The following is a 144,179-nucleotide window of genomic DNA, read 5'->3' as shown; positions in this document are numbered from 1 at the left end:
AATAGGCTCATTTATGAGCATTCAAGTACTATTAGTACTTGTGTCAACCCGATAGTCAGCGCTTGTATAAAAGTGCTCACTGAGCACATCCTATGTACAAATTGAGTATTATTTTTTGAAAGAGTTGTGTGCCTTCTCTCTCTCTCTCTCTCTCTCTCTCTCTCTCTCTCTGTCTCTGCCGCGTACTGTGTATATTCAAGCTCTCCATTAAACTTGCGTATTTTCTGTGTTCAGTTTTCAACTTGCTTCCGCACGCTATTCTTTTCATGGTATCAAAGCGTGAGGGTTGAGAACCTCTGCAGCAGACCTTAGCTCAAAGAAGAAAACACAACCAAAGAACAGGAAAAACAAAATGGATAGAGGCATGGCTAGCTCGCTTCCAATAGAGAAGCTCGATAGAAACAACTACACATCTTGGTCTTACAAGATGCACCAGTACCTGCTCGGGTACGGTTACTGGAGCTATGTTGATGGAGCAAATGACACAGCACCCGAATAGGCACACAAAGATTTCCCAGTGTGGGAACAGTCGGCGAGCAAAGTACTGTACTGCTTCGCGTCTTGTGTGGGCGAACAGCTCCTAAGCTACATTTGGGATGCGAAAACACCAAAGGATGCGTGGGAAAACTTGAAGAAGATCTTCGCCGTGAGCACCATAGCCAGGAAGCTTCAACTCCAATAGGAGCTGAGCAACTTACGACAACGCGACTTGTCGGTGGCTGATTACACCTCGAAGATCAAAGAGATATGCGACTCCTTAGCCTCTATCAATGTGAACGTCAAGGAAGCCGAGATGGTGTAGATCTGTCTCGGGGGACTGGCGTTGAAGTTCGGAGCATTCTGAATTGTTGTGTGTACACGGGAGAACACGCCGTCGTTTTTCGACCTACAGTCGATGCTCCTTATAGAGGAGAACCACGCGGGTGCGTCGATGAGCACGCACACCGATAGCAAGATGTTGTACACGGAGGGAGATAGGCCCTGTGGTCGTGGCGGACGAGGTGAGTCAGTCCGCAATGGAGGTGGCCGACGGGATAAAGGAGGAAGGCACCGAAGTGATGCAAACAGCAATTCCAGACCCTCTGGAAATAGGGGGTGCCGAGGTGATGAGAAACGACAAGGGAAATCCGCCGCGGAATGCTGGTACTGTGGCAAGAAAGGCCACAAGGAGAGCGAGTGCTGGAATAAGCGCGTCGATTCGGAGAGACCCGGGTCCGGATCAAGTTCCAAACAGACCGACAAAGGAAATCGGAAGCGATCGCACTACGCCGAAGGATCCGGAAAAAGGTCATTCTTCGTGACGAGACACGAAGCAAACTCAATGAAGAACATAACCCCGAAGTCGGCTGAGGTTTGGTACGTCGACTGCGGCGCGTCAAACCACATGACGTGCCACAAGGAGTGGTTCTCGTACCTAGAAAAACCTATGAAACTGGGAGTAGTCGCAATAGGAGACGACTCTCCCCATCCGATTGCGAATGTCTGTGAGGTTCCCTTGAGCCATGTCGGGCAGAAAGGGAAACTCATGAATGTGTTACATGTTTCCACTATCACAAAGAACCTGGTGTCAGTCGGTCAGATCGTTGACTAGGGGATGCAGGTGCGGTTTACGCACCTTGGGTGCTTCATCGAGGAAGAGGGCCAAGTTATTGCGCAAGGACACAGAGACGCGAGGATGTTTATCCTTGACTCTAGTGACGGTGGCACCTCAATGTTCGCGAAAGGACAAAAAGTCGAGTCGGATATCGACTTATGGCATAAGTGGATATGCCACGTCAACTATCAACGGCTTTAGGACCTGCAATCGAAACAGGTGGTGTTCGGATTGCCCAAATTTAGTGGCCAGAAGGCACAAATTTGTGAAGCCAGCTAGCTAGGGAAGCAACATCGATTTCCTTTCCCAAACGAGTGTAACCGGAGCCGGAACTAGCTCCACTTGATACATTCCGATGTATGGGGGCCGACACAAAACGTTAGTCTTGGCGGGAGTCAATATTTCGTCTCCTTCATCGACGACTATACGCAGCACACGTGGATCTACCTCGTTGAGAAGAAGAGTGAAGTCTTCGACTGTTTCCGGGACCTCAAGAGTTTCGTCGAAAGGGAAATAGGAAGAAAGATGAAGTGCCTACGGTCGGATGGCCGAAAAGAGTACTTTTCCGGTCAATTCAACGGGTATCTGCAACAGTTGGGAATTCGACGTGAATTCAGTTGTAGATATACGCCAGAGCAAAACGACGTGGCTGAAAGGAAAAATCGGTCGATTGTAGAAGCGGCGTGGGCAATGCTTGAAGAAAAGAGCTTGCCCAAGTTCTATTGGGCAGAGGCGGTACGAACCGTGGTGTACATCCAGAATCGGATCGGAGACAAAGTGTCGGCGCATGAGCTGTATTTCGGAAGGAAGCCGAATTTACGACACTTGAGAGTTTTCGGTAGCATTGCGTATGTGCATGTGCCGAAGGAGAAACAGAGGAAGTTGGACGTGAAAGCCGAGAAGTGTATCTTGGTCGGGTATTTGGATGAGCAGAAGGGTTATAAGTGCTATAACCCCCAAACCAAACAAGCTCGCGTGAGCCGCGATGTTGTGTTTGACGAGTCCGCGTCCTGGTACTTGCCTCCGACTCCGGACCTCAACTCCAACTCTGGATCTCCGGACCCGTGTTCTAATGAAGTGTTTGTGGCAGTAGTAATGATGTTCGGATTAAAAACAGCTCCGGCCACATTTCAAAGGGTTATACAGGAAATCTTTGCGGAATACATTCCCGCATTTATGCAAGTTTTCCTGGATGATTTTGCCGTTTATAGTTGGAAATTGGAACATTTCGAACATTTACGACTATGTTTAGAGCAATGTCGGAAAGGTTGGCTCAACTTGAATCCGGCAAAATGGGCATTCGGAGTTACCAGTGGAGCACTGTTAGGCCATATTTGTTGTCCAAGAAGGAATTGCAGTTGACCCAGACAAGGTTAGGGCCATATTAGAAGCACCATCACCTACAAATGCTAAGGGGCTTAGTCAATTCTTGGGGCAGATTAGATGGCATAGCAGAATGATTAGATATCTTGTGGATGTTGCCATTCCTCTGCACACAGCGGTGCATAAAGTTCCTTTTCAATGGACAAGTGTGGAGCAGGACGTGTACGAGTGCCTCAAGAAAATGTTGTCTAAAATTCTGATGGTTCAACCACCTGACTGGAATAAACCCTTCCATGTATTCGTTGATGCATCTGATATAGCAATCGGTAGTGCACTTATGCAGTTATCCGAACCGAACTGGTATAGACCAGTGTATTACGCTAGTCGGAAACTCTCGATAGTGGAAAGAAATTATTCAACCGAGAGGGAAGCGTTAGGAATGATTTATAGTATCAATAAATTTTGCCACTACCTTTTGGGCAAGTCGATCATTCTGCTCTTCTCTATTTGATCTCTAAACAAGAATTAACTAGTAAGCTAGCACGATGGACATTACTACTGCAAGAATTCAAGTTTGACATTTTACATCGGCCAGGAGTACAGCATGCGATTGCTGATTATCTTAGCCGACTAGAGTTCGAAGAAGAAGGCATAGGTGTGAGAGACGATTTTCCGGATGGACAACTCTTTCAAGTGGAAGCAGTATGGGTACAAGAAATAAATGAAGAAAGTGAGGATGCTTGGATCTCCGAGATGACAATCTTTCTTACAACAGGGCTACCACCCGAGCATCTATCGGTGGATGAAAGAAAAAGGTTAGTCATTCATAGTTGAAATTTTTGTTTTTTGAACGATACTCTCTATCATAAAGGTGTAGACGGAATTTGAGAAATCGGTAATTCTCTGAGAATCCCATTGTGGTATTACATGTGGTCATTATGCCGGAGAAACTATAGCCTGAAAAATATGGAACAGTGGCTTATGGTGGCCGATAGTAATGAAGGATGTAGTGGACTATTGTCGAAAATGTGATTTATGTCAAAGACTGGGGCAACCCACAGAAAAGGACAGAATGCCTTTCCAACCTGTTTTGCCTTTGGAGCCATTTCAAAAATGGGGATTGGATCTTGTCAGTCCATCTAAACCAGCAGCCATACGTACAGGTAATCGTTACATCATTGTTGCCACAGGTTACTGTACAAAGTGGGTAGAAGCTAAACCTCTTAGGGACAATACGGCAGAATCAATAGCCAAATTTTTGTACGAAAATATATGGTGTTGATTCGCGTGTCCGATAGAATTAGTAAGCAATCAAGGTACACATTTCATTAATAAAATTGTACATGAGCTATCCACATATTACGCACTGGTTCATAAGAAGAGCACTCCTTACTATCCACAAGCAAATGGATTAGCAGAGTCGACAAATAAAACACTGCAAACAATACTCGAAAAGATAGTCAATGAAAATCGTACAGATTGGGATCAAAAGCTTCATAGTGCTTTATGGGCATATCAGACATCTTATAAAACATCTATTAAATCAACTCCTTTCCGAATGTCTTTCGGGGGTTAGAAGCCATAATGCCACTAGAATTTCAGATTCCGACACTTCCAATACAAACAACTGAAAAGTTAAATGAACTACGGTCGGAACAAATTTAGAAAGAAGCTTTATTGTTGTTAGAAGAAGAACGAATACAGGCCATGTCAGCTTTGGAACACAAGCACAAGCAAACAAAGGCATTTGTAAATCGTCACAGACGTCAGACCGAAATACAGTTCGTAATCGGAAAACCGGTACTAATATTCCAAACTAAGATGGGAGCAATGCTGGGAATTTGGATTGTGAACAGCAAAAATGGGACGTATCAAGTTGGTACATTATCAGGCAAGATTTTACAAAAATGGGTAAATGGCTTCTGGCTTAAACCGTATCACGGGCCAATGCCGAAAAACCCATTTAAACTCGAAGCTGATGCAAAGTGACGTGGCATACGTCACACACACAAATGCAACTAACTATAGATTATCTTGACAAATGCAACTAACTGTCAAAAAGGAAAATCTTGGAAACATCTTAGACAAACTATAAGTAAAGGAGTAGTGGAGGCATGCAACTAACACTCATTATTGCTATTCCTAGATTTTTACATTAATAGTATCTTTTCTATTCCCTAGGCATCATGCAATGCGTTATTTGCTTAAAACCTATTTCTACAACGACTGTTTCACCACAGAGACAGAAGCGTATACGTGCTGAAAGGTTTTCTGCTTATCCTCGCCATAACCTGAAGCTCTCTTCGCCTCCACCACAAAACTTTGATTCATTAGTTGACGACGATAATATGGCGATTTATGTTTCTGACAACTTGCGACAATGGCTCGCCAACAAGAACCTGCAGGGTTTCATCAAAGTTGCAAAAGCAGAACCTCACCCTTGTGCTGCAGAAATCTTGCAGCAAATCGACGTATCGAAAATCACCAATAAGAAGGTACATTCTGCTTTGGAATTAAAAAGGGAAGGTTTTGATGTTGTCCAGAAAATGGACAAGGATGTGCTAAGGTCATATTTCGGGGAATATTCTCCCTCTGCGAAGGCTTTCCAAATGCAAGGAGGAGCCAATGAATTTTTCCATGAAGTCACCAAATTTTTGTTGGAAGTGGGCTTCGTAAGTCCCCAGTTTTATTGTATGCCCAAGAAGCAGGCCAGTTTCATAATCGCCACATACGAGGGCAAACTTTTTTATTGGGGGTTGCTATCAACAGAAGCTCTATGAGAACAACTGAATGGGGTGCAGCAAGGGAAACCTATGAAACCAATATTTGCTCGTTGGTTGTCAGTATTGTTTCCGACTCAGAGATCGAAAAACCAATAGCAAGAACAAAGGCCACCACGGCCAGAAGCATTCCGTCCCCCAAGACAAGTGCAACGAGAAGAGTGGTAGGAAGACGAGTTGACGCATGTCGATACCACTCAATCAGAACCTCAACAACAACCGAAACCCGAATAGCAACCGGCCTCACCATAACCAGAACCTGGAAAACAACCGGCCACTTAGCCAGAATCTGAACAACAACCGGACCCCAGGACCACCACACCACTATAAACACAACAAAAATCAACACCTGTCGTAACTGAACAACCGACACAACGGCCGTGTAGGATGAAACAAAGGTCCCAACAATTTCCTCAGACTCAGCAAGAGGAGCCTATGCAGAAGAAACAAAGAACCAACGACCAAGCCACAGAGCACACAAATACCCCGGGTCAATCCTAATGACACAACCAAAGTTCAAAAAGGGCAGTCATCAATAACAACGGTGCGAGAAGCAGTAGGCTTTGCCGACATTCCTCTAGCGGCACATGAACTAGCAGCTATTCTTCAATTTGGAACATCGTATGAGCTAGTGGAATGGTTAGCACGAAGATTACAGGAGATGTCGGAAAGAATGGTACATGAGCTACAATCAGATAATGATCCAAAGGTCATTGAGTGGAGTTGTCGTGCCAGAAGAGCAACATGAATTGGATCGAATCGGCCGACAGCGTAGTGCACGAAACAAGGGCGAGGCTATTCAGATGCCACCGTTACATGAGGCTCTGGTAGAAGTACATCGAGAATATGAAAAGGCCAACCGAGCAGCCAAAGATATGGCTTATTTATACAAAAAATCATCAACGGCGTTGGAAGTACTAAACACACAATGTACAAACATGAAAGCCGAAAACCAGCACTTAACGGAACAACTCCGGCAAGCAGAAGAGCAACTGTAGAAAACAAGGGAGGAAATGTTGCAGAGAGACTCAAGCAGACCTTTGGAGGCTGATCAAGAATGGCAACAAAACTTACAACATCTAGAAGCAGCACTCAAGGAGGCGGAATCTAGAGCCTAAAAAGCCGAAATTAGATCCAAGAAATTGGAGGATCGGATACAACTAGCAAAGACAGAAATCGGAAAATGGCTCGATGCAAACGATGAATTGATTCAACAGTTGCGCCGAAAGTTAGCACAGCAACAAGAAACCACGTGCCAAAACGTTGAGCAACTGGAGGACCTTGAAGAATATGTAAAAATACAAGAAGAATATTTTGCAGAAGAGATGGTTGGAAAAGAAACCATGCTGAATGAACTCAACGAAAAATATAACCAACAGCAGGAAGAATGGGAATTAGCTAGGGCAGCTCTGGAAAGACGTAGTTCAAAAATGGAAGGTATGTCTAAAAGAAGGCGACTTAACTTGTTACTCGCGCAAAACAAGTTGTTGCAGACAGAAGGAGAAAATAATGCTCAAATTAATGATCTACGAAAAACAATGACAGCAACACAATTTCAGGCAAGTATAACCGAGGAAAGAATTCGAGCTATCCTGAAACACCATAAGCTTAACACCTTGAAAATGGTGAACAAGTCCATTGATAAGGGTTGGAAAACCTGGTCGGAACAAGCAGCCGAACTTCAATTGTTACGTGCCAACAAAGACAATAGGAAGGCTCATGGCCAAGGTTTCTTCAAAATGACAGAAGAGGCAATATCAACTGTTCAGGAAGATATTGCTTAAGACTTGTATGAGATAGCGGCTTGCCACAGAGAAGAAGTGAGTCGAATTATGCAAGAATTCGACAAACACGATGTTGACACAGTTGTCCAGCTAGACAACCTTGAATCTGAAAGGCGAAACCAGACAACAGGACTCAGAGCCCCAGAAACAGAGAAACCAAGACCATCGCTCGAAGATACACACACGTTTATAGAAACCGAAGACAAAGACACGGAAGACATGCAGCAACTTGAACCTTCATTGTTCGATATTCTACAGGATGACACGGAGGACGAATTAGATGAGGACCTTCCTTCGGAACAGCAGGAGTAGAAGGAGTACCGTGGGTTCGCTGAGCAAGGCCCTGGCCCACGGGCGTGCCAAGTGTTACCCGAACAAGTGGGGAAGCGTCGGAGTCGGAAATGTAGAAGGTTCAGAGTCAGAGTCGGAGTCGGATCGGTATAGAGGATTGATGAGTCAACATTTGGCCGAATTAAATTAAAACCGAAATTATAGTTAGTCAAAGATTTTGTAGTTCTTGCCATTTTTGGCAGTATGTTTTCTTGATGAGAAAGTCCTTACGGTTGCCTATAAAAGGAACCGAAGGTAGTGTAAAGAGCTATCGTTTTATTCAGTAATATAAAGTTAGTTTAAGAAATCTCTATGTACGAAATGGTCTGTCAATCTATTTCCTTTCTATCATAACTTTATTACGTAAATAGCGATCTCGATGTCTGTTTAACATTTATAAATTTACAGCCATCTTAGTATATATTCGTCTAACCACAATTCATTGGTAGAACGTTCGGTGAGCAACGTTCAACTTATACTGTGTTGACAATAGTTGTTGTCGACCGAACAACACTCCTAGTGATATCTCACACATAAGCCCACATATATATGTGTGCACGAGCTATAGGGGTTGTCGTACCGTCTCGTAATGGAGAGAGTGTGGACTTCGGGTCTATTTCCCATATCAACAATGGTCGCAAAAGTTCATCTTTTCTTGGAGTTTAGGGATGTAGCCAACCACTATCAGCCGATCTAGGACAACTTGAGACATATGGCCAACTCAGACATGCCATAGGTTCGGGTCGGTCTTTTCGGCTACGTTCACAGCCTCTTCTGGATTGATCGCCATCATTGGGTACAAGTTGTTGTACTTGTGCCCGCTTCCAATTTTCAGGTTTCGATGGTTGATCATCCATGTCAACTCGCTCAGAGTTTAGTTGTTCTGTACCCATCTTCGGTTAACATGCCAATGGAGTCCACACTCCTTTTCGGTGCGGGTACGTGCCGAACTTGGTGCAAGGCAATTGTGTTACCATTTGACAATTGAATTGATACTTCACCTACTCCGGCGATTTTGCATTCTTGCCTGTTGCCTAGTCAAACTATGCCACTAGCATCGGGCGAATAGTTTGAAAACCATTCGATGTTTGGGGTTACGTAAAATGTGGCACCAAAGTCCAACAACCACGTATTTATATCTTGTGCATTGTACAGGACTTCTCCGATCATCAAGTCCTCTAAGGAGACGATTTCTCCCGATCAGGTGTCAACAACATTAACTTGGTTGCCGACTGGAGAGTGGTCCAAGTCGGATTGTCCTTGATTCCCCTCGAAGCGCCAACCACTCTCTTTTCTCTTGATCGACCAACAGTCGGAAACATTGTGATCGGCTTTCTGCAATGGGCGCAGAATTCACCTGATCGACTGGTTCTCAACTTCGACCGATGTCACTCTCCCCTCATTCTTGACCGATTGGTATTCCGACCGGTTCTGTCGGCTTGTTCTTTTGATCAACTTAATCGGTCAACCGACTAGGTCGAGTGGTGGGCTTCTGCCGATTCTTCGATGGTGAGTCCCATCGATTTTTGCCGAATGTCCTCGGTGAGGACTTGGTCAATCATCTCATCTAGATTTAGGATCGGACGACTATTGGCAAATGTCGTGTAGAATACCTCCCAACTCGCCGGCAAGCTTGACAATGTTGGGTTCTTGCTTTGAATCCCGAAAAAACTTACCCACTTTAGGGTTATGAGAGTATATATAGACAGGGGGAAAAAACCTCCTAAAGAGGGAAAAAAATGCCCCTATTGTCCTAAGTGTGTTCACACATCACTGTCCTAAGTGTGTTCACACACATCACTACCGAATATGTCAACAAATCCCCCTTGGAAGCATTTGACAAGATGAAAGGACACCATCAGCAGTAGTCAAAATGATCTTACCAACACCCATAACTTGATAAGATGAGTTGTTGGCACATGTGATAGTATTCCTTGTAGGGGCAAGCTCCAATGAAGTGAAGAAATTGCGCTGCAAGGTAATATGTTTGGTTGCCCCATTGTCGAAGTACCAAACATCTGATTGTACAACAGACATACATTGTTCAAGTGAAGATGGGTCAAAATTGCAAACAGTAGTAAATGCCCATTCTTCATTCTCCACAAGATTTGCAGACTCTATTTTTGGTGTAGATACTTCTGCAACAACGAGTCTTGCCTCCTTTTTCTTTGCCTCTTTTGCAGCCAATTTTGGACAATTCTTCATAATATGATCAATTCCTTTACAATATTTGCAAGACAGTTTTTGCTTGTGCTCTTGTTTTTTTTCATTCACTTGTGAATTATTAGCAAATCTCTGCTTGCTAGAAGAAGAGTTCCATTTACCTTTGCCCTTCTGACTAGCTAGGAAAGCTTGATGTGCAACACACATAATAGACCTGTTTTGCCTAGACTGATCTTCTTGTAACAAAACAAAGACTAGCTCCTAGAATGATAAGGCATTGGGATTACCTTTCATCATTAAACAAAGAGTAGAAGCAAAACTCTGATATGAATAAGGAAGACCATTTAGAACGGTCTGCACAAGTGAACTATCTAGTATCATTTCATCAACATAAATTAATTGTTCCTTGAAATCTTTGATTTTTGTAAGAAAATTGTCCATAGAATCACCTTCATTCATGTGCTCGCTCTCCAATTGTTTTTGGACATAAGCAACACGAGCCTCATTTCTTGCTTGGTACAAAGTGGTAAGAGTATCCCAAGCATCCTTTGTTGTCTTGCAAGAGCGAATATGGGGAATAATGGCATGTTTCATAGACAAAGCTATCAAAGCATGTGCCTGAGCAGCTCTACCATCCCAACGAAGTTGCTATGCAGTTGGTATAACAGAAACTGTAGCATGGGCATGAGCAGGATGATCAACATCCTTGACGGAATCAGTACCATCAGCATTTGTGTTCTCAACAACAGGACGTTTTTCAGCCCCTTGAACCACATTCCACAACCCCTTTGCTACTAATACATGGTGCATCATATAAGCCCAAAGAGGGTAATTTGTTCCATCCAGTTTATCCTCAATAGCAAGCATCAGAAATACATCATTGCTCTCAGCCATGGTCGTGGATTGAACACATTTTGATGTAAAAAATGGACTACTGAAGGGAATAACATACCTCTTTAACTTGAAAGATGAATAAGTGAAGAGAAAAGGGAAGCAAATCTTATTTCTGAGGGTTATAGGAATGTCTTGGAAGACTCAAGGCGGTTTTTTCTAGGATTGAATCGAGTTGGAAGCAGAAAAAAAAACACAACTGAAACTGCGCAGAGGAAGAAAACACATAGAAATTGGTTTTTTCAACAACAACAAAAATGCCACCACAGATGGCACATACGGACTACGTATGAGAGCCATTGCTTTACTACTCAAATGTTGCTTTTTGGCTCTGATACCACTATTGGGTTCTGGCTTTGAATCCCAAAAAACTTACCCACTTTAGGGTTATGAGAGTATATATAGATAGGGGGAAAAGCCTCCTAAAGAGGGAAAAAATGCCCCTGTTGTCCTAAGTGTGTTCACACACATCATTGTCCTAAGTGTGTTCACACATCACTGTCCTAAGTGTGTTCACATACATCACTACCGAAATATGTCAACAGACAAGAGGACAAGGGCTTTCACTTCTTCTTTGAATTTAATCCCTTGGGAGGAGAGTTCAAACAGCACCTGGCTGAAGGTATTGATGTGGGAGGTGGCTGGATCGGTCTCTCTCATCTCCATGTTGAATAGTTGTCTGATCAATATCAGTTTCGATGATGAGGATTTCTTCTCCTATACAGCTTGTAGTTTCTCCCACAATGAGAATAGGATGAAAACGTTGTCGTCTCTTTTGCCATGCTGAAGTATATGTTTTCGGTTAGATGCATCCAAATGGTGGAGTGAGCGATTTCATCTATTGATCTCCACTCTTCAACTGACATTGTAGCAAGCTTTTCACTATGCCGGATGGTTTTAACCTATCTTCGAATGATCAGTAAGTCATGCATCATCTCCTTCCATAGGGCAAAGTTTTTGCCGTCGAACTTTCGGATCACAACTCCTGTTCTGAATGTTGAGGTCATGTTCTTTGTGGAAGTAACCTGATCTTTTCCTTTAGTTATTTTTGTTTCGTTGCTGTCGAGCAACAGGTTCGCTCTGATACCAGTTGTGAACAGATATGCGTGGAAAAACGTTTGAGGATTTGTCTAGAAGTACTCAACAAACAACACAGAAAGGATGAAGACAATAAGATAGACACACTCTTAAGCTTTAATGGAAACTTTGGTATTTCTGCTCTCTCTCTCTCTCTCTCTCTCAAAGAGACTCTAGATACAAGAATGATCAAGTAGCACGTATTACAATGTTAGGTTATTGCTTATATACTAAGCCCTAACTATTTGGACATGTTCACACTAAGATACAAATTGGAAGGGGTCGGCCTTTTATGCCAACATTTATATACAAGCCTTGATGAGTGGGCTAACTCAAGTACTTGAATGCTCATAAATGAGCTTGACACTAACAACCTATAACATTCCTACTTACTATAATAGGAATATAGGTTCCTAACGGCCTATCAGATTCCCCCCGACTCGGCATACCCAAATCAAACTCTATTCGATTCAGCTCTCGACTTCTTCAACTGATTCGGGCTTAGTCGATCAATCTTTAACCGATTCGGCACATGTTTAGGTTGTCTCTCAACATTTTCTATAAACATCCACCTTTATTGAAGCCTACTTGCATTCCTTATTCCACAACTTGGCTGACAGAAACTAGATTCTTTGTTATAGTCGACACATGCAATACATTCTTAATGCATGTGTTTTGGCTTTCTTTGCCGAATAGGACATTGCCGACATGTTGGATTGGATGTGTAGTATCATCCCCTATCTCCACATAACCGGGTCAATCGAGCGTAAGCAAGTCACTAAACCACTCCTCGTGGGATGTCATGTGATTTGAGGCACTGGAGTCGACAAACCATACTTCTTGTCATTTAGAGGTGCTAGTTGAATTGGATGCTGACATGGTGTTTGCTTTGTGTCTCATGACGAACATTCCTCCATAGTCTTCGAATTCAAAGTTGGTTGCATAGTTTGTGAGTTGTCGGCTTGTGGAACCCGACTCACCTCTTTTCTTTTGGCACTCCTCCAAACAAATGCCCGATCTTCCCATAGTAATCATACTTGACAAGCCTATTTTGTGGACCTCGTTTGGCGTGAAAGGTCACCCTTCTTCTGAATTTTCCACAAGTACTCTCACTGTCTTGCCGGCAATTCATGTGATATTCATTTGATGGGTCAAATTTGTTTCCTCTTCCTTGGCCGAATTGGTCTCTTCTTGTTCGACCCCGTCCTCGAGCATTATCCAAACATGAGAAGAACGTTTTTCTTTCAAATGTCTCGTTTTTAGATTTAACATGACTTTCTTTAACCAATAACATAGATTGGAGGTCGAGAAATGAAGGAGGATTTTCCCTTGCCAATATTGTCGTCTTGATCAGATCGGTCCTCTTCGACGTTTATGTTGATGGAGGTAAGTGAGTCACAAATGGTCTTGATCTTACATGTGACATGTCCTTTTGGCGGATATTGTTCAATTCCTGCCGAAGTCTCAATACTCTCTCTCTCTCTCTCTCTCTCTCTCTCTCCCCCCCCCCCCCCCCCCCTTCATCCAACCAAACAAACACACAAAATCTTTCTTTCACACACTCTCTTTTTTCTTTCATAAATAATGGCTTTCATTATGAAAGAAAAAAACACCGCCATGACTAACTTACTACAAAGTATAGAACCCTTCTAGTTTCCATTGAAAGACAAAGGATGCTCTTCTAAATCCTTCTTGAAAAGGTTGCATCTAATACGCGAAAAGGAATCCATTAAATTGATCAAAACTAGTGATGGTTTGTGGACTACAATCCGACTTGATCTAGCGAAAGAATGTGTAACTCACTTCTCTCACATCTTTGAGAACAATGTAGTTGTTATAGATGAAGTTAAACAAGCCAGAGATACATTCTTGTCACTAGTTCAACCCACTATTTGTGTTGATAAAGCTATTGCTTTGGATGAAACATTCACAATGGATGAGCTTTTGGAGGCTCGGAAGGGCCTTGGGAAAAGCAAAGTGTCTGGTTGGGATGGTATTACGTTAGAGTTCATTGCAGAATTTGGGATTTCCTTAAGGATTTAATCCTATCTATGGCAAATAATGTTTGACAACAACGGGATATGCCGATCTCATGGAAAGAAGGTTTGGTCAAATTAATACCCCAAAAAGAAATTGTGTGAATCTTTTTTGGATTGGCGACCAATCACTCTCATGCCAGTGATCTATAAACTTATTGCAAAGATAATTGCTAATTGTATTAAGGGCACTTTGTTGGGAGGCATCCACATAAACCGGTACAGGTTCATTCCCCAAAGGCAAATTACAGATAATATTGCCAATGCCAATATTGGAATTGAGTATGCAAAATACACCAAACAAGATGTATTGCTCATGCAAATTGACATTGAAAAGGCCTTTGACACCATCCAATGAGATTTTGTGGCAGCCACAATGGTCAAACTAGGATTTGGTCCGAAAATGTCTCAAGTAATCTATTGGCTTTATGGGTCTAGCACATCTTCATGCATTATTGAGGGTGGATTGACAGATTCATGGAGCTTGGCCAAATCAGTATGACAAGGTTGTCCTGTAAGTGCATTGTTGTATGCAATTGCAACTCATCCACTACTATTGTACATGGATAATCTAGTATTAATTGGTCAACTACACGATTTGCAAATGAAAGACGGACATGATTTCGTGGCTCAAGCATATGCAGATGATACATCATTCCTATCACAAAACAATCCAAATGATATGAGGATGATTATGGATGCCCTTAAATTGTATGGATTAGTTGCCGGATTGCATGTAAACTTCAACAAGTCCAAACTTCTACCCTTGACACCATATAGTTTGCATCAACTTTTGTGGCCAGGTCAAGTTGTTAGCCCAAATAAAATGGTTAGACATCTTGGTTATCCATTGGGATGGAATGCAAATGGGTTCTGCAAAAAGTGAGACAAAAGCTAAGCTATTGGAAGATTGCAACATGGCCACTCCATGTCAAATTGCGGATAGTGCAATCTATATTCATGGCTTACATGAAGTATATTACTTAATTATGATTGATTGGCCGAAACACATGATAAAAAAGATTAACTTAGAAATTATAAGCAACTTTTGGTGCTCTAGCCAGTCGTATAGAGGTATACGACTCCTATCACTTGAGAAGATATGCACTCCACGATTGAGTGGAGGGATAAATATTCTTAATTTGCATTTGCATATGTTGGCTAGAAAAGCTACTTTATTGCCAAATTTTGCTAAACAAACATTGCCTTGGGCAAGAATGTGTTGAACACAGTGCTCGGCCACAACCGAGGAATAGGATCAACTCACAGAAAACAGGAAATACAAAATGCACGAAGACAATAGAGAGAAGAGTACACAGGGTGTTTTACGTGGAAAACCCTAAATGGGAAAAACCACGGGAGTCCTCAAACTCCAACTATCACTATACACAGAGATGTACAATGGTGAAGCTACAAGGCAACAACCTTGAGCTCACTGTCTTCGCCACAAGCGGCGGTAATACACAGAGGCATCGACCTCTTCCTTTCTCTCTCTCTCTCTCTCGGCTGCTCTCACTTCGCTCTCTCGGCTGAAAACATAAAATGAGCAACAACATTAAAACTGTTTGCCCTAAGTCATATTTATACACATATGACTTTCGGGCTATTTACAAATATAGCCTCAAGGGCCCTTGGCAAACATATTCATAAATATGTCCCCGCATCCGGATCTCTCTCTCTCCGGGTACATTCGTCATCCGGCTCCGTAGCCGGGGTCTTCGTCATCCGGCTCCGTAGCCGGGGTCTTCATCATCCGGCTCCGTAGCCGTAACCGGGCTTGCCGTCATTCATCTCCGGACATCCCATCCGGAGGGACCGATATCCTAACAAACTCCCCCTTCACTTCGGCATGGGATGTCTCTCCAATCCGATCCTCTTCCGGCATGCTTCCAGCTTGTCGGGTGTGAGCACTTTGGTCAGCATATCTGACCCGTTCTCGTCCGTGTGGATCTTCGTCAGCACGAACTCCTTGTCTTCTATCCTTTCCCGGATCCAGTGGTATCTACGTTGGATGTGCTTCGTCCGGGAGTGATAGGCCGCATTCTTCGCAAGGTGGATGGCACTCTGACTGTCGCAGTAGAGTCGGTACTCCTCCTGCCGGATACCGAGCTCTCTAATGAAGTCCTTCATCCATATTATTTCCTTGCCGGCTTCAACAGTCGCCATGTACTCCGCCTCCGTGGTTGACAACGCAACCGTTTTCTGCAGCCTCGACTGCCATGAAACAGCTCCCCCTGCATACGTCATCACATACCCTGACGTGGACCGGCTGGTATCTGCATCAGCCGACATATCCGAATCAGTGAAGCCGTCGAGTTCGGGCTTACCGGAGCCAAATCGGAGGCACACGTTTGCCGTGCCCTTCAGGTATCGGAGTATCCACTTGACCGCGTTCCAGTGCTCTTTGCCGGGATTGCTCATGTACCGGCTCACCACTCCGACTGCATATCCTATGTCCGGTCGGGTACACACCATCGCGTACATCAAGCTCCCGACGGCAGAGGCATATGGTACTTTCATCATGTCCTCCTTCTCAGCCTTTGTCTTGGGGCTTTGCTTGCTGGACAGCTTGCAGTTTGCCGGGAGTGTTGACCCGACCGGTCTTGCTTCCGACATGTTGAACCGGTGAAGCACCTTTGTTACGTACTTCTCCTGTGACAGCCACAACTGCTTCTTCTTCCGGTCCCGGATGATATGCATCCCTAGTATTTGCCTCGCCGGACCCAGGTCCTTCATTGAGAAGGTTCGGTGAAGAGCCTTCTTCAGCATCCGAATCTTGACCTGGTCCCGTCCGACGATCAACATGTCGTCCACGTACAGGAGGAGTATTAGAAAGTCTCCTCCTTCGAACTTCTTCACAAACACACAGTGGTCGGACTGCGTTTTGAGGTACCCTTCGTCGGTCATGAAGGAGTCGAACTTCCGGTACCATTGCCGGGGAGCCTGCTTCAGTTCGTAAAGGCTCTTCTTCAACCGGCATACCAGGTGCTCCTTCCCTTTCTTCTCGAATCCTTCCGGTTGCTGCATGTAGATCTCTTCTTCGAGGTCACCGTGAAGGAATGATGTCTTCACGTCCATCTGTTCTACCTCGAGGTCCATGCTTGCCGCTATGCTCAGCACCGTCCGAATGGAGGTCATCTTCACTACCGGGGCAAATATCTCGTCGAAATCGACGCCCTTCTTCTGCTGAAACCCCTTCACCACGATCCTGGCTTTGTATCTCGGGGGGTTTCCGGCATCTCCCGGTTTCAGCTTGAACACCCACTTGTTTCGAAGTGCCCGCTTTCCTTTCGGCAACTCCACAAGTTCATATGTGTGGTTCTCATGCAGGGAATCCATCTCGTCCTGCATGGCACTCAACCACCTGCGGCTCTGGGTGTCATGCTTTGCTTCTTCAAAGCTCTCCGGCTCCCCCTCGTCGGTTAGCAGCACGTGCTCTGGTTCCGGAAATCTCCGGGGGGCCCTTCTCTCTCTTAGAGGATATCTCCGTTCCGGAGCTTCGGTAACCGGTTCTTCCGATTCTTCTTCATCCGAATCCATTTCGGGATCGGGGCCGGTTCCGGTATCATTTTCATCTTCTTCGGCCGGTTCTGTTTCTTCACCGTCTTCGGCCTGATCCTCGAGTGCTAACCGGTCCCTTGCCGGTCGGGACTGCTCTTCGTAGAGTTGATCCTCACCGGTCGACTTGGAGCTCTTCATCTTCTTCTCCGACTCCCAGTCGGCGAGTGTCTTGTCCTCCATGAAGATGATGTCTCGACTCCTGAATATCTTCTTGTCGACCGGGTCCCATACTCGGTAGCCGAACTCGTCGTCGCCGTAACCGAGGAATATGCATGGCCGGGTCTTTGGATCTAGCTTTCCTCTCCGGTCCTTTGCCACATGCACGTATGCGAGACACCCGAACACCTTCAGATGCCGGTAGGATACTTCCCTACCGGTCCACACTCTCTGCGGCGTGTCCCCGTCCAAAGGTACTGAGGGTGATCTGTTTATCACGTATGTCGCCGTCGACATCGCCTCAGCCCAAAACCCCTTGGGTAATTCCGCATGCGCCAGCATACTCCGGACCCTCTCCATTATGGTCCGGTTCATCGTCTCGGCCAGCCCGTTTAGTTCCGGCGTCTTCGGCACAGTAAACTCGAGTCGGATTCCCTTCGAGCGACAGTACTCCTGGAACTGCCCCCGGTATTCCCCTCCGTTATCCGCTCGTATCGCTTTCAGCTTCTTGCCGGATTCCCTTCCCACTCTCGCGTGGAGTTCTTTGAAGAAGCACAACACTTGGTCCTTTGTCTTCAACGGTGCTGTCCACAGCTTCCGGCTGTGATCATCAATGAATGTTACGAAGTACTGGGCTCCGCCATGTGACTTCGTTTCTACCTGACACACATCAGTGTGCACCAACTCCAATGGTGCGCTACGTCTCGTCGGTGGCCTTGAATGGAAGGAGGTTCGGTTCTGCTTACCGGCCAGGCAATCGGTGCACTTCTCCAGGTGCACATGCTTCACTGGAATAAGGTTGTCTTCTGCAAGCCTCTTCATCCCCTTCTCACTCATGTGGCACAGTCTCTTGTGCCACAGCTCACCGGCAGTGTCGGCTGCCACATTCAGCTCTTCCGGACATAACCGGGCATTCATCAGGTACAGTGTGTTGTCTTTCCGGGCCCGTCCCCTTGCTGAACTTCATTATGCCGTTCCGGATGCTACCTGTGTAGCCTTCATCGTCTAGCCTCCCGGCCGAAATCAGGTTCAATCGGACCTCCGGAACGTGTCGGACATTCTTCAGCAGCATTTTGCATCCGGTTGATGTCATCAGCCACACGTCTCCTATGCCGGCAATCCGGCATGTACCTTCATTTCCCATCCGGACACAGCCGTGCTCACCGGCTGTGTAGGATGAGAAGTATTTCTTCTCCGGGGTCAGGTGGAACAACGCTCCGGAATCGACCACCCAGGTCATCTCTTCACCGGCAAGGTTCAGCTCCGTCTCTTCGGTAATGAGCATTATCTCTTCTTCACTTGCCGCGAGTGCCGTCGTTCCTTTCCGGTCCTGCCCTCGCCGATCCGGACCTCTCCGGTCCGTGGCTCCCCGGTATGCACCGTTTCTCTCCGGTGACTTCTTCGAATCGGTGTCGTCGGCTCCGTTGTCTTTTCGGTAATGCCGACAATTCTTCCGGAAGTGCCCCGGCTTCCCACAGTGGAAGCATGTGGGCCTTCCTCTTGACTGTGACCGGGTCCCAGACTTCTCCCGTCTTTGCGGACTCCGGTTCCGTTGTCTTCCCCGTTCCGATTCGGTAAGCAGCGCCTTCGAGTCGGAGGCCGGTTCTTTATCTCTCCGACGCGCTTCTTCGTTCAAAATACTTGTCTTTACCGTTTGTAGGGACAAGTTATCTTCGGTGCAGGAGGTGCTGAGAGTCACCACCAAGTTCTCCCAGCTTTCCGGCAATGTACACATCAGGATGATGGCTTGCATTGCATCCTCCAACGGGAACTTGATCGCCGCAAGCTGGTTCACGAATCCCATGAACGTGCTTACGTGTTCCACCATACTCTCGCCGTCCCGGTACTTGAGGTTCACTATCTTCCTCATCAGGGAGGTCCGGTTCAACGCATTCTTCCTCTCGTAGAGGCCCGACAGCTTCCGCCACATCTCATATGCGTTGGTGTCGTTCGCCACATGTTGTAGAACGCTCACGTCGACGTATTGCCGAATGGTTGCAACGGCTTTCCGGTTCAAAAGCCTCCATTCCGTCTCAAGTACCCCCTTGGGTATTTCCGACCTGTCGATCGGTTCATATAGGTCCCGAACAATGAGCAGATCCTCCATCTTTATCTTCCAGTCGGCGTAGTTCTGCGCATTCAGCACCATCATCCCCGGCTGCCCGCTGTTGCCGCCTTCCATTTTCTGTGTTACCGTCGCTCTGATACCACTTTGTTGAACACAGTGCTCGGCCACAACCGAGGAATAGGATCAACTCACAGAAAACAGGAAATACAAAATGCACGAAGACAATAGAGAGAAGAGTACACAGGGTGTTTTACGTGGAAAACCCTAAATGGGAAAAACCACGGGAGTCCTCAAACTCCAACTATCACTATACACAGAGATGTACAATGGTGAAGCTACAAGGCAACAACCTTGAGCTCACTGTCTTCGCCACAGGCGGCGGTAATACACAGAGGCGTCGACCTCTTCCTTTCTCTCTCTCTCTCTCTCGGCTGCTCTCACTTCGCTCTCTCGGCTGAAAACATAAAATGAGCAACAACATTAAAACTGTTTGCCCTAAGTCATATTTATACACATATGACTTTCGGGCTATTTACAAATATAGCCTCAAGGGCCCTTGGCAAACATATTCATAAATATGTCCCCGCATCCGGATCTCTCTCTCTCCGGGTACATTCGTCATCCGGCTCCGTAGCCGGGGTCTTCGTCATCCGGCTCCGTAGCCGGGGTCTTCGTCATCCGGCTCCGTAGCCGGGGTCTTCGTCATCCGGCTCCGTAGCCGGGGTCTTCGTCATCCGGCTCCGTAGCCGGGGTCTTCATCATCCGGCTCCGTAGCCGTAACCGGGCTTGCCGTCATTCATCTCCGGACATCCCATCCGGAGGGACCGATATCCTAACAGAATGCTATATGATATGTTTGATCATTTGAAAACCAAGTCATTTGGCTCATGGGATACTAACCATTGGGATGTGGTGTTTGGAAAGGTTGATGGGCACATCAAAGGTTGTCGTTTAGCTCAAAGCTTCTAAAGCACTGGAAGGAAGTATTGCAACACATAAAATGGAGAGGTAGGAATTTAGAATCAAGGAACTCTTTACGCCTCGAAAGCTTACACACGATTTTGGGTTCTCTGGACCATTTGGACAACCCGCAATAATAAGGTGTTTGATAGAAACCAACTGCATGAAGTTAGCTTCTTTAAGCAATCCCTCAGGCAATCTCTATTTGATTGTCTGCAACTTAGAGACACCACACTACAAATTTACAATCTTTACTTTGAGTGCTTTTAAGCTCTTACACTTGTATATTTTTCTTTATTCTTTGTGGTTTTCACCTCACTTTGAGGTTTCTCACTAGTAATAAAAGTGTTACTTAAAAAAAAAACTATCTAGGGATCTAAAGCCTACTATGACTCCAAACTCAATGCCACCCTACACACCAATTCAAATGGCGAATATGATGATATGTGGCCTTGCAGAGTTCTCTCTCTTCATGATTGAGATTTTGTGACTTCTCTAGCACTGTCAATTGCCACAAAAGAAGTCTTTTTAACTTTAGACATATTTTTTCACCCAACTTGCGAATCAAAAGTGAAGGCATTCCACATATTCCAATTGAACCATAGCCCCCAATACCCCAAAAACTCAAAAGTAACTTGGAAATGAGGCATCCGTTTGTTGTCTCCATATGTGCCAAAACCCAACTAACGGATGATAGGCTTGCCCCAGTTAGAGGCATCCACACTAAACTGATACACCTCCAAACCATCCTAGCCATCAGGCATGAAAGAAATTGATGCCTACTATGTTCCAATTGCACCGAACAAAAGAAACATGATCCTTTAGTAATGTTTCTTTTTTTTAATGCATCCCCCAATGTTAAAGCTCCAACTATAACTCTCCAAATATATACCTTAGCTCGTAGCATTAATCGAGAAGACGAACCTGGCTTGATCACAATAAGCCACCAAGGAATGGGCTTACGAAAACCCATGATCTTTATAACCTTTTCTTCCAACCACTTATGCTTGTCAATCAACTTGTGATGAGCAACCTTTGTTGAGATCATAGTCAATCTCTTATTTCCAACAAACCTCTAATCAAGCTCTTGAGATCCCCCATCTAAATTAGGAATTGACTCATATGAAGATAACATTTCTTGCAATTTATCCCAAATAAAAGTACAACAATTTGGAATACGAAATATTGATCTTCTTGTTCGAAAGGCTATTAATCTTCTTTGTGACACCAACATAACATGCTTGACCGTTACCAAACCCAATCTAGCCATCTGATTAAATTGAAGGTTAAGAATTTGTTTACCTTCCCACGTTAACAACCTTGATGTCACCAAAACCTCCATTTGTAATGAATTGGCACATCCCCTTACATACTTGTGGAGGATGTCGTTCCACGCATTCCAACATACTTTGCCAAGATGTCTAACTAATGATTAACTATAAGAGGCCTAGCACATTTGACATCTTTCTCTCACACACAAACACTACAAGCACTACGTCTTGGGTTCGAAACCCAATTTTCTCACCTCTCTATAGCAATGGGCGCGGTTCGATTTCCTAGCCTTGAAACCAAACCAAACTGTTTAAATTTTATGAAGCCATTTAAACCAAACCGTTTATGACAAATTTAGAACCAAACCAAATCGGTTTATCATAAATCAAAACCAAACCAAATTTATAAACCGATAAACCTATAAACCTTTAAACCTTCAAAACTGAAACCGCTAAAACGCTAAACTGCAAAACCATGAAATTCAAAACCGAACCGAACCGAAACCAAATCGAATCATAATATTTGAAACGAAACCAAACGGTTTATTTATCTTTGAGCCAATAAACCGTTAATCTATGGCTTAACGGTTCAGTTTGGTTTGAGCCGAAACCGTGCCCATTGCTACCTCTCTATCTAATTCACTAGATGTCACTATAAAATGTAGGGGTTGTTCTCCATTGGGCAACCTTTCCAACGGAGCTACATCCATCTCTCTCTCTCTCTCTTAAACCTCTTAATCATCCAACAAAACACACACAAGTCTCTCTCTCTCTCTCTCTCTCTTAAACCTCTTAATCATCCAACAAAACACACACAAGTCTATCTCTCTCTCTCTCTCTCTTAAACCTCTTAATCATCCAACAAAACACACACAAGTCTCTCTCTCTCTCTCTCTCTCTTAAATCTCTTAATCATCCAACAAAACACACACAAGTCTCTCTCTCTCTCTCTCTCTTAAACCTCTTAATCATCCAACAAAACACACACAAGTCTCTCTCTCTCTCTCTTAAACCTCTTAATCATCCAGTCTCTCTCTCTCTCTCTCTCTCTCTCTTAAACCTCTTAATCATCCAGTCTCTCTCTCTCTCTCTCTCTCTCTCTCTCTCTCTCTCTCTCTTAAACCTCTTAATCATCCCAACCAACCAAACACACACAAGCCTCTCTCTCTCTCTCTCTCTCTCTCTCTCTCCATCGCCATGATTTCTTCTTCTTCTTCTTGCTCCTCATGTTTTAGAGGCGGAGGAGGTGCCCTTCTTCCACCCACAACGAACTTCTGCATCGACAGAAATACCCCTCCTATTCCGCTCAGAAATGAATGGAGAGTTAGAAGAAACAGCGGTTTTGTTGTTCTCCCTGTATCGGCTCAAAACCCTCATGAATCGAAAAACAATGCAATCAGCTCCGGTTCAGGTACACCTCTCTTTCTTTGTTTTCGCTTTTCCGATTATTTTCCAGTGTTAGCATGGCGAAATCTCATGTATATTATACCCTTTGGTGTTGTCAGAAATTCCAATGAAAAAAACTCAATAAACTCAATAATGTGAATCCATTGCTCCCCCCCCCCCCCCCCCCCTTTCAAATATTAGTATAGAATGTCAAGGGTTGTTTTTTTGTTGGGAATGTTTTTCTGTACAAGTTGTTCTGAAATTCATCGGTTTAGGGCTTTTCTGTACTCATCATATATGTTATGACAACCAAAAAATGTCATATTGTAAAATCCATAATGTGGTTTTTTGTTGGTTTTTAGATTGCTGTTTATTGAAGTATTAGTTGAAAGGTTTTCAGCTAGTTTACATCAAGTTCTGTTTGCCTTTATGTACCATTTAGAAGTATTAGTGCAGAGAGGCCGAGAGGCATGATTTTGTGAGTATTCAGTACCTTGGTTTATAACTTTTCCTACAATTGTATCCATACTTGTCCATGTTTCTGAGGCATGCATGGTCCACATGTACATGTCACTCTCGCATCTTCTAAATTCTAACAATCTCGATGATGCATTACTATAGATTCCTCGGCGATTGAATATCGTCAAGCAAGTGATATATTGTCTCACGAATAGTTTTCATTCGCTTCTCATTCCTGTAATATTTTCTCATAATGTAACATAGGTTTCATTTATGACAATCAATCCTTCTATTCCACCTTGAAATTTGGTTTAAAAAAAAGCATAGCAAGCTATTCAATAAATGTACTCTGTATTCTTCATAACCTCATGAATAACTATTCTTATGTTCCCTAGCAAACATCCCTCAAGAGTATATCCAGATGTTCAAAGGGAATGATTTTATAGTCTATGGCTGTATGACTCTTTAACAATGTGACTGATTCATGAACGTGAAATGCTTCAGAAGATGCTTACAGGTTCCTTTATGTAGATGTTGAAATCCTCCAATATTTTCTTACACAAATTATTTTTCACGTCCAGCAACAAAAGCACCCCAATTTACGCCTCTGTTCTGGAGAACGTTGTAGCATCCTAATAATGCTACGACTTGTTTCTAATCCTTTAGGGTTTTCTGTCCAAGATATTAAGTGAAAATAGCATTTTGTTTCTCACATAGTTTAAAAATGATCATTCTAAAGCTTTGCCACGTTTGAATAATTTCTCCACCATTAATTCAGTGCGTATGCAACTACTTCCATATCAAGGTTCAGGATGTGACATTTCACTTGTTGCTTCTTGATTGAGTTGTTGGGGGAAGAAAAATCTGAGTTTTTGAGATACGTATGGCACTTTGAGATCTAGACTGATTCAGATCAAAATACCATCAAATGGATGAAGAAACTTTGGTACAAAGATCAGACTCGTAAGGATTGAGGTGAATAAATCTTATATGATTTCAGGGAACACACAAAATAAGTTTGAGATTTCTAGTGGAAGTACAAGGAGTCAAACAACAAGTGCTGTAGCATCACCGAATGCATTTCCACCACCACAACCTCAAATGTATACTTCGTGGAATTTTGCATTAGCACTTCAATAAGATAATGTTTATTAATCCTGAAGTCTTTTGTTATTTTCAGGGGATCTCCCATTATGTGGATAGGAGTGGGTGTGGGCATATCTATTGTCTTCTCTTGGGTGAGTTATGCCATTCTAATAATCGTGAATTATCAAAATGGAGGCCACCAATCTAAGTTTTTTAGATTCTCTCGCATGCACTTCCTAGTATGTTTGATTTATTAAGGAAGTTTTAGTTTTCTTGTACTGCGTAAGACTTTTATATGGATTTGCTAGCTGGTAGAGAAAATCATTGGATTATAGAAAACATTATAAAGCTGACATTCTCTTGATTCTTTCCATTTTCCTTCCCGCAGGCAGCGAAGAAAGCTCAGGTATCAAATCTATATAACAAAGTTATGTTCCGAAAACCCAATGAAAACCCTGGCTATTGAGAAACAGGGGTGTAAGCATAAGCTTCTGAATTGTTTTAAATTCTGCGTTGAACTAGGGCTATGCAATGCAACAAGCCCTAAAGTCAATGATGGGACAGAGTGGACAAGGCGGAAATCCAGTTTTCCCTGGGCAAGGAAACAACCCATTTGGTGGACAGGGTGCAAACATGTTTTCTGGTGGAAAAGCAAATCCATTTAACACAACACCAGGGTCTTTTCCATTTATCCCTCCACCAGAATCAGCATCACCGCCTACATCTGCATCAGCATCAGCATCTACAACAAGTATTATCGATGTCTCAGTCTCTTCGCCACAATCTGAACCTCAAGTAGTGGGTGTAAAGCCCAAACCCTCTGCAAAAGTCTGTAAGTACGAATATTCTCTTTTATAATTCTGAATCCTTCTTCTTATGTAAAAATATTTCAATGCAAATTGTTTGTGGTTCTTGATGTGATGGTCTACTGGTAAAGCTTCTTCAAACCTTTGGGTTATGTGCCCAAGCCCTATTGGGTGCATCATGGGTATGTATGGACAGGCACAAGTTGCTCAAGTGGTGAAGGGGAGGTTTTCCCAATGGATTGCTTTTCAAAATAAGCATTCAAAAACAATTAGAGTGTCTCTATCAGAGGCTTTACTAATAATAAGGATTACCAAAACAATTAATTTGTGATTAATTTCCCCGGAGAAAAAGTATAAAATGTTAGTTTCTTTCTAGAAAGGTTTAAAATGTTTTTTATATGCAAACAGCATTTGCAGATGTTGACATGGACATATCAGTGGAGGAGAAGACAACAACGCAGGATCAACGACCCTCACTTCAAAAACTTCCAAGAAAACCTTCCTTCACTGATGCTGAGGTGTAGCTGCTATAATGCCAGAATCTATCTTTTCATTATGTATTTGTTTGTGTATATACATATATATGTAGATATATGTACATGTTTATGTAGGTTATTTCTTGTACGTACTTATTCATTATGATGTCCTTGTGTATTAAAGGTGATAGATAATAATGCTAGCTCTTCAGGCTCTAGTAGCTATGGGAGTCAGGGTGCTACATCTCAGAATGGTGGGTTCCTGTATATCCAATCTTAATCATTTAAACTTGATCTGTTAAATGTTCACTTGAATGACACCTTCGTAGTTATGATTTGTTATACAGTAACACAATCATTAATTATGCTTTTTAATTATAAAGACTTGAATGGAAATGAAACTAGGCCTAGCACATAGCCATTTGACCTTTATAGAATATGTTATACCATAACATCTTTTGTCTATGTTTATTTAATTTTTACTCTCGATGATTGGGTACACATCCCATTTTGCTGTAACCAATTGTTTCATGGGCCAAATTTGGTCTTAGAAGATGTTAATATATCTTTCTTTCTTTCTTTCTCCCAGGGAAAAGCAAGTCATTTATTAGCATAGAGATGCTGGAGACAATGTTGGATGATCCTAAGATTCAGAAAATGGTGTTTCCGTATGTATTGTCGAAACCTATTTTCACTTGCCAGCTTTGTGCATTCTTTGCTAATTATTATTATGGGAGAAACTCAAAAAGACCCCGAATTATTTTTTAATTTACCAAATAGATATCCTTGGAAAGGGAGAAGGTTGCAGTGAATTGACCATATAATAGTGTAAATAACACATGTAATTTAGGAGGGGATAACGGGACAATATAATTTTGCTCAAGTAGCATACACAATTTGCTCCTTTAAGGTATTTGTGGAAATAACACAAAATTAGGGGCATTTTACAGAAAAACCCAGGAGTATTTTCAGAGTTTTTCCTGTAATATTAATATATCGAGAAATGGATATCACAAATCCTTGTACCCAATAAAAAAGCAAATAAGCTTTTTATTTTTTGCTAATTGAGGTTTGTTTTCAATCAATATTTTTCATTGTATACTTTTGCTATTTTGATGCTTTCTAGAAAAAACATACTTTTTTCCTTTTCATTGTTTTATGATTTTGCAATTTTGAAAAATATAGATATTTACCAGAGGAAATGAGAGATCCTGTGACCTTCAAAGGTGAGAGACTTTCGATATTATTTTGGTTTTCTGATGTCTTAGAAACTTGAACTTCGAGTATGCATGTTAATCAAAATCAGTGCTTTGACAGCCATGATAAAACTTCCTCAAGTTCGGCAGCAACTTCAAGAAGCTTTGTAAGTTAGTATTCCAAATTTCTCTTTGTCAAGTTTAAAAGTAAATTTCAAACAAGAATGATCATAGATTTCCCTTTACTTTGTTGTGCATGTAGAAATAACATGGGTGGCGACGATGGAATGGATATGATGAAATACATGAACAGCGATGCTGTGAAGGAGCAGTTTGGTAACATATCCAGTTTTTTTTCGTCTTCTCTCAAGATCACTCCATTTAACTTCACTGTTTCAACATTATAATTTCGAGCTGTGTAGATGATGAATCTTTTGCGTTTCCTCTCTTAGTGTTTTTAGCATTGTGGGTTTATTTTGCACTATGAAAGTGTATTCTGGTAATTGTTTGAAAAACTATGAGTATTCTGGTAAATATCCAAAATTTTGAGGGATATTTTTGTGTTTCTGGGATCCCACTAGACCAACAACACCTGGAACTCTCTCCTGTTGTGGTATTTAGTATGGGAAAAGATCCCTAACTAGTTGGTATCTACCTCTGTCTTTTAACAAATTACCAGAATGACCCTGAAGTAATAAATATCGTAGTACTACAAATTATGCTGACAAGGCTTGAAAAATGAGAACAATTTTAGGGCTATTTATTCTGGTAAAAATTTGATAACCTAGAAGTATTCTGATAAACTCCCAAATATGGGGGGGATAGTCTAGTGATAAATTTCCCTATAAAGAAGCCCTAGGCAACCACTCATAGGGTTTTATATGACTTTTGATATTTGTTGATGGGATGACACAGATCAAATTGGTTTAACACCCGATGAAGTTGTTGGCAAGATTCTTGCGAGTCCAGATATTGCAGCATCTTTACAAAATCCAAAAGTTGTTGAAGCCATAATGGATGTAAGACCTCTCCTGAATGATAACTATAGCTTTTGAAGGAAGAACTTATGTTTTTTTTTTGTATTTTCCATACATACCCTTGGTTGGCAAAGCCTGGTTTGACTTACATATGTATGGAATCTTGTGTTGTTTTTCAGTGTTCCCAAAATCCGCTAAATATAACTAAGTATCAAAATGACCAGGAGGTATACTATGTTTGCAAAACTCTCCGATCATACAACATTGGTCATTATTTGTTTGTATTTGGTCCTTATTCACCATATTTAACCTAATGGAACACATACTTTTATGGTATATAGGTCATGAATGCACTTCTCAAGATTGCAGAGCTTTTTCCAGGTGCGACGGGCCCACCTTTTTAGGTTATACACAGTAAAAAGAAAGAGATGATACCTTACTGTAGCCTTGTAACGTTCTTTTATCACATAAGATATGGCAACGACGTTCTTCTTCAACAATAGGTTTTTAAGGAGAGCCGTAATGGCACACAAATCATTGATTTGAAAGCCTTATTTTTCTGTGGGTTATCTTCTGTATCAAAGAGGTGGATCGAAGACAAGAGATGATCTTGGTTGATGCTTTTATTTTATACATTGTTATTTGAAATCCCTCTGGTTATTATCACATGTGTTGTATTCTTTATTTTAGATGCAAATCAAAAGATGAGTAAGATTTGATGTATCTTATTTCAATTCGAGTGAAATGATATATTCGTGGTAAAGCCACCAATAACTTCCTATACAAAAATGTTTTTCCTTTTGTCAAATCCATGCATTTTTTTGTGCAATATACTGGTTTGCAAAAATGTTTTTCCTTCTGTCAAATACATGATTTTTTTGTACAATATACTGGTTTGCAAAAATGTTTTTCCTATTGTCAAAATCCTAAAGTGCATGCTACTACTAAAGGCCAACTAATAGTGCATTGGTAGCTAAATTAGACATGGTTGTATGGGAGTGGTAGTGCAGGAAGAAACGTGCACTAATTTCTCTTTATCTTATTGTTCATACAAAATCTTCACCTCAAGAGAACCATCAGGAACATCACATTTTTAACTAGCATGTTGCTTGTCAGTCATGTATCTGGTTGGGATAATAATTCTTGACGAACAATGTGCACAAAAGACTTTAGATGAGGCACGCCCAATAAAAATTAACTTATATTGTTAATAAAGAGAGAAATCAAGAAATACATTATTATAATACTCTTATATTCATTTTGATCACATTCTTTCTCAAGATATGACTTGATACTAACCGGGCTTTCTTTAATTCCCCTCACCAACTCCAATATGAGTAGTCTTGCTCGTAGAGCCCTTACATTACTTCACAATCGATCTCACAAGTTACGTATTGAAGTTGCATCATGGTATCAAAATGTAATGAATTTGAAGGCATGTAAAGTATGCAATGAAGGCATGGTAGAGGATGAATGTCACTTGCTCTTCACATGCTCGACATTTAGTGCAATTCGTTCAAGATATGCTAACGTACTAAAAGGGAGTGATATCTTAAGTGCCATACTTACGATACCACCTAGAACGTTGAGCTCATATGTGTATGCTTTATTCACACATAGAGACTTTGTGCTTCAATGTATGAATACCCGGTGTTAGGAAGGAGACACATATCAAGAACACATGTATACTCTGGTCCCATAGGTCAAAATTGGCCTCTTTATGGACGATAAAAATTCTAATTCTAAAATTGCGTTTAGCATTCTTGGCTCTCCAAGTATTAAATAATGCATTAAAATTTATCTTTTGTCTTAGTCCTTATTAGCTTGTGCAATTGTAAGAAGTGTATTGGGTGTTGAAAGTAGAGAGCCATTAGATGCATGGGAAGAGTGGGGTAGCCAATCATGAGGATCCTATATAAAAGGCTCTAGGTCATTCACACTGTGTGGTACATTTCATGGAATGGTTGTTGCTGAATTGCTTATGGAAATCTGCATGGCCAACTACATCTAAAAACCTTCTTTCATTATGCGAGCCTAAATGGAGAAAGAATTTCACTTCTAATCAAGAGATTGTGGTTTAGAGCCCTATTGGTCATGCACCATAGTTAGGTACATGTATTGGGAGGACATTACCATAAATGTGTTGACAGTCTCCAAATCTTTATTCAATGCAAGTTTATTTTTCTAGTAAATATTTTACTTTAGTAGAGCATGTCATACATAAAAAGATGTTTTTTGATTTAGGACAACCATAAGTACAAAAATACAACAAATATTTCTTTCTAGGTGAGTAATGTGCTGCATTAAATGGTAAAATGAAATTTGAGGACTAACTTTCTTGTGATTTTTGAAACCTTTTTGGTGCCTATATTCCTATGTGAGAGCACATCAAGTTAGCTTATTGATGCAATTCTAATGTCAATGGTGGTAAACCTAAAACACATGTGTTTTTTTTTTTATTCCAAAAAAGAATATACTCCATTAGTTAAAATATACATGAACACGATCCCTTTCTCAGGTAGGCCGTGCCAAGATTATCCTAGCCTACATATGAGAGATCTCACTTATTTATCTTACACTTTTACATATGACTCAAGCCATCCTTACAAATACATCACCTACCTTCACTATCCCACTTGCCATGTCTTTCACGCCCCTCGTTCAACTAATGGGAGGGGGAAACAACCATCTGGGTACATCATACTTCCATAGTATATCCATTCCATTTGCTGCGGCCATCGGTGTCGTACACCATCTTTTTCGAAAATTCAGCCTCATTAAGTCTGCAGCATCATTAGTACCATTAATCCGCTCATATTGAGCTCTTAGTGTAGTTATGAGTGTGTGCCAAATTAGCTTAATCGATTCAGCTGGAGGGCGTTTGTGTGCAGAAAATACCCTGGTACACCTTGCTGTCCATATATGCCATATAGTGATGGGGGCAAGCAACATCCAAAGATCTTCAAGTTTTTGATTCTGTACACAAGTTGTAGGTACCCCGTTGTTAGGGATCAGCCGAACAATGTCATTCTCCCCTCTGTACTTAGCATTGCATGTGCTATCGTATGTCGCCACATCAACGTCAAGAGACATCCAACAAGCATGTCCCCAGTTGAGGGTGAACGAACTAGAGGCATGGCAAAGCAAACGAAGTGCCCTTCCCCATACAACCATTGCATCACGACATTCCCATAGACAATGGGAGATGCTTTCTATCTGTCCACATGCAGTACATCGAGGGTCTACATTGGGGCCTTTACCCCACGTCCCTACCGGCAAGGCTCTATGTGCAATAAGCCATAAACACATCATTATCTTGCGGTCATATTTGTCATGCCATATCATTTTCCAGAATTTATCTAGTCTCCTTTCACTTATGCCCTCCTGCATCCAAAATTTCCTTGCCGCAACCTTGTCATGTTTTTGTTCTAGAAGAATTTGCCTCCCAATCTTCGTGTTATACCTGAAAAATTGAACTAGCTTTTCCCCATCAGTTTGTCCTTGAGTTCTCCAAAAATACCTGGCTGGGTCCCATGATAACTGATCCAAATGCCCTTCTATAGGCCAACACACTGTCGCCGGTGTGATCTCCCTTGGCTTAGGGTCAATAATCATATTCTTACCAGTTTTTACGATAAGCCTAATCGGCTTTTCTCTTTGAAAGACTAGTTGCTCACCTCTTGCCCTTCCGTGCTCTAGTTTGTAGTAGCATACCTCGTTCGATTCTACTTTCATTCCCTTAATGCCAATTAAACAGTTTTCAGCATCTATAAGACCTGTCCACGCAATTTCAGAGGTTGTTACTTCTTCCTCTTCCAATGTATTCTTGTAGCATGCAATGGCATTTGTAATTCTCTTGAGCATGCCTTTACCCCTGCTTATTCTCCATATTCTAGCCTTTTGAGTGCCCACCTCATTGGACAAAAACCTCTCCCACTCCACTAATGCATTCCCTTGGGCATTGATTAACTCAGCCCATTTGAAACCTGTTTTTTGGCCTATCATCAGCCCATCCACATCTCTAATCAATGGATTCCATACAATTGGCATGTATATCCGCGCATATGCATCATTTCTCCACCTACATATGATCCCCTTTCTGATTTCTTGCCATGCTTTCATAATTCCGATAGCACAAAGACTCTGCATACTTCCCCAGTATTTGGGCCTCATTTCTGGCACAAAGCCCCAAAATGGGCTGCTAGGCCAACATCCACCTTGTCTTGGCAGCCACATCTTCCATCTACGCCGCCATAGAACTTTCCAAGGTGCCTCAGGAGGTTGTAGGCTCTGGACCACTAGTTTGCCTAGTAAGGCCTTCGTTTGCATCACGGGATCTATCAATCCCACCCCCCCTTCACTTTTCCTTTTTATAAGTGTGGTCCAAGCAATCTTTGCAACGGCTTGTTTTTCCTCTGTGCCCCCCCATAAGAAATTTCTAATGATCTTTTTTATCAATTTCATCGACTTGGGCACGATTATCCAGCATGCAGCAGTGTGCCATATAGTGGCCATTAGAATCTGATTTGCAATCACAATCTTTCCCGCAAATGATAGTTTTCTTGCATTCCACCATATTAGCTTCATTTTTATTTTATCCACTAGTAGATTGTAGTGTTCTGCCCGATCAATGTCCATACCAATTTTGAAGCCCAAGTATCTAGTAGCTTCTCCTTTCCTCAACCATCTAAAATTGGGGTTGGGGACCCAATTTAACATGGGTTTATTACTGATCCAAATGCCCACAGATTTATTCCAATTTATTTTAGCATCGGATCCCCTACAAAACTCATCAATTGCATTTTGCAATCTGCCCAAGTTGTGTGCATCACCTTTGACATAGGTCATTGTGTCATCAGCATATGCCGTATCAAGCACCATAACTTCAGCATCGGGTAAGGTAAGGCCTTGTATTTGCCAAGATCTATCAGCAATTTGATAATGCAAAGCTTCTGCTGCAATTATGTATAAATACGGGGCTAATGGGCATCCTTGGCGTACCGAACGTAGCATCTTAAAGCTCTTCCCCATACTTCCAGCCATTAACACTTGGCTGGATGCACCTCTGTAGAAGGCACCCATTCCACGGATCCATTGTTGTTCAAAACCTAGGGCTGCCATCACTGCTTCTAGGAAATCCCATGAAATCCTGTCATATGCTTTTTCGAAGTCAAGTAGCATTATTGCTAGGTCCACTTCTTGCTCCTCAGCCCATGCTGAGTATTCCCAGAATGTTATCACATTGTCCACAATACTCCGGTTTTCCAAGAAACCAGTTTGCGTTGTATGTATAATGTCCCCAAGTACCATTTTCAATCTCTTACTTACGACTTTGGCCATTATCTTATATGCATTGGTGAGGATCGTCAGTGGTCGCCAATTATCAAGCGTTGCTAGGTGAGGATCGTCAGTGGTCGCCAATTATTCCAATAACAAAATATAGTACCCAAAATTGCTAATAATCAATCATACTTCTTACATACATATAAACATAATTTTGGTTACTTCTCATCACCAAAATCCATAGTTTTTCCATTGAAGGGTACACACACAATGTTTTCCCCTAGCTTGTAGAAGGGGAAGTTATTCGATGAATAAAGAAAACAATACAATAAGATATGATCATTTGTCATTATGACTTTAATTAGTTCATCGAGCTCGCACATTCGTTGAAGAAAGAAATTCTCCTGTTGTAGCAGGTGAAACTCCAATGTAACCAGATTCTAATCTGATGGCATCCATCAATTCACTACAAACAATATTCATTGTAGGTCGCGTGATCCCCTCATAATGGACACATGCCATTGCTATTTCCGCCACTTTCCATATAGATGATACGTTATACTCATTGCCAAGTCTTTTGTCAACAATTTTTTCTATTTCACCTTCCTCATAGTACCGTTTCACCTACAACGCTCCAAATCAAATTTGTGTTGGTAATCTAAAAAATATTCCCTAAGCTGAAATATAATAGCATAAATGATGGTTACCCATTGGGATATGTGAATGTCAGTATCTCCTGTTTGTGTGCCTCTTACGAAAGGAAGTTGACCACACATAGCTTCGAACAAAACTACCCCAAAACTATATACATCAACTTTTTCTGTCAATTTGAATGTCGTTGCATACCTAATTTAAAAGGCCATTGAAAGAAGTCATGATTTTGGGGAAATAATTTGTGGTTTCACAAACTACATTCTGGATAAAAACTTCAAGTTTTACTCCTAGCATCAAAAGCTACTACAAATAGTTGTGCTAATTAAGATTAAATAATTTAAAATGCTAATTTCAAAAACATTGTATGCATAAAGGGAATATATGAAAACATACTCAGGATCCAAATATCCCATGCTACCGATCAACCTTGTTGAGATGACCTCGGCATTGGCTTGTAGCCTTGATATTCCAAAATCAGACATTTTTCCTTCAAACCCTTTTGTCAACAAAATGTTACTACTCTTGACATCCCTATGGATGATCAAAGAGTTGCATCCAGTGTGTAGATAAGCAAGACCTACAACCAAAACCTTTTAACATGAGATTAGACTTTTGAAAGGTTTCAAACACCATAAATGTACCCATGCACTCATTGACTAAACCTTTATTTAACTAAACTTTCACCTTGAGCAGCATCTAACAAAATTTGCAATCTCTCTCTCCACTTCAAGGCTATTGTCCGTGTATTGCCTTCATTGTTTTTCATGAAACACATTTCAAAGTGTTATTATTTTATACAAAACTACAATCAAGTAACACATCATGCATAATATAAAAAATAATGTCATGATCTTTTATTGTTTTACCTTAGGTACATATTATGATGATATATTTTAGAGGAGCGGTTATGATACTTACCAAAAAGAGCATCGAAAAATGATCCCTCTGACATATATTCATAAATAAGTACCAGCTTATTGTCAATACAATATCCTACCAACTCCACGAGGTTCTTATGATGCACTCGAGAGAGAAGAGTTACCTATAGTCCAAACGTTAACAAAAATAAATAAATAGCAAGTGTCCACTAGGAATTCCCCCATCATTCCTTGTAACAAGTCACGAATCAAGAATGACGTGTATATGTGCGAGAATTCATTTTTGCAAATACCTCATTGAGAAATTCTTCTACTCCTTGGTGTGATGCAGTGGATAAAACTTTAACTGCTACAACCACTCCATTCTTCAAAATGCCCTTATATACAATGCCAAAACCACCTTTACCAAGGATTGTTTCGAAATTGTTGGTCGCAATTCGAATGTCTTCAAAACTAAAGCGTTGTGCAACATTTGTAGCTTCAAGTACTCTTGTATGGCTAACAGCTATACAAGATATGCAGGAAATATGAGCTCACTTATAAGCATTAGATTAAAGTTAAATTAAATTCCAAATTATTATGGACTTGTGATACTGTAAATTGACCCTATGACCCTATAAATTATGAAACCTTTCATGATGAAATGACAAGAACTCTGAATTTGTATTCATATTTAACACAAGAATACTTCTCCAATCACCATGTTTGTAAGAAACTATTGTTTTGGCTACTTACTCGTTTTCATTTAAGTATTAAAAGAGCATATCTAATCAGGTTTGATTTGGGGAACATGCACATATGCAGTCTAGCTTCCTAAAAACTCCACATAAATATTGGTAGTGAAGGTCACAAATGCTCATGTTAATATACCACGACATGGTAGTGAAGGTCGGCTAATTTGGTGATTGAGATGGAGTACTTTCATAGATGGCAAACCATGATCCATGGGATAAACACAAATATGTTTGCATACTTTGAAGGACACAATCAAAGTATGTGTGGCATTAAATTTAGGTTCTATGAGAATGTCGAAATTGAGAATTGTTAAAGATCTTGGTTCATGTTATCAATTTCTATCATAAACATATAATTTAGATTTAAACTTATCTGGATTTAGGCATTAAGTGAGTACATCTTAAGGATTTACAACAAAACATAGATATAAATCACTTTGGACTAGATTAACTATTGATGTATATGGACATAGAAGTAAAGACATAGTCATTACCATGATCTAGGTAATCCGTTTTAGTTGTATTTAGTTGACTTGTCTTTTCATGACTTGTGGATTGTTGGGGAGTGCGTCGCCTCTTCCACACACAAATGCATAAAACTATTATCACAATAAGTACAACTAAAACACCACACACTATTCCAATAATCAATGGTGTGCTATTTTTTGGTGTTGATGAAATTGGTGGAATGCTCGAGCAACTAGCATTTGTTGCAAGGCACAAAAAGTTGTTTCCTTCATACCTACACATGATAATATTAACACTCAAATACTTGTTAATCACAAATGATGTTTTCAATAGCACAATATATTTTTGACAACACAAATGATACAATATTGTACTCAATTACACAACTAGGAAAGTGAGTAACATACATGAAAACAAGCCCTTCCTTTTGTTGTAGTGCAATTGGAATCACTCCACTAAAGTTGTTGTGTGACAAATCACTAGAAATGAAAGAGAATGAGAATGAAATAACATAAGTAATAACGATACAAAGTGTTTGTGATTTTAGAGAAAAGAGAATCCTTACAGATATTTCAACTTTGTCAAATTCCCAAGTGAAGTTGGGATTGGTCCACTCAATTTGTTATTGCTCAAATTTCTGCACAATTGATATGTTTCGACCAAATGTATTTATGGATCAAATACAATAATTTTCAATATGTATGCATATCGTTGTTAAACATAGGAATACAACAATTGCCGATAGGTTTTCATATTAAGAAATCATGCTTAATGAGGTACAATTAAACATTTATACACATCCATATATATTTGTGGGATGTAGTAAGTTAGTATTAGTAAAGAACACTTACAACACTTCAAGCGATAGCAAATTGCTCAAATCAGGGATTGGTCCTTCCAAAGCGTTCCCATCTAGAAGTCTACATGATGTGGCGGTTGATCACATTTTTTGCATGATTTGAAAATTGTCTCAAAACAATTATATGTCTAGATAAAAAGTGCACTTAAGCTTTATCTTACATTTGAACTAGTTGATTAAGATTGTTGATACTTGAGGGAAATTCTCCAACTAGCTTATAATTAGATAAGGATCTATTATCAACAAATTATGTTAGTGAATACATGTGGATTTTCTAGTAGAAATCATGTGAATACTATACTTTTGAATGTAGTGTACCCACATAGATGTCACCCTGGGAGGAGAAGTATTCTCATTACAACCTATCCATGAGTATCTGTAATCCAATGGCAAACATGGATCTCCCTTGAAGATACTCATATTTGATAGGGTAGTTGTTATACCTTGAATGCCCAATTCTGTTAAAATAGAACCAACAGATGTTACTCAAGGTGGTGGCCAATTATATGGACGACATTTGAAAGTATGAATAGAAGACTAACACATATATCGCTCACACTACACGGTTAGTGAATTGTAAGTGTGGGAAAATCCAAGTGTAGACATATATGTATAATATATATCAAGGGCTAGCTGCCCTATATGTACACATACAAATCATAACCTACATGATATATATTCATGAATAGTCTCGCCAATAGTTCGGTTTTATCTTTATCAATTTGTCCTTGTCCATACCAAACTGATTAAGCCTTAACCGGTTTGATAGTTTTCAAACTTGAACCGAACCGGTTCTTAAATTGGTTTAAGCTAAACTGGTTTAATGGCTTGGTTCAAGCTTGAGCCGAGACGTTGCCGACTCTTATTTCAAATCAATCATGAGATGCTTATTCTTAAGAGTACACTTATAATGGAAAAAATATATAAAGAAGAAGCTTTCTTTATAAAACGAAATTATCCATGAACGTTATGGCAAGCATTCTTCGCTTAGCTATTTATACATACTAGATAAGGAAGCACATACCATCGTCAGATGAGGTGGAGACAACCATGGGGTTGTCAAAGACTTGCATGACTTCAAGTGCGGCGAGAAAAGGGAGATATGTGGCGGACGGGGAAGGTGTGAGGGTGATAAGGACATAGTCGACGTAAGGGCCAAATGCACTAGGTGTGAAAATCGAGTACCAATTGTAGCGTCCCAAATTCAAGTCGAACACATCAACGTTCTTGACGTTAGGTACTCCATTCAAACTAACATCAAAGACACGACCGGTTGTGACTTGAGGATCTAGTTCCACAAAGAACAAGTTGATGTAGTAATGGTGGGTTCCGGGAATACTGAAGTTGTACATGAGCCCATCTGTCGTGGTGGCCATCACATTTGATTGCATCACCACCATGGGCACATCGTCCGGCATGTTTGACACGTCTACCGTGTTGCTCGTCACGTTCGTGGGGCCGATTGTTGATGTGAACCAGAACCTATCCAAACTATCGGTTGGGAATCTACAATGTTGAACCATGTTATTTTGATTAGTCTGAATGTACAAACTAATTGGTGACACACATATCACATTGAAAGGCCCACTTCCACTTTCACATTTGTTTGTAGTATCCTTGCTTGAAAATATTTGTTTTGTTGGTTTTCGCTTGAATTTCTTGTCGGCCACAAGCAATAATATGGGGTAATATATGAATAAATAAATAATATGCATAACGAGTGCATTTGTATCACCATATTTTTTCTTGTTGCACCAAAAAACGTGATCAAGTTGTTTGTGAAAATTATCGCCTAAACATATTCACAATATGACTTCTTAATATACTTTTCTTCCTACGCAAAGGAGACAAAAGTTTACAACAAAATGTTTTGTGATGCAGTTGGACTTGAATTTGTTGGTCAATCGTTTACAATAAAATCAATAACGTCCTAAGTTGACTTTTTAACAATCTCAATGAACTCTAAAGAATTGTATAATAATATGCATGTATCCAATAATATCATTATATAAAATATATAGTGCTGTCACACTATTAATGTGTATGGAGAGAAATGATCAAGTCTTATCTCTTTTGTTATTTTATAACTCAAAATATGTTATTTGACCAATTCATGCATATTTGATAATTATCTAAGTTCTAGATCTAATCTTTGGGTCTATGATGCACTACTTAATGATGTGACTTTGTTGGGCTATTGGTATGTCTTATCATGGAAAGGGGCCTTGCATTGACACACAATGCCAAAACAATCTTGTTGTAACTTGTTTCAAGAGACAAATGGAACATTGAGCAAAGAATTCTTCATCAAACTTGCATATTCCATATGATCATCATATGTTGATCCATATTTTTTCATTACACTAGTCGTTTCAAAATATAGGCTTTAACATTTTGTCAAATGTTGCCTATCCAAAAATATATCAAAAGACTTGTTAATTTCTTATCCATTTGGAGGCTAATTGAGAAAAATCTTCATATAAAGTGAATTGACTCTCCACACTGGAACTTGGAAGCCCATGTTTTGTTGTGTGTGAACATTAATGCACACAAACTTTACCAAACAAATGTTTTAATACTTTGACATAATCGAGTGAATCTAGTGAGGGTAGTGTTTTGCGCTATATTTGTCTTAAAAAAGGCAAATTTTTGGACTGGTGTAGAGGATCTTTTACTATGAAGTGAGAGGTAATTCAACATGTCCAGCTAGAGAAAGGCCTACTTAAGTACACAAAACAATCATATTCTAATACATTTATTGACAATGCCTTTGTGCATGGTACAAAACCTTTTTAAATTGTGATGTCCACAACAAAAACAATGTCAAAATATTATGCGTACCAAAAAATGTAATTTTCATAAAACATTGCTTTCTTTTGACTCTAACAATACATCCAAAACAAGTATATATCCCGAGTGTCTTGTGAAGCATCTTTCTCATTTGTCAAGAGAGACAAAAATGGTAAAAAAGGCATAAGCAAATTGGTGGCTATAGTTGGTGCAATGAGGGTGTAATATCCTTAAAATTTTAAACCCATCTTTGCACGAAACAATTGTGTGAACTATTTTCTAGGGCTTCTTTTTATCGCCTCTCCCACTCTAGATGATTTGTCGATGTTGAAATCACTAGATTATTCACTTTTATAATGTTAAAGCTCTATATAACATTGATAACTCTTCAAATGGAGGTTTGTAGTTCTATGATATTATCCATGGTACCTAGAAAACTCTTATTTTTGAAATTTCTAACAATGAATTTGAAATATCTTAAAAGCCGCCGAGAGAGATTAAACAATTATCTTACCTTATCGAGAGAAAAAATCACCCTATCTACTTTTACATGAGGGATTTTCTAAATTTGTTTATGTTGACAAATTACTAAACTCTTACTACATGTTTTTCAGATTTCTGCCCCCTAATTTTGATTAGTTATTTTATATTGCAACTTCCTAGCAAAGAGTAAAGGAGAATACTAAAGTTTCCACTTCTTGTACAACTATGCAAAGTTTTTAGAATATGAGCGGTTGCAATTATGCCATGGTATCGACACTAATCCTCAAGACGGAACTAGCTAATAAATAGTTTCAAGTGTGGCGATGCAATAGCATTCACAAGACATATTTGTGTCTAGGGAACACTAACTACACAGAAACAACCATGCACAAGTTTGGGTTCGCATGACCATAAGCTCCTTTGAGATGTGTGTAATGTGTATTGCCCAACCAACAATATGTATGACATGTATCATGCGGATAGAGTAGGTGACATAACTTCTTTCACAACTACAGCTTGTGCTTTGTTCTTTAGCTTTTGTATGCAATGCCTTGTTTATTTACCTGATAATCGGCGGGCTGTTATCCGCGGCACCCAAGTCGTATCGGGACATGGCCCGTAGGGCGCTGTTAGAGCTGTTCAAGACCTTGATGGCGTTCAATTTGTCGACTAGAGGCCGCAATTCGATGCTATTCACAAATGGGGCATCGCTCACATCGGACTCCGCCGAGAAGCACAGATTCACCGAGGTGCTCCCATTGAGAGCTTGCACGTAGAACTCCTCCACGGACGCAGTCCTTTGCGGGAGCGAGACATCGATCTGCGGCCCGACGTAGCTGTCAATGATGATATGGAAACTGAGGACCCCAGGGACACGCGTCGAGGCCGATGCGAGGTTCGTGCCGCACCACAAGAAAACACGGATCAAGTAGTACTTGTTGGCTTGGGCAGGGAGGGAGTAGCAGAGCTTGGAAGGGCTAGGGGATCCGGCTAATGCCGGAGGGGGTTTGAAGTATCGGAATGACTGGTATTGTTTCTGATCGGCGAAATCGGCCGACGGGGGACCGAGGGTGGAGGTGGTCGACCAATCCGCAAGTTGTGGCCATAGGATGGTGTCCGGGGTCCATACGATCCCGGTTGTTGGGTCAGTGTAATTAGCAGTCTCCGCGGATCCGACATCGATGCTGAGGAATCCGGGAGGGGATTGTGCGGATGCGAGCCAAGCGGTGAAGCTAGAGACAATGAGAAGGACGAGGATTAGGGGAGAGTATGGAGCCATGAGGACAAAAATCAGAGTCTTAAGACTCAAGAGTATTAGTATATATGACAACCATAAAAGAGTGTTTGATTTTCTTTTGTTTAGTTCCGCATTGACTTTGTGCAATCATTTTGTGAACAAGTTTCGTAAAGAAATGTTGCTCGCACATCTCTTGGAAAAATATTTGTTATTGTCATCACAGTGTAGCGACAAAAAAGAAGAACTTGCTCTTGAGTGTAGCAATTCCCTTAGTGTAGCTCAAGAACCATCCATGTTTTCTTGCCCGAATTTCTCCTTTGAATGTTCATAACCGTAAATGCCACTTTTTCGGTGGTATCGCGCATATTGAATACTTGTCATACCTCTAACAGTAGCATTTGACTCTTTGTAAATATGTGTTAAATAATATACGTACACTTAGGACCTCAAGAAATGTGGCATCGTTACCACAATGCTCTCAAAACATCAAGTTTTATGTGTACAAAAAATTTCATTCACTGTTGACTGCGAATGTAAGCATCATGTGATAATAACTACATTTTGCTAGGAATTACTAACTCAAAGCCATATTGTCTTCCTACATCTAACCCTCATTTTGCATGATGATTTCTATTATGCAAATTTATGATGAGTTATAGATTGGGTGGGTGCATATATTATGTGTGTCTAATTTATGTAAAGCAATGTGAAATGTTATGTAAAACTATAAAATCGATCACATTACACATGACCTCCAAGTTCAAAGGCAAACTATGTCATAGAGAATAGAGCTTTACAATTGTGGTTTATATGTGCCTTGATATTGTCAAACTTACCAAATGGTATATGAAGGTCAAAAGTGCCTTTATGCAACACATGAAATACTCTTTGATTTAGCCCCCCACAAATAATGCCTACATTTGGAGTACATCTTGCAAAATGCATGGTACAAATCCTAGGTTGACCCCTTTTGTTTATAACAAGAAATATTGTTCTAGGTCAAAGTCTAAAATATATTAGTACCCAATTAATTTTAAATTTAATAGTCTTGGTAATGTAATTTAGCAGCACACCTATTTCGAAGCCCTTATGTATAAGCACATGTGTAGATTTTAGATGGTACATAAACACTACAAGCTTGTTTCTAATTCTACCAGAACTCAATTGATTTGCTGCTATAGTTTTTTTTTTTTAAAGATTTTCTTCAATAGTATTAAGAACAAAACGCTCGAAGGCTACAACTTGAACCTAGCAACCAAGAAGGTTACAACTTTCTTTATACATTGATATAAAATACGAGGATGTTTACATTTGTTTACACTGATTTGCTGCTATACATAGTTGATAGACAAGGAGTATGAAACTCATAAAATGATATTGTTTATAATAATCGTAGCATCTCAAGTTGTTGTATATAATTGACATTGCTTATTTTACCCATCATTGTCTCCCATAGTATAACTGTAAAGAAACACAAAAACAATTAATTGCACTAGTAACTTTAATGTTTTATTTAGGGAAAAGTACCAGGATATCCCTGGAAGTTCCAAATTTACCAAACTACCCCTATGTCCAAAAATTTACACTTTATAAAGTAATTATACACTCAAATCTACAAGCCCTATTTAGCAAAGATTTGAGTGTATAATTACTTTATAAAGTGTAAATTTTTGGACATAGGGGTAGTTTGGTAAATTTGGAACTTCCAGGGGCATTCTGGTAAATATACGAACTTCCAGGGGTATCCTGGTACTTTTCCCTTTTATTTATATCAAATATACATCCCTTGTTAGCAAACTTTTATATAATATACATACTTCTTGCTTTGTCTCTCCTATATTTCCATACCAAGTTCCAGTAGAAATAAATGTGACGCTTAATAGTTAAATTGAGATTTGCAATGATGGTTTACAAAAGAAGAAGTGATTTAATTTTTTGGCAATGACATTGTGTTATGTTATTAATGCAATGACAGTGAATGTACTCCTTTACGCCAAGAGTAATGCTTAAAAGTTTTGGCACTTCCATAGGACTGCTCAAATTTTCAGAATATCATTAAATTGCAAAGCCATGAACTTCGATATTCATACATGGGCGCCAAAAATACTAGCAAACATTCTAGCAATTATATAGATCGTAAGATATAGATGCAACTTGCAAGTGAAGGAAAAAGAGTTCAAAACATACAATTTATTAATATGACACTTGCTTCATGATGCCTCTATAAATTCCTTGGAGAATGGGAATATTTGAGAATGCCCATGTAACGCAACTTTGGATAAACGATAAGGAGGCTCAGTCTCCATACAACCATAAAGACATTATCTCAAAGAGAATTCGAAGAAATGAAAGTCAATAATAGGTTGTTGACTAAATATCCAAATGGATCATAATGCCAAAAATCCATCCAATTGAAGGTGGGTTGCCACAAAGTGATCAAGTTGACATTTTTTAGGTAGCCTAAATAATAACAATGTAAATGATATGTACATATATTGCTTATACATGACATGGTATGCCCTTGTATTCACACCTAGGATTATTGCATAATCGTTATCAATTTGTAGAACTCAAGAGATTATCCTTGGGACTATTAAATTCTCATATCAAACAAATGTTATTTCATATCATAGTAACCAGAGATGTTTTCTTTGAGCTAGTATTTACTAAGATGATTTTATATTAGATAATAGCGCTCTTTCTACTTGTTAGTTGCACATGATACTCTTTACCATGCCCTAAGACAGTTGTGCAAAGTGGTTCTAAAACCATATTCTAAGGACCAAGATTAAATGATCCAATTGAAAGTATGACGTATTTTTATTACATGTTGTAATATGTTAGATGAAGAATATGATAAGGACCTGCAAGGTAAGATGTGTACAATAAACAACACAGATATGCAACAAAGAGAAGGAAGGTAGAAGATAGGCACAGGTTAAGCTTCAATGGAAGTTCTCTCTTATGCTCTTATCTGTAACTCTTTTCACTCCAAGACCTTTACAATGTTAGCTTTGAGCTTATGTACTCAAGCCCTAACTAGAGAATGTGTTCACACGAACGATAAAAAATGGAAGGAGTTGGCCATTTATGCTAACAAACTCCCCTGTAAAAGGTCTACTGTTTCCTATGTATATAAATAATTGGGGTTATCTCCCCCGTGAACCTAGATTACAAATCTAATCTATAGTTACAAGTATACACACAAGACTATCGGCACTCGGTCGAACCAACAAAGGTAAGGTCGGTGTCTAGCCTAATTTGACTGATCTTTTGGATTGTATGTTGTCTGGGTCGGCATGTCTGAGTCAGTTTGATTGACTTGTTCAGATCAATTTACCTCCGCGTTGACTCGTTTGCTCAAATGGACTCATGTGATTCCGACTCTTGGTCTTTACTCGATCTGCTTCCCGCTTGTGCTAGCTCCCGAGCTCCTCACTGGATCTTCGGTGTGTCTTTGGATTTGCTTGTATGTCGATCGTTTTCTCTCTAGTCAACATCCTTGCTCAATGTTGCATCTTCATCCGTATTCTGAGTCTTTGGATTTTGCCTTCTTGGTTTGCCCAACCGGGTCGGTCTTCATCTTCCCTTTTGTTGTCGTTCATTTAGCTTCTTTCTACTCAATCGCTTGTTGTAGTTGCACCATTGTCCTCAGTGTTCTGAAGCGTTGATCTAGGAGTAGCTTCTCAGGCAATCAGTGATATTCGCCTCGGTGTCGATCTTCTGGACTTCAAGCTTCTTCTCCATTACGAGCTCTCATATATGATGAAACCGCACCTCAATTCATTTTTGCAAATACCTCATTAAGAAATTCTTCTACTCCTTGGTGTGATGCAGTGGATAAAACTTTAACTGATACAACCACTCCATTTTCCAAAATGCCCTTATATACAATGCCAAAACCACCTTTACCAAGGATTTTTTTGAAATTGTTGGTCGCAATTCAAACGTCTTCAAAACTAAAGCTTTGTGCAACATTTGTAGCTTCAAGTACTCTTCTATGGCTAACAGATATACAAAATATGCAGGAAATATGATCTCACTTATAAGCATTAGATTAAAGTTAAATTAAATTCCAAATCATTATGGATTTGTGATATTGTAAATTGACCCTATGATCCTATAAATTATGAAACCTTTCATGATGGAATGACAAGAACTCTGAATTGATATTCATATTTGTTGAGCGATCAAGCTCAACATGATCCATATTGGCTGAATAAGACAAGAGCCGGATCGGTGTCCAAATTTGAGTGTAACCGGTAGGCCGTTAGAGGTCTACAATCCTAGCCTAGTATGTAGGCATATTCTTAGGAGTTAGTGTCGAGCATTGAAGTACTTGTCAGTCCTTGAAGGACTTGTATAAAAATGCTCACAGAGCACATTATATGTATAGAGTTTTTAGAGTATTTTGATATAGAGATATTTTGCCTTGCTCGTTGTCTCTCTCTCTCTCTCTCTCTCTCTCTCTCTCACTCACCTACTCTGTGTATTCCATTCTTTGTGCTTTCTGTTGCTATCTTGCCGAGCTGGTTGAGGTTTGTTTAACTTTCGCATATTCATCTTTACATGGTATTGGAGTGTGAGGGTTGAACATCCTTTGCTGCTGACAAGAGCTCAAGAACACAAAGTTACCAAGACCTAACACCCAGTAATGTAAAAGAATAGTGTATGCGGAAGTGTAACAGACACAACCGTGTAACAGAAAGAGAAGGTTTAATGGAGAGCTTGAACACAACACAACATATGCAGGAGAGAGAGAGAATGAGAGAGAGAGAGAGTGTGTGTGAGCAGAACACAAGAACTTAGATTCAAAAATAACTCTCTGTCACTCTATACAAGATGCACTCAATCACCGCTTTTTATACAAGTCCTTACGGACAGACAAAAGTACTATCAAAGTACTGACACGTACTTCAATGCTCATTAATGAGCTTCCTACACTAACTCCCAAAATTATTCCTTACGAGGAATAACGCTCTAACGGCCTCTCGTTTTACTCACCGTTACGGCCTTTGTGCGTATGGTTTTACACACCCAGTCTACGCACTAGGTTACGCGCCCGTTTACGCACCCAACGTTGAGCTTGTATCTCAACAGGTAAGAACAAACAAGTAGAGAAATGAACTGAGATATGGGAAGCTCGCTTCCAACGGAGAAGCTCGATAGGAGAAACTAAGCATCTTGTTCATACAAGATGCACCAGTATCTGCTAGGGCATGGGTATTGGAGTTATGTCGAAGGAGTAAATGATGTAGCACCGGATTCGACACACAAGGATTTTCCGGCTTGGGAACAGTCGGCAAGTAGAGTTCTCTACTGCTTCACATCCAATGTTAGTGATTAGTTACTGAGCTACATCCGGGACACTAAGACGTCAAAGGAGTCTTGGGGAAATCTGAAGAAAATATTCGCCGCAAGCACCACGGCCTGAAAGCTACAACTATGACAGGAGCTGAGCAACGTCCGACAAAGAGACATGTCGGTGGATGATTACACCTCCCGGACCAAAGACATCTGCGACTCTCTCACCTCCATCAACGTGTATGTTGAGGAGGAAAAAATGGTGCAGGTCTATCTCGGTGGGTTGGCATCTAAGTTTGGACCATTCCAGATGGTGTTCTGCACGAGGGAGAGTATGTTGTCATTCTTCGAGTTGCAATCAATGCTTCTCGTTGAAGAGAACCATATAGGTGCGTTGACGAGCACATACACCAATAATAAGATGTTGTACACGAAGGAGGATAGACCCCATGGTCGTGTGGACGAGGCAGGTCAGCACGCAATGGAGGAACCCGATAGGAACAAAACTGAAGGCATAATCGAAATGCCTACAACAATTCCGGACCCTCCGGAAACAGGGGGAGTCAAATCGGCGTCGGAAACTACAAGCAAAGGCCGAAATGGAATGTTGGTACTGTGGCAAGAAAGACCACCGGGAGAGCAAGTGTTGGAAGAAATGTACGGGTTCGGAAAAGTCCGGATATGGCAAAGTCGAACACGAAAATCTGCAGCGGTCGTACTACGATGAAGGATCAGAAGGAGCCAGAACTGGAAAGACCGAAAAAGGGCCAACCTTCGCCCGTCATAAGAATATCAGCAACTTGCTGATTTGTACTTACATACAATAGATCCACTTTGTAAAAGAATACGTGTGCGGAAGCGTATGTGTAAGACACTGAGTACACGGTTTGGAAGTACGACAGTTTGGTAAAAAATACACAGGAGATGAATTGGGCATCGCGGTTACTACCGCTCCTTTCACGCTCTTGTTCTTGTTCCTGTCTCCCACTCAAGTTCGGCGTGCGTGGAGAAACGAGGCGGGACCACCAGGGTCTTGAACCGAAGGGCAGGTGATAGAAGGGGAAAGAGAAGGAGAGAGACGCCCGGTCACGTATGAGCAAAGAAACACAGGGGCGTGGCCCGTCAACACAAAGACGTGAATGGACACAGAGACAGGGAGAGACAAGTGTTTGTATATTAACGAATAACAAGTACACAACAGAACACGTGAGCGGCTACGACCGAACAGGCCGGCGAACAGATGCCGATGCCTGTTCGTCTGCGCACGAAACGAGGATAGGATGGAGGTGTTGCCGGAAGCACACGGGCGTTCCTCGAAGCAGCACGAGCCTCCCGAAACCTGTAGAGAAGAGCAACAGAGAACAGACAGAGGAGAAGCGTTCGATTCCAGTCCGACAACACTTCGTCCTCCTCAAAAAAATAATGCCCCTTTCCCCCCTGCGTCTCCCTCTCCTTTATAGCGTCAAGAGGGGAGCTGTCTCCCTCATTTACTTCCTACCTACCGAATCTAACTACCCCGGATCTCTCTCTGTACCTAATTCTCTATTATATACACTAAGAGCGCGCACCCGTGAAGGGCCGGTTCATGTGCGCTATCCACCGATTGCGCCAAGGGACGGTTTTCTTCACGACATCCGCCCCCACCTAACCGCGCATCCACCGGTATGCGCCAAAATCGGGTTCTGGTTGGAGAAAAACGGCCCGGGTTCCGGTTCCTTGTCCATCTGTTCGTCCTCCGCCTCGGACTGATCATAGTTGTTGTCCAGGCCTCTTAGATCCGGTTCGCCGTCGTGGCGCTTCTTGAACGCTTTGATCCGCTTTCCCGCCACTGGTATCGCCATCCTCGTACCGTCGAGTTCCGCCAGGTGATACGTCCCGTTGTCGTTGGCGCCCGTTACCACGTAAGGCCCGAACCACCGCTTTGCAAACTTCCGTGTTGCTCGGTGCTGGTTGTCGAGGCTGCTGTCGTAGACTAGCACCCAGTCGCCTTCCTCGATTCTCTTCGGTCTGAGCCGGTGCGTTCGGTCGAACCGGGCTTTGTTCTTCATCCTCGCCGTCCGAAGTCTCTCCGCCGCTTGTTCCACGTCCTCTGGCCTCCGCTCGAGCTGCCGTATATGCGCCGCTAGAAGTTCTTCCCGACTCATTTCGTCACTCCAGTCTACTGTCTCCCAGGAGGAGATCGTCCGTTCCATTGGCATGATCGGCTTCTGTCCGAACATGAGCTCTGACGGCATGAACCCGGTCACCGAACTGTGCGTTGTCCGGTCCGCTCACAAGGCATAAGGTAACAGCCGTGGCCAGTTCCCGACCTGGCCTCCGCATGCCCGGACTAGCGCTTTGACGATTGGCCCGTGCCCGCGCTCTACCTTCCCGTTTGCCTCTGGATTGTACGCTGTGGTGAGCGAGAGCTTGACCCCTAACCGGTTGAACAGCTCCTCGGCTTCTTCGGCGTCCAACTCCCCGCGGTCAGCCACGATCTTTCCGACGCACCCGTACCGGCATATCACGTCCTCGATCAGGAACCGACACACGGCCGCGGTCGTTTTGTTCTGCAGGGCTCGGCCTTCCACCTGATTCGTCAGGTCCTCCCGGGCCAGCACCAGATATCGCATCTGCCCTATGCCCATCGGCATCGTCACCAAATCTACCATCCATTTGAAGTGGATGGCCGGAGGGTAAGTGGGGTGAAGCTCGTCCCGATGTCTGACTATGGAGTGCATCTGACAGCTCTCACAAGTTGTCACGAACCGATGCACGTCCCGGTACAGTCCCGGCCACCAGTACTTCCCCTTTAGTTTCTCAAATGTGGCCCACGTCCCACGGTGCCCAGCCCAGGGGCTGTCGTGGTAGGCTTTCAGCAATTCCTCCTGTTCCTCCTTCATCGCCACTACTCGGAGCGGGATGCCGTCCCTCTTCTTTGGGTGCTTCCACAAGTATCCGTCCCAGAGAAAGAACCGGTACGCTTTCTTCCGGATCCGGTTGGCCTCGTCCCTTGTCCACGATGCGTCTGGCATCATTGTCCTTAAGAATCCCCCAATCTGCAGCCACTCCCCGTCGTACTTGCTCTCGTTGAAATCGTTGAGCACCGGAGTGCTTCCCCCCTCGGTTGTTACGTAAGCCGCCTCGAAGAAGTCTACGCTGACTTCCTCGTCCTCCGAAACCATGCCGCCCTCGTCGTTGAATCTCGCCCTCGAAAGCATGTCAGCCATGGCATTGTCTTTCCCGGAAATGTGTCGTATTTCCGGATCCAGGGACTTGATGTACGCTATCTACCTGAGCATTGCCAGGTCCGGGGTTGCGCATCCGGGAACCATGCTGAGGATCGGCAGGCAGTCCGTCTCGATAATTACCTCTGTCCCGATCAGATAGTCTTTATCGGCCTTTACCGCCGAAACGATACCCCAGAGTTCGCGTTTAACCTGGGCGTAACCTCGCTGTCGCTCGCTGAGGACCTTCGCGCCGAACCGGATCGGGAACCGAATACCGTCCGCATCTTCTTGGTTGACGACCCATCCGATCCCGGTCGGACTTGTATCTACCGTTATGTAGATGGGGGTGCCTTTCTCGTAGACAACCTTCCGGAGTGCCGGAGCCGCAGCAAGAGCCTCCTTCACCTTTCTACCGACTCCGTATGCTCGTCTCGCCACTCGAATTTTCGCCCCTTTTTTAGCAACCCATATAGCGGCTCGGCAACGTGGGCATAATGCGGGATCCATATGTGGTAGAACGCGCATGCTCCCAAGAACCTCCGTACCTTTGTGACCGAGTTACATTCGGGCTTCATTGCGGAGATGGCTTCTACCTTTGCTGGAGACGGTTTCTGGCCATACGGTCTGCATAGATGTCCGACGACCATGATCTCTGATTGCCCGAAGGCCGATTTTTCCCCCGAGAAGGTGAGCCTCGCGTCCTCTAGCCTCTACAACACCCTCTCGCAGTCGTCAATGTGTGTCGTCACGAATTTCTGGCATCCGTCCGGTCCGATCGTTTCGTCCCTTTCCTCCACCGGACATCCCTTGATCGGGATGTCGTCCAAGAATGGCATGGTGACGTCCGGGATACAATCCCTCAGCACCTTGTTCATCGCATTCACCATGTGGGCCACTGAGTTCGTCCCTCCTTGCGGCAGGGTGCACATCCGCACTAGGCCGAGAGGAGTCCGCATCGTCGTAATGTCTCTGCTCTCTACGGCTAGTTGGAACTGATTGTACCCCGAGTATAGATCACCGACCGAGTAGATCGACCTTCCAGCGAAGGCTTCCGCGAACTCGTCTATCGTTGGTCCGATTCCTGCGTTCCGAATGGTCACTCGGTTGACCGGCTGCAGGTCTTGAATGAAGCGCAACGTCCCGTTCTTCTTCGGTACAGTAAACCACCGGTTCGAGTACGGGGCACTCGACGGTTCGAGGATGCCCATATCGACTTTCTGCCTCAATAGCTCCATCAGCTCCGGGATGTGAGCTCTTGGTACCGAAATTGGCTTCAAATTCCATGGTACATGCGGTACCGTGAATATAACCATCGGCTTCACGACCATCGGGTCTACGCACCCGATTTCTTCCGGCGAGAATGCGAAGGCTTTCCCGTGCCTTCCGTGCATTCTCCGAAACCGGTCTTCTTCCACCGGCAGTAGGAACCCGCCCCCACCGATTTTGAGCTCCCGTAGCGTTTTGTCGGTGAAGGTGTGTCCTATGCAGGCCGGATCACGTAAACTGGGGTCCGACGCGACCCCTTCGATTCGCAACTCGCTGCCCTCCGGTAAGGGTGCTGCGACTGGCCTTACCTTCCGGTCCACAGTCTTGTACTTTGTGTTAACCCGGGCCGTCCGATCCGACTCGAGCCCCCGACTGAAGTCCGCGATGACTCCATACATCTCTTCTGAGCAAACCGGTATCGTCCGGTCTTCTTTAAGGCCCTCTCCGACCACCTCTCGCAGTATTCCCAAGGTATCGTCGAAGGAGACCGCCTCCATGGCTCCGTTGATTTCCTCGCTGGGCCCGAGAACTCCACACGCCCGAAGTCGCTCTTCTGCCCTTGTCTTTTCTCGACCTACGACGCCGACTATCATACACCCTCCATTGTTGGAGAAACAAAACTTCCTTCTTATGGTACAAGGCTTCTTTGGTTTCGATTTTATCGTACATTTGTGGGGTTTTCCCGGAGTGTCTGGACTGTCGCGGCCCCACGCCTTGGCAGCCCTCTCTAAAAATCCTCTCGGTTCTCACCACCGAGGGACTCGTGGTTGGGTCGTACCGTCAGGAACAGGACCGAATGACGCCCGTCCTGGCTCTTGACCCTCGCGTAAGCCGACCCGTTGTCTAGCACCTTGGTCTCCATTCGCGCCGCCGTAATGTATGGTTCCCCTAGAATGACCGGGTGCGAGGACGTTTCCTGCACAAAGAAGTGCTAGTCTATTTCGACGTCCCTGATCTTGACTCGCACGTTTGGGCAGGCCCCGTGTAGTTCCTCGGTGGCGCGCGTCGCCGCCCGTATCTTCCACCCGTGCTTAGTGTTGATCGGCCACTTCCCCTTTTTGTAGAAGTCCATGGACATCAGGTTTATTTCCGAACCATGGTCCACCAGTGCCACCACCGGTTCCTGAACATCTCTGATTTTCACCGGGGTTTCCGTGGTCACTCGGGCCTAGTGTGGCCTTGAATAGTGGCTCTCCGCCCACTCGTCTTCCACCGCCATGTCCTCTATGTGCGCCGTCCGCACTTCCACCGGCTTGTCCGGTTCTACCTCCGTCGACAGCCTCTTCCTCTTCACCAAGTCCACGATGGAGTTGTGGAACTCCTTCTTGGCTATCCCGAGCACCTCTCGCAACGGCAGTTCCACCTTGCTGTCGAGGATTCGTTCTTCCAGGACCTTTCGTAGGTCCGTGGTCCTTTCGATCTCCGTGCCCAACCGGTATCCGCCCTTCTTGTGGTTATCCCGGGGACTGGACTCGCCGGCCTCGTTCCGTTTCGGCCCGAATCGGGTTTCGTATCTCTGTGAGGGTCCGGCCCCTCCGTTTTTACCTACCCGTTTGTCTTCAACCAGAGCCTCGTAGTTCTGGCAAGCTGCTTCGACGAAACCCGTCTTTTCTTCGACCGGGTCACTCCACCCGGTTACCTCCTGGACCCGCTTCTCCGCGCGGTCCGCCTCGTCTCTCTTCAGTCGGGCACCGGTGAGGCCTTCCAGCACCGTCGGCCAGAATTCGGCTTTGCTCTCCTTCCGGGCCCCGCTGCCCCCGACCCGAATACTGGCTGACGCTGAGTAGTGGACGGTCTCCACGTGCCGGGCTGCCGCCTCTTCCATCAGCCTTTTCATTCCTCCTCTCCCGTCGTTTCGGTTCAGGGCCCTCCGGGTATCGCTGACGTGCACCCGACCTTCCCACAGGTACACTACCCGGCTTCTCAAAGCCTCCATAAAGTCCCCGTAGTCTTTCCGGATGTGGCCGACCTCGTCGCACCACATGCACCTACTCCCTGCCGGAGGTCGTCAGTCACGAGCCTGATCGCCGCCTTCCCTCCGAACCTGGGCGATTTGGAGATCCTTTACCGCTCGTGTCAACTCCTCCAGAGCCATTCCCACGGACGAACCTTTGATCACGCCGGTCGAAGACGAACCGGTTTCGAGCCACTCCCGGGTCTCTTCCCTTCGTGCCTGCGGTATTGGTTCGAGCTTCCTTGTTGCGATTGGTCCCGCCCCGGTCGCCTCTATATCAGCCCACTCCCACCGTTTGTCAAAACGGCCGCAGACTCTCTTTACCGCAGCCCAGTCGGTCGTCAGCCCATCTTCGGTTTCCAGTAAGCAGCCAACTTGCCCCCGATCCCGTGTGTCAACCGATTTGACAAACAGTAGGACACGACTTGTGTCCATAACAGTCCGATCGAGCGCCGAAAGGCGCGCAAAGCGTTCCTCAAACTCCCGGAGGAGTACCGACGCATTTCTTCCTTTGTTGGGGGACTCCACCCACTCCATGAAGCTCCGTTTCGAAAGTCGAAGCGCGTCATCCAGCCCGTATTTCTCCAGGAGCCGTCCTTCGAACTCTTCCCAGGTCCGGCTCTTTGCCCGAACCTCGAGCACCTCTGCATGGATGCCCGACATCGCCACTCGAGGGAATCCGGCAAGACACCTCTCTTCCGGAATATCCCTCATCAACATCTCCGCCCGGTAGGACGCCAAATAACTCGTGGCATCCTTTCCACTGAATCGGCCGATCGTACCGACGATCGCCTTAATAGCCCTGTCAAGGGCGCCGGTGCCCTCGCGCGCGCTCACTATTCGGTCCACGGCCGAAGCCATGGCTGGCCTCTGCAAGATCCGACCCCCTCATCTTTTGCTCCTCTGCCGCCTGTTTCACGTCGGGTTCACCAAAGATGTCGTGTTGTTACGCGCATGCGTGGAGAAACGAGGTGGGACCACCGGGGTCTTGAACCGAAGGGCAGGTGATAGGAGGGGAAAGAGAAGGAGAGAGACGCCCGGTCACGTATGAGCAAAGAAACACACGGGCGTGGCCCGTCAACACAAAGACGCGAATGGACACAGAGACAGGGAGAGACAAGTGTTTGTATATTAACGAATAAAAAGTACACAACAGAACACGTGAGCGGCTACGACCGAACAGGCCGGCGAACAGATGCCGATGCCTGTTCTTCTGCGCACGAAACGGGGATAGGATGAAGGTGTTGCCGGAAGCACACGGGCGTTCCTCGAAGCAGCACGAGCCTCCCGAAACCTGCAGAGACGAGCAACAGAGAACAGACAGAGGAGAAGTGTTCGATTCCGGTCCGACAACACTTCGTCCTCCTCAAAAAAATAATGCCCCTTTCCCCCCTGCGTCTCCCTCTCCTTTATAGCGTCAAGAGGGGAGCCGTCTCCCTCATTTACTTCCTACCTACCGAATCTAACTACCCCGGATCTCTCTCTGTACCTAATTCTCTATTATATACACTAAGAGCGCGCACACGTGAAGGGCCGATTCATGTGCGCTATCCACTGATTGCGCCAAGGGACGGTTTTCTTCACGACAGCGTGTCGAGGTGACGCAAACGCAACTCAACCGAGAAATGCCGTTGTCGTAGTGTATTCCACACACTACGTGAAAACCATAAAATAATATATCCGATTTTAGATACATATAAATAAATAAATAATATATCAAAAGAATTTATCACATGCATAGGGTAGGATTTGAACCATGCACCTCCACATAGATAAACCCCAACTTTACCATTGTAATAACTTATCTTTAGTGTTATAAATATAGATTTAATACGTATAAGACCTTTATTTACACATACCTTTATTAAAAGGTAAAAATCATGTATTCTTTAGAGTGTGAATATTTTATTTACACGTGCCATTAAAAGTGACTCATGCACATCTAGCGTGCATGAGCCCTATATTTAGGAAATGACAAAGCATCACATGCACATTTAGTGTGCATGGACACTTTAGGTGAAAAAGCATGAAGCCATGCTTAGCCTCTTCCATCTTTATATAAGGAGGAGAGAAATATGTATAAGGTTGTTGATTAATATACAAGGTTGGATCAATCTAATATATTCGTGGGATTCACGAATTTTGCCATCTAATTGCTCTTATAATCTAAATATTGTTTTAATTACACTAAACTCGTGGGATTCACGAGATTGCTATCTTACTTCTCTTTCCACTATTCTTAACTAGCCTTAAGTTGTATTCCTCTTCCTCCTAGTCAAAAACCTCGGCGGTTCCCACCCGACTCACGCAACGATCCGGAGCCGAAGGGCACGACACAGTAACTTGTCGAGACCAAGGGGCTGACGAGAATAGCGCGGAATATTGCTCGGCCACAACCGAGTCTTGAATACTTCACTTGGAATGAAACACAAAAATGGGAAATGGAAAGTACACAAAGGAAATACACAGGATGTTTACGTGGAAAACCCTAAATGGGAAAAACCACAGGACCCCACGGACTCCAACTATCACTATAGGAGAAAAGTACAATCAGAGTCTCGGAGGCAACGACCTCGAGCTCTGTATCTTCGCCAACCAACGGTTACAACAGAGTATCGCTCTGTATCTCACTCTCTCCCGCTCTCTGTCCCTCTCTCTGTACAACAATATGACAACAATAACTCACACACACCTGAAGTGGTTGCCCTAAGTCATATTTATACTTATATGGACTTAGGGCTATTTACAAATATAGCCTCAATAGGCTTACTCAAAACATATTTACAGATATGTCTTATCTTCCGGTTCTCACGGGCTCTCCTCCGGTTTCTGTATCTCTTCTGGATCTCACCGGGTCCTCTTCATTCATTACCGGTGTCGCGAAAATACGACGAGGATACGTGAACTTTGAGGCAAGACCCCGGGGCCTCCGACCAGAGGATAATCACATGTGTACGTTTATATTTTTAACAATTAACAAAAAGAAGAAATTTAATAATTTTCATTAACAAAGGAAAAAGAAATTACAATATGTCCCAAGATTGGGATTTAGAAGTTTTAGGTTTACTATGATTAATAGAAAAGAAAAATTAGGGGTTTTGAGAGATATGGCTTCCGTAGGGAAGATTAGGATTAGGTTATATGAGTATTATGGCTTCCGTAGGGAAGATTAGGGTTTTTGAGTGTTATCGCTTCCCTAAGATAAGAGAGTTGAGAAGGACAAGAAAAATTAAGATAATATGGAGAGTCTATCCTAGTGTAGGAAAAAAAAATGGAATAAAAATGGAGTTCTCTCTTGATCATAGCCTTTTCACTTTTTGTTGCATGGCCTCTACTTTTAGTTGCCTAGCTTTTTCTTTTGGTTGCATGTGACTGTCCACATGACCTTTACTTTTTCCATGCACTCCCTTCTTTAGTTGCTTGCGTCCACATGGCCTTTACTTTAGTTCTCTTCACTTTACTTTAGTTTGTTGCATGATCCAATCTTTCGTCCGTCCGCGTCCAACATCGTCCGGTAGCCGGTTCCATTTTGCTTGCCGGTCGGCTCCGGTTCCGATTTTGCTTGCCGACTGGTTCCGGTTTGCTTGCCGGTTCCGGTTCCGGTTTTGCTTGCCGGCCGGTTTCCGGTTTTGCTTGCCGACCGGTTCCGGTTTGCTTGCCGGTTCCGGTTCCGGTTTTGCTTGCCGGCCGGTTCCGGTTTGCTTGCCGATTCCGGTTCCGGTTTGCTTGCCGGTTTCGGTTCCGGTTTTGCTTGCCGGCCGGTTCCGGTTCTTCTTCAGCCGGCACACCAGGTGCTCCTTCCCTTTCTTCTCAAATCCTTCCGGTTGATGTATGTAGATTTCTTCTTCGAGGTCGCCATGTAGAAATGCCGTCTTGACGTCCAGTTGGTCTACCTCGAGCTCCATGCTTGCCGCTATGCCCAATATTGTCCGGATGGAAGTCATCTTTACTACCGGGGCAAAGATCTCATCGAAGTTCAATCCTTTCTTATGCTAGAAGCCCTTCACCAAGATTCGGGCCTTATACCTATTAATGGGTAGGGGGTGAAGCCTAGAATGGCTCCACCCCCCTCCCAAGGGGGTTACGTGTGAGGGAAAACAAGAGAGAAAGACAAATAGAAAATGACACAAATGTGAGAGGGAAAAAAGGTTATCTCATTACATACCCCATAGGGGGTTTATATAATACATCCAATGTAACGGTTACATGACCGTTATAAATAAGACCATTACACATTCTTGTACACATGCACATAATTGTGCATGTGTCCATACACATACTCATCCTCACACACTCATTTACTTTACACATATACATCAACCACATCATTACACCTACCCTTATGCCTCCCCGTATATTCTTACAGGGGTAACAATACTTGGGTGGATTTCTAGCATCTCCCGGTTTCAACTTGTACACCCACTTGTTCCGGAGTGCCCTCTTTCCTTTCGGCAACTCCACCAATTCATATGTGTGGTTCTCGTGCAGGGAATCCATCTCATCTTGCATGGCACTCAACCACTTGCGGCTATGGGTGTCTCCCTTTGCTTCTTCAAAGCTTTCCGGCTCCCCCTCATCGGTTAGCAACACATGCTCTGCATCCGAAAATCTCCGAGGGGCTCTTCTCTCCCGGAGAGGATATCCCCGTCCTTGGTTTCTGACTACCGCTTCCTCTGTTTGTTCCGATCCGAATCCGATTTGGGATCTTGTTTGGTTCCGGTGTCTTCTTCTTCTTCTTCTTCTTCTTCGGTCGGTTCGGTTTCCTGTCCGTATCCGGCCGGTTCGTCGAGTGTCATTCGGTTGCCGGCTAACATCCGGTTTTCAACCGGGTAGGTGCTTGTGTCCTCAGGCCGGTTTTCATTGGATGATCCGAAGTTGATCATCTTCTTCTCCGACTCCCAGTCGGCAATGGTCCTGTCTTCCATGAAGACTATGTCCCGACTTCAGAGCACCTTCTTGTTGACCAGATCCCACATGTAATAACCGAACTCATCATCATTGTAGCCAAGGAATATGCATGGCCGGAACTTCGGATCCAACTTTGCTCTCTTGTCCTTCGCCACATGCACGTATGCGAGAAACCCGAACACCTTTAGATGCCGGTAAGATATATCTTTGCCAGTCCATACTTTCTGAGGTGAGTCTCCTTCCAGGGATGCTGAGGGTGATCTATTTATCACATAGGTCGTCGTCGTCAGTGCCTTAGCCCAAAACGTCTTGGGTAACTTTCCATGTGCTAGCATGCACTGGTTCATCCTTTCAGCTAGCCCGTTTAGTTCCGGCGTCTTCGGCACAATAAACTCGAGCCGGATTCCCTTCGACCACCAGTACTCCTCGAACTGCCCCCGGTATTCTCCTCCGTTATCTGCTCGAACCGCCTTTAGCTTCTGATCGGTTTCTCTGTCCACTCTCGCGTGGAGCTCCTTGAAAGAATAACACCTAATCCTTTGTCTTCAATGGTGAGACCCACAGCTTCCGGCTGTGGTCATCTATGAACGCCATGAAGTACTGCGATCTGGCATGTGACTTCGTGTCCACTTGACACACATTGGTATGCACCAGCTCCAATGGTGCATTCCGTCTCATTAGTGGTCTTAACCGGAAGGAGGTTCGGTTTTGTTCTGGAACATGATGCTGATCTTCTCCCAGAGTTCATGAACCTTGCTCTCTTCATTGAAGTTGTTGTACAAGCTCATGTCGATGAAGCACCGAATGTATGTCGTTGTCTTCATGGGCATCACCTCCCACATTGTGACTTGGATCTTAACTGGTCTCTTGTCCCCGAACTGAACCAGCAACCAAAGATCTTTAACCACCAGCATATCTCTCATCTTCGACTTCCACATTGAGTAGTTGGAGCCAGTGAGCTTGAACATGCCGCCGAACGATTCTTCCATTTCCTGTGTTGTTTGCTCTAATACCAGATTGACGAGAATAGCGTGGAATATTGCTCGACCACAACTGAGTCTTGAACACTTCACTTGGAATGAAGCACAAAAATGGGAAATGGAAAGTACACAAAGGAAATACACAGGATGTTTACGTGGAAAACCCTAAATGGGAAAAACCACGGGACCTCACGGACTCCAACTATCACTATAGGAGAAAAGTACAATTAGAGTCTCAGAGGCAATGACCTTGAGCTCTGTATCTTCGCCAATCGGCGGTTACAACAAAGTATCACTCTGTATCTCACTCTCTCCCGCTCTCTCCCGCTCTCTCTGTACAACTGTATGACAACAATAACTCACACACACACCTAAAGTGGTTTCCCTGTCATATTTATACTTATATGGACTTAGGGCTATTTACAAATATAGCCTCAATAGGCTTATTCAAAACATATTTACAAATATGTCTTCTCTTCCGGTTCTCACCGGCTCTCCTCCGGTTTCCGGATGTCTTCCGGATCTCACCAGGTCTCCTCCCGTTTCCGGATGTCTTCCGGTTCTCACCAGGTCCTCTTCATTCATTACTGGGTCCAATTCGGAGGAACCGATTTCCCAACAGGGGCTTGGTGAAGATGTCAGCAATTTGCCGACCCGTCGGAACATACGCCAGTTCGACTTCATGAGAAAGGACACACTCGAGGAAAAAATGGTAGTGCACCTCAATGTGCTTAGTTTGAGCGTGGAATACAGGGTTTTTCACAAGGTGGATGCTGCTGAGGTTGTCACAATAGATCGTCATTCGATTAGACACCTCTACGTGCAGAACCCGTAATAGCTGTTTCAGCCAAATGACTTCGCAATATACTGGTTTGCAAAAAGGTTTTTCCTTCTGTCAAATACATGATTTTTTTGTACAATATACTGGTTTGCAAAAATGTTTTTGCTTTTGTCAAATCCTAAAGTGCATGCTACTACTGAAGGCCAACTAATAGTGCATTGGTAGCTAAATTAGACATGTTTGTGTGGGAGTGGTAGTGCACGATGAAACGTGCACTGATTTCCTCTTTATCTTATTGTTCATACAAAATCTTCACCTCAAGAGAACCATCAGGAACATCACATTTTTAACAAGGATGTTGCTTGTCAATCATGTATCTGGTTGCAATAATAATTCTTGACGAACAACTTCCACAAAAGACTTTAGATGAGGCATGCCCAATAAAAATTAACTTATATTGTTAATAAAGAGAGAAATTAAGAAATATATTATTATCATACTCTCGTATTCATTGTGATCATATTCTTTCCCAAGATATGACTTAATACTAATCGGCCTTTCTTTAATTCCCCTCACTAGCTCCAATATGAGTAGTCTTGCTCGTAGTGGTTACCCATTGGGATATGTGAATGTTTGTATCTCCTGTTTCTGTGCCTCTTACTAAAGGAAGTTGACCACATATAGCTTCGAACAAAACTACCCCAAAACTATATACATCAACTTTTTCTGTCAATTTGAATGTCATTGCATGCCTAATTTAAAAGGCCATTGAAAGAAGTCATGATTTTGGGGAAATAATTTGTGGTTTCACAAACTACATTCTTGATAAAAACTTCAAGTTTCACTCCTAGCATCAAAAGCTACTACAAATAGTTGTGCTAATTAAGATTAAATAATTTAAAATGCTAATTTCAAAAACATTGTATGCATAAAGGCAATATATGAAAACATACTCAGGATCCAAATTTCCCATGCTACCGATCAACCTTGTTGAGATGACCTCGGCATGGCTTGTAGCCTTGATATACCAAAATCAGACATTTTTCCTTCCAACTTTTTGGTCAACAAAATGTTACTACTCTTGACATCCCTATGGATGATCAAAGAGTTGCACCTGGTGTGTAGATAAGCAAGCCCTACAAGGAACACCTTTTAAGATGAGTTTAGATACTTGAAAAGCTTCAAATACCATAAATCCACACATACACTCATACATATACTATTGACTAAACGTTAATTTAACTAAAATTTATCACCTTGAGCAACATCTAACAAAATTTGCAATCTTTCTCTCCACTTCAAGGCTATTGTCCGTGTATTGCCTTCATTGTTTTGCATGGAACACATTTTAAAGTGTTATTATTTTGCACAAAACTACAATCAAGTAACACATAATGTATAATATAAAAAATAATGTCATGATCTCTTATTGTATTACCTTAGGTACATATGATGATGATAAATTTTAGTGGAACTATTATCATACTTACCAAAAAGAGCATAAAAAATTGATCCCTCTGACATATATTCATAAACAAGTACCAACTTATTGTCAATAAAATATCCTACCAAGTCCACGAGGTTCTTATGATGCACTCGAGAGAGCAGGGTTACCTATAGTCGAAATGTTAAGAAAAACAACAAATTAGCAAGTGTTCACTAGGAATTCTCCCATCATTGCTAGTAATACGTCAAGAATCAAGAATGACGTGTATATGTGCGAAAATTCATTTTTGCAAATACCTCATTGAGAAATTCGTTTACTCCGTGGTGTGATGCATTGGATAAAACTTTAACTGCTACAACCACTCCATTTGTCAAAATGCCCTTATATACAATGCCAAAACCACCTTTACCAAGGATTGTTTTGGAAATTGTTGGTCGCAATTCGAATGTCTTCAAAAATAAAGCTTTGTGCAACATTTGTAGCTTCAAGTACTCTTCTATGGCTAACACCTATAGAAGATATGCAAGAAATATGAGCTCATTTATAAGCAATAGATTAAAGTTAAATTAAATTCCAAAAAATGTAAATTGATCCTATTAATTATGAAACCTTTCATGATGAAATGACAAGAATTCTGAATTGGTATTCATATTCAACACTAGAATACTTTACCAATGACTATGTTTGTAAGAAAATATTATTTGGCTACTTACTCTTTTTCATTTAAGCATTAAAAGAGCATATGTAATTAGGTTTGATTTGGGGAACATGAACATATGCACTCTGGCTTCCTAAAAACTCCACATAAATATTGGTAGTGAAGGTCACAAATGCTCATGTTAATCTACCACGACATGGTAGTGAAGGTCAGCTAATTTGGTGATTGAGATGGAGTACTTTCATTAATGGCAAATCATGATCCATGGGATAAACACAAATATGTTTGCATACCTTGAAGGACACAATCAAAGTATATGTGGCATTAAATTTAGGTTCTATGAGAATGTTGAAATTGAGGATTGTTAAAGATCCTGGTACATGTTATCAATTTCTATCATAAGCATTTAATTTAGATTTAAACTTTTCTTGATTTAGGCCTTAAATGGGTACATCTTAAGGATTTACAACAAAACATAGATATAAATTACCTTGGACTAGATTAACTATTGATGTATATGGACATAGAAGTAAAGACATAATCATTACCATGATCTAGGTAATCCGTTTTAGTTGTATTTAGTTGAGGTCTGTTTTTATGACTTGTGGATTGTTGAGGAGTGAGTCGCCTCTTCAACACGCAAATGCATAAAACTATTATCACAATAAGTACAACTAAAACACCACACACTATTCGAATAATCAATGGTGTGTTATTTTTTGGTGTTGATGAAACCGGTGGAATGCTCGAGCAACTAGCATTCGTTGCAAGGCACAAAAAGTTGTTTCCTTCATACCTACACATGATAATATTAACACTCAAATACTTGTTAATAACAAATGATGTTTTGAATGGCACAATATATTTTTGACAACAAAAATGATACTATATTGTACTCATTACACAATTTGATTGCATATTTTCGAGCTTCTAGAGGTTGATGTGGCCAATTCGCTTGTGCCACAGTTTCAAGTAAGTTTCGACTTTTATGCCATTAGCAAACATAGTGGACTTCACCTTGCTCAACTCGAGGATAAACATTCGGCCTTCTCGACGGTCGTGAGCTACGATTCGATGATCTTTTCCAATGAAGCATCCGTCAATGTTGAATCGTACTTGCATGCCTTGTTCGACAATCAGTATGACTAAGACCAGGTTTTTCGTGATGGTTGGGACATGTAGGAATTTTTTGAGGTAGGTTTGTTTGCTGTCGTTTCCGAATGGGACGTTCCCGATATGCTGTATTGAATGAGTCGTGTCATCGCTTGTTTCGACATATCTGGGCTGTTTGGGCTTTCATAATTCTCAGAACCAATCTTCATGAGAGGTCGTATGATTGGATGCTCCCGAGTCAATGAACCATACATTATCTGAGGGTGTGGTGCTTGTTTCACCTTCTGTCGCCATTGAGTGCACTTTGTGCCCATCATGAACATTCCGCTATGATCTTTGTAATCGGAATTCGATGCGTAATTCGTAAGTTGTTGACTAGTCGAAGTGGAGTCTCGCTTCTTGTTTCAGCTCCAAGGAATATGCCTACATACTAGGCTTGAACCATAGGCTCCAACGGCCTACCGGTTTTCACTAATCTAGAGTACAATCCGGTTCTTCGTTCCCACTCTAGGTTCCGGATACTGATATATCCAGACACCTATCCAGTTCTCCGTTCTGGATACCGATCCGGCTCTGGCTTATTAAGCCGACCCGAATCCGATTGAACTTATCCACTCAACACTCCCCCTCAAGTTCAATCTTGAGGTCAGATCGTTGTGTGTGTCTATCGGTGCTTTCCTCTCACTCCTCCTGGGGGGTTCCCGCCTTGCTCGCGCTCCTTGACCCATCCGGTTCCGCTTCCCACGACCCATCCGGTTTCACGCACCTTGAGCTTCTCGGTCGGTTTTGCCAGCTCATAAGGCCCTCCTCAGCTCTTTCGTTGTTGCAACTTTGGCGCTTCTCAACCCGTCGGCCCCTCCATGTCAGTGTCAACTTCCGCTGTCTCCTCGTTAGTTTGGCCTTCAGTTGATCCAGTTCCTTCGAATCAAACACGTCTTCCGAATCAGGTGCATCCGATTCGTTCCAGCTCTTGTTCGAAATAGCTGTCTCCAATTCATCCTCTATCTTCAGGTCGTTCACCACGTCAGACCACATCCGGGTCTTGGACATCTTCCTCTAGTCGACTCTGTCCTTCTTGACTCTACCCCCGTCGCCGCTTGTTCTGATTTGTTAGGATGTGCGGACTTCTTCAGTCGACTCGGCTTCCTTTTTCTTCTTGTCTCCCCCTGCTTCGGTTGTTTCCTTCTCTCCAACTGCTTGTCCGGTGCCTTTGCCTATTTTCCTGGTTTCCATTCCAGTTCTAGTTCTCCCCGTATCAGTACCGATTCTCCCCCTAAGTGTGGCATGTCGAGATGCTGAAGACCAAGAATCCCCGGAAAATGTTGCAACTTGTTGGTTCCAAGGGCCTTGGTGAAGATGTCTCCAACCTGCCGATCTGTTTGAACATATCGTAGTTCGACTTCACCGCTCAAGACCCACTCGCGCACAAAGTATTCGTGCACTTCTATGTGCTTTGTCCAAGCATGGAACATGGGGTTCTTGGCCAGCTGCAGCAACACGCTTCCAACATGCTGGCCTAGGAACACAAGGATCAAGAGATGATCCAGAAGGCTATGTTAGTAATAATTGAACGGGACAAACAACAAGAGCTGCAATGAATCGGCTGACAACAAGATGCAAGAAATAAGGGTCAGGCGATTCAAATGCCGCCTCTTCATACGACATTGGTCGAAGGACATGGCAGAGGCATGTAGAAGAGCGACAACAGCAGCCGACCGGCTCCATACACAATGTTCTACATTGTAAAAGGACAAGGAAGAACTGTTGGATCGACTGTGACAGACGAAAAAAAAATGAAGGAAGCCGCTGACCACATACAGGAATATGGTCAACTGCGGGCTTCAAAGAAAGAGGTCAAACAAGCTAATAAACGTGCAGAAGAAGCTGACGCAAAAGTTAAAAAGATGGAAGATCTTCTAGAGAGGCATTTCTTGATGCCAAAGACAACACCATACAACAATTGAAGCAACAGGTAGAATAGCAAACGAAGGAGACACAAGAGGAGCAAGAGAAGGTCGAAGAGCTCGAGCAATATGTTCATGCCGACTAGATGTCAAAGTTCATGTTCAAAAAGACAAAGACGGATACGGCATATGAGCCGCAAAAGGAACAACTCAACATGGAAAAGAATGACCTAGTTAAAAAATACAGCGAGTTGGAGGCCCAGTATGAGGAGAAAAGATTGGCAGTACTGGTGGTAGAGGCAAAGCTAATGTTTGACCAAGGGTCGACAGAAGCTCGTCTGGCATAAATGCGACAAGAATTAGCCACAATGCAACACCATGTTAGCATGGGCGAGGAGAAGGTGTGCCTCATCCTGAGGGCATACAAACGCCGAACACAAAAGATGATCGTCGATGCACTAGACAAAGGTTGGCAGACATGGTCGGAACAAACAAACGAATTATAACTGCTCTGAGCTGACAGAGAAAACCAGAAGAAGAAGGGCACAAGTTTCTCCAAAATGGACAACGCGGCCATTACTACCATCCAAGAGGACCTAGCATGCGATATGTACGAGATTGCTCCAAGCCATAAAGAGGAGATCGTTTGATTGATGGAGGAATAGGACGCCCATGAAATCGACACGACAATGCAATTGGATGCCTACGAGCGAGAGCACCGACAACAGCCCCACAACAACAAGTCACCTTCCGAACATTCCAAGTACATGACCGAGGAGGAATACGACTCAAAGCCAGAGGAAGAAGATGTAGAGAATAGCGCGGAATATAGCTCAGCGACAACCGAGTCTTGAACACTTCAATGAGAATCAAACACATAAATGGGAAGTAGGTAGTGAAGGCACGTACACACACGAGTCGATAGAGAGGACACAAGATGTTTACATGGAAAATCCTAATAGGGAAAAACCACGGGAGCCCACTGGCTCCGAACTATCACTATATGAGAAATGTACAATCAGAGACTTGGAGGCAACGACCTCGAGCTCTGTTTCTTCGCCAAACAACGGTTACAACAGAAACCGTTCTGTATCTTGCTTTCTCCCTCTCTCTCTCTCTCCCTCTCTCTCTCTGCCACTGTTATACATATACTACAATATGAATACAATAACGTCTAAAGTGATTGCCCTAAGTCATATTTATACTTATATAAACTTAGGGCTATTTACAAATATAGCCTCAATAGGCTTACTTAAACATATTTACAAATATGTCTTCTCATCCGGTTCTCACCGGGTCCTCTTCATTCATAATCGGATCCCATCCAGCGGGACCGGGTTTGCCAATAATCTCCCCCTTCACTCCGGCATGGGATGTCTCGCCAGCCCGATCCGCTTTCGGCACACGTTTAGCTTGTCGGTTGTCAACACCTTGGTCAATGTATCCGACCCGTTCTCCTTCGTGTGGATCTTCGTCAGCACGAATCCCAGAGGTGTCCACAAATCCTTTCGCAGAAGATCATTTGGAGAGGTTACGCAAGATACAAGCGGATGTATCTACTCACCTCCAACAAGCTCAACAAACACACAAGGTTTATGCGGATTGTCATCGACTCCCATCTAGTTTTAACATTGGAGATCGGGTATGGCTACTCCGACGACACATCAAGACCACTCACCGATGCGAGAAGTTGGATTATTGGCGATTAGGTCCTTTCCGTATTATAGGAAAGATTAATGATGTCACTTTTCGTCTTGATCTACCTCCACAACTTCGGATACATCTGGTGTTTCATAGTTCTCTCCTCGAACCTTATCAAGAGAGCACCATCCCAGGACGTATTACACACCCTCCACCCCCGATCGAGCTTGAAGATGGACCTGAGTACGAGGTTACTGCCATCCTTGATTCCAAGCTTGTTCGCAACAAGCTCTACTATCTAGTCGATTGGCTAGGATATAGTCCCAGGGGAGCGTACTTGGGAACCGATAGAGAATGTCACCAATGCTCGTGCTCTTCTTGAAGACTTCCATCGTCAATATCCAGACAAACCGAGTCCTCAATCCAAAAAGAATCGTTACACTCGTCGTTTTAAAGGGAGGATAGTGTCATGATATTGCAAGACTCGAACCCATGACATTCTGCTACATGGGTCGAGCTCTTGACCATTAGACTATACATTGTAATACGTAGAATATTATTTTCATTTGTGTTTTATTATAGAAAATTGATGTATATTCCAGATTTCTCTGGAACATTCTACAAACTTGAGGAGTATTCCTTAGAACACTATAAAAGGAGGCACAAGGCATTATTTCGAACCAAATTGGTTCAATGCAAGTCTTAAGCCTCCTAGGTACTGTACATTTTCTTCACATAATATATATCTTTTCTTATCATCACTCTCTCTCTCTCTCCCTCCCTCTCACTCACTCTTTCCTTCTCTCGAGAGTTCTTCACCTCTCTTAGTATTAATACTTCTTTTAGTACTAATTCCTGCTTTGTCTTAGTACTGTTCCTGACAGTTTGAACCGATTTTCTTACCTTCTGTCTCTCTCATTTCCTACTAATCTCTTATTCCTCTTTTCTTTTATCCCATGGCCACTATTAGCGCTGAAGAATATCAATCTGTTTTCTCGGAATTTCAATGCTTGAAAGAGAAGTTCCATGCTTTGGAACAAGAAAACCAACAGTTGCTGGGGGATCTTCAACAAATCTCCTTAGAAAAGCAGCAAATGCAACAACAACATGGGGAACTTGCGTTACGTGTGCAACAACTCGAAGCCACCATCGTTGCGATGCAACAACAAGGGCCTGGAACACAAGGGATTCTTAAAGAACTCAAGATTGGCCTTCCCACGAAGTTCGATGGAACGCGATCGCAGTTTAGAGGGTTCCTTAACCAGGTACGATTAGTTATTCAAATGCATCCTTCCCGATATCCCACCGATGCATCACGAGTGGGTTTAATAGGCACTTTGTTAAGTGGCTCAGCGTTGGCATAGTTCGCTCCACTATTAGAAAAGGAATCTCCGTTACTCAACAATTTTGAAGAGTTTCTAGGTGAGTTTAAAGCATGTTTCGGAGATACTGACAACATCAGGACTGCAATCAACAAAATTCGCCGATTACGCCAAGGTGACCGTCCAGCCTCTGCATACGCTGCAGATTTTCGCCTACTCGCCGCCGATATCCCTTGGGATGATCAAGCGTTGATGGAGCAATTCCGTTATGGTTTACGCAACAACGTCAAGGATTTACTCTTGACCTTCCCCGAAGAGCCAAAGTCCTTAACAGAAGCAATCAGTCGCGCGGTGAGATGTGACAACCACCTCTTTGAGTGACGTTCGGAACGACAGCTACAAATGCCGAGGGCAAGATCAGAGCCCACCTACGCCTCAGTGGTATCAAGAACTTTTTCGAGGGAGTCATATAATGTGCCTCCAGTGAATACTCCGACTCCGATGGAGATTGACACTACACGTCGTCGAGGGCCATTATCCGAAGAAGAAAAGCAGCGGCGCCGTACAAATCGACTATGTCTTTACTGCGGTGGACCAGGACATATTGCAATAAATTGCCCCTATAGGCCAAGAAGACATGTAAACCAAATAGTTGCTAGTTCTAATTGTACTAAACCCGAGCCTATTTCAGTAGGGATATCTAAATGTTCCTCTTTGCAATATCAGTAAACCCTTCCAGCACCACTAAAGAAGAATCCACTGTTCAACTTCCCGAGAAGTATCGTCATTACATCGATGTGTTCGATAAAGTACAAGCCAACACACTTCCTCATCATCGACCGTACGATTGCCCCATCGATTTACAACCAGGAAAAGAGCCGCCATGGGGACCGATCTACAATTTGTCACCAACCGAGCTGGAAGTCCTTCGGGCCTATATAGAGGAGAATTTGGAAAATGGTTTCATTCGGCATTTGAAATCTCTAGCTGGCGCGCCCATTTTCTTCGTCAAGAAAAACGATGGATCACTTCGTCTCGTTGTAGATTACCGTGGCCTGAATAAGGTTACAATCAGGAATAGGTATGGTCTTCCCCTTATCTCAAGTCTTTTAGAATGGATCAATGGTGCCAGGTTCTTCACGAAGATCGACTTACGGGGAGCATATAACCTCGTACGGATCCGACCAGGAGACGAATGGAAGACCGTGTTTCGCACCAGATATGGGCACTTCGAGTATACGGTCATGCCGTTCGGCCTCACTAATGCGCCGACAGTCTTTCAACACATGTCTAATGATATATTCCAAGATCTATTGGATGATTGTTTGATCATCTCTTTGGATGATCTACTGGTTTATTCAAAGACCCAAGAAGAACATGATTCTCATGTACTATTAGTACTAAAACGACTTCGAGAACATGGTCTGTATGCAAAGCTGGAAAAATGTAGTTTCGGGTGCAACCAAGTGGAATTTCTCGGGTACATCATTTCTTCAGAAGGCATCTCCATGGACCCAGCTAAGGTCAAAACGGTGGTAGAATGGCAGACTCCGCGTTCGGTGTGAGATGTGCAATGCTTCCTAGGCTTTGCCAATTTTTACCGGAAGTTCATACAAGATTACTCAAAGATCATTCTACCTCTCACACAACTTACCAGAAAGGGAGAACCGTTCATCTGGTCTGAAGAAACGGACATGGCTTTCGAGAGTCTTAAAAAGGCAGTTACATCGGCTCGAATTCTAGCTCATGTCGATCCGGAAAAACCATTCATTATCGAAGCTGACGCATCGGACTTTGCATTGGGGAACATTCTGTCACAACAGGGGAATGATGAGAAGCTACATCCTGTGGCTTTTCACTCACGCAAGTTTGACGCCGCCGAAATCAACTACGAAATTCATGATAAGGAGCTATTGGCAATAGTGGATTCTTTTATGCAATGGAGGCATTTTCTAGAGGGATCCTCTCATCCGGTCACTGTATTTAGTGACCACAAGAACCTTGCCTACTTTCAGGATGCTGGTGTGTTGAATCGATGTCAAGCTTGGTGGGCCCACTTCCTCACGCGTTTCGACTTCAAAATTACATATCGTCCGGGGAAGCACCAAGGGAAGGCAGATGCATTATCACGACGTTCATATCTAGCACCCCGTCCCGGCGAGCCAGCTTTCGATAACCAAAAACAAGTCATCTTGGGACCGACACGACTACAAGCTGTTGAGAAGCAAGCTCAACATGGTATGTGATGCTTATTAGGAAATAAGCTATAGTAGCTATTTAGCTACTTGTGAACATAAAGGAGAAACAACTAATTAGCTAGTGACAGCTAATTAGCTACTGACAACTATTTAGCGACTGACAGCTAATTAGCTACAGGCAGCTATTTAGTTGCATACGTAAGTAACTTATTACTTAGGTAAAAAGTAAGAGAATAGGTAAGTAAGAAAAATATACAGGAAGTAGAACTCTGAGAGAGAGAGAGTGAGGAAAGAGAGAATGAACTCAAAGAGTGAGAGCAAAAGAGAGAAACAGACGAGAGCAAGTACAGCTCTGCAGGTAATGAAATAGAAGAAGTTTTGGCTGCTACAGAGGTAAGTCTCCTTCCCCCTTCCCTTCTGTGTTTGAGCACTAAACGATCCAGCACACCACGATCCGCCGCGCACATAAGAAGAGCCCGAGTGCCTTCTTCACGTTTTCTTACTTGGTATCAAAGTGAGTTGCTCATAAAGAAGGTACAGAAGTGCATAGATCTGAGAAAGGTATTTCTTTGTTTGCTGATCTGAATCAGAAAGTTACTTGTTGAAGTAATCGTAGCAGAAACCCTAGTTTGCAAGAGATAATGGCTGCAAAGAATGCGGGCCAAATAGTTACAGAGAAACTAGACAAAAAAAAATTCCCAGCGTGGAAATTTAGAATGACAAATTTCCTAATGGGGAAAGGATACTGGGATTACATTGAAGGAGACCTAGAAGAGGCTCCCGAGATCCCATAAGAAAATGCCACAACAACACAGATTAAAGCATTCAAAGATTGGAATCAAGGGGCAAGGAAGGTAATGCATTGGCTCTCACTTAGCATCTCAGATTCAATGCTTGGGCACATACAAGAGGCTATGCTCCCAAAAGAAGCTTGGGACAGTTTGGTAAAACTGTTTGCAGTAAACACAAAAGCTAGAAAGCTATAGTTGAAGACTGAGCTAAATACCTTAGAAAAAGGTAAGATGTCAATAAATGAGTATGCCTTGAAAATAAAGAGCATATGTGAATCACTTGCTTCTATCAATGTAAAGATAGAAGATGATGATAAGGTAGAAATATGCTTGAGAGGCTTGGGACCTAAATACAAAAGCTTTAAAACCTCTATGCTTACAAGGGATAGTATCCCAAGTTTTCCAGATTTGGTTTAAATGCTTGTAGTAGAAGAAAGGAACCAGATGGATGATGTAAATAAAGGAAATCTTGAGAATGAGGGGCAAGCCCTATATAATAGTGCCGGAAGAGGCCGAGGAAGAGGCCATGGAAGATTTGGCTCAGCAAGAACCAACAATAATGGTTATCAAGGAAGAGGACAACAAACCATTAGAGGAAGAAACAACAACAGAGGCAGGGGGAGCAACCAAGGTAGAGGTAAGCAAACATATGTAAATGATGATGGTTGTTGGTATTGTGGAAAACTAGGCCACACACAAGCTAAATGTTACAAGAAGCAAAATGATGAGAAAAGAGGAAAGAGACAGCAGAATAACTATGCCCAAACTAGTGAAGATTGTGAAAAAGATGGTGCATTTGTGGTACAATATGAGATAGCAGCAGTGGCTGAAAGCTCACAGAAATGTAATGAAGAGTTTACATGGTATGTAGACTCGGGGGCATCTAACCATATGACTGGACATGCAAACTGGTTTGAAAGGTTAAGAGAACCAGAGATTCCTGGCTATGTATAAACGGGTGATAATAGTACTCACCAAATAGAACAAGTTGGAGATATTCCATTGTGGGAAGAAAAAGGAAAGACTAAGTATATGTTGAATGTAATGCATGTTCCAAATCTTGCTAAGAATCTGATTTCTGTTGGACAAATAGTAGAGCAAGGTATGCAAATAAAGTTTAAGCAAAGTGGATGCTATATAGAAAAGAATGGGAAGCTCATTGCAAAAGGAAAACGACAAGGAAGAATGTTTATTTTGGATGTTGACATGCCTAGACAGATTTCAGCTATGTTTGCAAATGGAATGAGTGTAGTCTCAGATGTGGAAATGTGGCATAAAAGGATTGGCCACATAAGTATGAAAACCCTAAAGAATATGTTGAGAAAAGATGCAGTGGCTGGACTGCCAAAACTGAAAAATTGTGAAATGGGAAAGATATGTGAAGCATGTCAATATGGAAAGCAAAATAGGTTGCCATTCCCTCATGAAAGACATGTAAGTAAAAATCTGTTGGATTTGGTACATACGGATGTATGGGGACCAACTAAGAATGCATCTATCGGTGGCTGTAGATTCTATGTAACTTTTATTGATGATTGCTCAAGGAAAACATGGGTGTACTTCATGAAAGAGAAAAGTGAAGTGTTTGAATATTTTCGTAAGTTTAAATGCATGGTAGAGAAGCAGGCAGGTACAAGAATAAAACGTTTAAGATCTGATGGAGGAGGAGAGTATTTCTCCAATGAATTTTCTGATTTTCTATGCAATTAGGGAATAAGAAGATAGTTCACATGTAGATATACTCCACAACAAAATGGAGTTGCTGAGAGGAAAAACAGAACATTGGTGAACATTGCAAGGGCTTTGATGACAGAGAAGAATATGCCATTGTACTATTGGGCAGAAGCTGTAAATACAACAAATTATATTCTAAATAGATGTATAACATCAGGAGTACATCAAGCAACGCCTGAAGAGTGTTTCTATGGAAGGAAACCTAGTTTAGAACACTTAAAAGTGTTTGGATGCCTTGCATATGTACATGTGCCTGCCAAAGTAAGAAGTAAGTTGGATCCAAAAGCAGAAAAATGTATTTTTGTTGGCTATTCAGAAGAACAAAAAGGGTATAGATGCTATAACCATGTAACAAAGAAGATTGTGGCAAGTAGGGATGTAATCTTTGATGAGTTAGCCAGCTGGTACAGTTCAAAACAGAATCCAGAGACTGATGAAGACAATGAGATTGAAGACAGAGACAAATCTAAGAATGTAGAAGACTGCCATAGAGATGGAAGCAAGGTTGGACAGCAAAGTCCAACATCAACAGAATGTTCTGGACCATCAAAAAGCTCAGATGGTAAATCTGATTCGAATTCTTGGAGTGGAAAAAGTGTACTATTGGGCAGAAGCTGTAAATACAACAAATTATATTCTAAATAGATGTATAACATCAGGAGTACATCAAGCAACGCCTGAAGAGTGTTTCTATGGAAGGAAACCTAGTTTAGAACACTTAAAAGTGTTTGGATGCCTTGCATATGTACATGTGCCTGCCAAAGTAAGAAGTAAGTTGGATCCAAAAGCAGAAAAATGTATTTTTGTTGGCTATTCAGAAGAACAAAAAGGGTATAGATGCTATAACCTTGTAACAAAGAAGATTGTGACAAGTAGGGATGTAATCTTTGATGAGTTAGCCAGCTGGTACAGTTCAAAACAGAATCCAGAGACTGATGAAGACAATGAGATTGAAGACAGAGACAAATCTAAGAATGTAGAAGACTGCCATAGAGATGGAATCAAGGTTGGACAGCAAAGTCCAACATCAACAGAATGTTCTGGACCATCAAAAAGCTCAGATGGTAAATCTGATTCGAATTCTTGGAGTGGAAAAAGTGGAGGACACAAAAAATGTTATGATAAAAAAGGAAAACAGAAAATGCCAGAGTATGAAATGTTGGATGACTTGTCTAAAAACATGGAAGATGAGGATTTAGATATGTCATTGGATGATCTTCTTGGTATAAGAGGATTGAAAATCCCTGGTATGGAAAAAGCATTGAAGGATGCAAATCAGAAACTGAGAAGATCAGATAGAGGAAAAAAACTGTTGAAAGATTTGGTTATGATACATATATGGCTATGCATTATGCATATATGTCTAAGGTGGTACAAATCCCTGATCCAAGTAGTTTTGATGAGGCTAAAACTGAGAAGAAATGGGAGGATGCAATGCAAGAAGAGATTGATGCATTGGCTGAAAACAGAACATGGGATTTGGTGAAGTTACCAAAAGAAAAAAATGTGGTAGGTTGCAAATGGGTCTACAAGACAAAGCATGATTCCAGTGGGAATGTAAGTAGACATAAAGCAAGATTGGTTGCAAAGGGATATGCCCAAATGCAAGGAATTGATTATGATGAGACATTTGCACCGGTTGCAAAGATGGCAACATTGAGGACATTACTGGCTGTAGGTGCAGCCAGAAGATGGGTTCTTCATCATATGGATGTAAAAAATGCCTTTTTACATGGTAACTTGGAAGAAGAAGTGTATATGTGTCAACCACCAGGTTTTGAAGATAGGAAGCATCCAGATTATGTATGTAAGCTGAAAAAGGCTCTCTATGGACTGAAACAGGCACCAAGAACATGGCACATAGAACTTTTAGATTATCTGAAAAAACTTGACTTCAAAATGTCAAAGGCTGATTCATCATTGTATGTTAAAAGGAAAGATGATTGTATTGTTGTGATTCTGATTTATGTTGATGATCTCATCATTGGAGGTGATTTCATGGATGAAATAAGTAAGCTGAAAAGAAATTTGGAAATGAAATTTCATATGAAAGATTTGGGAGATCTGAGATATTTTTTGGGTATTGAAATCATCAGATCTGAAAGTGGTATATATGTGTTGCAAAGAGAATATGCAACAACTATGTTGAAAAAGTATGGTATGCTTGGATGCAAACCTATTGGAGTACCACTAGATAAAAACTGCAAATTAAGGGCTGATTTGGGAGCCAAAATAGAAGATGTAAACATGTACAGGTCTATGGTGGGCAGCCTTATTTATTTGACCATAACAAGACCTGATTTGAGTTATGTAGTTGGATTAGTCAGCCAATTTATGCAACAACCAACAAAGCCGCATTTGGACTGCATTAGAAGAATTTTGAGGTATGTAAAAGCTACTCAGAACTATGGATTGTTTTACAGGGCTGATTTGGACATAAATCTGGAAGGATATACAGATGTTGATTGGGTTGGAAGCCAAACAGATAGAAGATCCACAAGTGGATACATGTTTACATTGGGAAATGCAGGTATTTCATGGAGTAGCAAGAAACAGGCTACTGTTGCATTGTCTAGTACTGAAGCTGAGTACAGAGGAGCTGCCATAGCCACTTGTGAAGAGGTATGGATCAGAAGATTGCTTGTTGATTTGGGAGAGTATATAGATGGTACTGTCACAATCTGGTGTGACAACATGAGCAGCATTCAGCTTGCAAAAAACCCAGTGTTCCATGCAAGAACAAAGCACATTGAAGTGCATTATCACTTTGTTAGAGAAAAAGTGATTGAAGGAGAAGTTGATCTGGTGTATGTGAATACAAATCAGCAGGTTGCTAATATTCTCACAAAGGGATTGAATGTGGAAAAGCATACACAGTTTCAGAACATGATGGGAGTTGTAGACACTAATATGATGGTTGAAAGGCATCATGGAAAAGAAGTGGTAGATAGCCCCAAGAAAGGATAAGTTGAGCTTGAGGGGGAGTGTTGAGAAGCAAGCTCAACATGGTATGTGATGCTTATTAGGAAATAAGCTATAGTAGCTATTTAGCTACTTGTGAACATAAAGGAGAAACAGCTAATTAGCTACTGACAGCTAATTAGCTACTGACAGCTATTTAGCGACTGACAGCTAATTAGCTACTGACAACTATTTAGCGACTGACAGCTAATTAGCTATAGGCAGCTATTTAGCTGCATACGTAAGTAACTTATTACTTAGGTAAAGTAAGAGAGTAGGTAAGTAAGAAAAATATACAGGAAGTAGAACTTTGAGAGAGAGAGAGTGAGGAAAGAGAGAAAGAACTCAAAGAGTGAGAGCAAAAGAGAGAAACAGACGAGAGCAAGTACAGCTCTGCAGGTAATGAAATAGAAGAAGTTTTGGCTGCTACAGAGGTAAGTCTCGTTCCCCCTTCCCTTCTGTGTTTGAGCACTAAATGATCCAGCACACCACGATCCGCCGCGCACATAAGAAGAGCCCGAGTGCCTTCTTCACGTTTTCTTAACACAAGCAACACAGATCTTTGACATGCCCATGGATTCCCGCGTTATCGATACCATACGCGAAGACTTGAAGACAGATGCGTTCGCCCAAGCTATACTAGCACAAATTGATCCCTCTCGAGCGTCGTGCTCACAGTCGCAACCACCAGGTACGGACTATCGGCAATTCAAATACCATGATGGATTACTCTTCTTTAAAGAACTTTTGTATGTTCCTAATGGTTCTTGCCGCCTTCAAGTAGTACAAAACTGTCATGACACATATACAGCTGGGCATTTTGGTAGTACTAAAACATTACATTTAGTACAACGATCATTCTGGTGGCCCTGTATGCGACAATTTGTCGAGGATTTTGTTCGGACTTGTGATACATGCTACAGAGCGAAAATGCCAAGGCATCATCCATATGGTTTATTAGAACCATTACCAATTCCAAGCAAGCCGTGGCAATCTATTGCTCTAGACTTCATCACAGATCTTCCAGTCTCTAAGGGGTTCAATGCGATTCTAACGGTGGTCGATTGATATACGAAGATGGCTCATTTCTTGCCATGTACTAAGGAGATATCCAGTGAAGACACTGTCGAAATTGTAATGCGTGAAGTATGTCGGCATCATGGACTTCCCGATAGTATCATCAGCGACCGTGGACCCCAGTTCGTGTCAAAATTCTGGAAGCACCTATTTAACATGCTCAAGGTCACTTGTAATCTCCCCTCCGGCAACCACCCCCAAACCGATGGCCAAGCCGAACGAACAAATCAAACGTTGGAGCAGTATCTGCGGTGCTTTTTCAGCTATCATCAGGATGACTGGGCAACTATTCTCCACTTCGCCGAATTTGCCTATAACAACTCTATCCACGCATCCACTAAAGTGACGCCATTTTATGCTTATACGGGATGTCACCCCTGGTGGTGTGTACTTGAAACCCCAGAGGTGTCCACAAATCCTAGCGCAGAAGATCGTTTGGAGAGGTTACGCAAGATACAAGCGGATGTATCTACTCACCTCCAACAAGCTCAACAAACACACAAGGTTTATGCGGATTGTCATCGACTCCCATCTAGTTTTAACATTGGAGATTGGGTATGGCTACTCCGACGACACATCAAGACCACTCGCCCATGCAAGAAGTTGGATTATCGGCGATTAGGTCCTTTCCGTATTATAGGAAAGATTAATGATGTCACTTTTCGTCTTGATCTACCTCCACAACTTCGGATACATCCGGTGTTTCATAGTTCTCTCCTCGAACCCTATCAAGAGAGCACCATCCCAAGACATATTACACAGCCTCCACCCCCGATCGAGCTTGAAGATGGACCTGAGTACGAGGTTACCGCCATCCTTGATTCCAAGATTGTTCGCAACAAGCTCTACTATCTAGTCGATTGGCTAGGATATAGTCCCAGCGAGCGTACTTGGGAACCGATAGAGAATGTCACCAATGCTCGTGTTCTTCTTGAAGACTTCCATCATCAATATCCAGACAAACCGGGTCCTCAATCCAAAACGACTCGTTACACTCGTCGTTTTAAAGCAGGGATAGTGTCATGATATGGCAAGACTCGAACCCATGACCTTCTGCTACATGGGTCGAGCTCTTGACCATTAGACTATACATTGTAATACGTAGAATATTATTTTCATTTATGTTTTATTATAGAAAATTGATGTATATTCCAGATTTCTCTCGAACATTCTAGAAACTTGAGGAGTATTCCTTTGAACACTATAAAAGGAGGCACAAGGCATTATTTCGAACCAAATCGGTTCAACGCCAGTCTTAAGCCTCCTAGCTACTGTACATTTTCTTCACATAATATATATCTTTTCTTATCATCACTCTCTCTCTCCCTCCCTCTCACTCACTCTTTCCTTCTCTCGAGAGTTCTTCACCTCTCTTAGTACTAATACTTCTTTTAGTACTAATTCCTTCTCTGTCTTAGTACTGTTCCTAACACTGGGATTGCTCAGGAACTGGCTGACTACTCCTACAACGGAACCGATGTCTGGCCGGGTACCCACCATCGCATACATCAAGCTCCCGACGGCAGAGGCATATGGTATCTTCATCATATCCATCTTCTTTGCCTTTGTCTTCGGGCTTTGCTCTCCGGACAACTTGCAATTTGCCGGAAGTGTAGATCCAACCAGTTTCGCCTCCGACATGTTGAACCTTTGAAGCACCTTTGTCACGTACTTCTCCTCTGACAACCAAAATGACTTCTTCGACCGGTCCCAGATGATGTGCATTCCTAATATTTGTCTTGCTAGACCCATGTCTTTCATTGAGAAGGTCCGGTTCAGAGCCTTCTTCAGCATCCCGGTTTTGCCTTGGTCTCGTCCGACGATCAACATATCATCCACATATAGGAGAAGTATCGGGAAATCTCCTTCGGCAAATTTCTTCACAAACACACAATGATCGGCCTGCATCTTGGGTAACCTTGGTCGGTGATGAAGCAGTCGAACTTCCTCTACCATTGTCGGGGAGCTTGCTTCAGTCCGTATAAGCTCCTCTACAGCTGGCACACCAGGTGCTCCTTCCCTTTCTTCTCAAATCCTTTCGGTTGATGGATGTAGATCTCGTCTTCGAGCTCACCATGGAGGAATGTCGTCTTGACGTCCAGTTGGTCTACCTCGAGCTCCATGCTTGCCACTATTCCCACTACCGTCCGGATGGATGTCATCTTTACTACCGGGACAAAGATCTCATCGAAGTTCACTCCTTTCTTCTGCTGGAAGCCCTTCACCACGATTTGGGCCTTATACCTTGGTGGATTTCCGGCATCTCCCGGTTTCAACTTGTACACCCACTTGTTCCAAAGTGCTCTCTTCCCTTTCGGCAGCTTCGTCAGTTCATATGTGCGGTTCTCATGTAGGGAATCCATCTGATCCTGCATGGCACTCACCCACTTGCGGCTATGGGCGTCTCTCTTTGCTTCTTCGAAGCTTTCCGGCTCCCCCTGATCGGTTAGCACACAATCTCTGGGGGGCTCTTCACTCTCGGAGAGGATATCTCCGTCCTTGGTTTCTGACTATCGGTTCCTCCGTTTGTTCTTCATCGTCATCCGATTCGGGATCTTGTCTGGTTCCGGTGTCTCCTTCTTCTTTTTCTTCTTCGGTCGGTTCGATTTCTTGTCCATATTCACCGGTTCGTCAAGTGTCATTCGGTTACCGGGTAAGTCCTTGTGTCCTCAAGCCGGTTTTCATTGGATGATCTGGAGTTCATCACCTTCGTCTCCGACTCCCAGTCGGCAATGGTCCTGTCTTCCATGAGGACTATGTCTCGACTCGGAAACACCTTCTTGTCGACCAGATCCCACACCTGGTAACCGAACTCATCATCGCCGTATCCAAGGAATATGCACGACCGGGACTTCGGATCCAGTTTTGCTCTGTGCTCCTTTGCAACATGCACATATGTGAGACACTGGAACACCTTCAGATGCCGGTAAGACACATCCTTACTGGTCCATACTCTTTGCGGTGTGTCTCCGGCCAAGGGTACTGAGGGTGATTTGTTTATCACATAGGTCGCCGTCGTCAGCGCCTCAACCCAAAACATCTTGGGTAACTTTGCATGTGCCAGCATGTTCCAGACTCTCTCCATTACGGTCCGGTTCATCCGTTCGTCGAACCCGTTGTCGTGAAGATCCGTCACTACGCGCGGATCGTGAGGTGGAACCGCCGGGGTTCTGGATCAGAAGGATTTAGAGTCGATACAAGCTTTGGCGAGAAAGTACTTAAGATAGATTGAGAAAGAGAGAAGTTGAGATTACACGTTTGATTTGATAACGAATTTCTTCCTCTTAATTTTCATAAAGAAAAAAAACCATGTTTTTCTCCTCCCCCTTCCCTCTTTTATAGATGCTCTCATGCATACGATGCATGTGAGGGTACAAGGCATGCATAAATTGCATGTTTGCCATTTGGCGCTTAAGTATTACATGTGGTGCATGCTAACCATGTCACTCATTTTAGCACTCATGGATGAGAATTTACATGTAAAAGTACAATGATAGAAATATAATTTTAACTAAATACTATGGCTTAATGGTAAGCCATTTGACTCCTAACTTGGAGGTGCAAGGTTCGAATCCATACTTGCCCTCCTTGTATATGTATATATTTTTATATATTTATTTTATCTAGTCGCCGGTTCGTCGGATGCCGACGCCGGATACCGGTGCTGCATGCCGCCATCGAATTGCGGTCGGATGCCGTCGGATCACCGGCTCCATCGCCGGTCCGGTTTTGGTTGGCCAAAACCCTTTACGAGTAGCTAGCCACCTCCACTCTAAGTTCAAGTTACCTTGAACTCTCTATGCTCCACACATAGACACAAAGATAATATCTTTTGCTCCACCTTATATATGATGAGAGCCGTATTTGTCGTGCCTATGTGGGATATATCACAATTTTCTCTTTTCTTTTCACAAACTTTATACCCTCATATCTTGACATTTAGTTGTCCATTTCTCGTGTAATAAAGTGCATTCGAAACCTCCATCATTTTGTACTTTAGATATTAAAAATGTTATCTTCACAATTATTGTATTACATGATTCATACTCGATTTTGTACGTTTTATGGGATTTTCACACTATTGCCGAAAATCTTCACGACATCCACCCCCACCAAACCGCACGTCCTCCGGTACGTGCCAAGAAGAGAAGAAGTGAGATTTCGGCTACGATGATCAATTAGATTCCTCCATGTCTTCATTTTCATCTGGCCTATTATGTTCATCGTCGAGGTAATCGAGGTCAGGATCCTTGTCTTGTCTTTTCTTGAAAAGCTTTACTCTTTTTCCCGCAATGGGTACGGCCAACCTTGATCCCTCTAGTTCCGCAAGGTGGTATGTGGCATTATCGTTGGCACTTGTCACCACATACGGCCCGAACCATCTTCTTGCGAACTTCCTTGTTGTACTATGTTGATTGTCAAGAGTGTTGTCGTAGACCAAAACCCAATCCCCTTCTTCAATCTTCTTGGGACGAAGTCGATGCGTGTTGTTGAACCGAACTTTGTTCTTTACTCGGGCTGCCTTCATCATCTTTCGCACTTTTTCTAAATCTTCATATCTTCTTTCAAGTTGCCTTATCCGCGCCGCTAATAACTCTTCTCGGCTCATCTCGTTCTCCCACGGTATCGCTACCCATGAGGCGATCGTCCTTTCGATGGGCATAATCGGCTTTTGCCCATACATAAGCTCCGTCAGCATATACCCTGTCACCGAGCTATGTGTCGTTCTATCGGCCCACAAGGCATAGGGTAATAGTCGTGGCCAATTCCCGACTCGACCGTTGCATGCCCGTACGATGGCTTTAACGATAGGTCCATGCCCTCGCTCGATCTTCCCATTTGCTTCCGGATTGTAGGCAGTCGTGAGGGAGAGCTTCACGCCTAGTCTTTCAAAGAGCTCCGTCGCTTCGTGCGCGTCCAACTCCCCTCGGTCGGCCACTATCTTCCCTACACATCCATATCGGCAAACAACATCTTCAAGTAGAAATTTGCAAACGGTTGAAGTCGTCTTATTTGTCAAGGCTCGTCCTTCCACTTGATTTGTCAAGTCTTCCCTTGCGAGCGCTAAGTACTTCATTTGTCCCACTCCCATTGGCATCAAGACCAGATCCACCATCCATTTGAAATGAATGGTGAGTGGGTATGTCGGCTTTAACTCATCACGATGACGTATATTTGAATATACTTGACAAGTTTCGCATGTGGACACGAAATGGAGTACATCTTTGTACATGCTTGGCCACCAGTACTTCTCCTTCAACTTTTCGAACGTCGCCCATGTTCCTCTATGACCTGCCCAAGCACTCTCGTGGAATTCGGTCATCAGCGTCTCTTGCTCTTCTTTCTTTACCACCACTCGACGTGGTATTCCTGTCCTTCTTTTTGGATGTCGCCAAAGGAATCCTCCCTTCAAGAAGTATCGGTAAGCTTTCTTTCGGATTCGTAGGGCCTCCTCCTTTGTCAACGAAGCATCTGTCGTCAATGTTCTTAGGAATCTACCGATGAGTAACCATTCTCCTTCGTACTCGTTCTCGTTGAAGGCGTGGAGGGTTTGCGTGTCCTGGTCTTCCGCCGACAATCGAGCCATCTTGAAGAAGTCGAGGGCGACATCTTCATCTTCCGAAACCATGTTACTTCCATTTGAAAATCTTGCCCTCGACAACATGTCAGCCATGGCGTTCTTCTTCCCTGCGATGTGGCGGATCTCTGGGTTTAAAGACTTGATGTAGGCGATCCACCTTAGCATAGCAAGATCTGGGGTCGCACATCCCGAGACCATTCCGAGAATTGGGAGACAATCTGTCTCTATTATCACTTCTGATCAGATCAGGTAATCTTTGTCCGTCTTCACTGCCGACACAATACCCCAAAGTTCCCGCTTGACTTGGGCATATCTTTGTTGCCGTTCGCTGAGAACCTTTGCTCCGAACCGGACGGCATATCGCGCATTATCTTCACCTTCTTGATTGATGACCCACCCGATTCCGGTTGGGCTCGTATCTACGGTCACGTAAATTGGTTTCCCTTCGGCATAGTCGGCCTTCCTTAGTGCCGGAGCTTCAAGAAGTAGTTTCTTTAATCTTCGCATCGCCTCTGTGTGCTCGTCTCGCCATTCGAACTTTATTCTTTTCTTTAGTAGTCCATATAACGGTTCGACGACATGAGCGTAGTGAGGAATCCATATATGATAAAACGTGCACGCTCCAAGGAACCTTCGAACCTCCGTTTGGTTTTCGCATTCTTCTTTCATGTCTTGGATTGCGTTCACTTTGGATGGCGAGGGCTTCCGGCCGTATGCTCCACACAAGTGACCTACCACCAAGATCTCCGGTTGCCCGAATGCGGATTTTTCTCCCGAAAATGTCAAATTCGCATCTTCGAGCCTTTGAAGCACCTTCTCGCAATCTTTCATATGATCCGCAACGAACTTTCTACAACCTTCCTTATCTTTCGATTCATCTTTCTCCTCATTCGAACATCCTTTTATCGGAATATCATCCAAGAATGGCATCGTGATGTCCGGAATGCAATCCTTCAAGACTTTATTCATGGCATTCACCATATGAGCCACCGAGTTCGTTGCGCCTTGGGGTAAGGTACACATCCGCACAAGCCCGATCGGAGTCCTCATGGTTGTAATGTCCCGACTGTCGATCGCCAATTGGAATTGGTCATATCCGGAGTAGAGATCGCCAATGGAGTAGATGGACCGGCCCGCAAACGCTTCGGCAAATTCGTCCACGCTCGGACCGATTCCGGCATTTCGAATTGTCACCTTGTTGACGGGTTGAAGATCTTGGATGAATCGCAATGATCCATTCTTCTTCGGCACCGTGAACCACCTATTGGAATAAGGAGCATTCGACGGTTCTAGAATTCCCATACTCACCTTTTCTTTTAAGAGCTCGATCAGCTTCGGAAGGTGTGCTCTCGGAACCGGTATCGGTTTCAAATTCCAAGGCACATGGGGCACCGTGAAGATCACCATTGGCTCTATAACCTTTGGGTCGGCGCATCCGATTTCTCGTGGGAAGAATGCGAAAGCCTTCCCATGTCTCTCAAGCATATCGCGAAACATTCGCTTCTCTTCAGGGAGAAGGAAATCCTCCTTTCCAACTCGTAGCTTCCCCTTCGTCTCTTTGGTGAAGTCATGACCTATCTTCTTCGGATCTCTTAAGCTTGGATCGTTAGCGACTTCCTTCATCTTTTGCCAGCTATCTTCCGGTAGCGGAACCGCAACTGGCTTGATCTTCTTATCCACCGTTTTATATTTCATGTTGATGTCAGCTTCATTCATCGAGATGCCACGACGGTATTCATCGATGATAGCGTACATGTTGACGGAGTTAACCGAAATCACACGTTGGTTGTGAAGATAGCTCAAGTCCACGACGTCCTCGATTTCGCTGATGGTGTCGTTAAATGAGGCTTCTTCCATAATATGAGTCACGAACTCTCCTTCTTCTATTATGTTCTCTTCTTTCAGCATCTTCTCGAATTCTTGTATCCGGCGCTTGTGCTTCTTGTCGGGTAGTACTAGTTTACATGCGCCACTAGGTGTGACACATGTTGCTTCTCCTTGCAATCCACGCGCTCTTCTTTCTTGTGGGGTCTTGTGATTGCTCGGACTATTTGTGCCCCATGCTTCAATAGTCCGCTCTAAAAATCCGAGGATTCGCCTCCGAGACTATCTCGATTCCTTTCATGATTGGCTCGCACCGTTAGGAATTGGACCGATCTTTGGTTGTCAAGACTCTTTATTCGTGCGAAGGCTGCTCCATTATCGAACACTTTGGTCTCCATCCGAGATGATGTGATATAAGGTTGCCCTAGGATGACAGGATGCGACGCCGATTCTTGTACGAAGAAGTGTTGATCCATCTCCACATCCCCGATCGTGACTTTGACATTGGGACAAGCTCCGTACAAGTCCTCCGTAGACTTTGTTGCCGCGCGAATCTTCCATCCGTGGTTTGTATTGATTGGCCATCTTCCCTTTTTGTAGAAGTCGGTTGACATGAGGTTGATCTCCGAGCCGTGGTCGATCAAGGCTACGACGGTCTCTTTCTTCTCCCCGATCTTCACCGGCGTCTCCGTTGTCGCTCGTGCCCAATGAGGTCGAGTGTAGTGGCTGTCCACCATATCTTCATCGATTTCGTCTCTTGCCATCGTTATGGCATTCGTTTTTGCTTTCTGCGGCTTCTCTTCTTCCTTGTCCGATTGTTGTCTCTTTCTCTTTACAAGGTCCACAATCGTGTCATGGAACTCCTTCTTCGTAATGCCAAGCAATTCCCTCAAGGACAAAGTTACATGGCTATCAAGAACTCGTTCTTCGAGAATCTTCTTTAGGTCCGTCGTCTGTTCTATGTCCGACCTTAGCTTATAGGTAGGTATGGTCCTTGTCCTCCGAGCGGGGTCTTCGACACCAACCTTCACGGGCCGAACCGTTTCTTCAACTCGTATGCTCGGCTCCCCTTTTCGGCTTGATTCTCGTTCCTCCGTTTGTAAAGGTCGACTCGTCTCCGCATCGTCCTTCTTTTTCGCGTTCCTTGTTTCATGTCTTTTTTATGGCCCTTGGTCTTCTATTCTCTTTCTCTTTTCTTCGACGAATACCTCGTGGTTGTCGCACATCACCTCTGCAAGTATGGTGTTGTCGTCCACCAGATCCGACCACCCGATTATGCTTTGCACGCTTCAGTCCGCAAGCTCTACCTCGTTCGATGTGATTTTTCCCTTCTTCTCATATTCGAGAACGGAAGTCCAAAACTTTGCTCCCGCTCTAGCAGCTTCAGTCTTGTCTTTCCCGACTCTTATTCCGGCCGACGCAGCATAGTGCATCGCATCCACATGAGTCGCATCGGCATCCTCCATAGATCTCTTCATTCCTCCTCTTCTGAAATTCACCCGTAGGGGTCTTCTAGTCTCGCTTGAGCAGATCATGTTGTCCTCTATGTATACAATATTTTGTCGAATCGCCTCTCGAAGGCTCGCACAATCCCTTCTCATGTGGTCCATGCTATCGCACCACACGCATCTAAAGGGTTCTTTTCCTTTAGGGCCCCGACGATTCATGTTGGCTAGCGTGACCTTCTCGAACTTCTTCGCTAGCTCTTCAATGATGTTGTCATCAATCTTCTTTTCTTCCACATTACTTTGTCTCGGCGGCTCAGCTACTTTCGACGGTCTTGCTTTCTCCGTGGTAGTCGGTCCCGTCAAGTCGGTGTCATCAACCCATTGGCGACGCTTGTCAAGCCTATTGCATGCCCGCTTCACCGCGATCCAGTCCGCTACGAGCCCATTTGCTTGGGTATCATCTTCGAGAAGAGTCCCCAACTCCCGTCTATCCTTTATGTCCACGGCCTTCAAGATGTACAAAGTCTTGTCCTCTTCAAGCAACACTTGGTCCGTATTGGGGAGACGACTAAACATCTGGTCGAATTCGTCGTACACCCTCGAGACGCTCATCTTCTTATTCTTCTTCTCTATCCACTTCATTAAGGCATGTCGAGTCATCCTCGTTGAGTCTTCAGTCACGAACTCCGCTAGTATCGTTTTCTCGAACTCGGACCATGTTGTCTTTCCTTCTTGAAGCTCGATGACGCGTCTTTGGATGTTGTTGGCGACAACTCTCTTGAAGCTTGCGATTTGACGTGCCTCGGACACGTCCCTTTGATTCATCTCCCTCTTATATGCATCAAGGAACTTCGTAACGTTCCTTCCATCGAATTGGCCCTCGAGCTCTACGACACGATCGACAGCCTTCTCCACGCTCGCGTCATTGTCCCGAGATCTCATCATTTGCTCGACGATTAGCATCATCCTTTCGAGCTCTCCTGCTTGGTTGCTTGAGGACGCCATCTCCAAGTATTAATCTCGACTTGATCCTTCCTACCGCCTCTTTCACGTCGGGTTCACCACTTTATTATGTCGTGAAGATCCGTCACTACGCGCGGATCGTGAGGCGGAACCGCCGGGGTTCTGGACCAGAAGGATTTAGAGTCGATACAAGCTTTGGCGAGAAAGTACTTAAGATAGATTGAGAAAGAGAGAAGTTGAGATTACACGTTTGATTTGATAACGAATTTCTTCCTCTTAATTTTCATAAAGAAAAAAAACCATGTTTTTCTCCTCCCCCTTCCCTCTTTTATAGATGCTCTCATGCATACGATGCATGTGAGGGTACAAGGCATGCATAAATTGCATGTTTGCCATTTGGCGCTTAAGTATTACATGTGGTGCATGCTAACCATGTCACTCATTTTAGCACTCATGGATGAGAATTTACATGTAAAAGTACAATGATAGAAATATAATTTCAACTAAATACTATGGCTTAATGGTAAGCCATTTGACTCCTAACTTGGAGGTGCAAGGTTCGAATCCATACTTGCCCTCCTTGTATATGTATATATTTTTATATATTTATTTTATCTAGTCGCCGGTTCGTCGGATGCCGACGCCGGATACCGGTGCTGCATGCCGCCATCGAATTGCGGTCGGATGCCGTCGGATCACCGGCTCCATCGCCGGTCCGGTTTTGGTTGGCCAAAACCCTTTACGAGTAGCTAGCCACCTCCACTCTAAGTTCAAGTTACCTTGAACTCTCTATGCTCCACACATAGACACAAAGATAATATCTTTTGCTCCACCTTATATATGATGAGAGCCGTATTTGTCGTGCCTATGTGGGATATCTCACAATTTTCTCTTTTCTTTTCACAAACTTTATACCCTCATATCTTGACATTTAGTTGTCCATTTCTCGTGTAATAAAGTGCATTCGAAACCTCCATCATTTTGTACTTTAGATATTAAAAATGTTATCTTCACAATTATTGTATTACATGATTCATACTCGATTTTGTACGTTTTATGGGATTTTCACACTATTGCCGAAAATCTTCACGACACCGTTCAATTATGGCGTCTTTAGCACAGTGAATTCGAGCCGGATTCCCTTCGACCAGTAGTACCCCTCGAACTGCCCCCATTATTCTCCTATGTTGTCTGCTCGAACTGCCTTCAGCATCCGGCTAGTTTCTCTTTCCACTCTCGCGTGGAGCTCCTTGAAGATGGATAGCACTTGATCCTTCGTCTTCAATGGTGAGACCCACAACTTCCAGTTGTCTATGAACGTCCCGAAGTACTACGATCCGGCATGTGACTTCGTGTCCACTTGACACACATCGGTATGCACCAACTCCAGTGGTGCATTCCGTCTCATCGATGGTCTTGACTGGAAGGAGGTTCGATTTTGCTTGCCAGTAGGACAATCAGTGCACTTCTCAAGTTGTACCCCCTTCACCGGAATGAGATTGTCTTAGGCAAGTCTCTTCATCCCCTTCTCACTCATGTGACACAGTCTTTTGTGCCACAGCTCATCGGCAGTGTCAGATGCTACGTTCACTTCTTCCCGGCATATCCGGGCATGCATTAGATACATCGTGTTGAACTTTCGGGCTCGAGGCACTATTAGGCTCCCTTTGCTGAACTTCATGACTCCGTTCCGGATGCTACCCGTGTAGCCTTCATCATCTAGCCGACTGACTGATATCAGGTTCAGTCGAACTTCCGTAACGTGTCGGACATCCTTCAATAGCAACTTGCATCCGATTGCTGTCATCAACAACACATCTCCTATGCCAACAATTCGGCATGTACCTTAATTCCCCATCCGGACACAACCATGATCACCGATTGTGTAGGATGAGAAGCATTTTTTATCCGGTGTCAGGTGGAACGACACTCCGGAGTCAACAGCCCACGTTGTCTCGTTGCCGACAAGGTTTAGCTCATTCTCCTCGGCAATGACCATCAATTCTTCTTCACTTGTCGTGATCGCCGATATTCCTTTCCAATCCGAACCGTTTCGGTCCGAACTCTTCTTCAAATCGGTGGTTCCGGTTTCTTTCTCTTTTCGGAAATGCCAACAGTTCTTCTGGAAGTGCCCCGGCTTCCCACAGTAGAAGCAAGTACACCTCCCCCTTGACTTTGACCTCATCCCCAATTTGTCCCGGTTTTGGGGACTCCGATACCGGCATGTTACCCGGTTGTGGTCATCTTCCATGACCAAGGCCTTCGAATCGGTTCCGGACTCCCGGTCCTTATAGCAAGCCTCTTTATCTATCAAGGTTGATTTTACCCCTTCTAGGAACAACTGCTTTCCTTCCGGCCCGGCGTTGCCCAACGTGACAACTAGCGTCTCCCAACTATCCGGGAGGGTACTGAGCAGGAGTAATGTGAGTACCTCATCGGTGAGAGGTACTTCCAACGAGGTTGCTTGGTGGATTAGTCCCTGGAAGACATTCATGTGCTCTGACATACTGGAGCCATCCTGGTACCGGAGCCTCACTAGCTTCCGTAATACCGAAACCCGATTGACAACATTCTTGTTCTGGAACATGATGTCGATCTTCTCCTAGAGTTCATGAGCCTTACATTCTTCATTGAAGTTGTTGTATAGGATCATGTCGATGAGGCAACGGATGTATGCCGTCGTCTTCATGTGCATCACCTCCCACATTGTGGTGTTGATCTTATCCGGTCTCTTGTCCCCGAATTGAAGCGGCAACCAAAGATCTTTAACCACCAGCATATCCCTCATCTTTGACCTCCACACTTAGTAGTTGGAGCCGGTGAGCTGAACATGCCGCCGAACGATTCTTCCATTTCCTGTGTTGTTTGCTCTGATACCAGTTTGTAGAGAATACCGTGGAATATAGCTCGGCCACAACCGAGTCTTGAACACTTCAACGAGAATCAAACGCAAAAATGGGAAGTAGGGAGTGAACGCACGCACACACACGAGTTGATAGAGAGGACACAAGATGTTTACGTGGAAAACCCTAATAGGGACAAATCACAGGAGCCCATAGGCTCCGAACTATCACTATATGAGGAAGGTACAATTAGAGACTCGGAGGCAACGACCTCGAGCTCTGTTTCTTCGCCAATTGGCGGTTACAACAGAAACCGTTATGTATCTCGCTTTCTCCCTCTCTTCCTCTCTCTCTCTGCCACTATATACACATACTACAATATGACTACAACAACGTCTAAAGTGATTGCTCTAAGTCATATTTATACTTATATGAACTAAGGGCTATTTACAAATATAGTCTCAATAGGCTTACTCAAACATATTTACAAATATGTCTTCTGTTTCGGTTCTCATTGGGTTCACCGATTCGGTTTCCAGATCTCTTTCGGTTCTCATTGGGTCCTCTTCAGTCATAACCAGATCCCATCCGGAGGGACCGGTTTTGCCAATAGTAGAAACCGAATGAATGCACCAAATGAAGGAGGAACTGAGCGCGACCAACGCCTATCAGGAGCAGTACTAAGACAGGGAAGTACTGTCAGGAACAATACTCTAATAGAGAAGGAATTAGTACTAAAAGATGAGGATTAGTACTAAGGGAGGTGTAGAACTCTCGAAAGAAGGAAAGAGTAAGTGAGAGAGAGAGAGAATGAGGATAACAAAAGATATATATTATGTTAAGGGAATATACAATAGTAGCTAGTAGCAAATTCGGCGAAGTGGAGAATATCTGCATAGTCATCGTGATGATAGCTTAGAAAGCACCGAAGATACTGCTGCAACATTTGATTTATTCGTTCCGCTTGGCCGTTGGTTTGCAGGTGGTAGCCGGAGGAGAGGTTACAAGTGACCTTGAGCATTTCAAAAAGGTGCTTCCAGAATTTCGAGATGAACTGGGGTCCACGGTCGCTGATGATATTATCAGGAAGGCCATGATGCCAACATACTTCACGCATGACAATTTCGGCGGTTTCTTCACTGGAGATTTCCTTAGTGCATGGCAGGAAATGAGCCATCTTCGTATATCGATCTACTAGTGTTAAAATCGCATCGAATCCCTTAGAGACCAGAAGATCTGTGATGAAATCTAGGGCAATGGATTGCCATGGCTTGCTTGGAATTGGTAATGGTTCTAATAAACCATATGGATGATGCCTTGGCATTTTTGTTCTGCAACATGTATCACAAGTCCGGACAAAATCTTCGACAAATTGTCGGATATGGGGCCACCAGAATGATCGTTGTACTAAATCTACTGTAGTTGTATATGTGTGATGACAGTTTTGGACTACTTGAAGGTGACAAGTACCATTAGGAACATACAAGAGTTTCTTAAAGAATAGTAATCCATCATGACATTCGAATTGTCAATAGTCCGTACCTGGTTGTTGCGATTGTGAACAAGATGCTTGAGAGTGATCAATTTGTGCTAGAATATCTTGAGCGAAAGCATCTGTCTTCATGTCCTCACGTATGGTATTGATAACGTGGGAATCCAAGGGCATACTGAAGACCTGCGTTGCTTGTAGTCATGTCGGTCCCAAGATTACTTGCTTTTGGTTATCGAAAGTTGGCTCGCCGGGACGGGGTGCTAGCTACGAATGTCGTGATAATGCATCTGCCTTCCCTTGTTGCTTCCCCGGACGATATGTAATTTTGAAGTCGAAACGAGTGAGGAATTAGGCCCACCGAGCTTGACGTCGATTTAACACACGAGCATTCTGAAAGTAGGCAAGGTCTTTGTGATCATTGAATACAATGACTTGATGAGAAGACTCCTCTAGAAAATGCCTCCATTGCGCAAAAGAGTCCACTAATGCTAATAGCTCTTTATCATGAATTTCATAGTTGATTTTCACGGCGTCAAACTTGCGTGAATGGAAAACTACAGGATGTAGTTTTCATCATCGCCTTGTTGAGACAGAATGCTACCCAAGCCGAAATCCGACACGTCTACTTCAATGATAAATGTTTTTTCTGGATTAACATGAGCTAAAATAGGAACTGATGTAAATGTCTTCTTAAGACTCTCAAAAGCAATGCCCGCTTATTCAGACCAAACGAACAATTTTCCCTTCCTGGTAAGTTGTGTGAGAGGCAAAACAAGCTTTGAGTAATCCTGTATGAACTTGCGGTAAAAATTGGCAAAGCCTAAAAAGCATTGCACATCTCGCAACGAACGCGGAGTCTGCCACTCTACCACCGTTTTGACCTTAGCTAGATCCATGGAGATGCCTTCCAAGGAAATGACATAGCCCAAAAATTCTACCTGGTTGCACCCAAAACTACATTTTTCCAGTTTTGCATAAAGACCATGTTCTCGAAGTCGTTTTAGTACTAATAGTACGTGAGAATCATGCTCTTTTTGGGTCTTCGAATAAACCAGTAGATCATTGAAATAGATGATAAAAAAATCATCCAAGAGATCTCGGAATATATCATTTGCCATGTGTTGGAAGACTATTGGCGCATTAGTGAGGCCGAATGGCATGATCGTATACTCGAAGTGCTAATATCTGGTGCGAAACGCAGTCTTCCATTCATCTCTTGGTCGGATCCGTACGAGGTTATATGCTCCTCATAAGTCGATCTTTGTGAAGAACCTTGCACCATTGATCCGTTCTAAAATACTTGAGATAAGGGGAAGTGCATACCTATTCCTGATGGTGACTTTATTCAATCCACGGTAATCTACGACGAGATGAAGTGATCCATCCTTTTTCTTGACAAAGAAAATGGGTGCGCCGGCTGGAGATTTCGAATATCGAATGAAACCATTTGCCAAATTCTCCTATATAGGCTTGAAGGATTTCTAGCTCGGTTGGTGACAAATTGTAGATCGGTCCCCATGGTGGCTCTTTTCCCGGTTGTAAATCAATGGGGCAATTATAAGGTCGATGGTGAGGAAGCGTATTAGCTCGTACTTTATCGAACACATTGGCATAATGACGATACTTCTCTGGAAGTTGAACGGTGGACTCCTCTTTATTGATATTGGAGGGGTTTACTGATATTGCGAAGAGAAACATTTCTTCCTTGCTATTACCTGGACAAAGGGGCGGGCACTTAAGTGGAGAAGCGTCGGAGTTGGAAATTTTAGAGTCGGAGTCGGAGTCGGATCAATAAAGAGGATCGATGAGTCAGCATTTTGCCGAATATAATTAAAACCAAAAATATAGTTAGTTACAGATTTTGTAATTCTTGCCATTATGACAGTATGTTTCTTGATGAGGAAGTCCTTTCGGTTGCCTATAAAAGGAATCAAAGGCATTGTAAAAACTATCGTTTATTTTAGTAATATAAGTTTAGTTGTAGGAAATCTTGGTGTGCAATTATTCTTCTAATCTATTTACATCCTAATATAACTATATTAAATAAGTAACGATCTCGATGTATGCATAACATCGATATTATTAGAGTACCTTAATATTCATTCGCCTAACCACAATTCATTGATAGAACATTCGGTAAACAACGTTCGACTTATATTGTGTCGACAATATAGTTTATTGTCGGACGGACAACACTTGCGCCCTTCCTCACGCAACTGATGTAGCAAAATGGTTGCAATCTTATGAGTACATCCTCGGGTTTGTCGACACCGTATTTCTCTTGTTCTCCAATCTATGGCTGGGTTATGTAATTCGAACCATGGTAATCCCAAAACAATGGGATATTCTGGGATACTAATTATATTAAATGATACTACACACATTAAGTTATCTAGGACAATATTAACGGGTTTTGACTCTTCTATAATATTCCCGGAAGCAATGGGACGACCATCAATGACTACTACAGAGGTTGGACATGGGAATTTCTTTAGGGATATATGATGAGCTTGGGCAAAATTCTTATCCATGAAGCAAGAGTTGGCTTCGGAATCTAAGAGTGCTAAGACATGTGTTGATCGGCAAGCTCAACCGGATCCGGATCGGCATCCGGAACGATGACCTAGATCAGTGAGCCAGTGAGTTGGGGAGCCGGTTAGCTGGATCAAGCAGTATCCGGAAACCTAGTAGCAGCCTAGACTACTAGGTAGTTAATAGTCTTGTAGTTAGTGTTAGACGCTCGTATGAGCATTAAAGTACACAGTACTTCTGTCAGTCCTCTTAGGACGTGTATGAATAGTTCTGTTGAGCACGTTTTATGTACAGAGTGTCATTATTTTAAAATAGAACTGAGTTGTCTCCTCTCTGTCTCTGTCTCTCTCTCTCTGTCTCTCCCTCTCCATCTCTGTGTTTCGCATACGCTTCCGCACAACGTATTCTTTTACATGGTATCAGAGCGCGAGGGTTGAAGTCCTCTGCAGCCGACAAGAAAAGCTTGCAACAAAACAGAGTTGAACAATATGGACAGAGGTATGGGAAGCTCGCTACCGATTGAGAAGCTCGACAGGAGCAACTACGCATCATGGTCGTACAAGATGCACCAGTACCTGCTCGGTCACAACTACTGGAGTTATGTCAAAGGAGCTAATGATGTAGCACCTGATTTGACACACAAAGATTTTTCGGCTTGGGAACAAGCGGCAAGTAGAGTTCTCTATTGACTTGCATCCTGTGTGAACAACTAGCTATTGAGCTATATTCGGGATGCTAAGACTCCAAAGGACGCGTGGGCGAATCTCAATGGCCGGGAAGCTACAACTCAGACAGGACCTCAACAATGTCCGACAGAAAGATCTGTCTGTGGCCGATTATACGGCCCGAATCAAGGAAATCTAAGACTCTCTCGAGTAATTGGCATAATAGAGGCTCAATTACAGGAATGGAAACCTAAACCATTAGAAATCGAAAGAAGAGCCTTGATCTTGGAGCTTGATAAAGTCTTGATGAATGTGCGATATATGACACCAAGGAGGGACGCAAATCAATTTCTGGAGTGATTTGTGCAATACTTTGATTTGTTTATTTGGAGTGAAAAACCACGTACACATGTGTGGAAGTGTGTACAAAGATTCTTCCAGAAGTGGCGACAACATTTCAAGGGTCAGTGGACACGAGAGAATTGTGAGCAGAAGGATGTTGCAAGATTCAAAAGACTTTCTGATTTTTGGGCCACTTGGCCAGATTATAATGCCGACAATATGTTGATTCTGGATATAGAACATTTCCGGCATTACTTCAACATTCGCAAATACTGTCTCATTCTACCCGATGAAATGCTTGAACACTACTTGGTGAAGACATTGAACTGCCAACTAGCTACATGGTTGGGACTCCATACCGAGCTCGGTATGCAGATCATATATGTAGAGAAGTTCCTGTTGGGAGACAGGTCCCTCTGGATGGGAAGGGAGAAGAACAGTGCCGATGAACAAACTCGGCCGAGGCCGAATCCAGATGACGAGTACCCGGCTACAAAGAGTCGGATGATACAGACCCGGTGAAGACCGGATGAGGAGTACCCGGCTACGGAGAGCCGGATGGTACAGACCCGGTGAAGATCAGATGAGGAGTACCCGGCTACGGAGAGTCGGATGATACAGACCCGGTGAAGACCGGATGAGGAGTACCCGGCTACGGAGAGCCGGATGGTACAGACCCGGTGAGAACCGGATGAGGAGTACTCGGCTACGGAGAGTTGGATGGTGCAGACCCGGTGAGAACCGGATGAAGAGACATATTCGTAAATATGTTTTCTGAGAGTCCATCATGGCTATATTTGTAAATAGCCGAAATGTCATATTAGTATAAAAATGACTTAGGGCAAACTTTTAGTTGTTGTTGTCATTCTTGTTTTGCACGAGATTAGTGCGCGTAATAGTGTACATAGAGAGAGAGAGAGAGATAGAGGTCGCTGTCTCAGTTGTAACCGCCGCCTGTGGCGAATATTGTGAGCACGAGGTCGTTGCCTCCGTGAACTCACTGTTGTACATTCTTACATAGTGATAGTTTGCAACCTGTGGGCTGCCGTGGTTTTTCCCTAGTTTGGGGTTTTCCACGTAAACCTCTTGTGTACTCTTCTCTTCTTTGTGTCGTTTATTATTTCCCATTTTCTGTGTATGATTCTAAGCTCGGTTGTGGCAGAGCGTTGCGGATAAGGAGCGTTGAGTTCCCGTCAGTTCCACTAACCAGCAAGAGCTTAGTTGTTTATAGGCGATTTGAAGAAATTGGCAATGGGATGTTATAAATATGTAATTTGATGACAGATTAAATTACATGTTCCAAAAAATTGTCGGAAGCCTTATATCTTTGACAATCACCCGACTTGACATCAATTATCCGGTCGGCGTGATCAGCCAATATATGCAGAAGCCGACCATGGAGCACCTTCTATGCGCACATCGAATTTTGCACTATGTGAGCGGCACAAAGGACCGGGGACTGTTATACCGGCATGGTATAACCGAAGAGCTAGTCGGCTACACCGATGTCGACTGGGCCGGCGATGCATCGGATCGTCGATCGACCTCCGGCTATATGTTTTCCCTTGGTAGCGTTGTTGTTGTGTGGAGCAGCAAAAAGCAGCTAACAATGGCCCTTTCGAGCATTGAGACTGAATATCGGTGAAGCCATTTGGCTTCAGCGATTGCTGCAAGACCTGCAAATCGAGGTGCCGACCATGATCCTGATCTATTGCGACAACATAAGCAGCATGCAGCTCGCCAAGAACCCCGTATTCCATACTCGCACAAAGCACATAGAAGTGCACTACCACTTCGTGTGTGAGCATGTCCTGAGCGGTGAAGTCGAACTTCAATATGTTCATACGGATCGGCAAGTTGCTAACATCTTCACCAAACCACTCTGATCAGACAAGTTGCAGCACTTCACCGAAATGCTTGGTGTTCAGCATCTCGACGTGCCACACTTGAGGGGGAGAACGGGCAAAGACACCAGAATGGGCAAAGGCAAAGAGACTACCGATTGCGCCAGTGAGGGAAGAACTGACAAAGGGAGAGACAAGAAGAAGAAAGGAACCGAGTCGACAAAGGAAGTTGACACATCCGAACAAGTCGAAACAAGCGGCAACGGCAGTAGAGTCAAGAAGGACAGAGCCGATCGGAAGAAGAAGGCCAAGACCCAAACATGGTCCGATGTGGTGAAGGACCTGGAACCGGAAGACGAATCGGGAGCAACCAATTCAGACAAGAGCTGGAACAAATCGGAAACAGCTGATTCGGTTCAATAGACGGATTCAGAAGAACTGGATCAATTCAAGGCCAAGAGGACGAGAAGGCAGCGAAAGTCGACGCCAACACTAAGGAATCGGCGAATCGGCAAGTGCCGAAGTCACATCAGCGAGGGAGCTGAATTGGGCCTGTTGAGCAGACAAGCCGACCGACGAGGTCGAGGTGCACAGAAACAGATGGGTTGCGGCAAATGGGACCGGACCGGACGAGGAGCGTGAGCAAGGCGGAGTGACGCCAGAAGGAGCCGGGTGGAAGGACCGACTGCCATGGAGACTGACACTACGATCCGACCTCAAGTTGAGCTTGAGGGGGAGTGTTGAGCGGCAAGCTCAACCAGATCTGGATCGGTTGAATAAGCCTGAGCCGGATCAGCATCCGGAAGGATGAGTTGGATCGGTGAGCCGGTGAGCTGGGGAGCCGGTTAGCCGGATCAAGCAATAATCGAAAGCCTAGTAGCAGCCTAGACTACTAGGTAGTTAATAGTCTCGTAGTTAGTGTCAGACGCTCGTATGAGCATTGAAGTACACGTTACTTCTGTTAGTCCTCTTAGGACTTGTATAAATAGTGTTGTTGAGCACGTTTTATGTACAGAGTGTCATTATTTTGAAATAGAACTGAGTTGTCTGCTCTCTCTCTCTGTCTCTTCCTCTCCATCTCCATCTCCATCTCTGTGTTTTCTGAGTTCTCCGAACTGTGTACTCTGTGTTTCGCATACGCTTCCGCACAACATATTCTTTTACAACATGTACTGGAGGAGTACTTTTAGTACTAACCATTACTTGAGCTAAGAACACATTACTAACTTGCTTAGAGGAAATGGAACCGCTAATGGGCTGCACAGATCTAGGGTTGTCCAACCAAACAACTCCTATTTTGGTTGGACTTAATCGTTTAACTCTTCTTCTAGTTGACTAAGGATTTCAACTTTGTTTGAAAGGCTTGGGCTATTAGGACTATCAGACACACCTAGAGGAATAGACTCAGGTTTAGTACTATTAGTACTAGTGGTTATTTGATTTACCTGCCTTTTCGGCCGATGGGGGTAGTTCACTGCAATATGCCCCGGTCCACCACAATAAAGACATAATCGATTTGCCCTGCGTCACTGCTTTTCTACTTCTCATAGTGGTCCGCGACGACATGTGGTGTCGATTTCCATTGGAGTCGGAGTATTTGTTGGAGACATATTGAATGACTCCCTTGGGAAAGGCTTTGCTACGATTGAAGCGTAGGTGAGCTCCGATCTTGTCCGTTGCATTTGGAACTGACATTCTGAACGTCGTTCGAAGAGGTGATTATCGCATCGCACCGCACGACAGATTGCTTCTGTCAATGACTTTGGCTCCTCAAAGAAAGTTAAGAGTAAATCTTTAACATCATTACGTAGGCCAAAACGAAATTGCTCCATTAGTGCCTGGCCATCCCAGGGAATATCGGTGGCGAGAAGACGGAAATCCGCAGCATAAGCCGAGGTCGACCGCTCACCTTGATGCAATCTTCGGATTTTGTTGATTGTTGTTCAAACACTGTCGGTATCTCCAAAACAGGCTTTAAATTCGGTAATAAACTCTTCGAAATTATTTAACAAGGGAGAGCTTTTTTCTAACAAGGAGGCGAACCATGCCAAAGACGTGCCACTAAGTAGAGTGTCTACTAGTCCCACTCATGATGCATCGGTGGGATATCGAGAAGGATGCATTTGAATGACTAATTGTACATGATTAAGGAATCCTCTAAACTGCGATCACGTTGTCGCGAAAATACGACGAGGATACGCGAACTTTGAGGCAGGACCCCGGGGCCTCCGACCGGAAGATATCACATTAGTGCGTTTATATTTTTAACAATTAACAGAAAGAAGAAATTTAATAATTTTCATTAACAAAGGAAAAAGAAATTACAATATGTCCCAAGATTGGGATTTAGAAGTTTTAGGTTTACTAAGATTAATAGAAAAGAAAAATTAGGGGTTTTGAGAGATATGGCTTCCGTAGGGAAGATTAGGATTAGGTTATATGAGTATTATGGCTTCCGTAGGGAAGATTAGGGATTTTGAGTGTTATGGCTTCCGTAGGGAATTTTAGGGTTTATGAGAGTTATGGCTTCCCTAAGATAAGAGAGCTCCCAAAGAAAAGGAAAAAAATTAAGATAATATGGAGAGTTCGTCCTAGTGTAGGGAAAAAAATGGAATAAATATAGAGTTCTCCCTTGATCATAGCCTCTCCACTTTTTGTTGCATGGCCTCCACTTTTTGTTGCATGGCCTCTACTTTTAGTTGCCTAGCTTTTTCTTTTGGTTGCATGTGACTGTCCACATGACCTTTACTTTTTCCATGCACTCCTTCTTTAGTTGCTTGCGTCCTCATGGCCTTTACTTTAGTTCTCTTCACTTTACTTTAGTTTGTTGCATGATCCAATCTTTCGTCCATCCGCGTCCAACCTCGTCCGGTAGCCGGTTCCATTTTGCTTGCCGGTCAGTTCCGGTTCCGATTTTGCTTGCCGTCCGGTTTCGGTTCTGGTTTTGCTTGCCGGTCGGTTCCGGTTCCGATTTTGCTTGCCGGCCGGTTCCAGTTTTGTTTGCCGGCCGATTCCGGTTTGCTTGCCGGTTCCGGTTCCGGTTTTGCTTGCCGACCGGTTCCAATTTTGCTTACTGGCCGGTTTCCGGTTTTGCTTGCCGGCCGGTTTCCGGTTTGCATACCCGTTCCGATTCCGATTTGCTTGCCGGCCGGTTTCGGTTTTGCATACCAGCCGGTTTCCGGATTTGCTTACCGGCCCCGTTTTCCGGATTTGCTTACCGACTGGTTTCCAGTTTTAGGGAATTTGGCCACCATCATCCATCAAGACAAAGTGGCCAAAGTGCTCTTAGCACAAATGAAAAATGAGGGAGCTCAAGGTGTTTATATAGCCAGGGCCTTAACTTTCCTATCTATGTGGGATAGTTCTAATTTCTCTATCTTCTCAAACTTTATTTTCTCATAACTTGATATGTATTTCTCCATTTTGTATATAGTAAAAAACATTTTGAAGCTCTTGAGTATATCCATCTTTCTATAATACTCTACTAATCTAATCTATAATAATTATTTCATTATTTTTTTACATAGTGTGTGAAGATTCACACGACAACGTTCCATCAAACTTCATGGGAAGGACGATCTTGGGTTCTTTATGAATCCCTTGCGTACTGGGTCCTTGTTGTTGCATCACTACTAAGGTTGCTTTGAGTTGTTGCACGTGTACCACTAGTTCCCTATGTTGTTGTTGCGTCTGCTGCTTTTCTGAGGAAATTTGTTGAAGATTCCCTAACAACCGTTGATTTTCTTGTTCCAAAGCAAGGAACTTCTCTTTCAAGCATTATAGCTCTGAGAAAACGGATTGATATTCTTGAGCGCTAACAGTGGCCATAGTATGAGAGAAAAGATGAATAAGAGATTAGTATGAAGGGAGGGAGAAGTAAGAAGATAAAGGAAGAGAAGGAGAGGAAAATTGGTTCAAACTGTCAGGAGCAGTACTAAAATAGAGAAGGAATTAATACTACAAGATGAGGATTAGTACTAAGGGAGGTGTAGAACTCTTGAGAGAAGGAAAGAGTGAGTGAGAGAGAGAGAGAGAGAGAGAATAAGGATAACAAAAGATATATATTATGTTAAGGGAATATACAATTGTAGCTAGGAGGCTTAAGACTAGCGTTGAACCGATTTGGTTCGAAATAATGCCGTGTGCCTCCTTTTATAGTGTTCTCAAGAGTACTCCTGTAGTTTCTAGAATGTTCCAGAGAAATCTGGAATATACATCAATTTTCTCTAGTAAAACTTAAATGAAAATAATATCCTTCGCATTACAACATATAGTCTAATGGTCAAGAGCTCGACCCATGTAACATAAGGTCATGGGTTCGAGTCTTGTCATGTTATGACCACACCGACACGAAAACCGACAAAAAATTGACATTGTTCGACATCTTAAATGTGGAAGTTAGTGAGGATGACAATGACATCGAACAAGAGGAAGACCGTGATCAAGAGTAAAGGGTAGGGTTCGACCGTGAATGGCGCAGTCCCACGGGCATGCCAAGTGTTCACTGGTACCTAGGATCAGAAGGTCGGAGTCAAACAAGTCTAGAAACGAGTCGGGGTTAGAGTCAACAATGTTCAGAGTCGGACAAATGTGAAAGAGTGAGAGTCAAAAGACAGAAGGAAAAAGAATATGATTTTTGCCAAGTAGAAAAAATAGAATTAGTTACAATAGTTTTGTTATAGTTATAGCAGAACAAGGCAAGTTTAAATCTTCGAAGAGAGACTCTTGGATCACCTCTAAAAAGGGACCGAGCACATTGAAATTTTATCATTCTATTTTGGTTTAATATAAGTTAGTAGTTAGTTATCAACTGTGTTGGCTATATCTTATTGTATGCTTGACTATTCTATGTATGTGTCGAACTTCTGGTTACCGTATCTACTAATTAACCATATTAAGTTGAATAGTCTATCGTTAGTAATTATCAATCAAAGTAGTAATCTCTGTAGTTATTCCGGAGTATAGAACTAGTGCAATCAGTGCAATCTTGATAGAACGTTCTTGATTTCCCCGAGGGTGTCGTCGCACGAGTCAGCCGCCTCCATGGTGACACAGATCGCGTCGTCGTGCCTTTAGGTGCCTACGTAGGTGCTAGAAGTCATGCAGGGGCAAACAAGAGCGCCCACATGAATCAAAAAGGTCATGGCGTCGTCATATGATATTGGATTTCAGAGTTCAAATAGTTGAATCGAAGCCAACTACGTAGGCTATGATATGAGATAATAAAGTCTGAGTTTTGAAATTCAATCCAAGAGACATGAAGGAAAATGTAAAGTTATGGTAGAAGTCAATGAAGGGCAAACCAGAGCGCCCACATGAATCAAAAGGTCATGGCATCCTCATATAATATCGGACTTCCGAGTTCCAATAGTTGTATCGAAGGCAATGACGTAGGCTACAATATGAGCTAATAAAATCTAAGTTTTGAAATTAAAGCCAATAGACATGAAGGAAAATGTAAAGTTGTAGAAGTCAATCAGGCACAAACAAGAGCGCCCACATGAATCAAAAAGGTCATGGCGTCCTCATATGACCTCGGATTTTAGAGTTCAAATAGTTGAATCAAAGCCAACGATGTAGGCTATGATATGAGCTAATAAAATCTAAGTTTTCAAATTAAAGCCAGGAGACATGAAGGAAAATGTAAAGTTGTGGTAGAAGTCATGCAGGGGCAAACAAGACCCACCATATGAATCAAAAAGGTCATGGCATCCTCATATGATATCGGATGTCAGAGTTTAAATAGTTGAATTGAAGCCAATGACGTGGGCTATGATATTAGCTAATAAAATCTAAGTTCTCAAATACAACCCAAGAGACATGAAGGAAAATGTAAAGTTGTGGTAGAAGTCATGCATGGGCAAACAAGAGCGCCCACATGAATAAAAAAGGTCATGGCATCCTCATATGATATCAGATTTCAAAGTTTAAATAGTTGAAGCGAAGCCAACGTAGGCTATGATATGAGCTAATAAAATCTAACTTTACAAATATAGGCCAAGAGACATGAAGGAAAATTTAATGTTTTTGTAGAAGTCATGTAGGGGCAAACAAGAGCCACCATATGAATCAAAAAGGTCATGACCGCCTCATATGATATTGGATTTCCGAGTTCCAATAGTTAAATCGAAGCCAATGATGTAGGATATGATATGATCTAATAAAATCTATGTTTTGAAATGTAGGTCAAGAGACATGAAGGAAAATGTAAAGTTGCGGTAGAAGTCATGCAAGGGCAAAAAAGAGCCACCATATGATTCAGAAAGGTCATGGCGTCCTCATATGATATCGGATTTCCGAGTTCCAATAGTTGAATCGAAGCCAACGATGTAGGAAATTATATGAGCTAATAAAATCTAATTTTTGAAATTCAAGCCAAGAGACATGAAGGGAAATGTAAAGTTGTGGTAGAAGTCATGCAGGGGCTAACAAGAGCGCCCACTTGAATCAAAAAGGTCATGGCGTCCTCATATGATATCGGATTTCAGAGGTCAAATAGTTTAATCGAAGCCAACGACGTAGGCCCTTGACTCGTAGTCTCTTCCAACCGCTGATGTTGTTTACTTTACATCCTCCATTATCGGAGGGCCAAAATTTCCTACCTATGTACAAGTGTGGGGTTTCGGCCAAATCTAGACGATCGAGGCCCCACGCCTTGATAGCCCTCTTCAAAAATCCTCTCGGCTCTCACTACCGAGAGAGTCTCTATTGTGCTTGTGGTTCGGCCGAACCATCAAGAACTAGATGGAATGTCGACCATCCTAGCTCTTCACTCTCGCATATGTGGAACTATTGTCCAGCAGCTTCGTCTCCATACGAGCCACTGTGATGTATGGTTCTCCCAGGATTACTGGATGTGAGGAAGATTCCTGCATGAAGAAGTGTTGGTCGATCACGACATCACCTACCTTCACTCAGACATTCGACCACGCACCATGAAGCTCCTCCGTCACACGGGTCGCCGCTTGTATCTTCCAGCAATGCTTTGTGTTGATCGGCCATTTACCTTTCTTGTAGAAATCTAATGACATTAGATTTATGTATGAACCGTGGTCTATCAACGCGACGACCGGCTCCTTCACATCTTTGATCTAGACCGGAGTCTTCGTTGTTTCCCTTGCCCAGTGCGCTCTAGTGTAGTGGTTGTCCGAATATTCCTCCTCCATCACTACCTCTCGATAACCGTCGTGCTAACATCAACCAACTTCGCATTCTTTGGCTCTGCCGAGAACCACTTTCTCTTCACTAAGTCGATGATCATGACGTGGAACTCTTTCTTGGCAATACACAATACCTCTCGCGATGTGAGGATTCGCTCCTCTAAGACCTTCTAAGACCTTCTATAGGTCGGTCTACTTCTCAATCTCTGAATTCAACCGGAAGCTCGGAAATTTCCCCTTTTCCTTCTCCTACGGGCTGGTTGGACTATCTTCACCACTTTTTGGCTAGCTCTAGGTGTCACACCTGCCTGAAGGGCTTGCCCCTTCAGCCTTCTTGACCCGCTTCTGTTCAACCAAAACTTCGTAGTTCTAGCATGCAACTTCTACGAAGCCAGTCTTTTCCTCCACCGGATCGCTCCATCCGGTGACCTCCCGGACCAGCCTCTCCGCGCAATCTACCTCCTCCTTCTTTAGCTTCTTCCCTGAGAAGCCTTCAAGTATGAACGGCCAAAATCCGGTCTCATTTCAGGAGCTTGTGTTCTTCTCTCCTCCTACCTGGATGCCAACCAAGGCTGAGGAGTGGATGGCCTCGACGTGTCATGCCGCAGCCTCCTCCATTATCCTTTACATGCCGCCTCGTTCGGCATTTATCGCGAGGGGCCTCCGAGTTTCGGGAGCATGTACCTGGCCATTCCATAGGCAATGTCCCTCAATGCCTCTTCAAAGTCGACGCAATCCCTTCAGATGTGGTCAACACTGTCACACCACATGCATCTCAGGCCATTAGGTGAGCGCCGGTCACACGATTGGCCCCCACCATCCCTTCGATCCTAGGCAATCTGGAGGCCGCGCACCATCTTTGATAGTTCCTCTAGCGCCTCCCCTCCCAACAACCCCTCGACCACGTTGGTCGGAACCAGGCCCGACTCGAGCCACTTTCTCGTCTCCTCCGACGGAGTCAGCACCTCCCCTATTGCTCATCTCGTGACTGGGCCTACCAATGACGAACTCTCATCATTCCATTCTCTCCGTTTGTCGAAACAGCTACCCTTTTTACCACCATCCAATCGGTTGTAAGGCCTTTATCCATTTCTAGGAGGAGTTTGACCTTCTCTTGGTCTTGTGGATTGACCGAGTTGATAAAAAGAAGGACCTTGCTCATGTTGAGCATGGTCCGCTTCTCAAATTCTTGGAGGAGCACTGTCTTGTTCCATCCCTTTTCAGGGAGCTCGACCCACTCCATAAGCTCCCTCTTTGACATTCGGTGCAAGTTGTCAAGACCATTCCGTCCAAGGAGCGTCAACTCGAGGTCTTCCCAATTGCAACAAACTGCCTGTATCTCAAGCACCTCGGTGTGGACGCTCGGGCTACAACCCTGTCGAAGTTGCCCAATCGTCTTTCCTCGGGAATGTCCCTCATGACCATTTTGGCCCTATAGGTCTCCAGATAGCTCAAGACTTCCTTTCCATTAAATTGGCTTTTCATGCCAACTATGTTCTCTATGGCCCTGTTGAGGCCAGTGGAGCTCTCCCGAGCATTCAATAGGCGGTCGACAACTATCGCCCTTGCTTCAACGAGCTCACTTCCTCTCATCCTGGAACTCCTTTGCCACCCTTTTCACATCGGCTAGTGTGTCGGTTTGGGTGGGACCACCGGGGTCTCGGACCAAGGAGCCTGAGAATGAACGGCTCCTAAGGTTCAATGGTTGACCAGTTTGGTCATCGAACGCCAGATATTGAGCACATGGGCTCAGGGAAATGTATCGGGTTTGGTATTAACACCGGATTCCAACAGTTGAGCACATAGGCTCACAAGAATAGGTAGGAAAGCGCAGAATAGAGGATGGAAGAACGACTCCAAACCAGATACAACAGATAAGAAGTGAAACTGGACACAACATAGAGAGAGACAAGAGCGGGGAGCACAGGAAGAGTACCCGGATACAGCAAAATCAGTGATTAATTAACAGAAAAGAATACAAAGAATGGCTTGCGGGCCGGTAAACATAGGTTTGAGCTCAATAAAACACACCGACTGGTGAGCCTCTGGTCAAGAGCGCACAGGCTTCCTACGCAAGTAGAGGCCTCAAACCTATCTATCCGAACTAGCACAGAACAGAAAACTGACAACGCTCGAGATCACAAAACGGCAACACCTTCTCCTCCAAAAATGATGGATCCCCGAAATAATCTTCCTACCCTCCTTTTATAGCACAAGGAGAGGTCGTTACATCGGTAGTAATGACAATTGCGTCTCTTAGAGATTCTTCCCACGATTTCCTCCCATCACTCACCATTATGCTCCTCTTTTCGTGGGATCTTAACTTAGTACCTATTAACTACTCTTGGCTCGTACTTATTAATCATGTTCTCTTTATTTACATTTTATTTATACAAAGAACCTTTCATGTGCAATGTGCACATCCCCGCTCACACGCACTCGGCGGACTTTTCCTCTAGTGGCTGGATTCCTCCACGACAACGTACACAACCAACAACCAAACAAAATAGTGTACCATAGTAGGACAACAAGACAAAAAATGGAGATGGAGATGAGAGAGACAGAGCCAAAAATAGAATATTGTATTACAAAAATGGTCAACACATACAACATGTTGCAAGAGCATCTTTTATAGAAAATCCCTCTTTATCTTTCATAAAGGAGTGGATTGACATAAGTACAATAAATAGGTCATTAATGAGCGCTGAATTCTAGCCTACACTAAATTATCATCTAACTAGAGTATTTCTAAGTCAATAGCAAAAGGGATTGAGTATGACATCTCAACCTAGGGATCTATCTTAGGAGTGAATCTAAGGATGATTTTTAATTCGGACAATTAGGGAGAGGGACAACAATAGTCTAGGACAGAAAGTTGTCATCTCATTAATAAAGGAAAAATTTGGTTTCCTAAAAATGGGATGTACAAGTTTGAGGATATTAAAAAGGAAAATATGGAAGTAAGAAATTTAGAAAAACAATTAAACGAAAATGGGGTTATAGAAGAAGAAGAGATAATAGTTGGGGTCATGGAAGCAATTTCGTTTAACGACACTCTTGGGGAAATGGAGAGTTATTTGAATTGAATCTTCCTAGAAAGAAGATAAATCAGACCAAATCTATCACTTTATACACCACCATCAAGGAATACAAGTGTTGCAACATACGATGTCAAAGTCAATACAAAATATAAGGTTGTGGGCGAGAAGGTGAAGTCTACAGTTGCTCCACTACCCAAAGATAGTTGATAATGGATGAAAAAAGTAGCAACGGATCCAGACCTTAGAGCCTTGAGAGGAATAGGACACACTGTAACCAACGAAACATGAGGGAAGCTCCAAGTTAGTTGGGGTAGGTTCCTACTTCTCGAAGAGGAGTTGAAATTTCAAGAAATGTGGGAATGACATGGTAAGCCTTTGCCTTTTTTCCCCAAGAGATAGGATGTGTGGACCCTACCCTTGTTGAACCAATGATCATATTTAAAATACCCCACGTGCGATGGAACTTGAACCAATTCCACTCCTACACATACACATCCCAAAATGATAGAGCCATTGAGGGAGGAAAGTGAAGAAAGTGAAGAGTAATTGCCCCTATACCACACTTGGCACAAATCGAAGAATGTGCATGTTTGGTGGGAGTAGAAGTCATGATGTGGGGTGTGCATAGAATGAATTTAGTTAAATCGAAGGTGTGGACAGCAATACATTTTTGTGACTTTATTAAAGGAAGGAAAAAACATGACGTGTGCTAAAATAAAAAACCACCTACTTTTATTTGGAAAAAAAACTTCTTTCATCTCATCCTATAAAAGAGTGAAGAGAACACTTATTTAGGGGGGGTGGGGGGGGAGAAAACAAAAAGACATGGAAACGCCACCGAAGTATGACACGCGGAAGCTAGGTTAGCGAATTAAGAGGACATTAATGACCAACATCACCAACAGGTGATGTGGTCGTTGATCGGTGGGAGAGCACACCAAAACTCGAGGATTTCCCCCTAAAGTTTCACTCAAGAACTTATCTTTGCCGATTATTCTTTTTTTTTTTTGTCTTCTTCTTTTTATTCCCCATGGCATATTTACATATTCTTCGTGAAATTTAGGGTTCCAAGTTCACGTTTAATTTTTGAAATTTACCACTATTGTAATCAAATACTCCAAAATCTTGTAAACCCTATTTTATAAATGGAATTGCTTGCGTAATCCAATGCTTTTAGCCAATAAAGAGGACAACTTGGACATGGTTTGGTAGAATCCATTCAAAATCTTCAATTCTTTGGGTTAATTACCTGATTTTATCCTAATATTACATATAATTCGTTGTTCTCGTCATCGCTTCCTTTGACTCTAAGAAGCCTTCGACTCTTACGAATCTTCGACTATAACGAGCATTCAACTCTACAGAGTCTTTGAATCTAACGATCTTTCAACTCTGATGATCATTCAACTTTGCAGAGCCGTTGAGTCTAATGATCTTTCAACTCTAATGATCATTCGACTCTCACGAGCCTTCGAGTCCCCGGTGGTCCCGCTCAAGTAGCACAAGTACATGCATAACTTCGCAACATCGAACTTGTGGAAGATCCTTGACTCGAGTTGAAAGCTTTAATCTTGAGCTTTTGTCAAGGTTCAATGCCATTACATGTGGCATCGAGGAAATTTTCCTAGAATGCCAAGTTACTCTAAGGAAAATTTCCTCGTATTTCAAATGGCTCAGCAAGACAATTCCTCGATGCCATGTGGCACTTGAGGAATATTTCCTCCATGTTGACATGGCACTAGAGGAAATTTACTCGACATTAACATTGCACTCGAGAAATTAAATTTTTCTCAAGATTACAAATTTGTCACTTTTTTCTTTGGATATTGGCTTTCGTTGGCCTGGTAGGATTGAGAATCCAAAAAGTAGTGAAATTCGCAATCCAAAAATCCGATTTGATCCTAGTAGTGATTCCTTCATGATGATGTTGCAATTATTCAAAGCCCTATCCCAGAATTGGGTTTCCGTCGAAATTACACAATTTTTGCGTATATTTTTGCAACATTCTCAAATCATCGACCAAAAAAATCTACTGCAACCCTTGTTAGATCACAAATAGCATAGATAAGAGGTTTTCTAGAAATAATTTTCATATATATATTAAGGGGACACGATACATCAAATGTTTATAGGATCAAATCAAATAGAAAGATATCAATTTTGACTCCATTACAGGAAGTGTCTTAAACAACAATATGTACATAAAATAGAGGTATGTGAATCAAAAGAGTTTCAAGAGGAAGTTCTCAAGTTTTAGCTCAATAGACACACTAACGACAACTTTGTCTCCTTTTCTCATCGTCCAACTTGAACACCCTCTTGATTCACAAGCTTGTGCTTGAGTAGAGTTTTTGCAACATTTTTGTCTTGTTTAAAATAAACCGTCATAGTGATTTCTTCATGTTGATGCAACAACTACCCAAAGCCCATCCCGGAATTGGGTTTCCGTTGAAATTGCACCATTTCCATGTATCTATTTGTACCTTTCTCAAATATTCAAGCTAAAAAATCTAGTGCAACCCTTGTTAAATCCCAAATAGCATAGACAGGAGGTTTTCTAGAAATAATTTCAATATAGATATTGAGAGGACATGATAGATACATCAAAAGTTTATGGGATCAATTTAGATACAAAGATATCAATTTTGAATTCATTACGTGGAGTGGCTTAAACCACAATATGTACGTAAAATAGAAGTATATGAATAAGAAGAGCTTCAAGAGGGGGGTCCTCACGTTTTAGTTCAATAGACATGCAAACGATGACTTTGTCACCTTTTTTCATCATCCATCTTGAACAACCACTTGATTTGCAATCTTGTGCTCAAATAGAGTTTTGGAAATCCTTCTGCCTTGTTTAAAATAAACCCCCCTAACAATGAAATCTCGTGTCCCTTTCACAAGAATCTCAAGTTCTAGCATCTCAATAATATTCTTTCTTTTAACATACACTAAATTCACATATCTTCTTTGGGGACTTGGTGTGAGAAAATATTGATTACAATGTCCGTTCATATACATTTCCTTTGTTTGATCATTGAGATTCACATAATGCCTTTGCGTGATTAGAGCACTAGACCTTTTCATTCCATTAGTAAGCTCTTGCTATTTGAACTATATCTTTTTGTTGTCTTCAACCTCAACATGTCTCTTATCCTTCTTGTCATACTTTTGTCCTATCCCTCAACCTTTCATGTATCCTAAGTTTGATGCATTTCGTATTGTGACCTCCCCACATCAAGACAACGAGTAATGCTAACCCTAGAGCGAATGCACAAAGGCTAGAAGTCCACAAAGACCACAAAGCACATGAAGACCCAAGAATGCACAAAATCTACTAGCCTATGAATATCCACAAATGTGCAAAGGTTGTGAGCCCATGAACTCTTGGAACCACGAACTCTTTAAATAAATAAAAACACCAAAGAAAAAGCAAAAAGCACAGATCTTTCATGCACATGAAGGTCCATGAATTCATAGAGGCCGTGAATGCTCAAGTACCCATGAACATGTGAAGCCCGAAACCTCACGAAGGCCTAAAATTACAAAGCCTTTGAACAAAATGAAAGCATAAGGACCTTACAAGAGCGTAAAGCATATAGCTTGGGAGCACACTCAAGCCCGAATTACACAGAGGCCACGGTTACATTGAATTCACAATTACACGAATGGCTACAAACGCACAAAGGCTTTCCACAAAAATAAGCACGAAGGCCTTTGCAAAGGTAAAGTGTAAAAGGAGCACAAGAAGGTTGAATGGGAGAGAGGCAAAGAAGCATCTTGTCCAACACTAGACACAAATAAGATTTGTCATCCTAAGCAACCCTCCATCGGTATCATGTCTTACTGGGTGAAGGTTCCAAATTGTCAAGCTTAAGTAGCACAAGTATGAGTGATCACGCAACATTTGCGTGAGAACGTGAGGGAATTTAACAAAACAATTTATCCAAATGGTTCCGCTTCAGGACCAACATTTCTGTGAGAATTGAAACTTGGTTAGTGCCTATATTTCTTTTTGAGAACAAATTATGTTAAGTTCTTATCACAATTCTAATTCAAGTGATTGTAAGCCTAAACACTACATGCATTGCAAACAAAGCATTCTTGAGTGGGCTAAAAAGAGTTCCAATGACAAAATATAGTACCCAATTTTGCTAATAAGTAAGCATGCTTCTTCACATATGTATAAACATAATTTCGGTTATTTCACATCAGGAAAACCCATCGTTCTTCAATTGAAGGGTACACACACGAAATTTTCCCATAGCTTGCAGAAAGGAAACTTATTCAACGAATAAATAAAACAATACAATAACATAATAATCATTTGTCATTATGCGTTTATATTAGTTCATCGAGCTTGCACTTCTGTTGAAGAGAAAAATTCTCCTGTTGTGACAGGTGAAACTCCAACATAACCAGATTCTAATCTTATGGCGTCCATCAATTCACTGGAAACAATATTCATTTCAGGCCGTCTGCTCCCCTCATATTGGACACATGCCATTGCTATCTCAGCCACTTTCCATATAGATGATACGTTGTAGTCATTGCCAAGTTTTTTGTCGACAATTTTTTCTATTTCACCTTGCTCGTAGTATGGTTTCACCTAAAGCACTTGAAACCAAAATTAATTTTGTAATCTAAACAAAATGTTCCCTAAGCTCAAATATAATGGCACAAATGATGATTACCCATTGGGATATGTGAATGTCAATATTTCCTGTTTTTGTGTCTCTTATTAAAGGAGGTCGACCACACATAGCTTCGAACAAAACTACCCCAAAACTATATACATCAACTTTTTCTGTCAATTTGAATGTCGTTGCATACCTAATTTAAAAGGCCATTGAAGGAAGTCATGATTTTGGGTAGTAATTTGTGGTTTCACAAACTACATTCTTGATAAAAACTTCAAGTTTCACCCTAAACATCAAAAGCTACTGCAAATAGTTGTGTTAATTAAGATTAAATAATTTAAAATGATGACTTCAAAAACATTGTATGTATTAAGGGAATATATGAAAACATACTCAGGATCCAAATATCCCATGCTACCGATCAACCTTGTTGAGATGACCTCGACATTGGCTTGTAGCCTTGATATACCAAAATCAGACATTTTTCCTTCTAACTTTTTGGTCAACAAAATGTTACTACTCTTGACATCCCTATGGATGATCAAAGAGTTGCATCCAGTGTGTAGATAAGCAAGCCCTACAAGGAATGCCTTTTAAGATGAGTTTAGATTCTTGAAAAGCTTCAAATACCATAAATGCACACATACACTCATACATATACTATTGACTAAACGTTAATTTAACTAAAATTTATCACCTTGAGCAGCATCTAACAAAATTTGCAATCTCTCTCTCCACTTTAAGGTTTTTGTCTGTGTATTGCCTATCATTGTTTTTCATGAAACACATTTCAATGTGTTATTATTTTATACAAAATGACAACCAAGTAACACAACATGAGTAATATAAAAAATAATGTCATGATCTCTTATTGTGTTACCTTAGGTATATATGATGATCATATATTTTAGAGGAGATGTTAGGATACTTACCAAAAAGAGCATCAAAAAATGATCCCTCCGGCATAAATTCATAAACAAGTACCAACTTGTTATCAATACAATATCCTACCAACTCCACGAGGTTCTTATGATGCACTCGAGAGAGAAGAGTGACCTATAGTCCAAATGTTAAGAAAAACAACAAATTAGCAAGTGCTCACTAGGAATTCTCCCATCATTCCTAGTAACAAGTCACGAATCAAAAGTCAATTAAGCTTATAGAATGAAGTGTATATATGCATTTCATTAGTAATATAGAAGGGAATTGGATAATCCATTTAGGCAACTACCTCATTGAGAAATTCTTCTACTCCTTCATGTGATGCATTGGATAAAACTTTAACTGCCACAACAACTCCATTCGTTAGAATGCCCTTATATACAATGCCAAAACCACCTTTACCGAGGGTTGTTGTGAAATTGTTTGTCGCTATCTGAATGTCTTCAAAATTGAATCTTTGTGCAACATTTGTAGCTTTAAGTACTCTTGTATGGCTAACAACTAGACAATATATGCAGGAAATGTTAGCTCATTTATAATTATTCGATTAAATTAAATTAAATTCCAAATCTTTGTGAACTTGTGTTACCCCTATGAATTATGAAACCTTTCATGACGAAATGACAAGAACTTTGAATTGGTATTCATGTTCAACACGGCAATACTTTACCAATCAACACGTTTGTAAGAAAATGTTATTTTGGCTACTTTTTTTTTTCACTTAAGCATTAAAAGGTCATTTCTAATTAGATTTGATTTCAGGAACATGCAAATATGCACTATGGCTTCCTAAAAGCTCCATGCAAATAGGGCAATGGCCCACCAATATGACATGGTGGTGAAGGTGGGCTAATTTGGTTGTTGAGCTCGAGTACTTTCATTGATGGCAAACCATGATCCATGAAATAAACACAAATATGTTCGCATACTATGAAGACAAGAATCAAAGTATATATGGCATCAAATTTGGACCTATAAGAATGTTAAAATTGAGAATTGATAAAGATCTTGGTAGATATCCATTTCAATCATATACATATAATTCAGATTTAAACTTTTCTAGATCTAGGATTTAAATGGGTATGTCATACAGATTTAAAGCAAAACATATATATATCAACTTGAATTAGATTAACTGTTGATGTTTATTGACATGCAACTAAAAATATAGTCATTACCATGATCTAGGTAGTCTGTTTTAGTTGTATTTAGTTGAGTTGTCGTTTTATGACTTGCAGATTGTTGAGGAGATTGCCGCCTCTTCCATACGCAAATGCATACAACTATTATCACAATAAGTACAAGTAAAACACCACACACTATTCCAATAATCAAAGGTGTGTTATTTTTTGTTGATAAAACTGGTGGAGTGCTCAAGCAACTAGCATTCGTTGCAACGCACAAAAATTCGTTTCCTTCATACCTACAAATGATGATATCAATGCTCAAATACTTGTTAACCAGAAACAATGTTTTCAATAACACGCTATATATTTTTTCCGACAACACAAATAATATTAAGTTGTATTCAAATTAGACAATTAGGAAAGTGAATTGTTAAACATACTTGAAAACAAGTCCTTTCTTTTGCTGGAGTGCAGTTGGAACCACTCCACTAAAGTTGTTGTGTGTCAAATCACTAGAAATGAATGTTAATGAGAAGAAAACAACATAGGTAACAATGATACAAAACATTTGTGATTTAGAGAAAACTAGGATTCTTACAGGTATTTCAACTTTGTCAATTCCCCTAGTGAAGTAGGGATTGGTCCACTCAATTTGTTATGGCTCAGATTCCTATACAATTGACATGTTTAGGCAAGTGTATTTATGAACCAGATACACATTTTCATTGTTTATGTATCGCATACCTAAATACGGGAATACTACAAAATATCTTTGCCAACAATTTTTTATTTAAAGAAATCATGCTTAATGAGGTACACATAAACTATTATACATACATACATACTTACATATAGGGATGTAGTAACTTAGTGTTAGTAAAGAACACTTACAACACTTCAAGGTAAAGCAAATTGCTCAAATCAGGGAGTGGTCCTTCCAAAGCATTCCCATCTAGAAATCTACATGATGTGGTTGTTGATCATATTTTTTGCACAATTTGAATATTGTCTCAAAAATATTATATATCTAGATAAAAAGTGTAAAAGCTTTGTCTTACATTTGAACAAGTTGATCAAGATTGTTGATGCTTGGGGGAAAACTTCCCGCTAGGTTGTAATTAGATAAGTATCTATAATCAACAATTGTCACTAGTTAAATGATAATTTTTTGTTTGACACAATGTGAATACTATACTTTTGAATGTAGTGTACCCACATAGATTTCACCCTAGGAGGAGAAATGTTTTCACTACAAGCTATCCATGGGTATTTGTAATCCAATGGCAAGCATGGATCTCCCTTGAAGATACTCATATTTGAGAAGGTGCTCGTTATCCCTTGTATGCTCGATTCTATTCAAATAGCGCCAATTGTTCACATTACTAAATGTATTGGCTCAATATATCAAAGAAATTTGAATGTCAGCAGAAGACTGATATAGATCACTAACACCATCAAGTTAGTGAATTGTAAAGGGAATTATTGAACATTGCTATGATAGTATTGATGGAAACACTTTGAAATGATGTTTATGTATTTGTTATGAAAACAAGGCTTTACATGCTAAACATTAGTTTCAAAGCCTATTGACTTTATACTTTTATAGAAAATAGTCTAGATTATGTTAACTAGTATTGCTTTATTTAAATTCTTCTAATTCATACTTTTACAACACTAATTATGGGAATTCATGGTTTGAACAATGAATTTGTTGTTCTTCAAACTCTTATGTTTACATCTACACTTTCCATAATACACAACAAAAGTATAATTTGGAATCAACCCATAAAGTCAATGCATGCACTGGTTCGTTTATTTGTTAAGCATATCTAGACCGATTTGAGATTAAATATGGACAATGATTTAAGCATTGATTAGTTCATTTACCAAAATAAGGGACAATCGAAGTGTGGACATATATACATGTATAGTTGACAAATATATCAAGGTCCAACTACACTATGTGCAGATACTAGTCATAACCTTCACTATATCTTCATCACCTTACACTTGTCATAGATATCAGTATTCGAACAAACTAGCATATACACAATATTCATTGCATTCATATAAATGATGACATGGTTATACTTACAAGTCTGCTTATAATGGAATAAATATAGTCATCACCTTACATTTTCTCATACATATCAATTGTTGAAAAACAAGAGTTACACAATAATCATTGCTTTCAAATCATTATGACATGCTTGTTCCTAGAACTCTAATTATAATGTAGGAGCTTCCTCGACAAAACAAAATTACCCTAAAAATTATGGAATGTTAGTTAAGCAAGCCCTTACCATCATCAAACAAGGTGGAGACAACCATGGGGTTGTCAAAGACTTGCATGACTTCAAGCGCGGCGAGAGAAGGGAGGTATAAGGTAGACAAGGAAGGCTTGAGTGTGATAAGGACATAATCAGTGTATGGACCAAAGGCAGTACGTGTATAAACAATGTATGGACGATAGAGTCCATTAGTACCATTCAATATGTCAACATTTGGGAGGGTCGTTGCTCCGTTCACACCGACGTCAAAGACACGTAGGCCAATTCCAATTTTAGGATCTAGTTCTACAAAGAACAAGTTGATGGAGTAAAGGTGTTTTCCGGGAAGGCTAAAGTTATATTGGAGCCCAGTTGTTGTGTTGGCCATCACATTCGATTGCATCACTACCATTGGGACATGGTCCGTCATGCCTGACACGTCTACCGTGTTGCTCGTCATGTTTATAGGGCCAGCCGTTTTCGTGAACCAGAACCTATCCAAACTATCGGTTGGGAATCTGCAATTTTGTTGACCAATGTTATTGGAATTATTCTGAATGCACAAGCTACTTAATGCTCCCACATTTCTCCGATGAGCACTCATAATGACATGTCCACATTGAAAGGCACATTCATGCTTGCCATACCCACTTGGTTTTAAGATTTGCCATCGTCTATATGGTTGTACAATTTTAAAATGTTGGTTTTTACATCCCTTTTATCTCGGCCACAAGCAATATGGGATAACATTATAAAAGAATGCATTTGTATCACAAGGTGTTTTGGTGTCGTGTTGCACCGAAATGTGAAGAATTATTAATGAAAATTATTGTACTTTTCTTCATGTGAATAGGAAATGAAAGTTTATAGTAAAATGTTTTGTTATGCGCCTACATGAGCATGTCGATTGATCTTTTTCAATAGCTTATCCAAATTTGAGTTTGAAATCTTATAGTGAGTCACCATTAATGTGTATGCAAGATATGTATGATGCATACATTGCAACGCTACTAGAAAGACTATCTAAACATATATATTCTAGTGTTTTTATAGCTGAAAATATGTTATTTCAAGCACAAATGCTATGTTTCAATGCCACAATATATGTTTGTTATTTTATAACCGAAAATATGTTAACAAAGCAATTTTGGGATATCCAATTACGGAAGTTCTAGAGCTAGTAGTTGGGTTGAGGATGCATTAGCTAGTCATCTGACTTGCTATGTTGATTGTTAGAATCTTAATTAATGTTAACCAAAATTATAGAGGAAAATAAGGAAGAAAGGGTGCTAGTCCACCCGACCACCCTTAGTTAGGGCGAGGGACAAACCAAGTCCCCTGCCGGTGTCCCAGACCACCGTCTGCAGACATAGATAGCTATAATGTGGTGGTGTGTCTTCACATGAAAAGGAACCCTAACATAATAACAATCTTGTGGTATCTTGTTTCATGGAATAAATGGGGCATTGAGCAAGGCATTCTTCATCAAACTTGCATCTTCCTTATGTGAACTATATATTGATCCATATTTTAAGATTAGGCGAGTTGCTTCAAAATATTGGATTTAACATTGTGTCAAATGAACCTTAAGCTTCCGATTTTTTTTAATCCTCTCAATTTGGAGGCTAAACTAGAAAAACCTTGATATAAACTGAATTAACCCTTTACATTGGAACTTGGAAGACTATCTGTTCCTTTGGTAAAAGTATTATGTCTTTTGATTCTAACTTTGATACATGGGAACATTCATTTTTAAATACTTTTGAAAATTCAAAATCTAGTGACGGTAAAGTTATGCGCTATCTTTATTTTACACAAGAAATTTTTCGGAGTATTCTAGAGGGTCTTTTAAGTACAAGAGAGAGATAATTCAACACATCCAACTAGAGAAAGGATTGCTTAAGGTGAGAAAACAAAAGTACATGAAATTATTTTTTCTAACCCATTTCGTGACACTGCATCACTTTGTGTATGACACAAATCCTTTTTTAAATAGTCATCGATCTTCATTTTGGCTCTTATAGTATGTTCAATACAACAAAAGAACTCAAAGTTTTTTGAAACATATTTCTCATTTATCATGATAATTTGGTGGAAAATGTAAAAAAGGCATTATATAAGGTTGCTACAGTTTGATGTGATGAGGGTGTAGATGTTTTGGCAATGTCAAAATCACCAAACTATTCACTTTCATAATGCTAAAGCTTTAGATAAGATTGATATCTATTTGAAATGAAGTTTTTAGTTGTGTGGTGATTAGTAATATATAGAAAACTCTTGTACTCGTCAAGTGAAATCCGAGACATTCTTGACAAATCGTTGGGAATTTTCACCCCAATTTTATTGAATGAATTTTCTACCATTCCAAACATTGTAAGATTGCAAAACTTTGATCAATTCTTGAAGGACTTCATAACATGTTCGTGCTTTTTTGCGTAATTTTGATAATTTGTTGTTCATTAAGACTCCCTAGTCATGAGTAAAAATCCACAATATACTTATGTTTCCAATTCTTGTACTAGTCAGTGAAGTTTTTATATAATATGCATATTGGCAAAAGATGATTACATGCAATTATGCCATGCTACTCTCAGTATTCCGCAAATGATTTGACTAACTATATAATCGCAGCTCGTCCATGTTATGTTAAGGTTGTTTCTCTCTGGCTTGGGAATTCAATAGTATTCATAGGCTTATTTGTGGTGTCAAATCTCGCAAAGGTCATAGAGGAAGTATTTGGAGACAACTATCCCACATGTTTGAGTTCACATAACCATAAGCTCCTTTGAGATGTACGTATGTGACTAACCCAATCAACAATATATATGACATACATTCCCTAGAGCTTGTGCTTGTACTTGATGTATGCAATGGCAAGTTTATTTACCTGAGAATCAAGGGGCTGTTATCCGCTGCACCCAAGTCGAAACGAATCGGGCCCCGTAATGCACTCTTAGAGCTGGTCAAGACCTTGAGGGCTGTCAAGGTGTCTACTAGAGGCCGCAATTCGATACTGTTGATGAATGGAGCGTCGCTTACATTGGACTCCGCGGACAAGCAAAGGTTCACCGACGTGCTCCCATCAAGAGCTTGCACATAGTACTCCTCCACGAACGCAATTGTTTGTGGGAGAGAGACATTGATCTGCGGCCCCACGTAGCTGTCAATGATGATGTGGAAACTGAGGACCCCGGGGACACGGGACGAGGCCGATGCGAGTTTCGTGCTGCACCAGAAGGAAACACGGATCAAGTAGTAGTTGTTGGCTTTGGCAGGGAGGGAGTAGCAGAACTTGGTAGGGCTAGGGAGCCCTGCGGATTTTGGAGGTGGTTTGAAGTATCGGAACGACTGGTATTGCTTCTGGTCGGCGGAATTGGCCGACGGGGGACCGAGGGTGGAGGTGGTCGACCAATCCGCGACCTGGGGCCATAAGATGGTGTCCGGGGTCCATACGATGCCGGTTGTTGGGTCGGTGTAATTCGTGGTCTCCGTGGATCCGACATCAATGCTGAGGAATCCGGGAGGGGATTGGGCGCACACCCCCGGAGCTGTGACACTAGCCACAATGAGGAGGAGGATTAGAGGTGAGTATGGAGCCATGAGACAAAAATCAGAGTCTTAAGAGTATTATTGGAGGAAGCAAGGGATGGTGTATCACACACACACCCAAGAGACAAAGATGAAGCTTTCTCAATTTGATGTAATTTGAAGGCCTTTCCCACAAATTGTTTGCTTTTCTTTGTTTGGTTCCACGTTGACTTTGTGCCATCATGTTTTCAACAATGTCCTAAGGCATGTTGCTCGCACATCTCTTGGAAAAAACAAAAACAAAAGCTCTTGAGTGTAGCTAAACAACTATCCATGTTTCCTTCCAGAAATTTCTCCTTTGAACGATGGTAACCCTAAATGCCACTTTTTCAATGGTATTGCATATCGAATATTAATCATACCTCTTAGGTAGCATTCGACTCTTTATATTGTGTTATTTAATACACATACACATAGCACCTCTAGAAACGTGGCATTGTTGCCGGCCATATCCCCCAAACGTCAATTTTAATATGTACAAAAAGTGCATTTACCATTGAGTTTTGATATAAGTAGCATGTGATAGATATGATTATTTGACAGAGGCGGCGGCTTGACCGACAAAGATACAGAGTTCACCTTTCAAGTCTCATATCTCCCTCATCTGGAGCTGGAATCGGACAAGGTTTGAGTCGTTTCGGGGGTTTTGGAGCCTTCCGGATGGATTGAGCATGTCAGATTCACTCAAATCTGAGCGGGCTGCAGACTTCAGGACCTATCTATTTCGACCTAAGTTGTGAGACACCAAGTTTGCTCCTCTCATTACCTTTGTTAGACCTCTCTACATTTCAACATACAAAGTAGCAGGTCTACCACATTATTTTTGTCAAGGATGGCTCAATCATCTTCTGTATGGAATAAGAAGAGGAAAGAAATTATAGAAGATCCGGTACATACAAAATGGCTTCAAGATAGTTTAGTAGAGGACATTGCAGAGGCTAGGAAGACATGGGATGGGCCTTTGCCAAGCAAGACATTTGCTATCCCATCACAAGACTCCTTGAATCCTTTAAAAGTGTACATGTCAAATGGTATTATTCTTTTCTTTCCTGGGGAGATGCCTTCTACAAATGACGTGGCTTAATGGATAAATGCAATGTTTAAAGTCTATGGATTTAGTGGTGTTTATTTCGCTCCTAGAGGCTTTTACGAAGTATTGCTATTAGAACCAAAGTACAAACCTCAATTACTTGAGGAATCTCCTTTAACATATAGAGATCAAATGGTTCATGCATTGCTGTGGTCTTTGACAAAAGCCTATCAAGGGCTAATTCGTCACAAATGTCCCGTCTGGGTGGAAGTGCTTGATTTTCCACGAAATTGGAATCACTTGTTACCTACAAATGCAACATGAATGGGGAGAGTAGTATGCCCCCCAAAAACTACAAGTACGTCTAATAGATTTTGCATTCTTTAGGACACAAGTGTTCCGATCTTGGAGGTATCACCCTCAATTTAGATGATCCAATTATTGGTGCAAGACCTTTCAAGCTGAAATGGGGCAAATTTGCAGGTGCATGTTACACATGTAACAAATTTGGTCATATGCAATCAAAATGCCCAACACTGACCATTCAACCACCGGAAACCGCAATGTTGAAACCTGCATCATTGAAAGAAAATAGCCAGGTTTCTTCTTCAAAGGCAAGAAACCAATCTATGATGCAACCCATTCAGAAACCGAGAGTACAAGACAAAGGGAAAAGTAAAGTCCCGCAGACAATTGGTAATGTGCAATCAAACTTGCATTATTTGAAACAAGCCTTTGACGTGGACAAAGAGAACAATGAAGGTTGGCAAATATCTAAGAAATCCTTTGGAAGTAAGACGCTTGTGGTGGTGAGAAACTACACTCATGCACTTGAGCATCAAGGTTCATCTCTACATATTAATGCTTCAATGCTCTCTTCAATCTCAGAAGCTTGGAAAAGGGTGAGTAGAGGCTCATATGTGGACATTTACAAAGATTAATCAAATGCAGATATTAGGCTTCATGCAAATAAGCATGGCGGTGATACTAATATGTAGTCAGATTAGTATTTTGCTTTGTTTTATATCTTCAACCATATTAATCATGCATAAACAAGTCAAATGTGTCTCCTTTAATATACGAGGTCTTTGTAACCCTAGTAAATGGAAATTATTTTGGAACTATATTACCTCTTCTCAAGCATATGTAATTTGTGTTCAAGAACATAAACAAGTTGAATTCAGTGGTCAAGTTGGTACATTTCGAGGTTTTGACATCTTCTATGCAGGACAAGGTACAACATGTGGAGTGCTTATGATGATAAAACATGAGCTAAATCCTACGGTTGCCTATAATGATCAACGTGGGAGGTGGATGGTTGTGCAATGCATGATAAATGGCGAGACATATGATTTTGGTGGAATATATGCCCTGAATGCCTCAAGGGATAGAGCTTTACTTTGGCAAGACATTTGTGCTTATCCATTGCCACAAAATGCATTTATATGTGGAGATTTCAACAACTCTCCAAATGCAGGTGATAACACTAGTGGGCACTCACATACGTTGAGAAAGGAACAAGGTCAGTGGTATAATATGCAAAGCTCATTGGATTGGGTTGATTTATGGCCAATGACACACCCACATGTTCCTGGTTTTACCTTTCATCACACCACCCACTTCGCATACTATGCAAGGCTTGATAGATGGTATTTGTTGCATGCAAGTCAATATGAAAATTTCACATGTACAATGCATATAGTTCATGCTTTGCAGTTGTCAAATCATGCTCCTGTCTAGCTAGACCTTGATTTTGGGAATCATTCCTATGAAGTGCATCTCCAAAGGAAGAGACTTATACTCATTAACAACAACTACCTCAAGCATGAACTCTTCAAGAGGATGGTCTATGACATAATACCTCCTCTTTATGTAGAAGTCAACATAGATGTTGATATATGCATGGGTACATTTTGTACATAGATTACAAACAATAATACAAGAGTATGGGAAGTGGTATGTCCCAAGACAGAGAGATTACACTCAACAAGCCAAATTTACTTGTCAAGCCCTAACGGAGTTAGCACATAGAAGATCTTTGACTTTACATGAAGAGGATGCATTGTGTATGGCCAAACACACATAGATGCTACATGAATTTTTTTTTTTGGAAAAATGGCAAGTTAGGTCAAGACAAATTCCATTGAAAGACAAAATGATGCTCTTCTAAATCTTTCTTCAAAAGGTTGCATCTAATACGCCAAAGGGAATCCATTAAATTCATCAAAACTGGTGATGGTTTGTGGACTACAACCTGACTTGAACTAGCCAAGGAATGTGTAACTCACTTTTCTCACATCTTTGAGAACAATGTCATTGTTACAGATGCAGTTAAACAAGCTAGAGATACATTCTTGTCACTATTTCAACCCACTATTTGTGTTGATAAAGTTATTGCTTTGGATGCAACATTCACAATGGAGGAGCTCTTGGAGGCTCGAAAGGGCCTCGGGAAAGGCAAAGCACCTGGTTGGGATGGTATTACGTTAGAGTTCATTACATAAATTTGGGATGTTCTTAAGGATTTAATCCTATCTATGGAAAATAATGCTTGGCAACAATGGGATATGCCGATCTCATGGAAAGAAGGTTTGGTCAAATTAATACCCAAAAAGAAACTGTGTGAATCTTTTTCGGATTGGTGACCAATCACTCTCATGCCAGTGATCTACAAACTTATTGTAAAGATAATTGCTAATCGTATTAAGGACACTTTGTTGGGATGCATACACGTAAACTAGTATGGGTTCATTCCTCGAACTGGCAAATTACCGATAATATTGCTAATGCTTATATCGGAATGGAGTATGCCAAATACACCAAACAAGATGTATTGCTCATGCAAATTGACATTGAAAAGGCCTTTGACACCATCCAATGGGATTTTGTGGCAGCCACAATGGTCAAACTAGGATTTGGTCCAAAAATGTCTCAAGTAATCTATTGGCTTTATGGGTCTAGCACATCTTTATGCATTATTGAGGGTGAATTGACATATTCATGGAGCTTAGCCAAATCAGTATGACAAGGTTGTCCTGTAAGTGCATTGTTATATGCAATCGCAACTCATCCACTACTATTGTACATGGATCATCTAGTATCAATTGGTCAACTTCATGGTTTGCAAATGAAAGACAAGCATGATTTCGTGGCTCAAGCATATGCAGATGATACATCATTCCTATCACAAAACAATCCAAATGATATGAGGGTGATTATGGATGCCCTCAAATTGTATGGATTGGCTGCTAGATTGCATGATAACTTCAACAAGTCCAAACTTCTACCCTTGACGCCATATAGTTGACATCAACTTTTGTGGCTAGGTTAGGTTGTAAGCCCAAATGAAATGGTTAGACATCTTGGCTATCCATTGGGATGGAATGCAACAGGGAAAAGAAAGGTTGAATGGGTTCTACAAAAAGTGAGACAAAAGCTAAGCTATTGGAAGATTGCAACATGGCCACGCCATGTAAGATTGAGGATAGTGCAATCAATATTCATCATGGCTTATATGCAGTATTACCTAATTATGATTGATTGGCCGAAACACATGATAAAAAAGATTAACTCAGAAATTATAAGCAACTTTTGGTGCTCTAGCCAGTCGTATAGAGGTATACGACTCCTATCACTTGAGAAGATATGCACTCCACGATTGAGTGTCAAAGGTTGTCCGTTTAGCTCAAAGATTCTAAAGCACTGGAAGGACGTATTGCACCACATAAAATGGAGAGGTAGGAATTCAGAATCAGCGAACTCTTTATGCCTCAAAATCTTACACTGGAGTGTTATATTCCCATAGTCATTAGCTGAACAAGAGCCTAGGAAAGCTTATTTTTTAGCAAAGAAGGGGCTGAAATCAATTGCAGATGTGGTAAATGACCAATGTCACTTATTGCACTTCAATGACATGACATGTCGTTATAATCTTGGGCCACATCATCACGTTATATGGAATTAAGTCATTGAGTTGGTGCTTTCCTTAGTACCTGTGCCACCTCTCAATGGAGATCGCAGGATTCAGGATTGGATGTTACAAAAAGGGAACATTGTTATTCCAACGTATAACATTACAACACATTTAGTGTATATGTTGTTTGCAACCTATCCCATGGTTTCACAAACATGCAAATGCATTATGGAGCCTACACAAAACGCAGTCCTGGTGGAATAATAGGCTTGCAAGCTTATGGAGCTCTGGTCTTCCACTTAACCAACAGGTATTCCTATGGAGATGCTTATTGGGTGTGCTCCCAATTGGGTCGAATCTTCAAAAGCGATCGATAGCCTCGCCGCGTTGTGCAAGATGTGGTGGATGATTGGAAACAGTCCCACACTTATTATGGACTTGTTCATTCACTACAACATTTGTACAAAGACTAAGTGCATCTCTTTATCATAGATTTCCTAGCCGAAGGTTTGGTAAACACTTTCGGATATTTGGATAAATTCCATGCGCCCTATCCGACAATGCCTATTTTCTCCAATGGACACGATTTTGGGCACTTTGGACCATTGGGACAGTCCGCAATAATAAGGTCTTTGATCGAAACCAACTACTTGAAGTTAGCTTCTTTAAGTAATCCATCAGGAAATCTCTATTTGATTGTCTACAACTTAGAGACATCACACTCCAAATTTACAACCTTTGCTTTGAGTGCTTTTAAGCTCTTTAGTGTCTAATCCACACTTGTATATTTTTCTTTTATTCTTTGTGGGTTTTCACATCACTTTGAGGTTTCCCACTAGTAATAAAAGTGTTACTAAAAAAAAAAGATAATAACTACATTTGGCTAGCAATTACTATCTCAAAGAACATTGTGTTTGTTGTTAGTTCTAGTAGCATATTGTCTTCCTGACTCTACTCCTCATTTGAATGATGATTTCTATTATGTGAATATTATGATAGGTTATAGATTGGGTGCATATATTATGAGTGTCTAATTCGTGTAAACCAATGTGAAATGTTATTTGAAACTGTAAAATTGATCACATTGCACCCGACCTCCAAGTTCAAAGGCAAACTATGTTATAGAGAATAGAGGTTTACAATTGTGGTTTATATGTGCCTTGATATTCTCAAACTTACCAAATGATATATGAAGATCAAAAGTGTCTTTGGGCAACACATGAAATACTCTTTGACTTAGCTCCCAAGAAATAATGCATACATTGTGAGCACATCTTGTAAAATGCATGGTACACATCCCCGGTTCACCCCTTTTGTTTATAACAAGCAATATTGTTATAAGTCAAAGTCTAAAATATATTAGTACCCAATTAATTTAAAATTCAATAGACTTGGTAATGTAACTTAGTAATAAGATGGAATAGCATATACACCTATTCCGAAGCTTGATGGAGTATTCACACGACTTCTCCTTCCCCTTCGCAACCTGATTTGGGCATTTCCTTAATCTCTTCAATTATCATTCCTTACTACCTACAAGTTGTAAAATTTTAGAATAATAAAAATAAAAATATATAAAAATATAGAAGAATGGTTTTCAATCATAATTGAAGCCATTTCAAGCCATCAAGTACGTATGAGTATGATACGAATATTCACGTATGAGTATGCCACGAATGGGAAATATGGCTAGAACTATGCTTTCCATGATATAACTCTAAAGAAACACACAAACATATGCCCTAGTAACTTTAATATTTTATTAATCTCAAAGCTACATCCCTTGTTAACAAACTTTCATATAATACACATATATACTACTTGCTATGTTTGAGAAGTATTCTCCACTAGAAATAGATTTGCCACTTAGTAGTCAGACTAAGATTTGCAATGATGGTTTACAAAAGAAGAAATGATTTGACTTTTTGGCAATGACATTATGTTATGTTATTAATGCAATGATAGGGAACGTGCTACTTTAAGCAAAGAGTAATGCTTAGAGTTTTTGGCACTTCTATAGGACTACTCAAATTTTCAACATTTTATTAAATTGCAAAGCCATGACCTCTGATATTCATGCATGGACGACAAAAATACAAGCAAACTTTCTAGCAATTATATAGATCATAAAGTATAGATGCAACTTGCAAGTGAAGGAAAAAGAATTCAAAAGATACAATGTATTATAATTACAGTTGCTTCATGATGGCTCTATAAATTCCTTGGAGAATGGGAATATTTAAGAATGCCAATGTAGCACAACTAGAAGAAAAGATAAGTAAGCTCACTCTCCCTACAAACATAAAGACTATCTGAAAGAAAAATTGAAGAAATGAAAGTCAAGAATAGGTTGTTGATGAAATATCCAAATTGGTCATACCGCTACAAACCTATCCAATTGAAAAAGATGGTGAATTGCCACAAAGTGATTAAGTTGACATTTTTTAAGTAGCCCATAGAATAAGAATGTAAATGATATGTACATATACATGAAGCTTATACATCACATGGTATGCCCTTGTAATCTCATATAAGTTAATTGCATAATTGTAATAAATTTGTAAAACTTAAGAGATTATCCTCGGGCTATTAAATTCCTAGCAAGGAGTACTTCTCCGACGAATTCACCTCCTACCTCCAAAGTGAAGGCATTCGTAGAGAATTCTCATGCCAACACACACCCCAACAAAATGGAGTAGTTGAAAGGAAGAATCAGCAAATACTCGAGATAGCACGCGCCATGATGCATGAGGCTTCGGTTCCTCGCGCGTGGAGAGCACGACAGAGTCTCCACTACTCGTCGGTCCGCTCAACTGAAACAATTCTAGACTTTCTTTTAGAGTCTCAAGCTCATCATCTTCTATCTAGACCTCCTCGGGCTCACTAGCCTCATCTTTCGGAATTAGGTCTTCGTCGGGAGTTGGAGTCAGTAAAGAGTACCATGATGCCGTCTCATCAAACTCGACATCTCAGCTTACTCGGACCTGCTTAGTCCGGGGGTTATAACACTTATACCCCTTTTGCTCATGTGAGTAGCTGACTAGGATGTACTTCTCCGACTTCGGATCCAGCTTCCTCCGCTTCTCATCTGGTACATGCACATATGCTATGCTACCGAATATCCGAAGGTGTCTAAAATTCGGCTTGCGCCCGAAATACAGCTCGTGTGCTGACACCTTGTCACCAATCCGGTTTTGGATGTAGATGTCCGTTTGGACCGCCTCACCCTAGTAGAATTGGGGCATGCTCTTCTCCTCTAGCATTGCCCTTGCTGCGTCGACAATTGACTGGTTCTTCCTTTCAGCCACATCGTTTTGCTCCGGTATGTATCTGTAGCTGAATTCTCTCCAAATTCCGTTCTGCTGCAGATAACTATTGAATTGGACGGAAAAGTATTCTTTTCCGCCATCTAACCACACACACTTGATCTTCCTCTCCGTTTCCGGTTCAACCAAGTTTTGAAGGTTCCGGAAACACTCGAAGACTTCGCTCTTCCTCTCGATGAGGTAGATCCATGTCTGTCGGCTGTAGTGCTCGATGAATGAGAAGAAATATTGACTCCCGCCAAGATTAATGTTTTGTGTCATCCCCATACATCCGAATGGATTAGATCGAGCTTGTTACAGCTCCGGTTTCGTTCGGTGGGGAATGGAAGCCGGTGTTGCTTCTCGAGTTGGCAGGCTTCACATATTTGGGCCTTCCGGCCACTGGATTTCGGCAAACCGAAAACAATTTCATTCGATTCCAAATCCTGAAGCCTCCGGTAGTTGACGTGGCCGATCCGCTAATGCCAGAGATTGATGTCCGATTCAATCTTCTATCCTTTGGCAAACATGGTGGTGCCGACGTCATTAGTGTTGATGTTGAGGATGAACATCCTCCCTTCTTTGCACCCTTGCGTGATTATCCGGCCTTCTTCCTCGATGAAGCACCCGATGTACGTAAACCGCACCTGCATCCCCTGGTCGACTATTTGTGATAGTCGGAACGTGTAATACGTTCATCAACTTCCCCTTTTGTCTGACATGGCTTAAAGGGACTTCTCCGACATGCACAATCGGGTGAGGGGTGTCGTCTCCGGTTTCGACAATCCCCGGTTGTACCGGTTTCTCCAAAAACGAGAACCACTCTTTATGGCTCGTCATGTGGTTGGACGCTCCGGAATCAACGTACCATACTTCCTCCGATTTGGAATTAGTCTTCTTCATCAAGTTAGCCTTGTGCTCCATCGCGAAGGATGGTCCTTTACCGGTTTTCCCGGTTCCGGATCCTTCCGATCCTGCCGTGTAGTGCGAGCTTTGCCGGTTTTCTCGAACGGCCTTGCCAGATCCGGATTTGCCTGAATCGAGGTGCTTCTTCCAAAACTTGCTTTCCCTGTGGCCCTTTTTGCCACAGTACCAACATTCCGTGTCGGCTTTTCCTTGCCGGTTCCTGGCGCCGCTTTGACTCCCCCTACTTGTGGAGGGTCCGGAATTGCTATCGGCACTACCTCTGTGCCTTCGGTCATGCTCTTGCCGGCCTCCTCCATTGTGTGCCGACCCACCTCGTCCACCACATCCATGGGGCCGATCTGTCTCCGTGTACAGCATCCTGCCATCCGATTGAGTGGTCCTTGACCCACTCGTGTGGTTTTCTTCGGCCATCAACATCGATTGCAAGTCGAAGAAAGACGGTGGTGTGGTTTCTCCGGGTGCACATCGCTGTCCGGATTGGCCCGTACCTTTGCGCTAGACCACCGAGGCAAATCTGGACCATCTCGTCTTCGTCCACCGTCACTTTGATGGACCCAAGCGCATCACAAATCTCCTTTATCTTGGTGGTGTAATCCGTAACCGACATGTCTCTTTGCCGGATGTTGTTCAACTCTTGCCGGAGCTGCAACTTACGGGCTGTGGTACTCGCGACAAAAATCTTCCGTAGATTTTCCCATGCCTCCTTTGATGTCTTTGCATCCTTGATGTAGCTGAGCATCTGATCATGCACACCGGACGCGAGACAGTACAGTACCCGACTCACTCCTTGCTCCCATACCAGGATGTCACCGTGTGTCAGCTCTGGTGCTACCTCATTTGCTCCTTCCACGAAGCTCCAATATCCATGCCCCAGCAAGTACTGGTGCATTTTATATGACCAAGACGCATAGTTACTCCAGTCGAGCTTCTTTGTTGGAAGTGAACTCGCCATACCTCTGTCCATATTTTTCTCTCTGTATGTTGTTGCCGAGTTCTAGGGTTCATCTACCAAAGCAAGTGTCGGCTACAGAGTTTCTCAACCCTCACGCTCTGATACCCTGTTAAAGTTAATGTGTGGAAGCGTTAGACAGAACCGGCTCAGCTAGATAGCAACAGAGAATAAGATGAAGGTTTAATGGAGAAGCTTAACACAGAGAGGATACACGGGAGAGACAGAGAGAGTAGAACATAAAGTCTATTCAATAATAGCTCTAAAACTCTGTACATATATCGTGCTAAACAACACTATTTATACAAGTCCATAAAGGACTGACAGGTACTTCAATATTCCTACGTGCGACTGACACTAACTACGAGACAATGATTACCTAGTAGTCTAGGCTACTATTAGGCTTCCGGTTCCCGCTCGAATCCAGCTCTCCCACCCATCTCCCTGATCCGGCTCATCCATCCATCTAACAGAGCACAGGGGATTTTAATGTGAAAAACCCAGATTAAGAAAAACCACGGGACCTTCAAGGTACCAAAATTTTGCACTAAGAACCGAGTGTACATGTGATTACAAACTCTCTAGATATTAGTAGAGGAATACCTAGTCATCAAGGCAACAAACTTGGAAGGAAAACAATAAAACAATAGAACCTTATTAGAAGAGTTTGTCCACTCAGAGATATATGGCCGTAGATCCAGATAGATCAGAATCGGGTGCCACTATACCTGTACGGTCTTCTAAAGCCGCTCCCCCTTTTCGCTTTGTTTGTTATGCACCAAATACTGCTAAGCAAAAGCTATCAACTACATATATACATACATACATACATACATACATACATACATACATATATATATATATATATATATATATATATATATATATATATATATATTGTGGTGTCCCTTTCATGCGAGTGCATGCCTCTTAACACACCACCCCTTTAGCACACCACCGGTTTTAGCCCACCCTTTTAGCACATCCTTTTGGGATGCAGGTATCTAGGCCGGCCCAAAATGGGTACCTTTGTATCGTCTATAAATTGAACGATAAGTAAGAAGCTAGGCAAGCTAGTTTGGTTTCCTTTTATGTGCATTTCACATAATTGGTGGAGAAACAGGGTAAAATTTAGCCATGACCACCTCTCGTTCATGGCATCCGAATTCCCTCCTGTCGCCTCAAACACCAATACCCCGATGGAGCCCGAGTTCTTGCAACCTCACAAACCACCACCCCCTTTCCAAATGGAGCAGCTCCTCCAACTCCTCTCCAATGCCATGCTTCAAATCAACCACACAAATCAAGCTATGATGTCATTCCTCTCCGCTAACAACGACCGCACTCAAGATCAGCCAGATTCCAAGGTGCACCCGAAGTCCTTTTCGGGCTTGCCTTCCGAGGATGTCTTAGCCTGGTTGGACCACTTTGAGATGATCTCTAGTTACAATCGATGGTCTGATGAGCGCAAAGCTTTGGAAGTTCATACCCTGCTTGAAAATGTCGCTGCCACCTGGTACGTGCAACAATCAAGCGATGTGACAGAGAATTGGGTGATCCTCCGAGAACTCCTCGTGCAAAACTTTGCCCATCAAAATTCGGCCCAAACGACGTTACAACAACTCGAAACGTTGCAACAACAAGCACATGAACCCATGGGCCAATTTGGTGTTCGCCTCATCAACTCCTCATTCGTGCCGACCCTACCATGCCCGAGCATGTGAAGCTTTTCTTCTTATGGCCTCGTTTGTGCCATGAAATCACTTGCCATGCTCAGAACCAATGTCCCAAGACATTCAATGACGCCATCCTCATTGCCCAACACATCCAAGCTTGTACGTTATCCAACTCCCAACCATGTTGGCCCCATCCATCATCAACCGACTTGCGCGCCCAATACTAAGGTGCAGACCCCATGGACATTGATGTCCAAAACATGCAACTGCAGGCTCGCCGCAACCTTCCCAATTGTGATGGCTAAGGGCGCCCGAAGTGTTTCTATTGCAACAATTATGGACACGTCCGATGTCACTGCTAGAAATTGCAACAACAGTCTCACAAGCAACAAGACCAGATAACTATGCTTAATGTGGCATCGTTGGCTGAGCTTCCGGGAAATTGATTTTCGGGGTGCTGATGGAAGAGCCAACCCTCTACATTGAAGCGCCTGCCTCTTCTAGTTCGCCGGTATGCACTGCTCTTGCCACCATTAATCATTGCACCCACACCATCTTGTTAAACTCTAGTAGTAGTATCTCTTCCATTAGCACCGCCTTACTTCACCAATTAGGTCTCCCCACATCCACCGCTCCTTCCATCCAAGTCCTTTTTGGCAATCATCAACATTTTTACTACTCTCGCACGCAAGCCCACCGCACCTTCACCTTAGGCACTCTCACCTTCTCACACGGTGACCACTTTTATGTCTTGCCCCACCAACTCTTCCTCCTCACCTTAGGTTGTGATTGGTTCCTCAAGCGCCGCGTTGTGATTGACTTCAATGCCCCTAAACTTATTGTCCCACATGCTCCCCCTATCCCCCTTCTATACCATAGGTCTCTCCTGTCCCCCACCTTATCCAAGTCCAGGTGGCCCTTAGTCCACAGGAGCGATTGGTCTCCATCCACCAATTATTAGCTCGTTTTCCATCACTAACCCTCCAACCCACACATGCTCCTACTGTCTCTTTGTCGGTACAACATGCCATTCGTATCGGGAAGCCACTCCGATCCACATGGCTACCCGCCGATGTTCCCCCCTCGACCATGATCACATCGATGTTGCCTTCATCTACATGCTCACCAAAGGTATTATCATTCCTTTCACTAGCAATTGGGTTTCGGAACCCCACCTAGTCAAGAAGGATGATGGCACCTTCCACTTTTGCATTGACTTCGGGCCTCTCAACAATGTGACTATCCATGACCTCTACCTGCTCCCTCGCGTGGACGACCTCTTGGATCAAATCGGTGGCTCCCGTTATTTCACCTCCCTGGACTTATCCTCGGGATATTGGGAGATCCCCCTAAAGCCTTCTGACGCCCACAAGACCGCATTCTGTACATGCCAAGGGCTATTCCAATTTACGCGCATGTCGTTTGGCCTGTCAGATGCCAACAACACATTCCAACGCATGGCAAACTCCATCTTCGCCACTCTTATAAGCAAAGGTGTCATTCTCGTTTATCTCAGTGACACTCTTATCCACATGGCCACTTGGGAGGACCATCTACAAACTCTCGCTGAAGACCTCGCTTGCATAACTACGCATAACTTGCAACTCCAATGGAAGAAGTGTTGATGGGGAAGCACCAGCCTCCGTTTTCTCAGCTTCATCATCTCTGGCGACGGAATCCGTATGGACCTTGCAAAGGTGGCAGCCATCACCGACTACCCCCGCCCCACCTCAATAAAATCATTGTAACGTTTTTTGGGCATGATCATGTTTTCCCTTCGCTTCATCCCGAACCTCGCCTTGGTCAGTTTTCCCATTCGCCAACTCTTGAAGAAAGGTGTGTCATTCATTTGGGATCTTTCTTGCGAAGATAACTTTCATCGCCTCTAAACCACTAAACCATGGTCTAGGAATCGGGGTTGCTCGCCCATCCTAACTTTGACCAACCGTTCACGTTGCAGATAAATGCATCAAACCATGGGTTAGGAGCCATCCTCTTGCAAGCCGATTGCCATGGGCAAGAAAAGGCGGTTGCCTTCATTAGCCACACTGTCACGTTGGTTGAACACAACTACTCAACCACCGAGAAGGAGCTACTTGCGATCGTCTGGTCTTTCTTTCATGGTGGACAAGTTATGGTTGAGACTGACCACTAGCCCTTGCTTTCTCTTATCCATCGACCTCACCCCTCGGGCCGCTTGTTGCGATGGACGTTAGCACTCCAAGATTATCATTTTACCCTCTCCTATCGAAAAGGTGCAACCAATTTGGTCTCCTGTTCGTCTCTCTCACGCCGACTTTGAGGCTATCCAATTTCTCCCTAAGACATCCGATCTTCCGCTACCAATGCCACAACTCGCTACACTTCAGCAACATGACCCGGTCATCCAAGAGATTACCCATCAGTTGCGCTCCCTACAACCATTTCCCTCACAACGGTGGTTTATGCTCAACGATAACTTCGTGTTCTTCATTCCAGCGCATCACAAGCCTCGTCTCTACATCCCTCATGCCCTACAACAAACGTATATCCAATTTTATCATGACCACCCATTGTCGGGCCATCTGGGTTTCCACAAGGTTCTCGAAAAATTATGCCTCAAGTATTACTGGCCCAACACACGACACTCTATCTCTACCTAAATCAAACAATGTGCTTTGTGTCAACACATCAAACCTGCGGGCAAGCCAGCTGGAATGCTCCAGCCCATCACCGTCACATCACCTTTCGAGCTGGTTGGATGGCATTTCATGGGACCTTTTCCCGAAACCTCGAGGGGCAACAAGTACATCCTAGTCATAATAGAATACCTCACCAAGTGGGCTTGAACTATTGCCATCCCCAACGTCACTGCGCCAACAATTGCCTCCCAACTCTTGCAGAAGGTAATTTTTCAGCATGGTTGCCCTATCCAACTCTTATCTGATCAGGGCTGCTAGTTCCATGGGGATGTCCTCAATGCTCTTGCAACTCAACTAGGTGTCTGACAAGTGCTGACGTCACCGTACCATACGCAAACAAATGGCCTCACCGAACGCCTCAACAAGACCCTCAAGTAGGAGATTGCCGCTTACATCGATCCATTCTACAAAACCTAAGATCAAATCTTGCCTTTTGGCACCCACGCCTGCAATACATCTGTACATGCGACAAAGTGGATCAGCCCTTTTCGAGCACTCTATGGATGCGACCCTCGGCTCCCACCAAAATCGTCCATTGACGTCCATTCCAAACCTGCCAACATGGATAGTGCCACTTGGGGGCTCTATCTCCAACAAATGCTCCCCCTCCTTTGACAAGCCAGCTCCTGAAATCCACAAGTCACACAAGAACGCCAGAAGCGACACTACGACATGGGTTGAATTACCCCGACTTATGTTGAGGGAACCAAAGTCCTTGTTTACTTCCCGATCCGACGGCGTGGCCTCAGTGAATCCCTCATGCACCAATGGATCAATCCGTTCACCGTAGTTCATGCCATCAAATCCACTACTTACTTGCTCTGACGTGATTCCAACGACCGACTCACCTCTACTCATGTTTCCTGTATCAAGCCCTATACTACCCAGAGCCTATCTTCTAGTAGCCCTCCTTTCTCCATGTTGTTAAACTCCTTGTTTTTCTTATGGGGGAAATGTGGTGTCCCTTTCATGCGAGTGCATGCCTCTTAACACAGCACCGGTTTTAGCACACCCTTTTAAGACGCGGGTGGCTAGGCCGGTCCAAAATGGGTACCTTTGTATCTTCTATAAATTGAACGATAAGTAAGAAGCTAGGCAAGCAGGTTTGGTTTGGTTTTATCTGCATTTCACAATATATATGTGTGTGTGTGTGTACTTTCGGTCTTTCGGCTGGACTGCTTCTCCCATGAGGAGGGAAACAAAATACAACAAACTCTCCCTTCACTCCTGTATGGGAGAGTCCACCAAAACCACTCTCATGCAACAAGAAACAAGATTCTCCTTAGGCAAAGTCTTTATTAGTATATCTGATCCATTGTCATCGGTGTGGATTTTCACTAAGGCAAAGTCACCATTTTCTACTCTCTCTCACAACAAGTGAAACCTTATCTGTATGTGTTTGGTCCGAGAGTGATAGGCAATATTCTTGGCAAGATGGATTGCACTTTGATTGTCACAATGAAGTAGGAACTTGTCTTGCATCATTCATAACTCATTCAAGAATTCTCTCATCCAAATCAAATCCTTACCGGCCTCAACTGCAGCCATATACTCAGCCTTTTTGATAAAACCAATCACACACTTTTGCAATATTAATTGCCATGATATAGCTCCCCTTGCATATTTCATCACATAACTTGGCGTGGATTGGATGGAATCAACATTACCTGACATATCAGAATCGGTAAAACCGTGAAGCATAAGTTCTCTGAGACCATACCTTAGGCATACACTCAAGATGGCTCTGAGATACCTAAAAATCCACTTAACTGCAACCCAATGCTCCTTTCCAATATTACTCATGAATCGGTTGACAACCCCAATGACAAAGGCAATATCCAGCCTAGTGCAAACCATGGCATACATCAAGCTATCCCCAATTGAAGCATAAGGCACCTTCTTCATCTTTGCTTTATCCTTCTCACTCTTCGGACACTGACTAGAATTTAGCTTCAAGTTCACTCGTAGTGTAGAGCCAATGGGTTTGGCTTTATCCATGTTAAACTTTTCCAACGCTCTTGTTACCTATCTCTCTATGAGAGCCACAACATGTTTTTCATCATGTCACACACTATATGTATCCCCAAAACCGTGCCGAAGACGACGAACAGAAAAGCACTGAATATTGCTTGGCCACAACCGAGTCTTGAATCACTTCGTTTAAGGATTAAACACAGAAATGAGAATAGAGATGAATACATGTACACCAAAAGAGAGTACACAGGATGTTTACGTGGAAAACCCTAAATGGGAAAAACCACGGGAGACCACACACTCCGAACTAACACTATATGAGAAAGGTACAGTTAGAGACTCGGAGGCAACAACCTCAAGCTCTATTTCTTCGCCAAGCGGTGGTTACAACAAAATATCACTCCGTATCTCCTCTCTCGCTCTCTCTCTCCGTACAATAGTTATACACAATATATGACAACAACAAAAAACAATAATCACAAAGTGTTTGCCCTAAGTCATATTTATACTTACATGAACTTAGGGCTATTTACAAATATAGCCTCAATAGGCTTACTCAAAACATATTCACAAATATGTCTTCACTTCCGGTTCTCACCAGGTCGTCTTCATTCAACACCGGATTCCATCCAGAGGGACCGATGTCCCAACAATCTCCCCCTTCACTCCGGCATGGGATGTCTCACCAGCCCGATCCGCTTTCAGCACACGTCCAGCTTGTCGGTTGTCAGCACCTTGGTCAGCATATCCGACCCGTTCTCCTCCATGTGGATCTTCGTCAGCACGAACTCTTAATCTTCTACTCTCTCCCGGATCCAGTTGTACCTCCGCTAGATATATTTCGTCCGGGAATGGTAGGACGGGTTCTTTGCAAGGTGGATGGCACTTTGACTGTCGCAGTAGAGCCGATATTCCTCCTATTGGATCCCTAGCTCTCCGATGAAGTCCTTCATCCAGATTATCGCCTTGCTAGCTTCCACAACTGCCATGTACTCCGCCTCCGTGGTTGACAACGCAACCATCTTCTACAACCTCGACTACCATGATACAACTCCCTCTGCATAAGTCATGACATATCCGGAGGTGGATTGGTTAGTATCCGCATCAGTCGACATATCCGAATCCGTGAATCCGTCAAGTTGGGGATTATCGGAGCCGAACCGGAGACACATACTCGAGGGGCCTTTCAGATACCGGAGTATCCACTTGACTGCGTTCCGGTGCTCTTTTCCGGGATTGCTCATGAATCGGCTCACCACTCCGAGTGCATATCCGATATCCGGTTGGGTACATATCATCGCGTACATCAAGCTCCCGATGGCAGAAGCATATGGTATCTTCATGATATCCATCTTCTCCGCCTTTTTCCTCGGGCTTTTCTTTCCAGACAACTTGCAATTTTCCGAAAGTGTCGATTCGACCGCTTTCGCCTCCGACATGTTGAACCTTTGGAGCACCTTTGTCATGTACTTTTCCTGTGACAACCACAACAGCTTCTTCGACCGGTCCCGGATGATGTTCATTCCCAATATCTATCTTGCCGGCCCCAAGTCTTTCATTGAGAAGGCCCAATTTAGAGCCTTCTTTAGCAGCCTACACACCAGGTGCTCCTTCCCTTTCTTCTAAAATCCTTCCGGTTGACGCATGTAGATTTCTTCGTCGAGGTCGCTGTGTAGGAATGTCGTCTTGACGTCCAATTGGTCTACCTCGAGGTCCATGCTTGCTGCTATGCCCAATATCGTCTAGATGGATGTCATCTTTACTACCAGGGCAAAGATCTCATCGAAATCCACTCCTTTCTTCTCCTGGAAGCCCTTCACCACGATCGCCTTATACCTCGGTGGATTTCCCGTATCTCCCGGTTTCAGCTTGTACACCCACTTGTTCCGGAGTGCTCTCTTCCCTTTCGGCCACTACCTCAGTTCATATGTGTAGTTCTCATATAGGGAATCTATCTCATCGCGGATGGCACTCAACCACTTGTGGTTGTGGGTGTCTGTCTTTGCTTCTTCAAAGCTTTCCGGCTCCCCCTCATCGGTTAGCAACACATGCTCTACATCCGGAAATCTCTGGGGGGCTCTTCTCTCTTGGAGAGGATATCTCCGTCCCTGGTTTCTAACAACCGGTTCCTCCGTTTGTTCCTCATCCAAATCCGATTCAGGATCTTGTCAGGTTTCAGTGTCTTCTTCTTCTTCTTCTTCTTCGGTCGGTTCGGTTTCTTGTTCGTATCCGGCCGGTTCGTCGAGTGTCATCCGGTTACCGGCTAACATCCGGTTTTCAACCAGGTATGTCCTTTTGTCCTCAAGCCGGTTTTCATTGGATGATCCGGAGTTTATCACGTTTGTCTCCAAATCCTAGTCGGCGATGGTTGTGTCTTCCATGAAGACTATGTCTCGACTCAAGAACACCTTCTTGTCGACGAGATCCCACACCCGGAAACCGATCTCATAATCGCCATATCCAAGGAATACACATGGCCAGGACTTCGGATCCAGATTTGCTCTCTTGTCCTTTGCTACATGCACATATGCGAGACACCCGAACACCTTCAGATGCCGGTAAGACACGTCCTTACCGGTCCATACTCTTTGCGGTGTGTCTCCGTCCAAGGGGACTGACAGTGATCTGTTTATCACATAGGTTGTTGTTGTCAGCGCCTCAGCCCAAATCATCCTGGGTAACTTTGCATGTGCCAGCATGCTCCAAACACTCTCCATCATGTTTCGGTTCATCCGTCCTACTAGCCCGTTCAATTCTGGCGTCTTTGGCATGGTAAATTCGAACCGGATTCCCTTCGACCGACACTACTCCTCGAACTGTCCCTGGTATTCTCCTCCGTTGTCCGCTCGAACCGGCTATAGCTTCGGGTCGGTTTCCCTTTCCACTCTTGCGTGGAGTTCCTTGAAGACGGATAACACTTGATCCTTCGTCTTCAGTGGTGAGACCCACAGCTTCCAGCTGTGGTCATCTATGAATGTCACGAAGTACTGCGATCAGGCCAGTGACTTCGTGTCCACTTGACACATTGGTATGCACCAACTCTAGTGGTGCATTATGTCTCATCGGTGGGCTTGACTGGAAGGAGGTTCGGTTTTGCTTGCTGGCCAGGAAGTTGGTGCACTTCTCAAGTTGCACGTCCTTCACCAGAATAAGATTGTCTTCAATGAGTCTTTTCATCCCCTTCTGGTTCATATGATACAGTCTCTTATGCCACAACTCACCGGTAGTGTCGGATGCAAGTTTCACTTCTTCCCGACATATTCGGGCATGCATCAAGTACAATGTGTTGACCTTTCGGGCTCGAGCCACTATTAGGCTCCCTTTGCAGAGCTTCATGACTCCGTTCCGGATGCTACCTTTGTATCCTTCATCAGTCGAACCTCCGAATGTGTCAGACATCCTTCAACAACAACTTGCATCCGGTTGGTGTTGTCAACAACACATCTCCTATGCCGAAAATTCGGCATGTACCTTCATTCCCTATCCAGACACAACCATGATCATCGACTGTCTAGAATGAGAAGCATTTCCGATCTAGTGTCAGGTGGAACGATGCTTTGGAATCGACAACCCACGGTGTCTCGTCGCCGACAAGGTTTAACTCATTCTCCTCGGTAACGAGCATCAGCTCCTCTTCGTTGTCGCAATCGTCGACGTTCCTTTCCGATCCGGGCCTCTCCGGTCCGAACCATTTCGCTTTGAATTCTTCTTCGAATCGGTGGTGCCAGTTTCTTTCTCTTTCTGGAAATGATGACAGTTCTTCTGGAAGTGCCCCGACTTCCCACACTAGAAGCAAGTAGGCCTACCCTTGGACTTCGAACTCGTCCCCGACTTGTCCTGGTTTTGGGGACTTCGATACCGGCCTCTTCCTTGGTTGTGGTTATCTTCCGTGACCAAGGCCTTTGGATCGGTTTATCAGTCCCTCGAGCTATCCGGGAGGGAACTGAGAAGGAGCAATGCGAGTACCTCATCGGCGAGAGGTACTTCCAACGAGGTTGCTTGGTGTATCAGTCCTTGGAAGGCATTCATGTGCTCTGACATATTGGAGCCGTCTTGGTATCAGAGCCTCGCTAGCTTTCGGAATACCGAAACCCGATTAATGACATTCTTGTTCTGGAACATGATGCCGATCTTCTCCTAGAGTTCATGAGCCTTGCTCTCTTCATTGAAGTTGTTGTACAGGCTCATGTCGATGAAGCATCGGATGTATGCCGTCGTCTTCATGTGCATCACCTCCCACATTGTGGTGTCAATTTTATCCAGTTTCTTGTCCCCAAACTGAACCGGCAACCACAGATCTTTAACCTCAAGCATATCGCTCATCTTTGACTTCCAGACTAAGTAGTTGGAGCCGGTGATCTTGAACATGCCGCCGAACGATTCTTCCATTTCTTGTGTTGTTTGCTCTGATACCAGATCGAAGAAAAAAGCGCAGAATATTGCTCGGCCACAACCAAGTCTTCAATAACTTCGTTTAAGTTTGCCCTAAGTCATACTTATACTAATATGACTTTTCGGCTATTTACAAATATAGCCATGATGGATTCTCAGAAACATATTTACGAATATGTCTCTTCATCCGGAGAGCACTCCTCACCGGGTCTTCACCATCCGGCTCTCCGTAGCCGGGTACTCCTCATCCGGTTCTCACCGGGTCTGCACCATCCGGTCCTTCGTAGCCGGGTACTCCTCATCCGGTTCTCACCGGGTCTGCACCATCCGGCTCTCTGTAGCCGGGTACTCCTCATCCGGTTTCGGCCTCGGCCAATCGGCCTCGGCGGAGTTTGTTCATCAGCACTCATCTTCTCCCTTCCCATCCGGAGGGACCTGTCTCCCAACAAACTCCCCCTTCACTCCGACATGGGGTGTCTTACTAGTCCGATCTTCTTCGGGCATGCATCCAGCTTGTCGGGTATCAACACTTTGGTCAGCATATCTGACCCATTCTCGGCAGTGTGGATCTTCGTCAGTGCGAACTCCTGGTCATCTACTCTTTCCCGGATCCAATGATATCTTCGCTGGATATGCTTCGTCCGGGAATGGTAGGCCGCATTCTTAGCAAGATGGATGGCACTTTGACTGTCGCAATAGAGTCAGTATTCATCTTGCTGGATACCGAGCTCTCCGATGAAGTCCTTCATCCATAATATTTCCTTGCCGGCTTCCACAGCTGCCATGTACTCCGCCTCCGTGGTTGACAATGCAACCGTCTTTTGCAACCTCGACTGCCACGAAACAGCTCCCCCTACATATGTCAGTACATACCCGGATGTAGACCGGCTGGTATCCACATCAGCCGACATGTCCGAATCGGTGAAACCGTCAAGTTGAGGTTTTCCGAAGCCGAGTTGGAGACACATATGTGAAGTGCCCTTCAAATACCAGAGTATCCATTTGACCGCATTCCAATGCTCCTTGCCGGGATTGCTCATAAATCGGCTCACAACTCCGACTGCGTATCCTATATCTGGTCGGGTACACACCATTGCGTACATCAAGCTCCCGACGGCAGAGGCATATGGAATCTTCATCATATCTGCCTTCTCTGCTTTCGTCTTCGGGCTTTGCTTACCGGATAGCCTGCAGTTTGCCGGAAGTGTTGATCTGACCGGTTTCGCATCTGACATGTTAAACCAGTGAAGCACCTTTGTCACGTACTTCTCCTGTGACAGCCATAATTGCTTCGCTGACCGGTTCCGGATAATATGCATCCCCAACATCTGTCTTGCCGGACCCAAGTCTTTCATTGAGAAGGTCCAATTGAGGGCCTTCTTCAACATCTGTATTTTGACTTGGTCCCGTCCCACGATCAACATGTCGTCCACGTACAGAAGGAGTATCAGGAAGTCGCCTCCTTCGAACTTCTTCACAAACACGCAATGATCGGCTTGCGTCTTGTGGTACCCTTGATCGGTCATGAAGGAGTCAAAATTTTGGTACCATTGTCGGGGAGCCTGCTTCAGTCCGTACAGGCTCTTCTTCAACCGGCAAACCAAGTGCTCCTTCCCTTTCTCCACGAATCCTTCCAATAGCTGCATGTAGATCTCCTCTTCGAGGTCACCGTGAAGGAATGTCGTCTTCACGTCTAGCTGCTCTACCTCGAGGTCCATGCTTGCCGCTATACTCAGCACCGTCTGGATGGAGGTCATCTTTACTACCGGGGCAAATATCTCATCGAAGTCCACGCCCTTCTTCTGCTGGAACCCCTTCACCACGATCCTGGCTTTGTATCTCGGGGGGTTGCCGGCATCTCCCGGTTTCAACTTGTACACCCACTTGTTTCGGAGTGCCCGCTTTCCTTTCGGTAACTCCACCAATTCGTACGTATGGTTCTCATGCAGGGAATCCATCTCATCCTGCATGGCACTTAATCATTTGCGGTTGTGGGTGTCATCCTTCGCTTCTTCGAAGCTTTCTGGCTCCCCCTCATCGGTTAGAAGCACATGCTCTGCATCCAGAAATCTCCGGGGGGGCCTTCTCTCTCTTAGAGGATATCTCCGTCTCTGGGCTTCCGTAACCGGCTCCTCTATTTTCTCTTCATCCGAATCTGATTTGGGGTCTTGGCCGGTTCCGGTTTCAGCTTCCTCTACTTCTTCTTCTGCCGGTTTGGTATCCTCACCAGCTGGGTCCTCGAGTGCTAACCGGTCTCTTACCGGTTGGGTTTGCTCATCGCAGAATCGGTCCTTACCAGTCGACTCAGAGTTCATTATCTTATTCTCCGACTCCCAGTCGGCGAGCGTCTTGTCCTCCATGAAGATAATATCTCGACTCCGGAATACCTTCTTGTCGACCAGGTCCCACACTCGGTAGCCGAACTCATCGTCGCCATAACCGAGGAATATGCATGGCCGGGTCTTTGGATCTAACTTTCCTCTCCGGTCCTTAGCCACATGCACGTACGCGAGACACCCGAATACCTTCAGATGCCGGTAGGACACTTCCTTACCGGTCCAGACTCTCTGTGGCGTGTCTCCGTCCAAGGGTACTGAGGGTGATCTGTTTATCACATATGGTGCCGTCGATAGTGCCTGAGCCCAAAACTTCTTGGGTAGTTTTGTATGCGCCAGCATACTCTGGACCCTCTCCATTATGGTCCGGTTCATCCTCTCGGCCACCCCGTTTAGTTCCGGCGTCTTCGGCACAGTAAATTCGAGCCGGATTCCCCTCGAGCAGCAGTACTCCTCGAACTGCCCCCGGTATTATTCTCCGTTATCTGCTCGAACCGCTTTCAGCTTCCAGCCGATTTCTCTTTCCACTGTCGCGTGGAGCTCTTTGAAGACGGATAGCACCTGATCCTTCGTCTTCAACGGTGTGGCCCACAGCTTAAGGCTGTGGTCATCTATGAATGTCACGAAGTACTGCACTCCGGCATGTGACTTCGTGTCTACTTGACACACATCCGTATGCACCAACTTCAGTGGTGCATTACGTCTCATCGGTGGCCTTGATTGAAAGGAGGTCCGGTTCTGCTTACCGGCCAGACAATCAGTGCACTTCTCCAAGTGCACGTTCTTCACTGGAATGAGGTTGTCGTCTGCAAGCCTCTTCATCCCCTTCTCGCTCATATGACACAGCCTCTTGTGCCACAGCTCACCGGCAGTGTTGGATGCCATGTTCACTTCTTCCGGACATAACCGGGCATTCATCAGGTACAGTGTGTTGACCTTCCGGGCCCGAGCCACAATCAGGCTCCCTTTGCTGAACTTCATGACACCGTTCCGGATGCTACCCGTGTAGCCTTCATCATCTAGCCGACCGGATGATATCAAGTTCAGACGAACCTCCATAATGTGTCGGACATCCTTCAGCAGCAACTTGCATCCGGTTGGTGTTGTCAACCACACGTCTCGTATGCCGACAATTCAGCATGTACCTTCATTCCCCATCCGGACACAGCCGTGATCACCGACTGCGTAGAATGAGAAGCATTTCCGGACCGGGGTAAGGTGGAATGACGCTTCGGAGTCTACCACCCAGGTCATCTCGTCGCCGTCAAGGTTTATCTCACTCTCCTCGGTGATGAGCATCAACTCTCCTTCACTTGCCATGATTGCCGTTGTTCCCTTCCGGTCTAGCCCCCTCCGGTCTTTACCGTTCCGGTCCGGGGTCCGCTTCGAATCGGTACCGTCGGTTTCCTTGTCTTTTCGGACATGCCGACAGTTCTTTTGGAAGTGTCCTAGCTTGCCACAATAGAAGCAAGTAGGCCTTCCTCTTGACTTTGACCGTGTCCCCGACTTCTCCCGGTTCTGGGGACTACAGTTTCTATGTCTTCCGCGTTCCGATTCGGTAAGGAGCGCTTTGGAGTCGGAGCTCGTATCTTTATGTTTCCGACGCGCCTCCTCATCTAGCAAGCTCGACTTTACTCTTGCTAGGGATAACCGTTTTCCTTCCGGCCCGACGTTGCCCAA

At 43.0% G+C, this 144,179-nt stretch overlaps 3 protein-coding genes across 4 annotated transcripts; 1 reads left to right on the top strand and 2 right to left on the bottom strand.

Annotated features, from left to right (window-relative positions):
• Nucleotides 1-23,144: 23,144 nt before the first annotated feature.
• LOC147849969 (protein TIC 40, chloroplastic-like) lies at nt 23,145-29,188 on the top strand. Its single transcript, XM_087337281.1, has 14 exons — nt 23,145-23,405; nt 24,840-24,942; nt 25,020-25,077; nt 25,314-25,331; nt 25,448-25,757; nt 26,140-26,249; nt 26,392-26,461; nt 26,797-26,875; nt 27,393-27,433; nt 27,525-27,570; nt 27,666-27,739; nt 28,319-28,422; nt 28,560-28,607; nt 28,722-29,188. Exons 1-14 carry the CDS (start codon nt 23,192-23,194, stop codon nt 28,782-28,784), a joined length of 1,338 nt encoding a protein of 445 aa, XP_087193407.1. The 5' UTR covers nt 23,145-23,191; the 3' UTR covers nt 28,785-29,188.
• Nucleotides 29,189-33,886: 4,698 nt separating this feature from the next.
• Nucleotides 33,887-41,829, bottom strand: LOC147849968 (putative leucine-rich repeat receptor-like serine/threonine-protein kinase At2g04300). The gene is made up of 14 exons (XM_087337043.1): nt 41,093-41,829; nt 38,281-38,762; nt 37,579-37,714; nt 37,418-37,489; nt 37,249-37,317; nt 36,963-37,034; nt 36,805-36,876; nt 36,424-36,671; nt 35,489-35,700; nt 35,236-35,359; nt 35,002-35,067; nt 34,711-34,894; nt 34,371-34,509; nt 33,887-34,287 (listed from the first exon to the last, which is right to left on the bottom strand). Exons 1-14 carry the CDS (start codon nt 41,806-41,808, stop codon nt 34,030-34,032), a joined length of 2,850 nt encoding a protein of 949 aa, XP_087193169.1. The 5' UTR covers nt 41,809-41,829; the 3' UTR covers nt 33,887-34,029.
• Nucleotides 41,830-60,808: 18,979 nt separating this feature from the next.
• LOC147849967 (putative LRR receptor-like serine/threonine-protein kinase At1g67720) lies at nt 60,809-119,398 on the bottom strand. 2 transcript variants are annotated; one of them, XM_087337044.1, is made up of 14 exons: nt 118,616-119,393; nt 115,762-116,246; nt 114,675-114,810; nt 114,517-114,588; nt 114,350-114,418; nt 114,057-114,128; nt 113,899-113,970; nt 113,510-113,754; nt 112,621-112,832; nt 112,322-112,445; nt 112,087-112,152; nt 111,783-111,966; nt 111,444-111,582; nt 110,932-111,358 (listed from the first exon to the last, which is right to left on the bottom strand). In XM_087337044.1, exons 1-14 carry the CDS (start codon nt 119,326-119,328, stop codon nt 111,101-111,103), a joined length of 2,847 nt encoding a protein of 948 aa, XP_087193170.1. In that variant the 5' UTR covers nt 119,329-119,393; the 3' UTR covers nt 110,932-111,100. The 2 variants fall into 2 exon arrangements, with proteins under 2 accessions (XP_087193172.1, XP_087193170.1); XM_087337046.1 differs by lacking the exons at nt 110,932-111,358; nt 111,444-111,582; nt 111,783-111,966; nt 112,087-112,152 and adding exons at nt 60,809-60,920; nt 61,122-61,304; nt 61,425-61,490 and having other exon boundaries at nt 118,616-119,398.
• Nucleotides 119,399-144,179: the final 24,781 nt, after the last annotated feature.

This window comes from Azolla caroliniana, unplaced genomic scaffold, assembly GCF_043228905.1.
Source record: "Azolla caroliniana isolate FFs.n. ecotype wild unplaced genomic scaffold, voAzoCaro1.0.p SCAF_22, whole genome shotgun sequence".
NCBI lineage: Eukaryota > Viridiplantae > Streptophyta > Polypodiopsida > Salviniales > Salviniaceae > Azolla > Azolla caroliniana.
Note: the sequence above shows the minus strand (reverse complement) of the source record. Positions and strands in the feature narration are given on the sequence as shown.

Bases quoted from the DNA above. Each gene is read 5' to 3' on its own strand.
- LOC147849969 (XM_087337281.1), top strand. From the start codon at position 23,192: ATGATTTCTTCTTCTTCTTCTTGCTCCTCATGTTTTAGAGGCGGAGGA. The intron at 25,758-26,139 runs GTAAGTACGAAT...ATATGCAAACAG, and splicing joins CAAACCCTCTGCAAAAGTCT to CATTTGCAGATGTTGACATG. The intron at 26,462-26,796 runs GTGGGTTCCTGT...TCTTTCTCCCAG, and splicing joins GGGTGCTACATCTCAGAATG to GGAAAAGCAAGTCATTTATT.
- LOC147849968 (XM_087337043.1), bottom strand. From the start codon at position 41,808: ATGGCTCCATACTCTCCCCTAATCCTCGTCCTTCTCATTGTCTCTAGC. The intron at 36,877-36,962 runs GTAAGGATTCTC...TTTCATTTCTAG, and splicing joins TTGACAAAGTTGAAATATCT to TGATTTGTCACACAACAACT. The intron at 34,288-34,370 runs GTAACCATCATT...GGAGCGTTGTAG, and splicing joins ACATTCACATATCCCAATGG to GTGAAACGGTACTATGAGGA.
- LOC147849967 (XM_087337044.1), bottom strand. From the start codon at position 119,328: ATGGCTCCATACTCACCTCTAATCCTCCTCCTCATTGTGGCTAGTGTC. The intron at 112,446-112,620 runs GTAGTTGCCTAA...TTTGGACTATAG, and splicing joins TAGAAGAATTTCTCAATGAG to GTCACTCTTCTCTCTCGAGT. The intron at 111,359-111,443 runs GTAATCATCATT...CAAGTGCTTTAG, and splicing joins ACATTCACATATCCCAATGG to GTGAAACCATACTACGAGCA.